At 40.6% G+C, this 144179-nt stretch overlaps 5 protein-coding genes and 3 non-coding genes across 17 annotated transcripts in view; 6 read left to right on the forward strand and 2 right to left on the reverse strand.

Moving 5' to 3' along the window:
- MYNN (myoneurin) overlaps positions 1 to 3697 on the forward strand; it is a 17504-nt gene extending 13807 nt beyond the window's left edge. For 2 of the 3 annotated variants that reach the window (XM_043874439.1, XM_043874440.1), the window contains one exon: positions 148 to 3697. In XM_043874439.1, the coding sequence (XP_043730374.1) occupies positions 148 to 410 (263 nt within the window). In that variant the 3' untranslated portion in view covers positions 411 to 3697. The remainder of the gene's footprint in view (positions 1 to 147) is intronic. The other variant, XR_006335292.1, reaches the window with a different exon arrangement.
- Positions 3698 to 9575: 5878 nt separating this feature from the next.
- On the reverse strand, positions 9576 to 27032 carry LRRC34 (leucine rich repeat containing 34). 5 transcript variants are annotated; one of them, XM_043875066.1, is made up of 11 exons: positions 26896 to 27032; positions 21826 to 21946; positions 21200 to 21318; positions 21039 to 21103; positions 19840 to 19923; positions 16911 to 17039; positions 14902 to 14997; positions 13493 to 13647; positions 12979 to 13134; positions 12228 to 12354; positions 9576 to 10641 (listed from the first exon to the last, which is right to left on the reverse strand). In XM_043875066.1, the coding sequence occupies exons 1-11, from the start codon at positions 26993 to 26995 to the stop codon at positions 10438 to 10440; spliced, it is 1356 nt and encodes a 451-aa protein (XP_043731001.1). In that variant the 5' UTR covers positions 26996 to 27032; the 3' UTR covers positions 9576 to 10437. The 5 variants fall into 5 exon arrangements, with proteins under 5 accessions (XP_043731001.1, XP_043731002.1, XP_043731004.1 ...); XM_043875067.1 differs by having other exon boundaries at positions 21826 to 21940; positions 26896 to 27014; XM_043875069.1 differs by lacking the exon at positions 26896 to 27032 and adding an exon at positions 26698 to 26880.
- A 1893-nt stretch (positions 27033 to 28925) lies between these two features.
- On the forward strand, positions 28926 to 29015 carry TRNAY-GUA. Its single transcript is given in 2 exon segments — positions 28926 to 28962; positions 28980 to 29015. It is a non-coding gene; the product is annotated as a tRNA-Tyr (tRNA).
- A 4312-nt stretch (positions 29016 to 33327) lies between these two features.
- LRRIQ4 (leucine rich repeats and IQ motif containing 4) lies at positions 33328 to 52076 on the forward strand. Its single transcript, XM_043875071.1, is given in 9 exon segments — positions 33328 to 33852; positions 33854 to 33946; positions 33948 to 34193; positions 34195 to 34347; positions 40711 to 40884; positions 42133 to 42271; positions 43773 to 43969; positions 50174 to 50305; positions 52026 to 52076. Coding segments are annotated over 9 exon segments (1710 nt in total).
- On the forward strand, positions 37059 to 37131 carry TRNAG-CCC. Its single transcript has one exon. It is a non-coding gene; the product is annotated as a tRNA-Gly (tRNA).
- A 535-nt stretch (positions 52077 to 52611) lies between the features above and the next one.
- Positions 52612 to 81383, reverse strand: LRRC31 (leucine rich repeat containing 31). Of its 4 annotated transcripts, XM_043875465.1 has the most exons (10): positions 81276 to 81383; positions 79165 to 79407; positions 71820 to 71963; positions 69702 to 69869; positions 65823 to 65990; positions 65137 to 65304; positions 64191 to 64355; positions 60935 to 61102; positions 57893 to 58060; positions 52612 to 53454 (listed from the first exon to the last, which is right to left on the reverse strand). In XM_043875465.1, the coding sequence occupies exons 2-10, from the start codon at positions 79349 to 79351 to the stop codon at positions 53123 to 53125; spliced, it is 1668 nt and encodes a 555-aa protein (XP_043731400.1). In that variant the 5' UTR covers positions 79352 to 79407; positions 81276 to 81383; the 3' UTR covers positions 52612 to 53122. The 4 variants fall into 4 exon arrangements, with proteins under 4 accessions (XP_043731400.1, XP_043731402.1, XP_043731403.1 ...); XM_043875467.1 differs by lacking the exon at positions 65823 to 65990; XM_043875468.1 differs by lacking the exon at positions 60935 to 61102.
- A 45756-nt stretch (positions 81384 to 127139) lies between these two features.
- SAMD7 (sterile alpha motif domain containing 7) lies at positions 127140 to 142297 on the forward strand. The gene is made up of 7 exons (XM_043874310.1): positions 127140 to 127225; positions 128476 to 128600; positions 132498 to 132576; positions 133838 to 134466; positions 135529 to 135650; positions 138238 to 138348; positions 142103 to 142297. The coding sequence occupies exons 1-7, from the start codon at positions 127140 to 127142 to the stop codon at positions 142295 to 142297; spliced, it is 1347 nt and encodes a 448-aa protein (XP_043730245.1).
- Positions 129670 to 129776, forward strand: LOC122676182. The gene has a single exon (XR_006335467.1). It is a non-coding gene; the product is annotated as a U6 spliceosomal RNA (small nuclear RNA).
- Positions 142298 to 144179: the final 1882 nt, after the last annotated feature.

Here is a 144179-nt window from a genome sequence, read left to right on the forward strand (position 1 = left end):
TGTGCAGGTAATGAGAAGGGCAAATCAGCAAAAGAGAAACAGTGTGACTAAAGGTGGGGTTAGAATGGGAATGGTAAGTAGATGAGTCTTCCTCAGGGTTTTTGTTTTGTTTTTAAAGATAGTGATTTTTTTTCCCTTCTCCTTCAGGTGCAGATAAAATTCTAGATTCCAGTATAGAAGATCATCCCTTGAGTGAACAAGACTCCATACAAAAAAGTCCTCTGTCAGAAACTTTGGATGTGAAACCTTCTGATATGACTTTACCACTAACTCTTCCACTTGGGACTGAGGACCACCACCTGCTACTGCCTGTCACAGATAACCAGTCTCCTACGTCAGATACATTGCTGAGGTCGACCGTGAACGGGTATTCGGAACCACAGTTGATTTTTTTACAACAGCTGTATTGACTTTGTGAGGAATATGGAATTGCTAAGACGTCTCTGGTAGTAAACATAAACATCTCTGGTAAGGTGCACATATTCACATTAAATTGACCATTCATTTGAGTTGTGACCATTATTTTCATTCACTGAAGTAAAAGCACCTGCTGCTGCGTCATGGCTGCAATGCTTGTGTTGGTGTTTGGCTTTTATGTCTAGGTTATACACCGCTTTTAAAGGAGTGAATTATACTGCAGTAGCACTATTTGGGGTGAATAAGTATAACTTTGCTTTAGAGTTGCCTTAATTCCATTTCTGTTTTTCATTTCAGAATTGACTTTCATTTACTGAAGTGAAATCTATCAGTTTATGATTGAGTTTTGACCTGTAGAATATGTTTATTTTCTTCTCAAAATTTAAATAATCCATAATAGTATCAGCCCATGACAGTGCTGTTAGCAAGCTTCATAGACCAGTATATAAACTATGAAAGTCACTCAGTCATGTCTGACTCTTAAGCAAATTCTCCAGGCCAGAATACTGCTTTCCCTTCTCCAGGGGATCTTCCCAGCCCAGAGATTGAACCCAGGTCTCCCACATTGCAGGTGGATTCTTTTCCAACTGAGCCACAAGGGAAGACTTTCACATATAAACTGTGAGGGGGGAAATTCATATTTCTACTAGACAAATTGAGGTACTGAATAAGATTTGTGCTATTTCTCCACTGAAGTAACTTTTAGTTACTTTGAAGGAACTATTAATCCACTGAAGGTAACTTTTCTAATGAAACAAAAAGTGCTTCTCTTAAAAACTAGAAAACTAGATATAAATTTTGTTGTGTAGAACTCAGAATTCTGGAGAAAACCAGTGGTCAGTACTTTTTTTATTTGAATTCTGAGACTACATTTTCAAAATGAATTTTAGATAGCTATTTGGTGTTTTTATCTTATTAAAAGCAGTTTCAAATTTGATGCAGATTGTTTTAATAAGTTTCTAGATAATTGGAGATGAGGGAAATATACTGAGTTTTGAAAATTTTTGATAAGCTTCTCTTAATACCTCTTATGCACTTTTTAAAAAATAAAATCCTAAAGAATTTTCTAAATAGAAACTTAGTGCATAGTATAAAACACTTGACTTCTGAATTTGGTACGTTATATTCATAAATAGTTAAAAAATTAACTTCAGTTATAAGTAGACATTTGCGTTATCAGAAAGCTAGTTTATTAAACATTTTATATTTGAGTTTTTTATAAGTTTCAAGTTTGAAATTTTTATAGATTAAACCATAACAGTTGGTGGTGGCTGTAGTTTCACAGTAGTCCTTTTCCTTTCTAATGAACTTAGAAAATTCAAATTTATTCTGATACTTAACTACCACTTGCCCCTTCCATTTTCCCCACGTATTGATTTAATCTCACTGCCTAGTCTTTGGACATTAAATTTTTAGTTCCACAAAGTCTGTTCCTATACTGCTGATCAAACACCATGATGACCTTATTTCCTATTTCTGCCATGCATTAGTTATGGCTCATTTGTTTTCTGCTTTTAAACTACACCTGTAATAAAATTAATGTATTTTCTATTGGTATTGATTTCTTTAATTGTATTTTCTCTGGGGTCTTAGTCATAGGAACCAACCAGAAGACTTAATAAAACTAAATTCTTGTAAACTGTGTACAGATCATCACCATTTCACAGCACAGTCAGCATTTTCACAATAGCCACCAGTGAGATTGACTTAGAGTTTGAAATACTGCCTTTGTACAATGTACATCAAACTTAGTATTTAATTTATCTAAGAAATCTAATTATTCATATGTATTAATTTAATATACAGGGTTTAAATACAATTTATAAAGTTATAAAAATGTTCAACTAATCTATTCTGGCTTAAATTCAATAGGAATTTATTGGAATGTGAAGAAATTAAAGAAAATTAAGACTCAGCCTTTTTAAGAAGTCTGCTGAAATGGAGAGGCTATATTTAATTCACATCTTCATTAATCCAAGCATCTAATGAACAAAATTTCTTTTTAAAAACTGCTACAGTGATGTCATAATTCTGTAAGGGTAGTAGTTAGCAGATTTCCTCTAACATGATGGTAATTAGTATTTTGTCTTTACATAAATTAGCCTTTCAATTTATTATTTTTAGGATTAAAGGATTGGAGTGGCTAAGGTTGATTTATTGTGTTTTTCTTCATCACATTATCTGCTTCTTAGCTAAAATAATTTTATTTTAAATTGCCATGGCATGACGCTCTTCCAGAATGACTTGTAAAGAAAGTTTGAGTTTTTGTCTTGTCATTCTTCTTCTAATGCTGTATTATTGTCATATGCATATATTTTAGTTGTATCTGCTATCATTGTAACACTCATAATCATCAGTTAAGTTCATCTTTAAATATATTTGTTACAGTGCAGTGTTTTGGGAAAGGTCTATTTCTAAATTATGTAAGTATTACTAAGTTTTTTGAAAGTCTTTTTAGAATGCTGAAGATCTTACTAAGAAATTATTTTCTAAATTAATTTTTTTTTGTATTTGTATTAGATAATTCCTTCTGTATTGTTAGATTTTAGGCTTTTTAAAAAGAAACCATAGATTATATATAAAGGATTTTTTGCTGGTATTTGTTTTACGTTTCATTTCATAGAATGATTTTGATAGACAGATTTTAGAAAAGTCTTTTATTTTTTTCCAGAAGAAAAGGTCCTGTCAGTTCTGTTGCAACAGTAGTTTGTCACTTTTCTGTATGTTTCATGTCTACAGAAATTGTACAAATGATAGTTGAAACGTGCTTATATAAAGACAGTTAATCTACATGTACTCATTTTTTAAAATATCCTAGCACGATTAACATTTGATACACATCAAAAATATTTTAAAAACAGTGGTGTCCAAGCCCCACTACACCTTGGGCCCTTTGAATCAGTCTCCAGAACATGCTAGAAAAGCTCCATAGGTGCTCTTAATGCATACCAAACATAGAAAATGATTATCCTAATCACTTCTTGGTGTTCTTCCTTTCGGCTCTTGATATGTGGTATGTAAGCAGTATCGTGGTTTTTTTTTTTTTTGGCTGCACCCTTCAACTTATGGGATCTTAGTTCTGTGACTAAGGATTGAACCTGGGCCCTCGGCAGTGAAAGTGTGGAGTCCTAACTGCTGGACTGCTAGGGAAGTTCCTATATTGTCTCTTGATAAATGAAGCTCTTAATATGACTTTCCACTTTTTACTCAGATTTTGGATCTTCGGAATTTGGCTAGAAATACCACCAAATAAATTGTATTTTAATGCCACTTCTGTAAATTCTATGTTTTTACTCATTAGTTATGAGCATTATTGATAGTTATCACAGCATTTCTTGAGACAGTGATATGATTTACTTAACCTGTCCTTTGCAACCCCCACCCCACTTCATTCAGCAGAGGTGTGATGTATTTGCTTAATGGAGTTGGATAATTATCATGTAAACATAGTAGTCATTCAGAAATAGGGTATTTATTTTCAAGAAGTATATACTGAAATAAACACCATGCATATGAATCAGGTATTTGAATGAAAATATCTGGCTATTACTTGAAATGCTAGAAAATTATTGAAATCAGAATTACATAAAGCCATAAAGATGAACAAGATGGTTTCCTCTTTTAAGTTTACAGTCAAATGGGAAAGATAGGCCTGAATGCCAAGTGTTACAACAGAGGAAGGCAGGAAAGGAAATGTCAAGCAGTCAGTGGAAGTTGAATGGACAGAGAAAGAGCTGTTGCTTTCCTGGATAGGCAGGCAGGAGGAGGTGGCTATTGGGAGGGATTTGTTGACAGCTGACTGAGGTAGGGGAATGGAGAGAAAATCTGAAAAGTGTTGGCAGAGATAGGAATCATTAAACACATCTAGCACTATACCTCTACCACCTTCTCTGCCTTTCACTTGCGCTGGGAGAATGGGATTAGATAGCCAGGTTTATACTCCAGGATCTCACACCCTCAACTATAGTTGAATGCTAAAGGGCAGGGAGTAGATGGCCACGTTTGTAACATGCTTGGGATTCCATGCTTGTGATTCCATGCTTGTGATCACAGCTGATAGAACACCTTACCAGGAAGAAGTTGGGCTAAGAAGTTCTTAGCCCAAACGAACTACTTCAGACACTTGGTTTACATGTACATAAAAAAGATCATTTAGATCTGGTCCATAGTCAGTGAAGCAAGCCAGAAATCTAAAGGAAATGGTGAAGAAGCAGAGAAAGCTGATCTATATAATAAAGCAAGGGGATGAAGTAGGTTTGCAGAAGCAAATGACCATGACCCTGTGAGAAACCAAAGTGGCCTGGGACTTTGCAGTCACACTCGAGGTGGCATAGCTATGTTTCGTTTTCTTGTGCATGAGTGCCCATGATTTTTGCCTATTAAATCCTTACAGTAAATCCCCGTTTTCTTTTTTTGGCTATGCTGCGCAGCTTGTGGGATCTTAGTTCCCCAGTCATGGATTGAACTTGCAAATTCCATAAATCCCCGTTTTCTTAAGCAGGCTTGAGCCAGTTTCTCTTCCTGCATCCCCAATTTAGTAACCTAAGTTTTGATCCTTAGTGACTGAGTAGATGGTAATGCTATTAATTATGATAGGGAGATAAGATGGAGGTTTATGGAAGAAAAGACTTTTTATCTGCTGGATTTGGTTGGCGGTGAGACACCTATGTGAAAATGTCTAGCGGTGGTTGGAAATGGGGACTGAAACCCAGTTGAGGGTAAAGCTAGAGATACAGATACAGCATAAGGCTAATAATTATTGTGACAAATGATTTAGGCAACCGTGGGAGATGGTATAGAAGAACAAAAGATGACAGAATCATGGGGGAATATACATTCTTAAGAATGAGCAAAAGACAGGACAGGAGATGGAAATTGATAACAGGAAGAAAACTAGGGTGGTACAGATTTCACGAAGACGAAAGTGGCTCTGTACTGATCACAGAGAAAGGATTCCAGTCAAAGACAACAGTGGGTTGGGTAACTGGAGCATGATGATCCTTTGAGAAAAGCAGCTGCAGTAATATCAGTGGGTAGAAGCCAGGTGGATACATTTTGAGTAGATGTAAGGACTTTTCAAACTACTTAGTTTGAAAAGCAGAGTGAGTACAGCAAACAATCATTTTATCAAATATCTGAAAAGTATAAACCACTTAATTGCTTTCAAACTTGAAACACTGATAAGTGATGAGCATAATAGTCTGCAGCACTGTAATAGTAACATAATAGACTTATATTACACAGTGTTAAAGGATGACTGCTAAGAAGGAAATGGAAGAAAATGTTTGACATGCATATGGTTGCACATTTACTCATTACAATTCAGATGTGCAGAAGAAGTAAGAGTTTTCCTACAGAACTTAACATGTTTGTCCCCTTAAGCTCCCACCCAGTGGGAAGTCTGGAAAAAAATTAAAAACCTAGTCTGATATAAAGAAGACAGCTTATATCTTAAGGGAGTGCTTAAACATTTTAAAACTTGTCTTATCTCTACCCTTTGTCTTCTCTCTAAAATGGTGTCCACCTATGTGGAGGAGAGGAGGCTTATATGACCAAGGGGCATGAGGGAAGACACTGTTCTTTTCCATTTTCTGGACATCCTGCTGGCCTCTGATGCAGTAGGTAGCAGCTCATAAAATATGTGATCAGGTTTTTTCCTAGCCTGGTCAGAGCCCAGTACTTCTTGGCAGACCTGGCTTCACTTTAGTTCTCTTGGATGTTAAAAAAGAGAGCCCTGAGACTTCTGCATAAATGCCTCGAACAGTCCTGTTTGGTTGCAGGGTTAGTACATGACACCCCACTGTAGGCTCCCGATAAGCCTACTTTCTTCACGTTCACCTATTTGCTTCCCACTCAGCTACCTTGTGAGTCTCCCCTTGGGAGAATATTGGAACTTGTGGGTCCCCTTCATAGCACAGAGGAACAGAGTAGCCTGGGAAAGTAAACTGCATCACAAAGGTTTACTTTGATGTGACTGTGTCCTAGCCTGGGAGAATCTCTTTCAGAATCCTATTGACACCCCTACTACCCAGCATATTATGGACTATTTCAAAACAAAAGCTGAATGGACTACTGCTACATTAAACAACATGAATGAATTGCACTCCACCTGTATACAGGTCAGGAAGCAATAGTTAGAACTGGACATGGAACAACAGACTGGTTCCAAATAGGAAAAGGAGTACATCAAGGCTGTCTATTGTCACCCTGCTTATTTAACTTATATGCAGAGTGCCTCACGAGAAACACTGGGCTGGAGGAAGCACAAGCTGGAATCAAGATTGCCGGGAGAAATATCAATAACCTCAGATATGCAGATGACACCACCCTATGGCAGAAAGTGAAGAAGAACTAAAGAGCCTCTTGATGAAAGTGAAAGAGGAGAGTGAAAAAGTTGGCTTAAAGCTCAACATTCAGAAAACCAAGATCATGGCATCCAGTCCCATCACTTCATGGCAAATAGATGGGGAAACAGTGTCAGACTTTATTTTTCTGGGCTCCAAAATCACTGGAGATGGTGATTGCAGCCATGAAATGAAAAGATGCTTACTCCTTGGAAGGAAAGTTATGACCAACCTAGATAGCACATTAAAAAGCAGAGACATTACTTTGCCAACAAAGGTCTGTCTAGTCAAGGCTATGGTTTTTCCAGTAGTCATGTATGGATGTGAGAGGTGGACTATAAAGAAAGCTGAGTGCAGAATTGATACTTTTGAACTGTGGTGTTGGAGAAGACTCTTGAGAGTCCCTTGGACTTCAAGGAGATCCAACCAGTCCATCCTAAGGGAGATCAGTCCTGGGTGTTCATTGGAAGGACTGATGTTGAAGCTGAAACTCCGGTACTTTGGCCACCTCATGCGGAGAGCTGACTTATTTGAAAAGCCCGTGATGCTGGGAAAGGGCTGGATGAGGGCAGGAGGAGAAGGGGACGACACAGGATGAGATGGTTGGGTGGCATCACCGACACAATGGATACGGGTTTAGGTGGACTCCAGGAGTTGGTGATGGACAGGGAGGCCTGGCGTGCTACAGTTCATGGGGTCACAAAGAGTCAGACACGACTGAGCGACTGAACTGAATGTTGTACAAAAGCAGTCTGATACAAAAAGCATATATATGATTCCATTTATATAAAATTCTAAAACACGCAAAAGTATGGTGTTAGACATCATGATGGTGATTGTCTATTGGGGAAGATGGCTGGAAGCAGTTCTGACATTTACTCTATCTGTATCATGGTTAACACAGATGGGTTAGCTTTGTGATAATTCATTTAGCTATTGACTTAGATACTTCCATTTAAAAGAAGTATATATTTAAAAAAATAATAATAATTTCAAGAATGAGAAAACCAGAGCATTGGTTTTTAAACTTCAGTGAGATTAAAGATGACCTGGATTGTAAAAATGCAGGTTCCCCAGACTGTTTGGAAATTCTGATTCAGTAGGTCCAACTCTTAAGAATCTATTTTAAAAAAAAAAAGAATATATTTGTAACAGTTCCCCCATTTGATCCTCATTCTCCATACTTTAAAAAAAATGATGATTTAGTATCTTCATTTTAAACTATACTCTGGACAGATGTTCGCGCATAAGAAGTTTGTCATACTGTTACACAAGTCTGAGTTTATTGACTCTCTTAATTGCTAAGAGTAGCATTTCCTCATCAGCTTAATGTTTTCCATGACAATTGTTTAAAATGTTTTTATTTTTTCTAATAGCATGGTTTTCTTAGACATTGAATTCCGTGGCTTTTCAGATTTGATCAAAAAATTTTATTTCCTATTACATTTTTAACAATATAGAAACCTGACTTTCCTCTGACATGCAACTTTTTTTTAGATAACAGTTATTTAGTTCTAGCTATATTCAGCATGTAATATAAAAGTGCCAAAGAACTGATGCGTTTGAACTGTGGTGTTGGAGAAGACTCTCAAGAGTCCTTGGATTGCAAGGAGATCCAACCAGTCCATCCTAAGGGAAATCAGTCCTGAATATTCATTGGAAGGACTGATGCTGAAGATGAAACTCCAATACTTTGGCCACCTGATTCGAAGAATTGACTGATTTGAAAAGACCCTGATGCTGGGAAAGATTGAAGGTGGGAGGAGAAGGGGACGACAGAGGATGAGATGGTTGGATGGCATCACCGGCTCAATGGACATGAGTTTGAGTAAACTCTGGAAGCTGGTGATGGACAGGGAGGCCTGGCGTGCTGCAGTCCATGGGGTCGCAGAGTCGGACACGACTGAGCGACTCAACTGAATGTAAAAGAACATTGTCAAAAACAAAGTCTTTTATATCTTCAAAGAAGAAGCCTTAAAAGAAAATAAAATCTGAAACATGCAACGAATTGGAAACTAGTTTAAGAACTAAACTAAGAGTAAAATCAGTAAGTCAAATCAATCATTATAAGTGTCAGGATACATAAAGTCACACTTAGAATTCTGTAGTCTGTACAGTTTTTTTGGTTCCGTTGTAAACATTTGGTGACAGAAGATCTTCAATAAGTGTTTTTTGCAAACTGGAAAGTCATGTTCTTTCTAAAATTCCATTATCAGATTGTAGTAGTTTTCTTTTAATATAACATATGAACGATACTTATTCCAAAAAAAGCCCTGAAATCCATTTCACACATTTTGTTATTATTAACATCAACTAATGAGTGTATTTCTCAAACAACTGCAGATGTTTTTAAGACTTTGTTTTTCAGCACAGACTCAACCTGATAGCAACCATCTGTCCTGGATGATTCAAGTTCATCTCTCTGAAAGCGTGAGAATGGATTTGGTAAGGCATTTAGGTCTTTTCTGGCTCAGTAGCTCAGTAACTCTAGAACATTAAGTGAAAAATAATGGCTCGTATAATTTACTCAGATGTTCTTCCCATTTCATAACCATTACCACCATCTGTGCCTACCCCTCAACACCCCTGCGCGCACAAACACACATTTCCCTAGGGAGTATGGAAATGTGGTATTAGGTGATGAATATAAGGAAAAGCCTGATAAATTTTAAAAATCATTAAATCATAGGAAATTTTTATCTTAATTCTTTATTAAAGGAATGGAGAATAAGAGATTTGGGGTTTTTTATAATGTTAAATTTTTGGAATAAATACAGTTATGAGGAATTCACAATACTTAAGTGAAGGCAATACTTTGACAACTGTAAAACTGACCACTGCCTTTATTTCACCTCTTCACTCAGAACATTTAGAGACAGATGGTTTTTCCTTTTAGGTGCAAAACTTAGAGTAACCTCTTTAAGTTGTCCACGGTTGTTTTTTTTCCTCACACTTTGCCTGGCTTTAGCAGTAATCATTCAGGTTAAACAGTTAAGTGGTATATATGAATAAATTTGTGAACATGAGTCTGTAATCAAAGGATCATAGTGTCTATTGCCTCTTTGTAGAAATCTTAATTTGAAAACAGCTGGCCACAAACAAGGGTAATTATTTGCCATCAAATCATTAAAATGTTAGTGGCATCCTCCAAAAGAGAATTCTCTTCTAAAAGTTCACTGGCAGCACTGACATGTTTGTAAAGTATACACTTATATGTATTTATATGTGTGTCTGTTTATATATATTTGTCTGTATTTGTGAAATTATACCAAAACCCATCTATAAAATACCTTAAATACTTTTTCAACCTCTAAACCCCTTGATGGTCCCTGGAATCTGCCCCCTGAAACCGTTTTACTTCATGACAACTTTCAGTTAGGGTACCTAGAATGACCTTTCCTTCTATACTGCTTTACTCTTTGGGTGTATTTTCTTTATAAAAAGAAATTAGTTACTTGATTTCCTTCTCCAGGTGTTCAAATTTTGGTCCCTATTTTGTAAACTTTTTTTGTACACTACTCAGTTTTTCACAATGGACAGTTTAGAATTTAGTATCTTTTACCTGTCTAACAAAAGTAACTTCTTATAATCTATGAAAAAATTTAATAGACAATAAAATATTAGTATCTGAAAAGTAATCAGACACATAGATGAAAATTACTTTAAAGTTTGTTTTTCATAAATGTTGACCTACTGGTGCAAGAGAAAAACCTGCATTAGATGATGGGCTGCAAGCTTCTCCATAACCTGGTGTCCAGTAATAATGCCTTTTAAGGCCATTGGAGACTTCTGCAAGGTACACGTGTCCATCCACCACAAACGGCTCCACATCTGTATTGTCTGATTTTAGACGGCCTGTGTGAATTAAATCTGAATATGCCTAGGAATTTTAAGAAAAACTGTATCATTAAGAAAATAGCTTATTCATTTTACAAATTTCAACATTCACATTTAGATGTGATAATTTATAGTCTGAAATATTCTGAATAACTGCTGAATTTTAATATTTTTCAGGGATTGTTCACACAGTGTGGAAATTACAATCTCGTAAAACTCATTTCTGCATTTTAGCTTTAACTATGTTTTGTTGTCTTATGACTCACTGAGGTAACAGTTCTATATATATTACCATTTTGTGGACCAGAGGTTTCCTGTCAAAATTTTCAAGTCCCAAGGTGACTCATAAATGAGGGTGGAGTGCTATTGTATGTGCCCCTGAAGATCCAGTGACAGCTGGGGGTCCATTTTTAGAAAAATAAACACCCACAGATTTTGGCTTAAAACTTTGAGTTCATGGACTCCCTGAAGGTAACCGGCAGATTTAGGCTGAGAGACCATTCCCTTAGTATTAGATGCTGGTGTAGCTGGCCACATAATTATTTCTTCATTGTAGAATTTTCTTTGTATATCATGTATGGATCATTGACATCTACATAAAGGTGTCATACAAACATGTTTAACTAGTCAGTAAGGTTGTGATTAATTACTGTAGAGAAAAGCAGAAATTAGTAAAAGATTCAAGTCTAGTTGCTTTCTCCTATAGCTTGTCATTATTAGTCCAACTCAATTCAGCTTCTAGTGTTATAGAATGTGGATGTGGTGGTTTCTGAAATCAAGCTTTTTTTTAAAATAGAGTACATATTATTAATCTTTTTAGTGATAGAATTCTGATTAGTCTTTTGGCAGTTTTTGAGAATCCTGACACCTTATTTTTCTTTCTATTCTAACTGAAAACTGTTCATGATGATGCTTTTTGTGTGTTTTGAAAGCAGTGTTAAGGGTTCTATATATTTACATAAGCAACATACCAAATATTTTGACAACTTGTACTGTATTTTCAAATTCTGTGTCTTGCTTTAATTATTGGGTAGCAGGTTAGAGATTGTGCCACATCAAATTTATAATAAATCAACAATTGTGATTTTTTTTTTTTTTTTAACTTTGGAGTAAAATTAGGACTGTATAATTTCCCATTTTATTTACTGATTTGTCTTCAGCTGCACTGGGCCTTCGTTGCTGAGCACAGGCTTTCCCTGGGTGCAGCAAGCAGGGGCTCCTCTTCATTGCAGTGGGCACGTTTCTCACTGTGGGGGCTTCTCTTGTGGAGCACAGGCTATAGGCGCACAGCTTCAGTAGTTGTGGCACATGGGCTTAGCTGCTCCATGGCATGTGGCATCTTTCCAGACAAGGAATTGAACCCGTGTCCCTTGCATTGACAGGTGGATTCTCAACCACTGAACCACCAGAAAAGTCCCTCAGTGACATTCATACTAATATGTAGTATTTGATATCTCTCACTGTTTCAACCACAGAACTTTCCAGTAGCTAATTTTTAGAACGTATGTTAAAATTTATCAAAACTGCAGTGTCTCACTATACTTTGTAATCCTGACTAACTCATCAGTAAATACCATCTGATGTTGTAGGGAAAGTCCCAGGAAAAAACCTCAGTGAAGACAAACTTACCACACATGTAGCTTCATCAAATTTGTTTCCCCAGATGTAGATATGAGAGAGTGTAGGATTTGTTTTCATTGATTGTGAAAGTGCAACAAGTCCTTTTCCCTCTATGTTGTTGCTCACCACTGACAACCTGTGGAGAAACAAAAAGTAATAACTCTGGAAACAGTTCCACAGAGAGAATGGATGAGCTACCAACAGCATTTATTACATACATCTTACTGTGTTGTCTTACCATTAAATATGTTCAATGTAGTAGATAAAATACCGATCTTATAATTCCTGAAATCCAAGAAACTTTTCTAATTGGATTCTTCATATACCTAAGTAGAGCTACCTACGTTTTGGAAATAAACAGACTATTGTTCTACTTATTATTCAGTAAAGGTTTGGAGTGGATTACAGACATATTTTTCAGGATAAAGTCATCTGAGTAATATTTTCTTCTTGATTCATTCTTATTTTAAAGTCATCATATTGAATGATGATAACTTTTCTGTTAGAATTCAGGATAAATAAGTGATAAGAATTTTCTCATTAACCTTAAGCATTCATAACTGGTATCAATCTAATTTTAAAAAGACATTCCTTTAAAAAGAAAATAGAAGATACTGAAATGTTTCCTGTAACTTAATATGTCAGTTTAGAAACTGAGTTTTCATATTTCACCATGAATCTTAAGTGGTAAGAGGTTTAAGGTTAGTGTTCTAAACAACTTTTTTTCTGTTATTTTGATTAAATGTAAAACCATACTAACGCTTTAAGAGTCCTGTTGTGTGAAGCAAGAGCGTCACTGAGATAGTTTGCTCCTGCATTTTCCATTCTGTTAAAAGAAAGATCTATTACTTCCAGGGTAGTATTGCTTTTCAGAACATCGGCCAAACACTTCATTCCATCCTGAGTTATTTTATTGCTGGGAAAGGAAAAATATGTAGTTATATTTGAAAATATGAAGTGTCCTTTTATTCATAGAGATCGCAGGCTTAGAAACTTATAAGCCGTACTTTCTATTTTAGTTAAGATTTATTTTAATCACTCAATTTCCAAACATGTTAATGAAAATTTGCCATAAAATGTTGCTTCTATTCTGGTTTACATATTTAAATTGCTCACTCCAGTTATTAGGAGATATTATATCAGTTTAAACTGAATAATAACTGAAGCTCAAGATAAAAAGATAAAAATGGTTTTATTTTCTAGTTTTTGGATTTAGTGTCTAACAGAGAATCATACTATGAATCTTTACATAGATTATACAGATTATCACTTACCAGCTTACATCAAGGTATTGTAGGCTCCTGTTCAGATAGAGTGCATCACATAACTGTTTCATACCACAGTTTTTTATATCATGTTTACACATATGTAATTCAATAAGGCACTGATTTTCTTTCAACATGTGGCTTAGGTGAACTGTAGACTCTTCCTAAAAATAGATAGTCTTTTATAAAATATAATTTTAAAGCAGTACATGTTTATTTCAAACATGGTCTGTTATTTAAATTAGCTTTTTAAAAAGATTTTATCAGTTAAGACTGTTAGTCTCCAATTTGCTATTTGTTTAGCATGGCTTTTAAAAAGAAATCATTTTGTCACAAATGATACCTTTACCATCTTAGAAACAGGCAGCAGGCACTTGTACAATGACTAAGTGATGTAAAAGAGGTTAGTTAAAAAGGCTGAGTGCCAAAAAATTGATGCTTTCTAATTGTGGTGCTGGAGAAGATTCTTGAGCGTCCTTTGGACTGCAAGGAGATCAAATCCGTCAATCCTACAGGAAATCAACCCTGACTATTCATTGGAAGGGCTGATGCTGAAGCTCCAGTACTTTGGCCCCCTGGTGTAAAGAGCTTGACTCACTGGAAAAGACCCTGATGCTGGGAAAGATTGAAGGCAAAAGGAGAGGATGGCAACAGAGGATAAGATGGTTGGATAGCATCACCGACTCAGTGGGTGTGAGTTTGAGCAAACTCTAGGAGATAATGAAGGAGAGGGAAGCTGGCATTCTGCAGTCCATGGAATTGGCAAAGAGTCAGACATGACTTAGCAACTGAACAGCAACAACAGAAATCATTTAAAAAATAGCGATCATCCCAGAAGGGAAAAACACAACAATTGGTACCATGGGTGAGCATGAGGGCATTTCCTGAGGGTCCAGTGGTTAGGACTTGCTTTCACTACTGGGCCCAGATTCAGTTCCTGGTTGGGGAACGGAGATCCCACAAGCTACAGAATGCAGCTTATCTATAGGATGAAGTCCAGACCTCCGGGACTGCTATTCTTAGGCAGTATGCCATTATTACTTATGATTTCAAAGATGCAGTAGTTAATCACATCAATATAACAAAACAAATGACAAAACAGTTAACACTGGGCTCTTACAATTCTCTAGCCCTTAAACTCTAATCATCTATGTGTTCATCTTAAGCACGCTGCCCCTCGAAGGTTTACCCACTGCGAATGAGTTCATAAGAACAAAAGACAATATATTTGTTTAAATAAGCAACATCTAAAACCATATTTATATAACTCTTAAAATTTTCCATTCAAGTTTTCATTTGTAAATGGTAGTTTACAAGTCTAAAAATACAGCGCATTCATGAACCTTGACATAACCCTCAGATAGTACCTTCGTTTTATTCACATACAGCATTATTAACTGCTCACGTAGAATACATACCTGTTCACCATACAGTATGGGTCGGTTTAGGTTTAATCCCTTAATTGTTTGGTTTTGAGTTAGGACTGTAGCAAATGCTATCACACTTTGCATTCCCTAAAAACAGATAAATTCATTAAGGAAACTGACAAAGTATATAAAGTAACCTCCTTAATAGTTCAAGATCAGTAAAACTGGGCTCTGATAAATCAAAATTGTGCTCTTAAACATTTAATTTCCTAGTCCTTGAATGTAGATTGATCAAATTTGGAAAAAATTCATCTTTAACATGCATGGGGAGTTTCTTAAGGTTTCCTCAGATGTTTACCGCTAGGTTTGCTCCTAAATCTTCAAGATTCTATATGATGCAGACGTCAGACATGCGGGGACACAAGTGGATCCCAGCTAGGGCTCTATACTACTTGTAATATATATCCTTAATGCAAACTTCCTTTTATATTCATACTAACACACTTTAAATGTGTGTTTATGGCGGCAAACCATTACTAATCACGTTTTTCACAACTCCAGTAGGCCCCCTCTGCCTTTTGGAAGGGCCTGATCCTCTTGCATCTCTGTGATGGATACATATCTAGTTGTTAGACCAGAAAACTTGGGCCTCTTCCCACTCCATCAGTCCTCTTACCTTCCTGTCAGTTGATTGCCAGATCTTAGAAGCAAATCTTAACAGATTCTGCTTCCAAAAGATGTCTCTAATTAGTCCATCTCTGTAGCTACCACCTCACCCAGGTTCTCATCACCCACCTGAACTAGTGCAGAAACTTCCTAAAACTGTGTCACTTCCATAAATGGGAAACCACAAACCCTTGAAGTAAATAGAAAGCGTTTGTGAAAATAAATACATGAGCATTAAAATTACTTCAATCTATGTCAGTGATGCTACCCGTGGGGAAGCACTTTCTTGGCACCGTACCACACTGGGGGAAGCACTCTCTCAGGGTCTGCATGTTCTGGATCCCTGGCCTGGAATATTCTGCCATGTCCCTCTTGAAGGCAGCTCTTTCTCATCTTTCACAGATGAGGCAGCTCTTTTCATCCTCGTATTACTTCCTCAGGTCTTAGGGATAACCATCCTATCACACGGATGACCTCCCACCCACCCATTATCAGAGTACTCTGCCATCTTTGTCGCACTTTGCTCTAATTTACTGATATTTTCCCAACTAAAATATAACCTTTATAAGGGCAAAGACTATATCTGATGCACTCCTGTATCCTTAGAACCTAGGATTGTGACTATTATGTGCAGAAAATATACAGTTGACCCTAAAGGGTCAGGGATCAATTGTATACCTTGGTATCCATGGATTCAAAGAACCTTGAATCCTGTAGCAATTGTAGTATTTACTACTGTAAAAAGTCTGCATTTACCTGGACCCAGCAGTTCAAACTGTTGTCAAGTCAACTGTATATCAAACTAACGCTTTCCCCATGCCTTACTTACTGTATCTAACTTAACTTAAACGTTAGAGCCTATTATACCAAAGAGCCTCCTTGGCCCATCTTCCTGTCATCCTGTCCCAGTGATTTTGCGTTAACCTTTTAACTAGGTTCCTAACAGTAGGCGTGAAGGTTTGAAGGCATGTTTGAGAAAATGAAGCCTGGACTTTGAAGACATATCAGGTCAGATGAGGGCTCTTAGAATTGTCTTAGGTTTTATGCTATAACTACTCACTGAAAAATGTTTCCACAAATAAAAAATTTATATTATACAAATGAAGTATTTAATTAAAAGGAACATAAGATTCTTCTTTAGAAAATCCCATGCAAGTTAAGAAGGGTAACAGATGGAAATTTAGGAAGATTTTTATTACACTGGATATTCTTCCATAAAATTATTATAATCTGATTTTTACTTAAAAATCTTTTTTCTCTGATACTAGATCTTAGAGATCAGCTTCAATCATTCATAAGACTGTCATGTAGCTGGTCTCTTGACACTTCTCTGTGCTACTTTCCAGGAAGAATGATCAAATATGTGAGTGACACTCATAACCAGTTTAACTCACCAGATCACAGTCACCCAGATCTAATTTCTCTAAGGATGAATTAATTTGTAGCATTGCAGCAAAAAACATTCCACCCTTATTTTCAATCTTGTTTCCAGTCATTCTTAGGTGTTTCAGAGTTCTATTCTTCTGCAAAGGAAAAGAGGCAAAACTGGATTAAAATTTTAGCCCACAGAATTCTCTTCAGATTACGTGAGTTAGGAGACTGTATTACTATTTGCAGACTCAGTCAGTTTTTCATGGAGATTGAACAGAATATATTCCATAAAGGTAACATTCAATTTCCCATAATAGGTGAACATATAAAGTGTACCATTTGGGAATTCCCTGGCGGTCCAGCAGTTAAGACCCTGCATACTCACTGCTGAGGGGTTCAGGTTCCGTCCCTGGTCAGGGGACTAAGATCCGGCAAGCCACACGGTGCAGCCAAAAAGTACAATTCACGGGATTTAACTACATTCACGGTGTTGTGCATCTATCACCTCTAATTTCAAAACATTCTCTTTACCCTTAAAGGAGACCTACACCCATTAAACACTCACTTCACATTTCCCTGTATTACTTTGAAAGTGACAATTTTTCAGACATTTGCAAAGTTTAATTCCTTCTCGTAATTCATTCTTTGGATAAATCATTCACAAGATTACAGACATTTCATTGTCCTAACGAGTAAATATTTGAACCATAAGTGCACATAATTACCTTTAAAATTAAGTCAAACCCTGCCCCCCCCACCCCCAGCAAGAGTGGGAAGAAGGAAAGGATGTCCACTCTCACCACTTCTATTTTACATTGTACTGGATAGGGCTAGATAAGGCAAGGAAAAAAAGGCATACAGGTTGGAAAAGAAGCAAAACTTTTTGCATATGACATAATTTTATATGTGGAAAATTCTAAGGAATCCACCAAAACAAAAAAAGACCTGTTAGAACTAATATATGAAGAAACACATCCCATGTTTCTGAATCAGAAGACAATATTAAAATGGCACTATTCCCCAAGTTGATCTAAAGATTTAAAGCAATCCCTCTCAAATCCCAGTTTGTTTGCTTTGCAGAAATTGATAAACTGCTCTTAAAATTCATGTGGAAATGCAGGGGACCCAGAAGAAACAACACAACATTGAAAAGAACAAAGAAGACCCACACTTCTTCAAAACTTAACTACAGGACTACAGTAGCCAAGATAGTGTGGGACTGGCCTAAGAACAGATATATAAATTAATAGAATAGAGAGTACAGAAATAAACTCACATTTATAATCAACTGACTCTTGACAAGGATGTCAAAATTAGTGGGGAAAGAACAGTTTTAACAGGAGGTGTTGGGTTGACTAGATAGCCACATGAAAAAGAATGAAATTACTCCTATGTCACTTCATATACAAAAATTAAAATGTATCAAAGAACTGAATGAAAGAGTCAAAAACTTGGAAGAAAATGTAAGTGTACATCTTCATGACTTTAGGTCAGATACGACTTTAGATACAACACCAAAAGCATAAACAACAAGAAAAACATAAAATGCATTTTATTGAACTTCTAAAATTGTGTGCTTCTAAAGATACTACTAAGAAAGTGAAAAGGCAACCTACAGAATGTCAGAAAATACTTGCAAGTCATATCCTATAAGGGACTTATATCCAGAAAGGGCAAAACATTTGAAAAGACAATTTTCCAAAGAAAATATAGATATAACCACTTAGCATGTGAAAAGATGTCAACATTATTATTATTCATTAGGAATATGCAAATCAAAACCACAAACCTCTTCATACCCACTAGGATAGCTCAAATCAAAAAGTACCAAGAATTAGTGAGGATATAGAGAAATCAGAATACCCATACGTTGTCGGTGGAACATAAAAAGGGGCAGCCACTTTGAAAAACAGTTTGGCAGTCATTCAAGATGTTAAACAGTTTCCAAATAATCCAGCAATTCCACTCTAAGGTATATATCCTAGAAAATTGAAAAGTGCACAGAAAAATGTGTGCAAATATTCATAGTAGCATTATTCATTATAGACAAAAAGTGGAAACCCAAATACCTGTTAACTAATGGATGAATGAAATGTGCAGTGGAATATTACTTGGCAATAAAAAGGAATGAAGTATGTTACAACATGGATGACACTTGAAAGCATTAAGCCAGTCAGTAAAGGCCACATGTTATATGGTGATTCTATTTATATGAAATGGCCAGAATAGACAGGCAGAAAGTAGATATGACTGCAAGGTGCTGGAGAGTGAGGGAGAGAAGCATAGACAGGGATTGCTGACAGGGTCTTCCGTGGGGAGGAGGTGTTCTAACAACAGTGATCGTGGGGATGGTTACAAAACTGCGAATATAGCTGATCATTGGACAACACAGGGGTTAGGAGCAGTGACCCTCTGTGCTGTTGAAAGTGAGTTTAACTTCATAGTTGACCCTCCATATCCAAGATCCTATACTCTTAGATTCGACTGACTATGAATTGTATCATACTGCAGCATGTATTTAGTGAAAGAAACCCTTATGTGAGTGGACCCGTGCAGTTCAAAGTTCAGGGTGTCCACTGTATACTAAAAAAGCCACTGAACTGAACACTTCCAAAGGGTAAATTCTGTATCTGAATTGTCTTAATAAAACTTGATTTTTTTTTATTGTAGTTGATTTACAATGTGTTCATTTCTGCTGTACAGCAAACTGACTGTTATAAATACTTTTTAAAAAATATTTTCCATTATGGTTTATCCATAGAACTGTATTAAAAGTGAGTTCAAAAGTACTCATGTGATGTCTAAATGTTAATGAATTGAAGTGCAACAAAAAATATACATTTGCACAATATTAAAACAAGTTGACATTAACATTTGTTTCTGTTGGTTTCGAGCTAAAATTAAAGAAATTAAAATCCCCAAATTGTTAGTTTGAGGTATACGAATGCTTACATGTAGGGCTTTAGCAATCAGTTCTCCACCTTCAGGCCCAATGTCATTAAACATAAGATTTAAGTAAATGAGATTACGTTGTTTCTAAAATAAGAGAAAAGAAGCTATTATACATGTATTACTAGAAATCAATAAAGAATATATGAGCTGCTTTTTAAGTAAAAGTGTTTACCAGCAAAGAAAATCTTTATAACCAGGAAATTTCAAGGTCCAGCAAAACAAAGGACGATTAAGGAAAAAAAAAAATCAACATTTTCATTTAAACACATATAATCACAGGATAAAGAAAAGGACTCTGTTCATTTTTTTAGTTTTTTTTAATTGGAGGACAGTTGCTTTACACCATAGTTAGTTTCTGCTGTACAACAGTGCGAGTCAGCTATTAAGTAAACACACGTCCCTCATGAGCCTCCCTCCCACTACGTTCATTTTTCATCAATGATTCAAAGTATGGATGTGCTTTATGTACTGAACCACAGTGTATCACTTTGCACAAGATGACTCAAGAGGCTCTAGGTATGAGCTCTACGGAGACCATATACACAAATGTGCTTTTACTGTATTTCAAGTGTTACAGCACAGTCAAGACCCTTGATATTTTGCAAAACTAGGTTTTGTGTATATGTCAGTAGACTAGGTGATTTCACCATAAAGAGATCTGAGAACATTTTGGTGGGTATGATTTTTGCAGCATTTTGATTTGTGGTTGTTGAAAATAACTTGGTTAGTTTTTTTTTGTAATCTTTCTTATATTCTGTGCCATTTATTTCATAGGTATGAGAATTTTAAGATCTTTTTTGGCTGAATAGAAACACTTGCAGCACATGAGAATGGGACAAAGAGCTAGGAAATTAAAAAGCCAATTTAAGGGAAGAATAAAAAATGATATATGCTGCTTTAAACATTTTATTTTAACTGAAAATACAGACACACACATGTATATGCCAATCTTCTGAGGTTGAAAAAAGCCTTTTCTTTAAGGACACCTGTTCTTATTGGTGGACCACACTACCTTTCTTAAATAAAATACAATCATAAAGCAGCATTTCAGTTTGGGTATCTCCAAAGTGAAGTCTACAATAAAGGGTTAGTTTCGCAGGCTAGGGCTGCTGAAACCCTGCACATTCCAAGGAAAAGACTGGTTCTTAACTCGGTCCTGGAAAAAGAAAATGAACAAAGAACATTTTGCAGTAAAATACCTGGAGCAGTTTTGCAGCATAGTACGCGCCAACATCACTTAGGAGGTTGTATCTAACATCCAAACCTGAAGAATACAGATGAATAGAAGCTGATATTCCTCCTAATGAATACTTAATCAGGAGAATGAGAGCAGGAAGGAATGATTCTTAAGGAGACATACCATTAATATATGAATTATTCTTTAAAACTCTGCAAAGAATCCAGAAATCTTCACCTGTTACTCTTTCTCCTGATAGTGAGCGACTGTTACCAGCAATATTTAATGTGATTCCTACCGATCTGTTAAAATATTAAAAGGAAATCCAGTAAAGAAAATATTTTTCCTTCATGTTTAGTGACATCAGTGGATAGTATTTACTGGAACCAAGTACCACAATACATATTTTTATCAAGTAACTTAAAACTACTGAATATATACTACAGCTTTTGAAAAGCACTTTAATATATGCATAATTTAATTTCTCAACCACAGAAAAACCAAAGTATTCCCACTTGATAGGTAATGACATTGAATACTTCAATGATTTGCATAAATAAACCCAGCTCACAGGAGTTAACGACCAATCTGGAACTCAGACTTGGAGAATGCTGGTCTAGTGCTTTTTTTTTAACTCGAACTCGACTACCTTCAAGACCTGTGTCAGTCATCTATGCTGAATCAAAAAAGCATGTCAATTTCATCCAGCATTTGCAAATGGCTTTCAAATCACTCAGTATTCCAAGAGTTTTCACACAGATGAGTATCAGTGACTGTTCCTAATGTAATTAAGTATATGTCTTCCTTACCCCTTTTCAATTTCTTCATCCACTTCTTGGAGTATTTGCAATATAAAAGGTTTAATTTCCTGGGACTTTTCCATACATAGATCATAATAATATTCCTGGAGACCACCAGTAGATGCTGCAACTTTTGAAAAATAAATGCAATACTTTTCATCACATATAAATTATCCCAGGAGCTTCCTCCCACCAAAATTAGATTTCTTTCAAAGATATAAACATGTGTGTGTGTAGAGTTGGGGGTGAGGGGAAGAAAAGGAAGAACAGAGAAAGTAAAATAAGGAATGGGAGAGAAGAAAAATGCTGTTTGGAGAACTAGGGCCATAGAAGTACTCACTGAGGATGGGCACACACTTAACTTGGAAGTGACAAAAAGGAGAAAGAACTGTTAAATAATAGGCCTAGCAGCTGAGAAAATGACGTCCAGAAAAATTAAGTATTTTGCCTGAAATCATACAGCAGAGTATTGAATCAAACTTGACTCCAAAGCCTCTTTCCTTTCTGCCATGATGGATATGGGTAACTCAAGTTTGCTTAAAATGGCTTCAAATAAAGACACTTTTATCATAGAGTCTAAACTCAAAAGGGGTCTGAAAAATCAAGTCCAACAGCCTTCTTGAAGACCTTCTATACCCTGTAAGTTGATAGCATCTTTGAATACAGCTCTGTCTGCTCTTCCTAGAAGAACAGGTCTCGCCAAGTTGAGGCCTCACTCATAGAAGTGCTTTACCTACCATTGTCTTCTATTTCCTCTTTCTAAAGGTGATTTTTCCCTGTCCAGTCACTAATAGGGAAGACAGAAACAAAACTGGAGTTGAAGTCTTCTTCCTCTGTTATACCTGCAGCTTTCCTCGATGGATCATCTTATTATTTTCAATACTGCTTTGTAAAAAAATTTTTATTGGAGTATAGTTGATCGACAGTGTTGTGTTGGTTTTAGGTGTACAGAAAAGTGAATCAGTTATACATAAACATTGTGTGTTGTGTAGTCTGTTAGTTGCTCAGTCCTGTCCGACTGTGACCCCACGGGCTGTGGCCCACCAGGCTCCTCTATCCATGGGATTTCCCAGGCAAGAATACTGGAGTAAACTACCATTCCCTTCTCCAGGGGATCTTCCCGACTCAGGGATCGAACCTGAGTCTCCTGCATTGCAGGCAGATTCTTTCCTATCACAGCCACCAGGGAAGCCCACATACACATACATACATCCACGCTTTTTTTAGGTTCTTATCCTTCAGTCACTGGTTCATTTCTGGCTTGAAGGAGGTGCTGGTTGCTTTGGGCTCCCCCTGTGGCTCAGCTGGTAAAGAATTCGCCTGCAACATGGGAGACCTGGGTTTGATCCCTGGGTTGGGAAGATCCCCTGGAGAATGGAAAGGCTACCCACTCCAATATTTTGGCCTGGAGAATTTCATAGACTGCATAGTCCACAGGCTCGCAAAGAGTTGGACACAACTGAGCAACTTTCACTTCACTTCACCCATATAATTCACTACAGTGTACCAAGTAGAGTTACAGTGGGTCCTTATCTATTTTATACATAGTAGTGTGTATATATCAATCCCAATCTCCCAATATATCCCTTCTCCCTCCCCTTTGGTATTATTTTAGAAGCATCTTTCTCCAGGCCCAGGCTTTCTAGGGTAGAAGGTGTGCTAACACTTTTCTTAGAAGCACATACCACTCCCCGTCTCTTTTCTGTCCGAGCTTTTGTGTTTGTGTGTCTCTTTAAGAAAGCTCAGCAATCTCACTACTCAACCACCCTGAGATCTTGAGGATCCAGCTTCTCTAAGTCTCTTCATCTCAAAAATGTTCCTTCATGAGTGGATTTCTGCACTATATGAACTAAAGAGTTTGCTAAACAAATGTGCAAAACAAGATTCAAGAGAAAGAACATTATGTTAAAAGTGAAAGTAAATAATCTTTTCTTACAGTTTTTTTAAATAAACTTTAAAAAAATAAATTTAGGGGAATTCCCTAGTACAGTAGTCAGAACTCTGTGCTTTCACTGCCAAGAGTCCTGGTTCAATACCTGGCTGGGGAACTAAGATCCTGCAGCTGCATGGTGTGGCCTAAATAAATAAATAAATAAATTTAACCTACATTTATTTCAAATAACTTGGAAATTTCAATATCAAAAAGAAAATAAAAGAAACACTGATCAGCAATCCCATTGCCAAAGAACCATTGCAACTGAGGTCTGGGAGTATTCCCTTTATTTTTCTTTTTCTATATCCTTTTCCTCTTCAGTTAACATTATGAGCATCTTGCCCATCTCATTAGATACCCCCTGAAAATTTTTAACAGCATAATTGTACATAAAAAATCTTTCACTTACTAAGCATAAAATAATAAGGACCTACTGTATAGCACAGGGAACTATATTCAATATCTTGTAATGACCTATAATGGAAAAGAATCTGCAAAAGAACATACATATATATTCTGTATAACTAAATCACCGTGCTGTCTACCTGAAACTAACACTATTATAAATCAACTATACTCCAATTTAAAAACAATTTTTAAAGAAATCTTTCACTTATTTTAGGACATGTATTTATGTATTTAAATAATGCTTTATTTCATGTATTTCATGTATTTAAAGAATACTTTAGCACAGCATTTCCCAAACTGTGTTCTGTGGAATACTAATCAACCACATGATCAATGATATTCTAAACAGAATGGGGTTTATTGTAAAGTAAGTTTGAGAAATGATGAGTTAAACAATGCTAAACAGATTCCTATTTACAGTAATTCTTGGGACATTTAAAACTCTCAGGTACACAAGGACTCCTCAAGTTGTTGAGCCCAGAGAGGAAGGAGGATAAAAATGCTCCTAGACTTAGGACTTGGGAGACCATGGTTCACATGGAATACAATCCCAAAAATGCTCGTTTAGCATCCTCAACAGAAAATAAAACAAGTAGACCTCAAACAAATTTACTTCTTGGAACTGGGCTCCCACTGGGTTTTTTCCCTCTCATCTGGCTCCTACCTTCCTTGGTATTAAAAATGTTAAACAAAATCTCAGAAATGGAGACCCAATTGAAACAGAAGTAATTATCTGGTGTTTATTAAAAATGCAACCCAGGAGACACAGATCCAAGAAGCATTTGAATTGTGTTCCACCAGACTACAAAATGGTGGCGATTTACAAAGGCAAAAAACCCAGGAGGTTACATAAATGGTTCATCAAGAATTGGGATTGGGGTTGGAGCAGGCAAGAAATGAGGTTGCTTGTTAAGCAAGGAATGACTGGGAGTCTGAAATGATTACAAAGTTGCAATGGAGGGAAGAAATTTGAAACTATAAGGGTGTAGCTAGCAGCTCCTATTTTGAAAACAGCTAGTAGTGTCCTTGAGTCTGACACTATGCTATGTAGACCCAATGGACTGTAGCCCCCTAGGCTCCTCTGTCCATGGGATTTTCCAGGCAAGAACACTGGAGTGGGTTGCCATTCCCTTCTCCAGGGGATCTTCCCAACCCAGGGATCGAACCCAGGTCACCCACATTGCAGGTGGATTCTTTGTCGTCTGAGCCACCAGGGAAGCCCAAGAAAACTGGAGTGGGTAGCCTATTCTTTCTCTAGGGGACCTTCCCGACCCAAGAATCGAACTGTGGTCTCCTGCACTGCAAGCGGATTCTATACCAGCTGAGCTACCAGGGAAGCCAGGTCAAGTTCTCAGTGATGAAGGAATGCATCTGAAATCATATCCACAACAGCCACCCGGCCCCATTTTGCATGCCTGAACCACAGTTACTATATTTGATTTTTAAATAATTTTAAATATGTCATCAAAGAGAAGAGGGCTGCCTTGAGAATTTCTCAGATTCATTGCCTGCCCTCAGCTGGCAGAACCATATCCAGGACATGCAAACACATGTAGACTTACAAGTCACGTTAATATGAAGGCATGAAGGAATCTTAGATTACAGGCTAAACAAAGCCAAAGAATATGTATACTTAACTACCTGGCCACGGATTTAAAGTATTTTTGAGCATCAGCTATATTTTTCTGCTACTCTCTCTTTTATTTAAAATTTACCCAAGAAATGTCAGGATTCTATGGCACCAACAATTTATTTCCTATACTGTATTCATATTAGGAGAAAATAATAAACCAGTTTTCAAATCGTAAAACACAACCTAGGAATAACCAATTCTACAAGAAAATGTCAAGAATTTAACCTAGATTCATTTTTAATCCACACCTGACTCTTGAATTCCAAATAATTTTTACCTAATATCCCGTTTAAAAATTACTAGATAATTATTTTGGAGGTGGTTACCCTCTTCTATTGGAACAGTCACGTGCTGGGAGATTGAGCACTGAGGGTCAGTCAGACTTGGGTGCTAATCCGGAAGGGCTGTGTGATGTCAACCTGCTGAAATTCTTCGATCTTAAAGTTCCTTTTATGCTAAAAGCAGAGCATGTCAATGCCCACCTCACAGTGCCGTGTGGAATACGTAAGGCCTGTGGCACCATTCCCTATCTACCAGCACACAAGCATCGAAAATGGAAATGGTGAAGGGAGAGGGGTGTACACATTCCGCTTAACATGAGAGTCAAAGAGTTAGTCACTCAGTCGTGTCCGATTCCTTGTGACCCCATGGGCTGTAGCCTGCCAGGCTCCTCTTCCCTTGGAGTTCTCCAGGCAAGAATGCTTAACATGATACCAGATAATTCACGGGTGCAGAAATACTTAAAACCGTGCAGGCGTGAGCGTGCAAAGAGTGGTCTCCAGAGCCTCTAGCCCGCCTGGGCCCTGCTCTCCGGAAACTTCACAAAAAGGGGCCCAAGTAGTGCATGGGGACAGAGCGACACACACACGTGAATTCAGGACAACCCAGCGCGAAAACGGCCACCCACCGCGGGAGCTTGGGGCTGCCCTCTCGTCCACGTTTGGGGGCGCCCCAAAGTTCCGGGCTCAGCTAGGGTGTCTAGGGGTCCTCTCCCGCCGGGCAACCTCTGGCCCAAAGTCTGCTCGGAGGACTCGGCCTGGCTATGACGCCCCTCGCGCGTTTCCTCCGGGCCAGGCTGGCGCCGAAGGGACCCCCTGTTTCTTACCGCTATCGTCTGCCGCAGCCCAGGCCTGCGTCGGGGTCCTAGAGGGAGCGGGAAGTGGGGACCCGGATGCCGGCCCGGCCTGCTTCTGGCTGAGCTCCATGCTCCCTACATCCGGCCGGCCGCGGCGGCGTTGTCTTGACGACCACGCGCGTGCTCCGGCTCCGCCCGCCGCAGCCGAAGAGCTGCGAGCCGTGTGTACCCACCTCGCGACCCTGAGCGCCTAGCCGGCTGGCTGTGCTAACCTCTGCCATTTACCCCTCGGTCCCGGAGGCCTGGCTGGGCAGGTAGTGACCGCCGATGCTGTGGAGGCTCCTTGTTCACCATCTGGGTCCTGGTCCCCTGCCTTGGGTTAAAGACACACGGAGGCAGGGCATCCCGGTTCTTTTGCAGAGAGAAGTTCTCCAGGTTTAGGGGGCATGGCTGATGAACTTAGGGCCGGGGGTACAAAGATGATTATGACACACTCGCTCCCCAAGTTGTGCTTATACCTGCAGAGGCTAGGTGCAAAACCAGAGTCGCCCACCACAGCTAGGGCGGACGGAGGTAAGGGGGCTTAAGGGGGCTAGTTGATCAGTCTTGTGGAAGGGCGGGGCCGTCAGCGAGGGCTTCTTGGAGGAGGAATTGTCCTGACCGGTGCAGGTGAACTTGCCAGAGGGCGGAACTGCCTTGTGCGTTTAGGAGATGAGCAGACTGGGTGTCTTTTAGAGGCGAAGAAAGTCAGGCCGGATCCGCGTGGAGTCCCGTGCATCCTCTGAGAAGCACAGCTGTTATGGGGCAGGGAGCTCTCAGATAGGGAACAGCTGATGGAGGCTGGATTTGGTGGCGCTAGTGGTTAAAAAAACAAAAAACAAAAAACAAAAACCCGCCTGCCAATGCAGGAAACATAAGAGAGGCGGGTTTGATCCTTGGGTCGGGAAGATCCCCTGGAAAAGGAAATGGCAACCCACTCTAGTATTCTGGCCTGGAGAATCCCATAGACAGAGGAGCCTGGCGGGCTACGGTCCATAAGGTCGCACAGAGCCGGACACGACTGAAGTCACTTCGCAGGCGCGCAGGGGAGAGGAGGTATGAAACATCTCAGGAGTTTGAGGAATGAGGAGACAGAACCCAGCGTTAGTTACCAGGTAAATGGGTCAGGATTTGGTACTTGGGCCTGAGGGAGAGGCGACAAGGAAGGAAGAAAGGAAGGCCTTCTGTTTGGGGTTGTCACAGGTCAAAGAGAAGGAAGTGAAAGGGCCTTGCAGACGACTCTGGAGCCAGAGACTCCTTGTCTGAAAAATGTGCGAGGAAGATCCTCAAGGTAAAAACAGGTCATGTATGAAGTTCATTATTTTCAGAGGTGAAACAGAAAATATCTGAGTCCTCTCTCCCTCCCGCTACCCAGCCTGGCATTTCCAGACCATGCTCCATGGCCGAGTAATGTTGCCACGCAAGGCAGAGGTCTCTTGAAACACTCTGTAACCCACAGATTTTAAGCACCACGGCAAGTGGTTCTTCACATTAAACATGATGATAGAAAAGACAATTATGTTTTCATTTACCCCATGTGCTACCAGCAAAGTTGAAAGGTAGCCTGAAATACTGAGATGTGAATGTAGGTACAGTTCGGCACACTCCCTTCCCTGTGCTGCGGCTCTTTAGTCGCTAAGTTGTGTCTGACTCTTTGTGACCCCATGGAATGTCGCCTGCCTGGCTCCTCTGTCCATGGCAAGAATGTTGGAGTGGGTTGCCATTTCCTTCTCCAGGGGATCTACCCAACCCAGGGATAGAACCTGCATCTCCTGTCTCCTGCATTGGCAGGTGGATTCTTTACCACTAGTGACACCTGGGAAGGCCCTTGAAGAGTAATTCCACTCAGAAACGTCTCAGTAATACTGGGTTGTAAAAGTACATCCAGAAAGCAATCCCTAGTTTAAAATAGCCAATAAAGAATCAATCTTCCCTATTCTTATTTACTGGCAGCTGTTGCAAATCCTGGCTTTACAACCTCCTTTTATTAAGTCCACTAAAAATTCATGTACAGTGCAATTCCTTCGATAGCTCAGTCGGTAGAGCGGAGGACTGTAGTGTGAAGCTTCTCAGGCATCCTTAGGTCGCTGGTTCAAATCCGGCTCGAAGGAGTTGACATTTTGGACTTCCCTGGTGGCTCAGGAGGTAAAGAATCTGCCTGCAATGCAGGACACCTGGGTTTGATCCATGGGTTGGGAAGATCCCCTAGAGAAGGGAATGACAACCCACTCCAGTATTCTTGCCTGGAGAATTCCATGGACAGAGGAACCTGGTGGGCTATACTCCATGAGGTCACAAAGAGTCAGACATGACTGAGCAACTAACAACAATGCATATACAATATAAATAGCTTTCATAGGGCTATCAACTTGATTCCAAACACATGTGGGATATGATTCATGGGAGCTAATACACACATAGAGACCTTCTAGGCAGGTCTCATCATAGAACAGGATGAATTTTAAGAGAAATAAGTTCTTTTATGTGTCTGGAAGCCCAGACATACTTGTTGTGCTAACTAACCTTAGAGTGGCCAGTGCACACAAATTTCCCCCAGACAGCTCTGTGGGAGACTGAAAAAGAAAAATCAAGCCTGAACCTCCACATCCAAGAAGATTTTAATTAAAACCAGGTTTCTGGAGAAGGTCGTGTCCGACTCTTTGTGACCCCATAAACTGCAGCATGCCAGGCCTCCTTGTCCATCACCAACTCCCGGAGTCCACCCAAACCCATATCCATTGTGTCAGTGATGCCATCCAACCATCTCATCCTCTGTTGTCCCCTTTTCCTTCTTCCCTCAATCTTTCTCAGCATCAGGGTCTTTTCCAATGAGTCAGCTCTTCACATCAGGTGGCCAAAGTATTGGAGTTTCAGCTTCAACATCAGTCCCTCCAACACCCAGGACTGATCTCCTTTAGGATGGACTGGTTGGATCTCCTTGCAGTCCAAGGGACTCTCAAGAGTCTTCTCCAACACCACAGTTCAAAAGCATCAATTTTTCGGCCCTCAGCTTTCTTTATAGTCCAACTCTCACATCCATACATGACTACTGGAAAAGCCATAGCCTTGACTAGACGGACCTTTGTTGGCAAAGTAATGTCTCTGCTTTTTAATATGCTGTCTAGGTTGGTCATAACTTTCCTTCCAAGGAGTAAGCGTCTTTTCATTTCATGACTGCAATCACCATCTGCAGTGATTTTGGAGCCCCAAAAAATAAAGTCAGCTACTGTTTCCCCATCTATTTGCCATGAAGTAATGGAACCGGATGCCATGATCTTAGTTTTCTGAATGTTGAGCTTTAAGCCAACTTTTTCACTCTCCTCTTTCACTTTCATCAAGAAGCTCTTTAGTTCTTCTCCACTTTCTGCCATAAGGGTGGTGTCATCTGCATATCTGAGGTTATTTATGTTTCTCCCGGCAATCTTGATTCCAGCTTGTGCTTCTTTCAGCCCAGCATTTCTCATGATGTACTCTGCATAGAAGTTAAATAAGCAGGATGACAATATACAGCCTTGACGTACTCCTTTTCTTATTTGGTACCAGTCTGTTGTTCCATGTCCAGTTCTAACTGTTGCTTCCTGACCTGCAGACAAGTTTCTCAAGAGGCAGGTCAGGTGGTCTAGTATGCCCATCTCTTTCAGAATTTTCCACAGTTTATTGTGATCCACACAATCAAAGGCTTTGGCATAGTCAATAAAGCAGAAATAGATGTTTTTCTGGAACTCTCTTGCTTTTTCAATGATTCAGTGGATGTTGGCAATTTGATCTCTGGTTCCTCTGCCTTTTCTAAAACCAGCTTGAACATCTGGAAGTTCATGGTTCACATATTGCTGAAGCCTGGTTTGGGGGATTTTGAGCATTACTTTACTAGCGTGTGAAGTGAGTGCAATTGTGCGGTAGTTTGAGCATTCTTTGGCATTGCCTTTCTTTGGGATTGGAGTGAAAACTGACCTTTTCCAGTCCTGTGGCCCCTGCTGAGTTTTCCAAATTTGTTGGCATATTGAGTGCAGCACCTTCACAGCATCATCTTTCAGGATTTGAAACAGTTCAACTGGAATTCCATCACCTCCACTAGCTTTGTTCACAGTGATGACGAATGATGTTAAAAACCCAGGTGAGGAAATGACTGAGGTTAAGTCAAAGACTCTGCTCCTTCTTCTACTTCCTACTATGTCTTGAGAAGAGCATTTCGGTTGTTTCTTTACTTGTGAAACAGGGATTGTCATAGTACCGCCTTCTTAGAGTTCTTGTGAGGATTAAATAGGTTAAGTAAAACCTAGAACATGTAATTGTCCTTGGTATTCTCTATTTCTCTTTTATTTATAATTTCTTACTTTTATTTATATTATCACCTCAATCTGAATATCATCGATTGCCTAAAAGCCATCAGCACTGCCAGTCATTTGTATTTAGGAAATGAGATTTTATCCTGCAGGACTCTACACTATTAAAGACAAAAATGTTAGAGACAACTAGTCCTAGACATACTTTAATCCATGATACATCATCTCTCTTTTTTGGCCACGTGGCTTGTGGGATTCCCTGAGTGGGGGATCAAACCCTAACCGGGGATCAAACCCAGGCGCATGGCGCTGAAAGCAGGTAGTCCTAACCACTGGACCACCAGGGAATTCCTCATCTTTTTGTTTCTTTAAATAACAGCCACACCATCTCATAACTCTTTGGGGGGCTAAGTATATAGAAATAAGGATCTGAATCACACGCTGCTATGCTGCAAGGAGCAAAAACATTAAGTATGAGACTGGGAACTCACCCCTCTCCATCTTGAGTGGGCCTCTATGCTGGATGGGAGGTCTAGTCCTCCAGCAGAAAAGACCCTACCCTAGAAGGCAAGTCAGAGATGCCACAATCAACCCAGCCACCATCATGTCATAGTCTTTCCTGCCTTCCCCCTTAGGCTGTGCGTGTGTATGTGGGTGCATGTATTAATAACCAAGGGCTTGGTTTGGTTTAGTCACTAAGTCGTATCTATCTCTTTTTGCAACCCTGTGGACCTATTGTTACCAAGCCAAGTTCATTTGCCTGAGAACAAAGCAAGTCAAACAGTGAGAGGTGGAGGTTTGCAGCAAAAGACGGGTTTATCATGAATCAGTCAAGTGAGGAGAAAGAACAAATCACAAATCCACCTCCCCAAAGACAAGGGACTTGGGATATTTATGAGACAAAGAAGCAGGGTGGCCTGAAGTATGGGGAGCATGGGGAAAGGTGATTGTAGACTTTTAAAAGTGAGATAATTGTCCTCTGTGCAGGAACAACTAAACTACACGCTGCCTCCTGGGATACATGCTCAGAATTTGGTGGCATTAGCTCACTCTGGGGGCAGAGTTCTCGAGCCTCTGATGGCAAATGGTCACCGATCAAACACGCATACCTAGGTACATGGTCAGTACTGCCAACCAGTCTTAACTGACTGGGGTGCCAACTGGTCAACAGCTGACTTCAAGTTCCTGAAAAACAAACTGGGCAAACATCTCAAGACTCTTAGTGAGAGATACTATCCATAGTGGTGGTGAAGGGTCTCTTAACATTGTTTAGGCTACACAATGCTTTTTGTTAAAAAACTAAGTGAGCTTGGTCAGTGAAGGCAGGTTAGTTTTTTTATTAAGTAGGTTATAGTTTAATGGATCTAACTGATAACTACCCTTGGTTTCACAGATTCTAATCCATCATGCCAGCTCACACATGGCTGTTACCTATGCCTATGGAAGGCTTGATCCTCCACCTGCCAGTCCTAAAACTTCAAAGTTCCACCAGGCACAAAAGTGCCCACTGGTCTCTCCTTATTTAGAAGGGCAGTTCATCTCTTGAATTTAATTCTGTTGGCCTTTACATCTACAACTTTATGCTGGATTTAAGGAAAAATGCAATTTTTGTTTTGTTTTTTGGCTGCATGGCTTGCAAGATATCAGTTCCCCGCCCAGGAATTGGACCTGGGCAGTGAAATTTTACCAGGCAGTAAATGCCTGGAATTCTCTCCTGTAGACCACCAGGGAACTCCCCCAAATGCAATATTTTAAAATGCTATTTTTCCTAGTGTTTTCTCAGTGTTTATGGTAAGAGCAATGATCTTTTGCAGCCTTCTATACCTCCAACCTGAAAATAGAATCAAAATAGGCATTTCTAAAAACTGAAATTAGACAAACCAGACAATCCTTTTTTTTATCAATATGAGTCAACCTAGGTTAAGAGAAAGAGGAATCTACGCTTCGATTTATCTTCCAACATGAAACACAAAACCCTACATTTTATGTTGTGTCACAGTGAGCACTAAATTTAATCAACTAGATTTCAATTTTATTTCTCTTAAGGATACTGAATCTGGTGACAGGTAAAACTCTGATACATGTTTCTTTCTTTTCGCAATATTTCAGGTTTTGAATATTTGAACTTTCCATTAGAATAATGTCAAGTGACAGCACAAAATGCGAACATTCATCTAGAATTCAGCAGAAAAGTGATCCACAGCAGGTCTCTGATAGGATATTTTTCATTGACGGTTCGAATCAGAGCTTGCTTACTATTCCAACAGACATTTTAGCATTAAGAGAATTAGAGGAAGTGCATTTGGAAAACAACCAGATTGCAGAAATACCCAAGGATATTCAGCATTTAAGGAAGGTCAGGGTTCTCTACCTGAACAAGAACAAGCTGAAGAATCTATGCCCGGAGCTGGGAAGGCTGAGCAACCTAGAGGGCCTGGACCTGAGCGACAACCCGCTGGAAGCCTCGTCCCTGCCAGTGCTTAGCGGCCTCCGCCAGCTCCGCGAGCTCCGCCTCTACCGCACCGACCTCGCGGACATCCCCGTCGTCATCTGCAAACTCCTTCACCACCTCGAGCTGCTCGGACTGGCTGGAAACCGCCTGAAATCTCTGCCCAAGGAGATAGTGAACCAGACCAAACTGAGGGAGATCCACCTGAAGCATAACCAATTTGCAGCGTTCCCTCTGGAGCTGTGTGGTCTCTACAACCTGGAGATCATCGACCTGGATGAGAACAAGCTCACGATCGTCCCGGAAGAGATCGGGAACCTGACGGAGCTGAAGAAGTTCTACGTGGCCTACAACAGCCTGGCTGTTCTCCCGGAGTCGCTGGGCCAGTGCACCAAGCTATCGGTGCTGGATCTCTCCTACAACCGCCTCCACGCCCTCCCGCCCACCCTGGGCGAGCTCTCGCAGATGACGGAGGTGGGGCTGAGTGGGAACCACCTGGAGAAGGTGCCGCGCCTCCTCTGCAGGTGGACCTCGCTCTTCCTGCTCTATCTGCGCAACACCGGCCTGCGGCTGCTACGCCGCTCCTTCCGGCGCCTGGTCAACCTGCGGTTTCTCGACCTCAGCCAGAACTTGCTGGAACATTGTCCGTTGCAGATCTGTGCGCTGAAGAACCTGGAAGTCTTGGCACTGGATGATAATAAAATATGCCAGGTACTGATTCCTTGCCCGGCTGTTACTATGCTGCCCGGCCCTACATTGGTGTGGTTCCGTGTCTAAACATCAGAAAATTCGAGCTGAGTGTACGAGTGAAAAAGGTCATCATTCATGTAACCTTTCCCGTCTGAATAGCTGCAGTAATCATAATGGTAGCTGATGTTTATTTGCAGTATGTAGGTGCCAGTCACTGGGCTAAATGTTTTTTGTGTATTATCACATTGAATCCTCACGATGACTTTTTTTTAAATTTAAATAGCCTTTCTTTTTTAGGATAGTTTCAGATTTATAGTCAAATTGAGAACATATTTCAGAGAATTTTCACATATTCCACACTGAGATTCCCCAACAATTAACATCTTAGATTACTATGGTACATTTGTTACAATTAATAAACCAGTATCGATACACTTTTATTCACTGAAGTCCATAATTTATCCATGTTTCCATAGTTTTGATCTAATCTTTTCCGTTCAGGATCCCATCCAGGTTTCTACATTACATTTAGTTTTTGCGTCCCATTAGCTCTTCCTGGCTATGAAAGTTTTTCAGGCTTTCCTTGTATCTGATGACCTTGCCAGTTTTGAGGTGTACTGGCAAGCTATGCTGTCGGATGCCCCCACTATTGGAACTTGTTTGATTTTTTTCTCATAAGACTGGAGTTATTGGTTATTGGGAGGAAGATTAATCTATACATTTGTAATACAGTTTAATTGTCTTGTCACACTCTGCTTTCCTTCCTGAGATCCTCTGACTTCCTGCATGATTTTTTTCTTAAATTGCATACATTACTCACAATGACTTTCTGATGTGGGTGATATCATCCTCAATGATATAGGAGCAGAATGAGGCATGGGGCTTTTAACGTGTCAAGGCCACATACTGATAGAGTCAGAATTCCAATCCATAACATTGGACTGCAGGGTTCATCTTCCAGAGCTCTGACACATGCAGCCTTAGGCCCTAATGTTCCAAAACCAGATAACTGCAAAACCAGATTAGTCCTCAGAGAAGCTCTCCCATGTGTGTGCAGGGTGGTGTGTTCAGACATTCATCATAGTATTGTTGATAATCATGGCTTATGGGCGATAATGTGAATGTCAGTTGGGAGAGAAATTTGCAAGTAAATTGTGGTATATTTATATAATGGAATATTATACAATAGTTTAAGTGAACTGGAGCTATATGTGCCAATGTGGATAAATCTCAAAATTGTGATGTTTATTAAAAAGTAAAACACCTAATTGCAGAATATTGTGCCACATAGAAATCTTTAATCACACAAAACTACATATACACAACATATAACACATATTTTATGTCCCCTGCATTGCAAGGCAGATTCTCAACCCCTGGACCACCAGGAAAGCTCCTTATTGTTTTTTAATATTTGAAAATTTGAAAGAACAGAGTTCTGTTAAAAGCAAAAGACTATTCTGGAGAGAAAGAGTGGAAGGTTTAGAAACCAACAACGGTAACTGAATATCATGTTTGTTTTTCCTGGTTGTGAACAACACTCTCAATGTGTATCTTACACATTATAAGTCCTAGCTTTAAAGTTGTTTTTTGTTCTTTTTGAATCTTTTACTTGATTTTCAACTTTTAGAACTTTGGGATTTTTTGTTTTGTTTTCCTCATTGTTAGAGAGTTTCAAAACTGGAAGTAAACATTTTGATGATGACTTTAAGATTTAGGAGAAGAATCTAGTACTTAATTTCAACTCATTATACATAGCAACCCATCTTGGAGGATTTTAGAGTTTCTATGAGAAGCCCTCTGCCCATCCCCAACTCTTCTGCTGCCAATTTAAGAATTCCTGTTACAGTGAGTCTGTCATTCCATAGTGGGAGTGAAAGTATCAGAATATAAAGTGCCCTTGGGCGGTATAACACAGTTCACTTAAATCCTATTGAGTCATGAATGATACCTAATGCTCTCTTGTGAGACTTTTCAAGAGGTCAGGGTGGAGGAGAGAATCACACACAGATGGTCTCTTAGCAAAGATTCAGTTCAGTTCAGTTCAGTCGCTCAGTCGTGTCCGACTCTTTGCGACCCCATGAACCACAGCACGCCAGGCCTCCCTGTCCATCACCAAAGATTAGCCTCATCTAATACCAAGCTTTACTGCAAGTCAGATTGCACCAAAACGTGGACATGTTCAGTGTTATTATGTTGAACATGGAAATTTTCATATACTAGCACTTAATGATTCTTCAGTTCTTATGATGGTATTACTGTGTTTTTTGTCTTCCTTTCTCAATTTCCTATAATTCCAGTCCCTCTAGGAACCTCCCAATCAATTCTCTCTCTAATGACACATGGCCTTTAAGCCAGCTTCTTCTTTCTCCGACCCCCAAATTTACCTCATGGACTTTTGGCACTTGAAGCCTAGCCAGTAGCTTTTTCTTGCCTAGATGGAGGCGAAAATAGCTGACTTTTCATGTATACCTAGATGGATTTTATGTGTATGGTCCATTCCTATTGTTGACTGAAAAAGTGATGCACAACCTAAAAGTTGAGAATTGTGTTTTATTTGGTGGACAGAACTCAGGACTTAAGCCCAGAAAGCAGCCTCTCAGATAGCTCAGAGGGACTGCTCCACAGAGATAAGGGAGGAGCCAGGATATGTAGGACTTTTCACGACAAAGAACACATAGTCAGAACCTCAAATGATTTAACTGTTAATTAAAGAAAACCAAATTCTGACTTCCCTGGTAGTTTAGTGGCTAAGACTCTGTGCTCCCAATGCAGGGGGCCCAGGTTCGATCCCTGGTTGGGGAACTAGATCCCACATGCCACAACTAGGACCAGGTGCAGTCAAGAAACAAAAACAAAAAAACATTCACCCCTAAAAAAACCAAATTCTCAAATTAATTAATTCAGTGCTATATATGGGAAGATGCAAGAGTCTAAGTTCATTGAAATCATGTATTTCAGTGACTTCATTGAAATCATTCTTTTGATATGAGCCTAAAAAAGATCTTCACAACCCAGATAATCACGATGGTGTGATCACTCACCTAGACCCGGACATCCTGGAATGTGAAGTCAAGTGGGCCTTAGGAAGCATCACTAGGAACAAAGCTAGTGGAGGTGATGGAATTCCAGTTGAGCTGTTTCAAATCCTGAAAGACGATGCTGTGAAAGTGCTGCACTCAATATGCCAACAAATTTGGAAAACTCAGCAGGGGCCACAGGACTGGAAAAGGTCAGTTTTCATTCCAACCCCAAAGGAAGGCAATGCCAAAGAATGCTCAAACTACCGCACAATTGCACTCACCTCACACTCTAGTAAAGTAATGCTCAAAATTCCCCAAACCAGGCTTCAGCAATATGTGAACCGTAAACTTCCAGATGTTCAAGCTGGTTTTAGAAAAGGCAGAGGAACCAAAGATCAAATTGCCAACATCCACTGAATCATTGAAAAAGCAAGAGAGTTCCAGAAAAACATCTATTTCTGCTTTATTGACTGTGCCAAAGCCTTTGATTGTGTGGATCACAATAAACTGTGGAAAATTCTGAAAAAGATGGGCATACCAGACCACCTGACCTGCCTCTTGAGAAACCTGTATGCAGGTCAGGAAGCAACAGTTAGAACTGGACATGGAAGAACAGACTGGTACCAAATAGGAAAAGGAATATGTCAAGGCTGTATATTGTCATCCTGCTTATTTAACTTCTATGCAGAGTACATCATGAGAAATGCTGGGCTGGAGGAAGCACAAGCTGGAATCAAGATTGCCAGGAGAAACATAAATAACCTCAGATATGCAGATGACACCACCCTTATGGCAGAAAGTGGAGAAGAACTAAAGAGCTTCTTGATGAAAGTGAAAGAGGAGAGTGAAAAAGTTGGCTTAAAGCTCAACATTCAGAAAACTAAGATCATGGCATCCGGTCCTATCACTTCATGGCAAATGGATGGGGAAACAGTGGAAACAGTGGCTGACTTTATTTTGGGGGGCTCCAAAATCACTGCAGATGGTGATTGCAGCCATGAAATGAAAAGACGCTTACTCCTTGGAAGGAAAGTTATGACCAACCTAGACAGCATATTAAAAAGCAGAGACATTACTTTGCCAACAAAGGTCCATCTAGTCAAGGCTATGGCTTTTCCAGTGGTCATGTATGGATGTGAGAGTTGGAATATAAAGAAAGCTGAGGGCCGAAAAATTGATGCTTTTGAACTGTGGTGTTGGAGAAGACTCTTGAGAGTCCCTTGGACTGCAAGGAGATCCAACCAGTCCATCCTAAAGGAGATCAGTCCTGGGTGTTCATTGGAAGGACTGATGCTGAAGCTGAAACTCCAATACTTTGGCCACCTGATGTGAAGAGCTGACTCATTGGAAAAGACCTTGATGCTGGGAAAGATTGAGGGCAGGAGGAGAAGGGGACAACAGAGGATGAGATGGTTGGATGGCATCACCGACACAACGGACATGGGTTTGGGTGGACTCCGGGAGTTGGTGATGGACAGGGAGGCCTGGCGTGCTGCGGTTCATGGGGTCGCAAAGAGTCGGACACGACTGAGCGACTGAACTGAACTTAGCTACCTAAGGCCAGTATTCAGATCTTCCCATCCTGAGTTCCCTCAGGGTTCATGGTCCAGTAGCCGCAGTGGCTCAATGGTTGCTACACCCTTTGTTTACTGATTTGGCAGACAACATTTTACATTTACACTATGAGTAAACGCAGTTTCGGAATGCTTACAGCTCAGTTATACTGTCAGCAATAATTGTTCTCACCTGATGCTCTGTGGGCTTTCTGTACATCCAAATTTATTTCTGCTATAATATGACTATGATGGCATTAATTATTGGCTCTTGAATATCCTGGAAAAAAAGTCTTTAGATATTCAGTGGGATTTTGAAAAAGTAATGCTAAACCTATGAGCTAAGATACAGCAATACGAATGAAATGACTGGGTTATAATGAAGTGGTTAGGTTAATAAATCTTTCCGTGTTATTTAGGACTGCACTAAATGTAGATGCTTTGTATTGAAGGGATCTAAGGGCCTGATGAAGAATTTTGAAATAGCCAAGAAGGAAAGCTTAAACATCAGTGTCTCTGGAGGTTGACTTGTTCTGAGTTTTCTTTTTCTAGATCTAAATAAAACTGGAAATGTTTTATAACTTTTTAAGAAAATGAGCCCTCACCCTACATAACAAGGAGGAAAATGTCTTATGGTTTATTCCAAGTATTTGAAATTTTTGCCTACAGGTCAAAAGAAAGCCTACTATGGGGATAATCTATTCACTAATTATTTACCTATTCCACCCTAATCTAGGGAGAGGTTGGGTTGAGCTGAAGTCTACTAAACATTCTCATGAAAAATAGAATGGCAGGTTAGGGAATGGGTGGGAGGAAAGCCAAGGGTTAAACAGGGACCTGTGAGGAAAGGTTGCCCAGTGAAGAATAGAGCCTGGTAACAGAAGTGGTTCAAAATGAATGAAGTTATTAACATTCAGAGTTGGGCCTTTTTTTCCTACAAGAAAATAGGCATCTATGTAACTTATTCAGTAGGGTGATTGTGTCATGTATTTAAAAAATGAGATTTTTCATGTGGTTCCAGAGGGCCAGCAAGAGGTCAACAGGGGATGTATTAGTGACACAGATTTTGGCAGAAGAAGGAAATCCGGGTATGTAGAAGGAAATCCAAGTGGTCTTCATCCAATGATCTTTTCATCCCAGGAGGTAGTGTTTAAATAAGAGCTGGATGGCTAACTATGGAACATATCCAACCACCATATTAGAGGGTAAGAACAGAGACATTTTTAAGGCCTTCCAACTCTGAAAGTCTAGGAATCTGTGCAATGCCTGCCTAATACCAGGGCTCATAGCCTTGGGATTCACTGCAGGGCAGAAGATACGATTATAATGGTTTTCATTGTTGTCCTTCCAACTGGTATTTTAACTAAAGTTTCAAAATTGCTGATCGAAAGCCTTTTAGGATGGAGGTCATGTCACTAAATTGATCAGTGCCAATAACTGAATTAATTATGAATATTATAGTTGCAATAATATACTAATAAGCTTTGTACTTTTTCTTTCAGTAGTGTCAAGCATTTGCTACACCAGAGTTGAAAAATTTGCAATAACATAGGTTAAAAATTGCTCTAACTTTATCCAGAGCATGAAAGTAAAGAGCATAGAGGTTTGGGGAAAAGTAGAACTCCAGACATTAGATCTACAATTACAAATACTATATATGCAAACATATGGGCCAACTCTGCATCTGCAGGAGATGCTAAATTGCTCCCTTTAAAAAAAAAATCTGCCTCAAAACTAAAAGCCCAATTTATTTTCTTACTTTTAAAAATTATCCTGATCTGAAACTTATCTTCTTGAAATATTTCCAGTTACCTTCAGACTTCGGTTTACTTTTGAAACTGAAGATTCTTGGACTAACAGGAAATCAGTTCTCTTCATTTCCAAAAGAGATCCTTTCTTTAGCGTCTTTAGAGAAATTATACATTGGCCAAGATGAGGGAGCCAAACTTACCCATCTGCCAGACTGCATTAGGAGACTACAGGTAAGCCTCCCCAAACGAGCAGGCAAAGAAGTATATGCCCACTGATTCCTTGGCTGATACTGAGAAAACATGGCTGTATTCTCACAGGTTGCATGTGGAATCATCTGTACTAGATTTCTAGCTCCCAGCAAGGAGTCATTATTACATTTTGAGGCTTCCACTGTCTTCCTGAACAACTGCAGGATCCACACTTGAAGAACATTTTATTGTGACTGGTCTTGGATATGTCAGGGCATACTCATTCCTTCTGTGTGGTTTGGCATGTTTTATTTGCAAAGTTGAGCCATACCACTCTCCAATCAATTTCCACTTTTTAAAAGTATTCTCTGAAAGTTGTACTTTTAAACTGTCATACAGATGTACTTTTAAACTATCATACAGATGATGTGGCCAGGAATCTGCATTTTGCATGAGAGAGTCTGATTCCCCTTCCTGCATGGTGGAAAGCATATCATGGTTTATTTAACTATTGCAACAGGTTCCTGCTGAAGATGGGTCCACAGCACTATGCTAAACCTCAGCAAAGCAACCATATAATGTTATTCAAAGTAGGTATACCGATGTGTCTTTATGTATGCATGCTTTAAAGCATGATTTTTTCATGTTCCTGGTGCTACACTTTTAATAATGAAGTAGGTATAAGCCACTACATAGCTCCCAGTCATGGAACTGAGTAATGACACACAGCACAGGTACTTCTCACCTATTCCTAATTCTTCATTCCTTTGCTCTGTGTTCACAGAACTCCTTTCATCAATACGCTCCTTGTACATGTCATGCCACACTCTCCAGAATCTTAGGGAGAAATGCAAGCATTAAATTTTTACCCAGTGAATCTGAAAATAGTCAACCTATTCTCTGTACATTTTGTCTACTTCCACATGGGCCATGTTGGGTTGATAATTGAGGCAATTGCAGTTCTATAGTAACTGCCACAGATAATTAGGTATTGAAAGGGAACAAATTATATTTATTGTTAAATGATCCAAATTGTTTTTCTGCATTAAGTTCTAGTGAAACAAATAAACACTGGATTCCCATGTTCTCTTTTCCCTGCATACCTGGGAACCATGATCAATGGCTTAACTCAAGATTAATTATATTTTTTGTTGATGATTCTTTAAATGTGTTTTCCCCTTAATCCTAATGAATACTATTCCCATTGAAAGAACATGGGAACTCATAGGTGATTCTAGTTACCATAATTCTTTTATTATGGTATGATAACATACTCTTCTGTTATTTCAGAATCTTAAAGAACTGTATATTGAGAACAATCATCTCGAGTATCTGCCTGTATCCTTGGGATCAATGCCTAACTTGGAAATTCTTGATTGCCACTGCAATCTAATTAAGCAACTCCCAGATGCTATTTGTGAAGCACAAGGTGAGAGATCTTTGTAGATCTACAACACAGTGGAGTTTGACTAGCATTTCCTATGATGGAAGGCATCCTTGTACTGCTAAAGATCAGTCTCAATGTTGAGGAGACTTCCCTGGTGGCTCAGACGGTAAAAGCTTCTGCCTACAATGCGGGAGACCTTGGTTCAATCCCTGCGTTGGAAAGATCCCCTGGAGAAGGAAATGGCTACCCACTCCAGTACTCCTGCCTGGAAAATCCCGTGGACAGAGGAGCCTCGTAGGCTACAGTCAGTGGGGTCGCAAAGAGTCAGACATGACTGAGCAACTTCACTTTTCATCATTGAGAGCTTAGACCTACCCCATCATCTCCTTGCAGAGCTTCTTAGTTAGTGATACGGGGAAGGCAAGGCACCTGATTGGTACAGCTAAAAGCCTCACAAAGGCAGTTAGTTTATTGGGAATTGAAAAGAAAATATCAACTGCTATGAAGATTGGCATTCATCTTCATAGCCATTATACTGTGAACCAGAGCTTGCTGAATACCTATTATCTGCCAGAATTTGGGCTTGGGGGTCCTGTCGTAAATTTGCATTAGATGACTAAGTCACTTACAAGAAAAAGGAAAAGATTGACCCAGAGTAATGAAATTAGCAAGGTAGTTGGGGCTGGGGGAGTTGGGGGTGGACGTATTTGATTGACATGAAAAATCATACATCATTCATATTGGAATAGCAAATATTTTCCACTAGGTTAAACCACTCTGTATTTGTAAAATTAACAAGTTTTTGCTGAGATCCTCCTAGAACCAGATTTTTTAAAATGTTTCTTTGCCATATTGTGCTGAATCTTCAGGTGTATAGATATATTTTCAAACTGTGACTATTCTTTAATGAAAGAAAGATGAAGGAATATGAGTGGATTCTGTTGCCTACTCACGGGACATTCCAAGATTAGCAGCAGGACTTCCCTGGTGGTCTAGTGGCTAAGAATCCACCTGTCGATACAGGAGTCACAGTATCAATTCCTGGTCTGGGAAGATCCCACAAGCAAGTAGGCTTGTGCACCACAACTATTGAAACCCAAGCTCCCTACAGCCAGTGCTCTGCAGCAGAAGACACTGCTGCGAAGCCCACACACCACAACTAGGGTGTAGCTCCCACTTGCTGCAACAAGAGAAAGCCCACATGCAGCAGCCAAGACCCAGCGCAGCAAAAGATAAATTAAAAAAAAAAAAAAGAATGGCCACAGGGTTGGATCTGCAATACTCCTTAGTCATCTCCTGATTCTGTCCTTAATCTCTGGAGGAATGGAACATTCTCAACATTTTTTAGTATTTACTATTTTCCTGCCTCTAACACTTATTCACACTGACTTCAACAACTCTGAGTTGTTATAAAACATTAAATTTTTTTGTTGCATAGTCTAACAGAAAATAAACATTTCAAAGTGTTTGGACTAAGCAATGTATGCTTTAGTTTTGCTAGTTTTTAAGACAAATTCATTATTTTTTTAAAAAATCATTTCAGCTTTGAAAGAATTACGGTTGGAGGACAACTTGATCACTTATCTTCCGGAGAATCTGGATAGTCTAGTGAATCTAAAAGTTCTAACACTAACAGGCAACCCCATGGAAGAACCCCCGATGTCAGTGTGTGTCAGAGGCACTGAGGCTGTATGGGAATACCTTAAAGAAAGGAGAAATATGAATGAATTGGCAACAAAGGTAAAATAAGCAATGATTTTGGATAACATATCCATAGTTTCTCGGAGTACGGTATTGCTAAACTTTACAGATTATCCTATAGGGCTGCTCTTTGCACATCTACACTTTGAGAATTGTGATTCTTACTTATTGAATACTTTTACATCCTCAGGGCTAAGCAAGAGATTTTTGAACAAAAATCCTAGCATTTTTTTTTTTTTTGTCTTTTCTGTTCCTTTTCTCTTTGTCAGATAAAAAGCCAACAAACAGGCAAAAGAAACCAAAACATCAAAGCCCCAAATGATCTAAAACTGTTGGGCTTGTCACTGGAGTGAAAGGCTTATGTTAACTCAGTCAGATAAGCCTGAAAAGTTAAAAATGAAAGCATTGTGGAGCACAGGTCTAGGGGCCAGCATTCTGCTCTGCCACCAACACAGCTTCAAAGGGTTAAGATCCTCATTGCCCACTAAGCCAGTGGAGATATAAGGATACCCCAGAGCCCAGGAATGTGTCCATTACAATCAGTATTCAGTATTCTCCATTCAGCTGGTCCAAGCCTGCATCATCTCACCCCCAGATGACTGTATTATTCCTCCAACTACAGTCCCTTGTTACTTGCCTGCTTCCCCTACCATATATATTCTTCCAGTGAGCAGTCAGACCTACGCTGTTGAAACCTAGGTCAGATCTTGTTGCACTTTGCTGAAATCGACAACTCCCCATTTTACCTGGAATAAAAATTAGTCTTTGGTCTGTAAGACCCTTTATCAATGGCCCTCAATCAAATCAGACCTAGCACCCTCTCTTCTCTAATAAATACTATGCGAAACCTACCTTACTCTTTTTAAATTAGACTCATAGATAACATAAGCTACCACAAACATAATTTTAATAATCAAAATAATGCCCAAACTTAATACAAAAGAAAAGTAGTTTATATTTAAATATTAATTTTAATATGTATATGCTCAGGGATGACTATGCTGGAAGAATGAAATTACTTATTACTCTTAGGATACTTTCTAGAAGTATTTTGAACAATGTACCCTCTTGTACATTTTAAAATTGATACTAGAACTTTTTTTGCCATTAAGTTTAGGGACTTCCCAGGTGGCTCAGATGGTAAAGCGTCTGTCTACAATGCGGGAGACCCGGGTTTGATCCCTGGGTTGGGAAGATCCCCTGGAGAAGGAAATGGCAATCCACTCCAGTACTATTGCCTGGAAAATCCCACAGACGGAGGAGCCTGGTAGGCTACAGTTCATGGGGTCGGCGCAAAGACTTGGACACGACTGAGCGACTTCACTTTCACTTTCACTTAGTCATTGCAAAGGATTTACTTTCCAATAAATTTTTTATATCATCTTAAAATATTGTTGTTAAATCAATATTTTAAATGTATCTAATGGATTCTAAATACCATTATAATTTGATATCAGTAAACATCAATTTACAAAATATTTGAACAAACTCTTCCTTTACATGCAAAACTTTTGTCATTTATTTTTCTTCTTGAACATGTATTTCCATTCTACTTTCCCTTTAGAATTGACCTTAATAAGTGCGTATGTATATATCAGTTCAGTTCAGTCACTCAGTCGTGTCCAACTCTTTGCTACCCCATGAATCGCAGCACGCCAGGCCTCCCTGTCCATCACCAACTCCCGGAGTTTACTCAAACTCATGCCCATCGAGTCGGTGATGCCATCGAGCCATCTCATCCTCTGTTGCCTCCTTCTCCTCCTGCCCCCAATCCCTCCCAGCATCAGGGTCTTTGCCAATGAGTCAACTCTTCACATCAGGTGGCCAAAGTATTGGAGTTTCAGCCTCAGCATCAGTCCTTCCAATGAACACCCAGGACTGATCTCCTTTAGGATGGACTGGTTGGATCTCCTTGCAGTCCAAGGGACTCTCAAGAGTCTTCTCCAACACCGTAGTTCAAAAGCATCAATTTTTCGGTGCTCAGCTTTCCTCACAGTCCAACTCTCACATCCATACATGACTACTGGAAAAACCATAACCTTGATCAGACGGACCTTTGTTGGCAAAGTAATGACTCTGCTTTTTAATATGCTGTCTAGGTTGGTCATAACTTTCCTTCCAAGGAGTAAGCGTCTTTTCATTTCATGGCTGCAATCACCATCCACAGTGATTTTGGAGCCCATATAGATATATATATATAAAATCTAAATAATTAACTGATGAACTTTCATCTTTCTAGGCTACAAAAATACTTATGTAAATTAAAATTTTTTTTTCTATGATCATAGCACTTTAACATTCTGGATTGAATCTTTGTGCAATTAGTAGTAGTATACAATTGACCAAAACAATATAAAATCCAGTATAAATTTTGATATTCAATTATTTGACATATAGGATTTAGGGAAAGATTTTTTTCACATAGTTTATATGTTGTTGTTCAATTGCTAAGTTGTGCTCAACTCTTTGTGACCCCATGAACTGCAGCAAGGCAGACTTCTCTGTCCTTTATTATCTCCCAGGGCTTGCTCAAATTCATGTCCATTGAGTTGGTGATGCTATCTAACTATCTCATCTTCTGCTGTCCTCTTCTGCTTTTGCCTTCAGTCTTTCCCAGCATCTGGATCTTTTCCAATGAGTCAGCTCTTCAAATCAGGTGGCCATAGTATTGGAGCTTCAGCATCAGTCCTTCCAGTGAACATTCAGGGTTTACTTCCTTTAGGATTAACTGGTTTGATCTCCTTGCAGTCCAAAGGACTTTTAAGAGTTTATATATCCTTGCATAAATATTACTTACTACTAGAATGAAATAGGGCTTGGCATCAGTTCCATTCCTGTTTTTTATTTTCAGATGAAATGCTGAGAAAGCTTGTTCAAATTCACAAGTTGACAAGAAAAAGAATGGAAAAAATTTGTTTGCCTGTATTGTTTTGCTTTAAATGGCAGTGCTTCACACATCTCTGAACTCCCTCCAGATATAGCCCCCTGAAATTAGATAGTAGGCTCTCAGCTGACAAATCAACTTCAATTTTCTTGAAGGCAAAGAGCTGGAAACCACCTCTCTTATAAAAGGATCGGTTACCCAGTCCTTAGAGCCAACATCAATACTACTATTTTGAATTACCCCCTTTTCAGTGCCCCAGAGGTTTTTGGAGTCTTGGGCAACCCACCCTGGTCAGATTCAATTGGATGAGGGGCTGCCAAAGGGGCAGTTGGGAAGGGGTGGTGGGACTCAAGGTGAGACTGGAGGATCAGCAGTTGTGTTCCTTGGCAGACACATTTTAGGGAGGGAGACGGATGAGAGTTGAAGCTCTGGAAATGAGTTGCTTCCAACCTATCCAAGCCTGCACACACTTGGAAAGTCTCTGTAGACCAGAGTAAGTGGCGCACAATTGAACTCTGTTGAATCTTAACACACAAAAAGCCTTGTGAATCTCTGGAATCCCTCTCCTGGGCACTGCTGCTTCCCTGGAAAGTCACCACCTTAGCTGGTCTGCCTCTTTCAGGCTCCATCTCATCCTTCCCATTTTCACTTTACTCCAAGACTCATGCATGTTCCTGCTTCTCTGTCTAGAGGTGCTTCCCCCCCGGGTGTGGGCAAGACTGCAGCCCTCACTAAGTTCAGTCTCTGTTCAAATATCCATACACCTGTCCTCAAGCCCCCTTATATAAAACAGCATACCTCCACCCACCTCATTCATTCATTCAACAAATATTTACTGAGCTGCAACTATGTACCTGGCACTGTTCTAGGCACTGGAAATACATTCCTGAACAAAATGGACAAATATTTCTGTCCTCATATTGCTTAAAGCCTGATGTGGTAAGAGTAAGAACATGAAGTATAACACATAATATATGTTAGAAAGTGATTTCTAAGTGATATTAGAAAGTGATTATGTTGTTTCTAACATAATCCTATATGAGAAAGTGATTAAGTGGTATTGGAAAAAAGCTCAAGCTAAGGGGAAGTGAGGTTGCCAGAACTTGTGTGTGTGTATGTATTATAGGGGTTTTATTTTATTTTTTGGTCAAAACATGTACTTAGATAGGAAAACCTGGTAGAGTTCAGACTGCTCTTCCATTTCACTGGACAACTAAAATAGCCACTTACTCTATTTAGTCTCCTTCCATCTGATCTTGCTCTGTTAGCTGCTGCTTCCTTTTTTTTTTTTTAATTTTTATGTTATATTGGGGCCTAGTTGATTAATAATGTGTTAGTCTCAGGTCTAAAGCAAAGTGATTCAGTTATACATATATTAATATCCTTTTTCACATTCTTTTCCCATTTAGGTTGTTACATAACATTGAGCAGAGTTACCTGTGCTATACTGTAGGTCCGTGTTGGTTATCCGTTTTAAATATGCAGTGTGTACACGCCCATCCCAAACTTCCAATCTCTCTCTCCCCCCAACCTTTCCCCTCTGGTAACCGTAAGTTTGTTTTCTAAGTCTGGGAATGTATTTCTGTTTTGTAAATAAGCTCATTTGTATCTTTAAAAAAAAAAGATTTATAGAGGTTTCAGTTTATTGATATGGTCAGTGTAGGATTCTTTGGGAAATTGACTGTCTCAGGCAACTATTACAATATATCATAGACTGGGTGGCTTGAACAACAGAAATTTATTTTCTCACGTTCTGGATGCGTGAAGTCCAGGATCATGGTACCAGCAAGGTGAGAGCTTCCCTTCCTGCCTCACAGATGCTGCCATTTCACTGCATCCTCCTATGACAGGGAGAGCAAGCTATCTGTCCGTTCTTGTAAGAGCACTGATTCCATCATGAGAACCTCACCCTTTCGACCTTATCTAAACCTCATTACCTTACAAGGCCCCATCTCCAAATACCAACACACTGGGGTTTAAGACTTCAACACATGAATTGGGGGGAACATAAGTCAGTTCATAGCAATGACCATCAAGCAGGTTCTTGAAGTGGAGACATGAACCATCTGAATATTAGGAAGAGTGTTCCAGGCAGAGAAGGCAGCAAAGGCCAAGGTCCTGAGCTGAGATGGTGCCTACGTGCATCTGAGCAGCAAAGAGGCCCGCAGGGCTGGAGCGAGTGAGCAAGGGGAGAGTGAAGTGGTCCGGAGGGTGGGGGAAGATCGATAGGGCTTTGTAAGCAAGTGCAAAGACTTGAATTTTGGTTTTTTGTTTGTGTTTTTAAGAAGTGGATTTATTTAGAGAGATACAAATTCCAGGTGGTGCAGTGGTAAAGAATCCATCTGCCAATGCAGGAGACGCAAGAGACACAGGTTCGATCCCTGGGTTGGGAAGATCCCCTGGAGAAGAACACAGCAACCCACTCCAGTATTCCTGCCTGGAGAATCCCATGGACAGAGGAGCCTGGTGGGCTACAGTCCATGGGGTTGCAAAGAGCTGGACAGGACTGAACTGACTGAGCACACACATATACACATTCAACAGACAAAATGTTGTTGGTCTCAAAAGGTGAAAAAGACCTTGGGAGAAACACTCCACAGAGAAAGCATGGGCTGTCTCAGGAGGCAGGAGACCAGGACTTGAGTTTTATTCTGAGAGAAATGGGGAGCCACTGGCAGGTATGAAGAGTCTACTAGAGGAGGGATGTTCCTGGGTGGGTGTTAGGAAATACGATCTCAAGAACAAGTGAGGGCTCTGTAGCACAGGGGACTCTGCTCAATATTCCATGGCAACCTGGGTGGGAGGGGAGTTTAGGGGAGAATGGATATTTGTATACGTTTGGCTGAGTCCCTTCATTGTTTACCTATAACTATCACAATAGTAATTGGCTATACCCCAATATAAAATAAGTTAAAATTTAAAAAAAAAGAACAAGTGACAATTCCCTGTAAGTAGGAGCACAAGTGGTCCCGGAACAAGAGAGAAGGCAGAGTACGGGCACACGCATCCCCCATGCTGTGCAGTTACCCCCGTGGCACTTGTCACCATCTGTCATATTATACATATGTTTATTGTTTATTGTCTTTCCCTCTCACTGGACTGTGAGCTCCACCAACTCAGTGATCCTGGTATTCAGCTGCTGTTTCCCTAGAACCATGCCTGGCATGTAAAAGCACCAAATACTTTAAAAATGCTTTGCCTGGATGACTGGCCAACTGAGAAAGAGAGAAGATAAGGTTTGCAGTTCTAGCTATATTCCATTCTCCATATTTTGAAAATCACATATCACACACCAGAAAAAAGAGCTGTACCCGTCCCCAGTCCATTATGATATGAGCTGATGCTGTTCTTATTTTCAGATTCAGGCTTGGTGGCGTGGAATGATGGTACGCAAAGGATGTGGGAGATTTGAAGAACTGCTAAAATTGCAGAAGAAGGGAAGGAATTCTCCAAAAGATAAGAAGGGAAAGAAAGATGTAAAAGGAAAACCTGTAAAGAAAAATAAATAATTCGATAAATGTATGAATTGAGGTAATGAAACCTGGTGGATTAAGAAGGCAAAATCTCTAGGAATTAGATGCCTATCATATAAAAATTATTCACAGAGTTATCAGTTCAGTTCAGTCACTCAGTTGTGTCCGATTCTTTGTGACCCCATGGACTGCAGCACGCCAGGCCTCCCTGTCCATCACCAACTCCCAGAGTTTACTCAAACTCATGCCCATCGAGTCAGTGATGCCATCCAGCCATCTCAAACTCTGTTGACCCCTCCTCCTCCTGACCCCAATCCCTCCCAGCATCAGGGTCTTTTCCAATGAGTCAACTCTTCGCATGAGGTGACCAAAGTATTGGAGCTTCAGCTTCAGTATCAGTCCTTCCAATGAACACCCAGGACTGATCTCCTTTAGAATGGACTAGTTGGATCTCCTTGCTGTCCAAGGGACTCTCAAGGGTCTTCTCCAACACCCCAGTTCAAAAGCATCAATTTTTTGGCGCTCAGCTTTCTTCACAGTCCAACTTTCACATCCATACATGACCACTGGAAAAACCATAGCCTTGATCAGACAGACCTTTGTTGGTAAAGTAATGTCTCTGCTTTTTAATATGCTATCTAGGTTGGTCATGACTTTCCTTCCAAGGAGTAAGCATCTTTTAATTTCATGGCTGTAATCACCATCTGCAGTGATTTTGGAGCGCCAAAAAATAATGAGACAGTTTCCACTGTCTCCCCATCTATTTCCCATGAGGTGATGGGTTATAGTTACATATAAACATAAAGATTCTTTTACTGAAATGTTTATGGATAAAATGCTTTGATGTCTGGGAATTGCTTCAGAATAATAGCAGAGAGAGATAAGTGTAGATGATCCAAATGAACCAATAAGTGTGCTTAGTCACTCAGTCATGTCTGACTCTCTACAACCCCATGGACTGTAGCCCACCAAGCTCCTCTGTCCGTGGGATTATTTTCCAGGCAAAAATACTGGAGTGGGTTGCCATTTCCTTCTCCAGAGGATCTTCTCTACCCAGGGATCGAACCCAGGTCTCCTGCATTGCAGGCAGATTCTTTACTGTCTGACCCACCTTGGAAGCCCTAAAATGAACCAAGATCAGCCATAAATTGTAATTGTAAAAGCATGTGATAGGTACATGGAGGTTCACTATACTATCATGTCTGCTTTTAAAACTCTTAATTATGAAACAGTTCATAGGATGTTCCGAAGAAATGTGCAGAAAGGTCCATGCACCCTTCACCCTTCCTCAGTGTTGATATCCTCCATGACTATAGGAACGGACACCAGTACCATCCACAGGGCTTATTCAGATTCCGTCACTTATACATGCACTTGTCACTTATTTGTGAGTGTGTGTGTAGTCCAATGCAATTTTCTTACATGCAGCTTTTGTGTAGCCACCACCACAATCAAGATACAGAATTGTTCTATCACCACTTGTGCTATTACCCTTCGTCACACCTACCACCTATCTCTCTTCCAGCCCCTAACCTGTAATTTTGTTATTTCAGGAGGATCATATAAATGGAATCGCATAATAAGTAACATTTGGGGACTGGCCTTTTTATTTTGCATAATTCACTTCCAGTCCATCCAAATGGTGCATGTAGCAATAGTTCGTTCCTTTCCGGTTGCTGAGTAGTATTGCATAGTTTGCTCACCATCCACCCATTGAAAGCTGTTTCTCTGTTTCCAGTTTTTGGCTAGTATGAATAAAGTTGCTCTGAACATTTACTCAGAGAAGTGAAGAATCATTACCTAAAACATCCCCATTTATACTGATCAAGACTTCCTCACCCTGATGACTTTTTCTTTTGGAATAATATTGATTTCAAATTCAACATGTCCTTCAAGCAATGATTATAATATGAGTTATTAGTGTAGCAAGAAGAAAGCAAAACATAATATGATTAGAATATATCAGAATAGAAATGTGTGAGCAGATCCCTCTGCCATGCAATGAATTTCATGCTCTAGTAAGAGAAAAGCAGAAATTCCCAAAATCACTGACAGCAACACAGGAACTTTAATTAATGAATTAAATAGGTTTTTATGAGGCAAATTCCATGTCCAAGAAGTGCTCAGAGGTATTAGTAATATGTTAATTTGTTTATTTTAGCAACAAAATATTTTATTTTAACAAGGTATGATTTTGATACTGGGTTTTGAATTTTTTATCACTTTTAATGAAGATCTGTATGTCAGTGACCATTATTTGTATTCATGGTTTGTATCTGATATAAAAGGCAAGAGAACAAAAAAAAAAAAAAAAAAAAGGCAAGAGAACAAAAAACAATAAACAACTGAAGGGCATACTTTCTGATGAAAATTACATTTCCATCAGACCACATTGAGACACATATGATGATAAAGATAACATGAAAATGTTCCACATTTTCACATTGGTGCCTTCACATTGGAATTTTACACACTCACATAAATACACACCCTTATATTTAAAACATTTAGTAAAAGAGGCAGGAAATTTTAGGGAAAGAAAAAAGGAGATGCGTTACTGGAATCTAAACATTTTGTCAGGCCTTCTAAATAGAAAATGAACTAACTATGTATCCAAACAAATGAAAACCCATTGAAAAATGCCACCATTGTTTCATAAAATAGAGCATAATGGCATGTTCTTATTAGATTATCCTAGACATATATTTACAAAGCTCTTGTAACATGAATCACAGCTCAGAAGCTGGTATTCCTTTGACTTCACCAGGATTCACTCATGTTCTTTTCTTCTTCCTTTTGGTGACATGTAGTTTAGTTGAGCCTTGCAAAGTCAGCTTACTGAAACCCACCATGGTCAAAGTGAATGCTGCTCCTCTGATCTTGGTCAAAGCCTTGTAGTTCTTCCTCCTGTGAAGCTGAGAGAAGCCACCTCTTCATTCCTATCTCGGTGATCTTGGGAAGTTTGGTCACGGCACTTAGCAAGTGTCTAAACCATTGTCCGCACTTCCTAAAAGTTGATGGCCGAAGGCTTATATCCAGCTCAGTTAATTCCTTGAGGAGCCACAGGTTTTGGCAGAAGATGGTCCATCCGGCCTCACAGATGCTGTCGTTATAACTCAGGTCCAGCTTCTGCAACCTGGCCAGGTGACCTGTCTGAATTACCGATGCTGAAAAATAAAATCATTCTGCTAAAAGCCAAGAACACTTGCTAGTCAACTGTTTCCCACTTCCAATAACACAACACACTAGCTCCAGGATTTGTAATAAGAGTGGCACTAAGATGACACCACCCTTGTGGCAGAAAGTGAAGAGGAACTAAAGAGCCTCTTGATGAAAGTAAAAGATGAGAGTGAAAAAGTTGACTTAAAGCTCAACATTCAGAAAACTAAGATCATGGCATCCGGTCCCATCACTTCATGGGAAATAGATGGGGAGACAGTGGAAAGAGTGTCAGACTTCATTTTGGGGGGCTCCAAAATCACTGCAGATGGTGATTGCAGCCATGAAGTGAAAAGATGCTTACTCCTTGGAAGGACAGTTATGACCAAACCAGATAACATATTAAAAAGCAGAGACATTACTTTGCCAGCAAAGGTCCATCTAGTCAAGGCTATGGTTTTTCCAGTGGTCATGTATGGATGTGAGAGTTGGACTGTAAGAAGGCTGAGTGCTGAAAAATTGATGCTTTTGAACTGTGGTGTTGGAGAAGACTCTTGAGAGTCCCTTGGACTGCAAGGAGATCCAACCAGTCCATCCTAAAGGAGATCAGTCCTGGGTGTTCATTGGAAGGACTGATGCTGAAGCTGAAGCTCCAATACTTTGGCCACCTGATGTGAAGAGTTGACTCATTGGAAAAGACCCTGATGCTGGGAGGGATCGGGGTCAGGAGGAGAAGGGGATGACAGAGGATGAGATGGCTGGATGGCATCACTGACTCGATGGGCATGAGTTTGAGTAAACTCCAGGAGTTGGTGACGGACAGGGAGGCCTGGCGTGCTGCAATTCATGGGGTCGCAAAGAGTCAGACACGGCTGAGCGACTGAACTGAACTGAACTGAACTGAAATAATAGAATGTTATTAGCTAGCAGTTTTTTTCAGGGCATTTAAAATTACTCTGGTAACACTTCTCTGTATCCCATGTACAACTTGAAAATGAATTTTTTTCTCTTTCCAAATTCCAACCCAAAGAATGTCTTTTCTGGTTGAGTTCATGCTCTCTGCTCTCATGGAGCCCCAGCTCTTGCTGCAGGCTTTCTCTAATTAAATGTGAGGAGTGACTGCTCACTGGCTTTAACTCAGGATCATTTGTCAATAGTCTTCTTGCTGTTTAATGCTGTTTCATTATTCATTGTTTATTTATTCATTCTTCATTCAACAGTTATTTAATTGAGTACTTTCCATGGACAACATATACTTGGATAATTTCTAATTCATGGGTCAATTAGAACCTTTCATACATGAGTCAGTTTTTCCTTTGAATAGCACACATTAGGTAGTATCACAGTGCTACCTAAAATGGCTCTTAATAAATAACAGTTAATGAGGAAGCTAAGAAAAGGAGTAAGGAGAGACAGCCAGAGCAGATAACATGTGCTTCCCTTTTCAGCCAAAAGCAGGAATGGGTTATAGAGATGAGATGGGCAGAATCTCAGAGCTGGAAGGGACCCTGGAGGGCTCCTCATGCAACCTCTAGATGGATGATCAGAGAAAAATCCCTCACAGCTTCTCTAAGGGGGACCAGCCCAATTCTGCCTGAAGCCCTTTCAGCTTGCCCCAACAGAGGGAAGCAGCTCTCAGCTGGAGGAAGCCGTGCCTCTGGGCCCCATCTGACCTTGCCACTGCCTACCTGCTGGGAATCCTCAGCTCCCTCCACGTGTCAACCATGCAGTGTTGGACAACAGTCAGGTCCCCGCAAATGTCCCCCTTTTAGGACTAAACATGCCCTGGTCCTTCAATCATTTGTCACACATCATGGCTTCCAGACCAAGCAGGATGCTCCATTGCCATCAAGGCTTACTATAAAGCTTTAGTAACCAAGACAGTATGAAATTGGTAAAAGAATAGACGCATAGACCAGTGGAGGCTTCCCTGGCGGCTCAGTGGTTAAGAACTTACCTACATTTTCTTCTTACCCCCTTAACAGTATCTTTCGCACAACATAACTCACAGTTTTGATAAAGATCTATTTATCAATTTGCTAATTTGGTGGGCAGAGCTTTCTGTGTTATATCTTAAAAACTTTTTGCAAAACTCAAGTTCCCAAGTATTTTCCTAGATTTTATTCTAAAGGTTTTACATTTACATTTTACTTATCCATTTTGAGTTATTTTTGTCCAAGTTGTGAAATATAGGCTGAAGTTAATATTTTTGTGTATGATAGCTCAGTTAATCAAGCACCGTTAGTTGAAAAGACTTACTGAATTGCTTTTGCATTTTTGCCAAAAATCAATTGACCAGTTTGCAACCCCATGGACTGTAGCCTGCCAGATTCCTCTGTCTATGGGATTCTCCAGGAAAGAATACTGGAGTGGGGTTGCCATTTCCTTCTCCAGGGGATCTTCCCGACCCAGGCATTGAACCCATGTTTCTTGTGTCTCCTGCACTGGCAGTCAGATTCTTTACCACTAGCACCATCTGGGAAGCACTCATTCATTAGTCATTCAGTTCAGTTCAGTTCAGTTCAGTTGCTCAGTCGTGTCCGACTCTTTGCGACCCCATGAATTGCAGCATGCCAGACCTCCCTGTCCATCACCAACTCCCAGAGTTTACTCAAACTCATGCCCATCGAGTCGGTGATGCCATCCAGCCATCTCAAACTCTGTCGTCCCCTTCTCCTCCTGCCCTCGATCTTTCCCAGCATCAGGGTCTTTTCCAATGAGTCAGCTCTTTGCATGAGGGGGCCAAAGTATTGGAGCTTCAGCTTCAGCATCAGTCCTTCCAATGAACATCCAGGACTGATCTCCTCTAGGATGGACTGGTTTGATCTCCTTGCAGTCCAAGGGACTCTCAAGAGTCTTCTCCAACACCACAGTTCAAAAGCATCAATTCTTCGGGGCTCAGCTTTCTTCACAGTCCAACTCTCGCATCCATACATGACCACTGGAAAAACCATAGCCTTGACCAGATGGACCTTTGTTGACAAAGTAATGTCTCTGCTTTTTAATATGCTGTCTAGGTTGGCCATAACTTTCCTTCCAAGGAGTAAGCATCTTTTAATTTCATGGCTGCAATCACCACCTGCAGTGATTTTGGAGCCCCAAAAAATAAAGTCTGACACTGTTTCCACTGTTTCCCTGTCTATTTGCCATGAAGTGATGGGACCAGATGCCATGATCTTAGTTTTCTGAATGCTGAGCTTTAAGTCAACTTTTTCACTCTCCTCTTTCACTTTCATCAAGAGGCTCTTTAGTTCCTCTTCACTTTCTGCCCTAAGGGTGGTGTCATCTGCATATCTGATATTTCTCCCGGCAATCTTGATTCCAGCTTGTGCTTCTTTCAGCCCAGCATTTCTCATGATGTACTCTGCATATAAGTTAAATAAGCAGGGTGACAATATACAGCCTTGACGTACTCCTTTTCCTATTTGGAACCAGTCTGTTGTTCCATGTCCAGTTCTAATTGTTGCTTCCTGACCTGCATACAGGTTTCTCAAGAGGCAGGTCAGGTGATCACACGTTAGTCATTAGGGAAATCCAAAATAAAATCGCAGTGATTTGTCCCCATCTTCTAATTACAGTGTTTGGCCATAACACTTGTTTTGAAAGCACGTATTTATTCCAACTAGATTGAAATATCAGAGAACAGTGTGGACATAACCCGAATTTCTTGTTTGCTTACACATAATTCATCCACAGGAAACACAAGGTGAACAGAAAAAAACAACACCCAGCTGAGCAAAGCCAGGCATAGACGTAAACAAAATCCACACATGCACAGCCCTCCCAAGGACAAGGAGCCTTGCCCATCCACATCCGGTTCCAACTTTCTATTCTATGTCAGATAATCCTCCTTCTTCCACCGCATATCTGTATCTATCTCCTTTTTTTTTTTTTTTTAATGGTTCGCTGCACCTGGTGGCTTGCAAGATCTTAGTTCCCCAACTAGGAATAGAACCTGCACACTCAAAAGTGAATGCATGAAGTCCTAATCACTGGACCACAGGGAATTCCTCCATCTCCTTGTATGAACCAGTCTCTACTGTGTATTTGGTTTTAGAATTGCCTGTGTCTATTTTAGGGCTTGCCGGGTGGCTCAGTGGATAAAGAATCTACGTGCAATGCAGGAGGGATGCAGTTTCGATCCCTGGGTTGGGAAGACCCCCTGCAAGAGGGCATGGCAACCCACTGCAGTGTTCTTGCTGGAGAATGCCATGGACAGAGAAGCCTGTTGGGCTCCAGTTCATGGGGTTGCAAAGAGTTGGACATGACTGAAGTGACTGAGCACAAACCAGCTTTCTCCCAAGCAGATGTCAAGGGGCAGGGAAGGTGCACAGAGGGCTTAACTCCAGGCCTCATTGCCTCCTCTGCCTCCCTTCCCCCAGGCTGGCAGGGCAGGCACACGGGGCTCTGAGAGTCAGGACAGCTTTGGAACCAGAAGATACACACCCAAGAGAGCCACGTCCTCTGTCACCAGGGAACAGCTGCTCAGCCTCAGCACTTGAAGAGACATTGAACGCTTTAGTGTCTCCAGGAGCAGCTTCAGGTTGCCGCCAATACACTTATTCCAAGAAAGGTTGACTATTTTCAGAGCAGGGAGGTGAATGGAGGCTTCAGCTGAAATTGACAGTGATAAGAATAGCAATAACTTAGACTTCCTTAGAGGTCATAAACTTTGAACTTGAGCAACCTAGGCTAGGGCAACATATTATTATCACTGAGTTAAGAGAGTCGTGGGCTTCCGTGGTGGCTCAGATGGTAAAGAAACCATCTACAATGCAGGAGACCTGGGTTCGATCCTTGGGTTGAGAAGATCTCCTGGAAGAGGGCATGACAACCCACTCCAGTATTCTTGCTTGGAGAATCCCCGTGGACAGAGGCTCCTAGTGAGCAACAGTCCATGGGGCCACAAAGAATCAGACATGCCTGAGCAACTAGCAGTTTCACTTTCAGAGACATCTTAGTTGCAGCATGTGGGATCTAGTTCCTGACTGGGGATCGACCCTGGGTCCCCTGCATTGGAGTGTGGAATATTAGCCCATGGACCACTAGGGGAATCCTGAGATCCAGCAGTCTTTGGATTAAATTGGGTGAAAGAGGGACATCATCTCTGGGTGTGGGCAGTACCCTCCATAATTCCTTGTTTCTCCTGCCTGAAATCCATGGATTCAATTTATGTTGCCTATTTTCATTTGGAAGAAATTTTGGAAACTTCAGAAAAGTAAAACTTGGTTAAATGGTTAATTCACTATCAACTGGCATTTCTTTCCTTCACCTCGAGTTTAAGAAGGAGAGAGAGATAAACAGTTTTCTCATCTAGTCAAGATTTCCAGAGTGTGTTCTGCTTTTACGCATCCCACTGGCTTCTGAAACGGAGACAAGGCCAAACCTTCCTGGAACTCTGGAACACCAAAATGTATTGTGTTTACTTAACTGCAGTTACAGAAACAAGGAAGGGAAATCGTGTATCTTGGAAAGATGTTTAAAGGAAATTGAAGGATTTTCTGCCTAGTTCACAGTTTCCCCTAACATTAAAACTAACCAGAGCAACTTATTCACAAGGTATAGTCATCAATTACATTTTACATTTTCTTTCTAAAAAATGTTTGAGGGGTAGATATGTATTCTTTTTATAATATCTAATAAGAACACCCCTCCCACTCATATGATACAGTGACCTATTAACAAGAAATTGAACTTATATATTTACTAGATATATATTTATATATGTGTGTATATTTGTATGCATAAATACATATTTATATGTGTGTGTTTATATGCATAAATACATATATATGTGTATATATTTACCTGTATATATTTACTTCTTTTTTATTGTTGGTTTACTTCTTAATTCAAATGGAATTAAACAGATCTTCCCTGACTTATGGTGGGATTGCATTCTGATAAGTTGAAAATATCTTAAGTAAAAAATGAATTTAGTACCCCTAGGTCATCAGTATAACTTTGCCTAACCTGGTGGGCTACAACAGTCCACGGGGTTGCAAAGAGTCGGACACAAATGAAGTGACTTAGCACACACGCACACAACCTACCTAAACATTCTCAGAACACTTATATTCATCCACAGTTGGGCAAAATCATCTTACACAAACCCTATTTTATACTTAAGTGTTGGATATTTCGTCGAATTTATTGAATACTATACTGTAAGTGTCTGGGTACAGAGTGGTTGTTAAGTTTGCCTTTATGATGGCATGAGAGAGTATCATACCACATTATGTATCATTAGCTCAGGGGAAGATCAAAATTCTAAGTGTGATTTCTACTGAATGTATATTGCTTTTAGAAAGTAAAAGCCACTCAGTCATATCCGACTCTTTGGAACCCCATAGACTATATAGTCCATGGAATTCTCCAGGCAAGAATACTGAAGTGGGTAGCTATTCCCTTCCTTAGGGGATCTTCCCAACCTAGAGATCAAACCCAGGTCTCCTGCATTGCAGGCGGATTTTTTAACCAGCTGAGCTACCAGAAAAGCCATTACATCATCTTAAAGTTGAAAACTCTTAAGTTAAACTGTTGTTAAGTCAGGGATTATCTGTAGATTCATGTCACGTGATGCAATTTAGTGTAATATCTACTTGATTATGATTCTTTGATTGTGTAGCTATAATTGAAAAGAGTTATGCCTTCGGATGGCCCATCAGACTCACAGCAATCTCAATTTATATCGAACTCGGTGGAATTACAAGGTACTACAAATGTGAACCTCCGAGTTGGTTATACAGCCATCCCTCCATATAGATAGGGATATTGTTTCCAGAATCCATCAATACTGAAGTCCCTTATGTAAAGTGACATGGAATTTGCACATAATATGTACACATCCTCCCATATATACTTTAAATCATCTCTGTGCTGGGCTAAGTCGCTTCAGTTGTGTCCAACTCTTTTCAGCCCTATGGACTGTAGCCCGCCAGGCTCCTCTGTCCATGGGATTCTCCAGGCAAGAGTACTGGAGTGGGTTGCCATGACCTCCTGCAGGGTATCTTCCCGACCCAGGGATTGAACTCACAACTCTTCTGCATTGGCCAGTGGGTTCTTTACCACTAGCACCACCTATATAATACCTAACACAATATAAATTCTATCTACATAGACAGTTGCCTGAATAGGGCAAATTCAAGTTTTGCTTTTTGGAGCTTTCTGGAAATTTTTTTCCAGAAATTTTTTCCAAATTATTTTTGACCTGCTTTTGGTTGAATCCATGGATTTGGAACCCCTGGATACAAAGAGTCAACTATGCACACCTTAAAATGTTAAAGGTTAAATTTGCAAAAGCCAGAAGTCATCCATGTGGCTTTGAAAGTCACTTTTAAGAGAGCCTATTTCCTGAAAAGAAGACAGATTGATACTTCACTGTGCCTATGGCTGGGCCTTGGAATGAAATTCACTTGGAGGGAAACAGAGGCCTCCCTCTCGGGTGTTACTGCACCAGTGTCTGCAGGGATCTGGAGAATCGCTTACCCAGGGCAGTAAAAGTCTCACTCTCCAAAGCACAGTTGCTGATTATCAGTGACTTCAACACTGGTAAAAATCGGAGCCTGCTGAGTAGGTTTTCAGAAGAGCTGCCCATCTCTTTGTTGGCAGATAAATCCAATTCCTGAAGACTCGAGAGTAAAGGGATAACGTGAGCTGTTAAAACATCAAGAGGGACGTGGCTCAGGCAGCATCTCACAAGGGGTCTCTGGGTGTTGAGGTGCCACAGTCTTCTCGATCAGCAAGCATGGCTCTTGCCTATGTGACCCCTGCCCTTCCTTACACACCATTCCTCACCACACACGCCAGCCACTTTCCCCAGCATGCAGCTTGGGCTCTTCTCTAAGCCTCTCTCCAGGCCGGAAGTAGAGAGCAAAGACTTTGGAGACAGGGGAAACTGGGTTCTCATCCTGTTTGTTGCTAAAGAACAGTGTGACTTTGGGTAAGTTGCTTAACTTCTCTGAACCTCAGTTTTTCGATGATAATAACAACAATAACTACTCCATAGAGACAACAGGAAGATAAAACGACCTGGTATATATAAAGTGCCTGGTACAGTGCCTGGCACACATTAACTGCTCAGTTATGATCATCCTTTCCTCAGAATATAAGTCAGAAGTACTAGGAAGGCAATGAAATCAAGCAATCAGAACAGATGTCTGTTGGGACTTCCCTGGCAGCCCAGTAGTTGGGACTCCACACTTCCAATGCAGGGGGCCCTAGTTCAATCCAGGTTGGGGAACTAAGATCCCACATGCAGCTAAATTTTTTTTTTAATTAAGGTATGTACATTGGTTAAAAAAAAAAAACAAACCCCACCAGATATCTGTTGGTAACAGCACCAGAGTGGGGTCCTGAGGGCCCCTGCTGTGCCAGGAGGGACCCCAGTTTCCCTGTCTTGCTGCTGCTTTTCCTGCCTTTAGGCCCTAGTTCTTCCCAGTGTGGGAAATACAGCTTCTTGGGACCCCTGTGGGGCTGACTCACCTCCTCAGAGCCTTCCAGGGCCACCAAAGCCACAGGAACCCTGTGTTCACAATGACATCACCCTATTCTCTTTTCCTCCCAGGACCCCTATTTCGTGACTTGTTTGTGTATCTATTGTTCGTATGCAGATCTTCTGCCCTCCCTCACTGAAAGTGAGCTCTTCGTGTAGAGGCTGCTTCCTGCCCAGAATGTGCATCAGAGTCTGGAAATCGGAGGCACAAACATTAGTGGAAGGAGAGAAAGACAGGAGAAAGGAAGGGGAAGGAAAGGAAAAAAGAGGGCAGGTACTTGTGATCCCTACAGATGCAACCATTTCTCCCTCGTCTGATGCCCACAGCACGTTGTATTCACCATGCGTGCTAAGTCACTTCAGTCACGTCCAACTCTCTAACTCCATGGACTGTAGCCTGCCAGGCTCCTCTGTCCATGAGATTTCCCAGGCAAGAAAACTGGAGTGGGTTGCCATTTCCTTCTCCAGGGGATCTTCACCATGTATTTGGTTTATTTCCACCCTCTCCAAACTGAAGCTCCTGACTCTGAATTTACCTTAGCCTGCAGCACAGGGCCTTGAACAACTAGATGATTAATCAGATGTCATTGGCTAAGTGATCCATAATTCCCTTTCTTTAAAGCCATTGAGAATGATCAGATAAAAGAATGTTCAATTCTTTAACATCACAAGGTAGAAAACAGGATGTATTTTCAATTCTGTCTTTTTAAAACTGAGCTGGAGGACCATGCAATTCTTATTAAATAACCATTACCTTTCTAGGGCCATTTATTCCCATTGGTGGCTGTGAATCCAGACAATAGAGGCTAATCTCTCAGTTGCACTATCGGTAACAATTCAAGTCCTCTAGCACTTTAATCTTCATCTGAGCAGCAAGATGAGATGTGAGGTTTGTGTTATTCATTTGTAGCAGGGGAAATTCATTATTTGGAATCCGATGGCCTGATAATTCAGGAGTGTCTCCACAGGTATGACACTCAAAAGTAAAAGGGATGCTGATCCCATGACAATCTCCATTTAAAGCTCAAAAAGGTATTGTTTACTATTTTAAAATCTTCATGAAAGACTCAAACTCATCTCATTTTCCCAAATTGAGGGATAAGAGTCTAAGAAATAAATTAGCAGGGCTAAAAGATCGATATTAGACCCAGAGACCTATTTTGCTGTTTTCTTCCCCCAATTGTACGAAAAATGACAAAAAATGTCTTTTTCTCGTTCTTTACTGATTGATTCATTCAATCGCACATTGAACAGGCATTTGCTGGGTGCCAACTCTGTGCCAGACCTTGTACACAAACAATAGAGAGATACCGAAGAAAACCATCCCTACCTAGAGGAGCCCATAGTTCGGAGAAAGGAGCAGAGCATGGCTGGTGTGCGTGGGAGTCAGCACAGCGTAGCTGGAGAAGTTGATGGGGGAAAGAAATAGCGAATGCCGTCAGAGTGACAGGAGCAGGAAAACCATCTAGACACTTGCAATAATCTAGGCATGAAACTGACAGTGGGCTGGAGCAGGATAGTAGAGGTCTAGACAGTGAGCCGTGGTCAGATTCAGGATATATTCTGAAGGTTTATTGTGGCTGCAGATGGAATAAAACCCTTAATCCCTATGGCTATGCTTGCTGTTTGTTAGGGGAAACTGCATATACATTACCTGTTACAGGACTATATCTGTGGTAGGAAAGTAAAAGGTGGTGACCTAAAATTGTAATTATCCACTATCCACTGACTTTCTGTAACTTCACCTTATCTAAGTGCCTTGGCGTAACTTGTGAGAGAGAATGCCTCAGCGCCCTTCGTTTTGACTTTCCCTCTGCCTCCTTCTTTGTAATATGCTTTGTGACATTCACAGATTCATTTCTAAACAGTCACAGGAATTCAAAATTTCTTCCTCGAGTGCCACATCTATCCTTCACAGATGTGTATAGGAGTTTAGATTCACTAACATTCACCAACTCGGTGGACATGAGTCTGAGCAAACTCCAGGAGACAGGGAAGGACAGGGAAGCCTGGCCTGCTGCCATCCATGGGGTTGCAAAGAGTCGGACGTGACTTAGCAACTGAACAACAACAACAGCGACATTTATTGGGCACCTAATATTTGCCAAACACTATGTTGGGACATTCACAGAACTTTTATGATGTGATCCTCCCAGTAACTTCATGAACAGTACATCTCAGATTTGCCAGTTTCCCAAACATACGCCAAGGCTCTGAGAGTCCTCCCTCAGCTCTGCAGCACCTACTTACTCAGGGACAGCACGTCGTCGGCCGTCAGCGAGCACTGGTGAAGATCCAGCCCCTCCAGGTGCTCCAGCGTGGCCAGCCCTGCCGTGTCTTCAAACCCTCCACCCAGCTCCTTGTTGCAGGAAAGGTCTAGTGTCCTCAGCTCACGCAAGTATCTAAAGGCAGCGTCTACAAAGAAGGTCAAAATCCCACTCTGACATATTACAGGACAGTCGGCAGGCGTGGAGCAGGGGAGGGGGCAGGCGTGGAGAAGGGAGACTAAGAAAATGCATACACTGTGATGACAAAACCCCAAATGGAGGGATAACTGTCTGCTTTGTACCACGAAGCCCTTTGGACCTGATGATGTCTTCGAACACTCTCCCTTTGACCTACATTGATTGCTAATGCTTTTGCTCAGATTTCTGCACCTAATGGCTCTTCCTCTACTTTCCTTGAGCATTAGTACATTAGCAGCATTCTAGACTTAAACTGCCAAGGAGAAGGATAGGACAGGCTCTAGAAGATGAAAGGATAAAAACACATTTCACTTCGTATTCTCATGTAATGTGGGTACTCTATACAGCAGAGTAAATTTTAACTACAGATGTCACTGAAGTTGTTTTTATCAGCACCAATTCCTTCTTACTACTAAGCATAAAATAATGCTGGCACTTTCAAAAGTAAGAGAGAAATGGAGAGCTTTAGTAGCACACTTTTATTTTGCACACTGTCTCTCTCAAATCTAAAATACCCTGGCCTTTTTGGAATTGGCCATTTAGTTTTATAATTGTAAAAATACATGCTTACTGTAAAAGACTTGGAAAATCAATAAAACTTGAAGATTTAAATTCCCCATGATCTCATTCCCCAACCTAACCTCTGTTTCTAGTTTGTTATATTTCCTAACAGCTTAAAAAATTAAATGTAAAATAAAATTATATAGAAGCTTCAGTCATTGCTAACTTACCCAGTAGCTTGACACTCTTTTGTGACAACCCACATGAATGTAACTTCAAGACTTTCAGGTTTGAGGTACTTTTTAGTCCATGAGCAATACTATTGAGACTGCCACCGATGTTTCTGTTAATAGAAAGATCAAGTACTTCAAGGTTTTGCAGTCTAGGTAGCAACTGACCTGGAAGAAAAGAAATCCAAAGAACAACTCAGTAAAGATGCAGGGTGTGGGACTTCTCTGGTGGTCCAGTGGTTAAGAATCTGTCAGCAATGCAGGGGACACGAGTTCCATTCCTGGTCTGGGAAGATTTCATATGCCATGGGGCAACTAAGCTTGCAAGCTTCGACTATTAATACTAAAGCCGGTGCTCTGGAGCCCATAGGCTGTAACTACTGAGCCCATGCACCCTAGAGCCAGTGCTCTGCAAAAAGAGTAGCCCCACTCACTGCAACTAGAGAAAGCTCACTTGCAGCAATGAGGACCCTGAACAGCCAAGAAAACAGATGTGGGCATGAAAGTTGGGGCAGGCGGGGGGTGGGGGGGGGGGGGAGTGTTACATCATCATGTGACCTGGGATATAGTGAGCTACTCTTTCAATTCAGGGTGAGAGGAAACACAGCCAATGTCAACTCCCAAGCTCTCCATTTATGGGCGTCTTCACATTTTTCCTGGGAAGGACTCTACCAAATTCTGCTTACCCACAAACACCCCATCTTCTGATGTGAGGCTACAGTCCACGAACTCAAGGGTTTGTATCTTGCTCCCTTCTTGCAATGTCTGGAGGATCAGAGGCAAGTTTCCTCCCACTTTACTGTTCCAGGACAAATTCAACTCTTCAAGTTCAGGCAGCACTTTAAGTGCTTCTCCTGTTTAAAAAAAAAAAAAAAAAGGTCCAAAGATCAGGTTGGTTGTCAAGTTCACAAAGGAGGGAATTCATTGCAAAGTCAATACAACCATCATTTACAAAGTATTGAAGCCGGGCCAGGTCCTGGTTAGATGCCAGGGAACAGGGAGGAGAAAAGGACCCAGTTCCTACCCACGACCAGCAGGGTGAGCTTCTAGGCACAGCCAGGGTTCTGAAGCCATGCTCATAAGCAAAAATTGTGAAAAAAAAAAAAAAAGAAAGAAAAAATATCCACCTGTCGGTAAGGTGTGTGTGTATGTCTTAGTTGCTCAGTTGTATCCAACTCTTTGCGACCCCATGGACTGTAGCCCGCCAGGCTCCTCTGTCTGTGGGATTCTCCAGGCAAGAATATTGTAGTAGGCTGCCATTCCCTTCTCCAGGGGATCTTCCTGACCCAGGTGTCAAACCCAGGTCTCTTGCATTGCAGACGGATTCTTTACCTGAGCCACCATGATTTTACCAAATCGTTTTTATGGTAGTAAATATTTCTACCAGTCCAGCTACTTTCTCCCTTCCACCCTCTTTAGGGATCATTATTGCTGAGAAGCTTGTCCAGAGGTAGAAATATAAAAGATTTAGAAAATAAAGCATGAAGATTTAAATCACCCATAATTTTATTCCCCAACATAACCACTGTTATATTTCAGCCAGAGGTAGAAGCAAAAGCAGAGCACTGGCCATCACAGAGGAGAAGCTCACTCTGACATCAAGAATATCACATACAACTGATCCAACCACTGCAGGGAGGAATGAAGAAGAGAGCACTAGGCATTAGCAGGAGAAGGCAATGGCACCCACTCCAGTACTCTTGCCTGGAAAATCCCATGGACGGAGGAGCCTGGTGGGCCGCAGCCCATGGAGTCATGAAGAGTCGGACATGACTGAGAGACTTTCACTTTTCACTTTCATGCATTGGAGAAGGAATTGGCAACCCACTCCAGTGTTCTTGCCTGGAGAATCCAAGGGACAGCGGAGCCTGGTGGGCTGCCGTCTATGGGGTCGCACAGAGTCGGACACGACTGAAGCGACTTAGCAGCAGCAGCAGGCGTTAGCAGCTCATCATGCCTTGGGATGCAAGCAGCTCATGACCGCCCTGGGGTAAAGAAGGATGCAGTGAGCAGGGATGGAACTTAACATTTCTGACACCATTTCACACAGGAAACACTTGAGGGCTACAGAGTGGAAGCCGGGAGAGAACGGGGGATCAGCCCTTAGGAATGATTGTCATTGCTTTGGGGGCAGAACAGAATGGTGAGCTGCACACACACAAAATGTACTTTCTCAACATGTGGAGTCAATCTGAACACCAATTAAGAGTGTTGGAAGGTCCACTGAGTCCAGAAACCTCTATTCTACTGCTGGATACTGGGCGTGAACTTCTGCCACAGATAATTTATTCTATGGTTTAAGGTTTTGCGGGCTTCCCTTGTGGCTCAGCTGGTAAAGAATTCACGTGCAATGCAGGATATCTGGGTTCGATCCCTGGGTTGGGAAGATCCCCTGGAGAAGGAAAAGGCTACCCACTCTAGTATTCTGGACTATATTCTGATATCATGGACTATACAGTCCATGGGGTTGCAAAGAGTCAGACATGACTTAGCAACTTTCACTTTAAGGTTTTTGGAGTCCAAGAGCCCCACTTAAAAATGCAAATTCTTCAGGAAGTTTAACAACATAAGTCAATAAACAGGTAACACTTTGTATGCCATTGCCAGTCAATGGAGTGTGACTTTAATAGCCCTGAGGCATGCCCAGGATCAGGGAGAAAGAGGGCATGATTGTCTGTAGTGCGTCTAATATTGGAGCGCTATACACTTGCCATCCTGCACTAAGCAATTGTAACAGGTGTAATAATGTTGGAATGACTTCTGATTTATGCTTTCTTAACAATAAACCATTTACTCTCCTACTTTTCTTATGCCCCATCTGCCATTACGGCTAAGCAGAGTATGGATGATAAGAAAGCTCCTCCTGGTAAAGAGGATACAGAAGTCCTTCCAGAGAGGATAACTTCTTGAGGAGAGGGAAAAGGACACAGAATATCAGTGACAAGGTTGCAGACTCTCTCCTGGACCAGATGAGTCTGGAGTGAGTCCCAGGGTAGAAATTCCACTTGCTGGGTTTCCCTTGTGGTCTGTGGTAAAGAATCTTCCTTGAAATGCAGGGGACACTGGTTCGATTCCTAGTCAGGGAAGATTCCACATGCCTCGGGGCAACTAGGCTCCTGTGCCACAACTACTGAAGCCTGAGTGCCCTAAAGCCTGTGCTCCTCAACAAGAGAAGCCGCCACAGTGAGAAACTCATGCCCTGCAACTAGAGAGTAAACCCCGCTTGCCACAACCAGAGAAAAGTCTGTGCAATGAAGACCCAGTGCCTACAAAAATAAAATTAAAATTAATTAATTAAATTTAAGCATTAAAGAAAATTTAATTTCTGGTTCCTTAAGGTTGGAGGATCATGAAAAAGATTAGATTAGTCAAAAATAAAGAAACTATACTTCTTTTCATGACTGAGTAACAGTATGTTAAATTTGAGACTCTGCTACATGATAACCAGCTGCTAACCTGTGAGGCTAAATTGATCATAGAAAACCACAGAAAGGTAATTTGGGATGGGGAAATAGGGAAAGAGGGACTTATCGATTACTGAGCGCCTACTATGTGTCAAGCATGTAGTAGGTACTTTATAAAAATTATTTAATCCTCACAATTTTTTGAGGTGGATATCATTCCCACTTCAGAGGTAATAAAACCGAGGCTCGGAAAGGTTGTTTTGTCCCTGGTCACAAAAGTAGTTAGAAGTGGGACCAGGATTTGAACTAGGATCTGGCCATTTTCTAGGGAATGATTAGAGAGAAGTGCCTCTGTGCATGCTCAGTCATGTCTGACTCTGTGACCCCCATGGATTGTAGCCCACCAAGCTCCTCTGTCCATGGGATATTTCTGACAATACTAGGGTGGATTGCCATTTCCTCCTCCAGTTTAGAGAAAAGACATTGGCATAAATTTTGTTGCTTTTACAGAAATCTTTGCCAAGATGTAAATGATCAAAATACATCATTGAAATAAAGACTTGAGATGAAAAGAAGACTAAAAAAGTATGTCTGGCATCTAAAATCAGCAAGCATTCCAGTAAAGCAGCTGGGTTAGCAGCATAACAAATTTTAGCCTACATTTTAGGTTATTCAATGTTCAACATACAAAACTAACTTAACTGAGGTTCTGGTTCTACTTAAACCATTGCTTTTATTTGAAAAATCTTGTTTTGATCAATTTTTTAAAAATAGGAATGGGAAAAGAGAAAAGTATTTTGAAATTGGAAAGGAACTTAATTTATCTATCCCAGTTTCTCTGTGTTACAGATGAGGTAACAGACCCAGAGTGAGCAAAAATTTTGCAATTATTATTTCCATTTAAACTCCCTGAGACCAGAGGCTTGGTCAGCCTGTTCCCCTCTTTATCCCAGGGCTTAGTGCAATTCAGGGTGCAGGTTACACAGTTCTCTAGAAAGTATGCAAATCCTCAACACAGCATTGCATCATGTATGGACAGCGCTTTCATCCTCGTCCATGGGAATCCACAGGGAGTGGTCACCCAGGTAATTTGCCCTTGAGGGTTTGGATTGCAGAGATCCTTCCAGGCAAGCACTCTCTCAAGGGAAGTATTCATCATACCCAGTGCCCGAACATCCTCAGCGGTAAGTCTGCAACTACCCAGCCTCAGGATTTTTAACTTGCTGACAAGATGCATTTGCTGGGTGAATACATGGAGGTTTCCACCTATGACATCATTCCAGGAAATATCCAGTTTTTCCAAGTCTGGGAGAGAAGGCAGCAAAGCAACTAGAAGTGAACACGAGAAAAGACAGATTTACATGTGGAACTTGTGACTTGTAGTAAACAGGATCCATCTACTGCTTGTTGCTCTATAAGAGGATAGAAGGATGGACGGGCTGACTTTCCGCACAGCTGGGCTCCCTCAGGGGTGCAACTGGAGATGTTGTGATATTACATATCCTATTTCTTGGGACCTTTTTTATTTCTGCCAAATAACTGCGTTCTGAAAAGGCAGTGGTGTTTCTCTGAGATTTCATAATAATTCCTTTACTGTAGTGGAAATGGTAATTCAACTACAACTGTCACTACTGCTGTCACTACAATGTGTATACTGGTCCTTTTATTTTGCAAACCCTCTAACAACCATCACCCTGTCATTCTATTGGATCGTCAAGCTGAAGGCCTGGGGAACACTCCATTGGCCAGGACTGCTCAGACCGTGCCCATTAACTCTTTTTCCTTATCTAGATCACCTGGGTAGCACCATCTTACAAACCTCCTGTTATACCTACATGGGCCAACATGTGGAGGTTTAGACAGGCACAAAGCCTGACCAGAACCTTCTCTGAGTCTCCTCCATTGCCCACGAAAAGTGAAGCTGCTCTCCATGAACAAAATCCTCCAAGGTTATCTTTATCTCCTGCGGCAGCAAGAGTTGAGAGTGGAAATGCCAAAGTCGAGGTTGGAAGGTGTCTTTGCTTGCTTGCTTTCAATAAATATCTTGAATGTCAAAATAGTGGCAGGATTTAGACGTTACATGGTGAGCTTCTAGAGTTACAGGCACAGCAATTCCTGACCTTCCACCATTCTGAAGAAATTCTGAACACATACTTAAGGGCAAAACTTTGTTTATGTTTTCTTTTTACCAGCATTCAAAGCATTAGTCACTTAGTCATGTCCTACCTACTCTTTGCGACTACATGTACTATAGTCCACCAGGCTCCTCTGTCCTTGGGATTCTCCAGGCAAGAATACTGGAGTGGGTTGCCATTTCCTTCTCCAGGGAATCTTCCCAGCCCAGGGACTGAACCCAGGTCTCCCACATTACAGGCAGATTCTTCACTGAGTCATCAGGGAAGCCCAAAGCATTTCAGCAATTTCATTTTGTTTACCATGATCCTAACTTTACAAAGTACGAAAGTCTATTGAACACATTAGAAGGCAAAAAACCAGGATTCCTGGGACCCACTCTGGAAGATTTCAGTTCAGTGGGTTTGGGTTGGGCTCAAGCATCTGCATTTCCACGGCTTCTGCAAGATTCTGACACGTACACAGGCATTTGAGAACCACAGGCATGGTTACAGTTTCCTGTTAAGAGATCTGTCTCAAATGTAATGGCATGGATTTTCATTAAAATAGCCAAGGACTGACCCCCCCCCCCCAAAACACAGTTCTTTTGATTCCTCTGTTGGTAGACACATTTAATGTGATTAAATACTTGACTTAAGATATCCAAAAAAAGAGATTCTTTAAGAAGGTGATGATGGTGTTGTTGGGGAGAGGGTTCTTTGCAACCAAACTCCTACTGGAGTGTCACAAACAGTAGTTGTACTCTTGTGTAAAAAAAGATGTGAGCTGTAATCACTAGGAATGATACTTTTCATTCCACAGACAGCAACATGATGCCCCTTTAAATTCCCAGCAGGGCTTGCTTTTATGGATGAGTTTATATCCTATGCAGGAGCAGATGAATTTCAGAGAGTTAAAGGTAATTAGTAGAGAGGTAAAATTGCTCAGGGAAAACAAACTTCCCTCCTAAACTTGGGCTCAAATCTTTGAAACTTGAGGAAGAATCAATTGATTAAAAAAAAAAAATTAGCGATGTAGCTGCTCTTCCCGAATTGTCTAGGCCACCCTGCAGACCTCGGGTTACCAAGTGAGGTCGGAGTGCTTTGCCTGCTCATCTCAGCCCTCTGCGCCCTCTGTGCCTCTGGATAAGGTCGACTCCATACAGACCCATCTCCCTGACATCCGCTGCTGTCAGCCTGCAGTTGTTCAGATCTAGACACTTGTTGACAGCCTTTCTGCCCAGCTTCTGCAGAAACCACTCGTTTTCCTCCATCCGGGATCCCAATTCTGTTTCTGAAGTGAGAGTCTTGGCTGTATGATAAGAATAAAGAAGAATTTGCTGTGAATGACAGTATTAAAGATGAGACACGTGAGAAGACAGACAACTGTGACCGAGTCCTCTGTGAAACCTCAACTCAGAAGGGGACAAAACCTGACCTCTGTCCCTGTGGCTGGTGCTCAGCACTGGCTGCTCTAGGGACCCCTTTCCTACAATGGAGCCTGAGGAACTCAGAGGCTCTTCTTTCATGGCCTGACCTGGGCTTCTTGCATGGAGGCTGAATCATGTTCCTAGATGAAGTGGTAAACTTGTTAGCACCGCGTTTAAGACAGCTCTGGTGAAAGGATGCACAGACATCCTTGGTGAACGCACTGCTGGGGGAGGTGCCCACATGCTGGCCTCCTAACAGGATAAACAGGGAAGGGAGAACATTGCAGTCACTCCCAACGAGCCTCAGATGGCTAAAGGGAGCAAATGAAGCCCTTGCTGCTCATTTCATGCTGCTCATTCCTAGACCCTTCAACTGATAAATCCAGAGAGAGTAGTGCCTACAAGAGCTTTTGTATTTTTTCAACTTCTGCCAGAGAACATATTTAGAAAACCTCATTTGTCTTTGTTATTAAGTACTTTTTTTTTTTAGGGACATATGTAACACCCTTGCCAAGTTCCTCTGTAATAATGCTGCACTAACATGTCACTAACATTTAAAAAGATTAAATAAAAATAAAAAGCTATAATTTTGTGTGTATGTTAGTCTCTCAGTCATGTCTGACTCTTTGCAACTCCATGGACTATATAAATTTTATTAATTAATAAATGTATTAATTTTATTGTTTACTACTGCATGTGTCAACATGTAAGCCACATGTGGAACATACTGTACTTTTGTAAGACAAAATGAATAAGCATGTTCAGACGGTGACTTTAATGAGGTCCTGTAGTGATAATACATATAGGGACTTCCCTGTTGGTGCAATAGTTAATAGTCCACACTCCCACCACAGGGGGCATGGGTTCAATCCCTTGTCAGGGAACTTAAATCCTGCATGCTGTGTGGTCAGGCCAAATAAGTAAATAAAATACATACAAACAGTATGCATACTGGAATCCATAGGAAAACATAAGTTCAGAATGTACAGTAATACTCTACTAACCCTGACAAAAAAGTATACAAATCATATAGAGAAAAAGAAGTATATTGGCATCAGGGAAAATGAAAAGATAGCAGCATACCATAGTCGTAAACTTAGACTAAAATATTAGCAGGATAATAAAGACTCCATCTCTCTTCTGCAGTGGGTCTAGTGGCTTGCCATTCTTAAGAAAACCACCTACAGGCTGTACATCTTTGATAGGATGGTTGGTGTTGCCACATTCTACCAGCAAGAGGCAGCATCATCCTCCCACTGTTTACGTCTTCACTCTGGCCTTCAATTTTTATTATAGTAAGTTGGATACAAGGTATGTTATTTTAGGTAGGGTTGCAGATTTAAGAAAAATAAAAACACCATGTCCAATTAACCTTAAACTTCTGATAAATGAAGAATCATTGTTTAGTAAAAGTACATCCCAAATAATGCAGGTATTTTTCTTTTTCTGACAACCCTAATTTGGGGTGGATCAGAGGAGAGTTATGGATGAGGGAGATGAGGAGGGACTGCCTTTTACATGCCAGTGAGGACAGAATATTTTGTGTACACTTGATGCAAGGAGTCGTAAGCACACTGTCTCATAGATTTGGAAGCCGAGACTCAGACTGTTAATTGGTCAGCAGCAGAGTCAGAATTTGAACCCAGAACAATCTGCTCTGAAGCCCATTATATGTGTGTGCTTTTTAAAATTTTGTGCTTAAAATTTTTTTCTCTGCATTGTGTCTTATGGTGCTCCGTTTTGTCTTTTAGCTTTTTCATCTCTGTAGGTTCAACGTACAACCTTGCTCAAGTTCCAGCTTCACCAAGCCTTCTTTTTCTGTTTTCTCCTCAAGCCACTGTTCTGTCAATCATTTCCTTTACTGTCAAATGTTTGAAAACTAACCAGACATTTCTCCAAAGAAGATATACAGATGGCTAACAAACACATGAAAAGATGCTCAACATCACTCATTATCAGAGAAATGCAAATCAAAACCACAATGAGGTACCATTACACGCCAGTCAGGATGGCTGCTATCCAAAAGTCTACAAGCAATAAATGCTGGAGAGGGTGTGGAGAAAAGGGAACCCTCTTACACTGTTGGTGGGAATGCAAACTAGTACAGCCGCTATGGAGAACAGTGTGGAGATTTCTTAAAAAACTGGAAATAGAACTGCCATATGACCCAGCAATACCACTCCTGGGCATACACACTGAGGAAACCAGATCTGAAAGAGACACGTGCACCCCAATGTTCATTGCAGCACTGTTTATAATAGCCAGGACATGGAAGCAACCTAGATGCCCATCAGCAGATGAATGGATAAAGAAGCTGTGGTACATATACACCATGGAATATTACTCAGCCATTAAAAAGAATTCATTTGAACCAGTTCTAATGAGATGGATGAAACTGGAGCCCATTATACAGCGTGAAGTAAGCCAGAAAGATAAAGAACATTACAGCATACTAACACATATATATGGAATTTAGAAAGATGGTAACGACAACCCTATATGCAAAACAGAAAAAGAGACACAGAAGTACAGAACAGACTTTTGAACTCTGTGGGAGAAGGTGAGGGTGGGATGTAGTGAAAGAACAGCATGTATACTATCTATGGTGAAACAGATCACCAGCCCAGGTGGGATGCATGAGACAAGTGCTCGAGCCTGGTGCACTGGGAAGACCCAGAGGAATCGGGTGGAGAGGGAGGTGGGAGGGGGGATCGGGATGGGGAATACGTGTAAATCTATTGCTGATTCATGTCAATGTATGACAAAACCCACTGAAAAAATAAATAAATTAATTAAAAAAAAAAAAAAAAGAGTGGAGTGTGCTTGCTGGCCCCGCTTCTTCAACACAGTTACCAATTAATCCTCCACATTCTAGTTGCCACTCTCACCTGGCCAAATAAATTTCTTCTCCAAGGTCACCACCACCAATGATGGCTGGGCCATTAAGAATGGTTGTTCTCTTGATCTCTGTCCATCCCCTGCTTGACCAGGCCTTGCTTTCCTCACATGACTATCCAATCCTCTTAATTACAGGGCTTTATCAGTAACTGCCTGCCTGCTTGCCCCCTGCTCCAGCTGCTGCCTTCCCTGGTTACTGATGAGCCCACCTCCCCTATAAATGGGAGCCTCCTTCTCCTGGTGAATATCAAGGACTGCTGCCATATCCTGCCCGTTGTCTGTCACACATGGTGGGCTGTGACTCCAGGACCTTTCTGTAAGATGCCCTGAACCAATGAACACTGATGCCTCTATTGCTGTCACCAGGCTTTTTCTTTGGTCTTAAGTCTGGGCAACTACAAGATTTGCAGGTCAGTGGGGTGCAGCCCAACAACCAACCAACAGATTCTGAAATCCCTTTGCAGACCACATCCTACTTGAGTGCTCTGTAATATATATTTTATATGATTGGCAAGTCCAAGGTAGCACAGCTGGAAAACCTGGATCAACTCGTGGGTCCATCAGGTAAGCAAGTCATTTAACTTCTCTGAGCCTTGATTTACTCATCTATAAAATGGAAACTATAATTCCCACCTGGATCATTTATCAGGAGTGTAGTGACTTAAAGTTGCTGAACCTTCCCAGGAAGATGGGCCTCTACAATACCTTTGACATGATACATACTTTGTAAACACTGTTGAATGAACAAATAGCTAAATGAGTGAATGAATGAATATTAGCTTTATAGTTCCTCAATTACCAAAATCAAGATGATAAATCTGTATCAAAACACCTAAGTATAAATATGAGTACCAGTTTTTGAGGCCCCCACACATCACCTTACAGACCATATATATGTTTTTTTTTTAATCTATGAAACTCTTCCTTCAAAAAATATCTTATGTCACAGCTCAATATATATAACAGATGAGTCAGATCTGCTACAGGTTGGCTGTTGCTACAGGAGGGCTGGTGCTCCGTGGGGGGGGCAACGTGACCACATGTGAGCAGCTCCCTGGAGCGATTCAGGGCCTTTTCTGGCGGCTGTTCTGCTGAACCAAATTCTTGCTTCTCCGGAATCCAGAATCTCACAGGAGATTCTGTGAGCCAAGCATGATCTTCTCACCTTAGTTCTTTTCCAAGCTAAACCTGGAGAGGTTGGCTTTTGTTGTTTACAACCAAGAATCCTAATATTCTCATAAAACATGATTATATGTTTGTGACGTGGGTGGTGCAGTGCAAGGAATCAAGATAACAAGCTCCTGTTATCAAGGAGCTACCTGTCTGATGGAGGAGACAGATGAGAGAGCCAGGGTCACAGTACAGAGGAAAAGTGCAAGGGTGGAGGCCAGCAGGGGTGCCAGGTGGCCCAGGGTAGAGACAGTAAATGCTTCGGTTCTTGGGATGGGTCTTGGCAAGCTTCCAAGTGAAAGTATTAGTCGCTCAGTCATGTCCAACTCTTTGCAACCCCGTGGACTGTAGCCCACCAGGCTCCTCTGTCCATGCCATTCTCCAGGCAAGAATACTGAAGTGGGTTGCCATTTCCTTCTCCAGGGGATCTTTCCAACCCAGGGATCAAACCCAGGTCTCCCACATTGCGGGCAAGTTCTTCACTGTCTGAGCCGTCAGGGAAGCCCAAGTGAAAGTGGTAGATAAATTGCACCTTAAAGATGAGTTGGAGTCAGCCAGGTGGGTGGTCAGGAGGGAGGGATAAGTGGGGGAGGGGTGCAGAGGGAGAATAGAGACACAAGGGAAGGTCTTTTTTCCCCCCAGAACCATTCTGGGGGAATGTGGCCAGATCAGGAAACAGCAGGTAAATCAGAATATCAGCAGTAGAGAATGAATGTGAGGCTGGAGGAAGTCAGAGGCCATGAAGAGATATTCAGCTTACCACAAACACCATGAAGATCATGCTTGAGAGTATAGACTTTCTCTTCAAGGCAAGAAAGACTCAGTGAAGAATTTCAAACCAGTAGAAGACATCTGTGGTTTAGAAAGAGCATCCGGTGGAAGTGAGGGGGACAGGCTGGCAAGACCAGGAGGAGAGAAACCAGGTAGGAAACAGCAGCAGTGGTCCATGCAATAGACAAGAAAGCCAGGACAACAACAGAGAAGACCAACCAGGTCCCAGAGCCATTTGGGGGACAATTCATGTAACTCCAGGGGCCGCTGAGTCTGGGGAGAAATGAAAATGGAGAGCCACACACATCTTGAGGGGCTGGTATTGGCCAGCTGAGATAACCAGCTGACCGTGCTGTTAATTTAATCATGATAATAGGTATCCATTGGGGCTTCCCAAGAATTCACTTGCTGACAGAGAAGATGCAGGTTTGATCCCTGGGTTGGGAAGATCCCCTGGAGGAGGAAATGGCAACCCAATCCAGTTTCTCGCTTGTGAAATCCTATGGACAGAGGAGCCTGGCAGGCTACAGTCCATGGGGTTGCCAAAAAATCAGACACCACTGAGCACTACTACATGGGTATCCATTAACCAAGTTCCTAAAGCCCCAAGTCATATTTTAGAACAAATAGTAACAACTTTCTGATTACCTTCTTTTAAAGACAGACTTCTTAATTTTCTACTTTCAAAAATATATTCAAACTGCTCACAGGTAAAGTGATATTTCTGGTATTTGGTACAAATAATCTGACAGACATGGGGGTAAGTATAAATGAAATAAGACTGGCCATGGGTTGATAATTGTTAGAGGGAGGTAATCATGGGGACTTGTACTGTTCTCTCTTTTATATGTGTTTGCATGAAAAGTATAAATGTTTCAAAAATACATTTACTCTAATAATGTATTGATGACCCTGTATATGTCATGACTTTAGAGAGAGATTGGCAATATTTTCATAACCCTTGAATTTGTAATCTCTGTGCTGGGAACTTTCAGCTATTTAGTGTAACACAGGGAAGCAGAAGACAAGGGAGAGGGAAAGCCAAAGATATTCACCAAAGGGCAAAAAGAGGAACTTAAGTAATTATGCCATAGGCATGGAATGGACTATTATGCCACTGTCAAAAGTAGGCACATGAACATCATGTAACCATATGAGAACTGAACAGTATAATAAGTCCCAGAAGTAGGATCACAGCTCCATGTAAGCTCAGGGCGGGGGTGTGGGGGGTGGGGGGGTGGTGGTGGTTATAAGCTCTTCTAATTGTACAAAGTATGTCCATTTGGCCTCTGCTACCTCTCTGACTAGTCTCTTACTACTCTTTCCTCTCTCCATCTCTCATCCTGCTTCAGCATCCCTAACCTCCTGGCCAGCTCTCAAACACTCCAGGCTCACTCCCATATTGGGCCTTTGCATTCACAGATCCCTTTGCCTGGAAAGCTACTCCCTAAAATATCTATATGGCTGGTTTCATTCATTCTACGTGGCTGACTTTCAGATCTCAGCTCAGAGTTTCTGCTACTAAATCAGAAACTCCTTCCTGCCAACTGCATCTAAAATTACCCCAGCCCATCATTCGCTCTCTCCTTAGATTGCTTATTGGTTTTCATATGACTTATCACACAAAAAGTATGCCTGCTTTTGGTTCTTTGTGTACGTAAGGTTCTCTTTTTCATGGCTATATTTCTAATAAGTGACTGGCACGTGGGAGGTACTCAATATTTGTTAGCTGGTTGGTTGACCATAAATATATGCATATGAAAAGAATCTGAAAAGAATCTTGAAGAGATAGCACTTTGTATTAAAATGAAAGGAAACTGGGTATTTTTCTCTAAACCTTTCTGTGACATAATTACCTTTGATAATTTAAAAGTAAAATGAGCAAATTATTTAAAACATTTAACAAAATATATGTTTTAGAACAGATTTTATTATATTAGGTGTCATTTAACTCATGTCATCTCTTTAGGGGAGAATGCTAAGTCTCTCAGTCATGTCCAATTCTTTGTGACCCTATGGACTGTAGCCCACCAGGCTCCTCTGTCCATGGGATTCTCCAGGAAAAAATACTTGAGTGGGTTGCCATGCCCTCCTCCAGGGGATCTTTCCAACCCAGGGATCGAAACTACTTCTCTTGCAACTCCTGCATTACAGGCTGATTCTTTACCTCTGAGCCACCGGAGAAGCCCTTAGGGGAGAAAATTGTTCTAAAAAATTAAGAAATAACATCAGGCAGAAGCTTACCAAGGTCTGAGATTGTCTTCGGTATCTTGTTCTGGGATTGGGAATCAGTTGTTTTAGGGTCAATGCTCTCTTTTCTGCTTCCAGCTTTGGGAAACCTGGATTTTGACCCCCTGATGCTCTCGTTGACAAGTGGAGCCTGGGGTGTAGTTTCTTCATCTGAGGAGCTTTTCTTCTCTGTTCGACTCATGGTCAAGTTGAATAGGGTCTTTCTCAATAAGCCATCTTCCTGTGGTTTTCTGTTTTCTAGGATTTCAGTAAGAAAAGAGTAAGACTGTCAAGCCTCTGTGAAATCCAACTTCCCTACACACGTTTTTGTTTCCTCTTTCTGTTCTTATTGCTGATAATGTTTAACGTAGTAATAAGATGGACGTAACCCAGGATCCTGGAACTAACAGATGGCAGCAGATACAAATCCAAAGCAAACTTGAGTTTGAAACTTTGCCCTATTTTATTGTGAGAGACGATTCTTTAAACACCACTTCGACAAGTGCATTGAATGTGTCGATACCTTTTAAATTTCAACAGTCATAGTTACCTTCTGAGAGAGATTGTATAAAAGAAGTTGGCATGCCTCTAAGCTCCCTGGCCCTTTGCAAAACTGTCACCCAGAGGAGACTGCTGCAGTGACTCCAGGTGCATCTCTTGGCACACTGTTCCTTTTCTCTTGGCATTTTCACCTTCCCTACTCAGCCCTGCACTTGTTCCCATAAAAACACATCGGCAGTCAGGAATTAATTCACTCCACGAAGTGAACGTCTCTGGGCCAGATACTGTTCTTGATGCAAGAGAGTCAGTGACTAACAAGACGCAGCTTATGTTACTTAAGTCTTAACCTGATGGAAAGATGGGCCCATATGCCAATAATTACCCTGGGACAAAGGCCGTCAGGGAGGAGAGACCCCTGTGGTCAGGAAACCCACCGTTAGACTAAGCCTGGCTTGGAGCATAACTCTGAGCAACGAATGACATTACCTGGGGTTTGAGATAGTTAAAAAGAGAGAGGGGAAAGTGTCCCAGGCAGGAAAAATCAGTCTCAAAAGCTTCCAGGTATGAAGACCTAAAGGAGCCTGGGGTTGCCTCTAGGAGAGGATTCTGGATGCCTGGAGCAAGAGATGTGGGGGCTGGAGGTTAGGGGTGGGTCCGGTGTGACTTGAGGCTCATAATTCATGAGGGTTTAATCTATCATCCTTCCTGGGATCTCCTTACATTTTACAGGAGGATTAAAGACTTAAACAGGGTTTCCCAGGTGGCGCTAGTGATAAAGAATCCGCCTGTCAAGGCAGAAGATCCAAGAGAGATGCTGGTTCCATCCCTGGATAGGGAAGATCCCCTTGAGTAAGAAATGGCAACCCACTTCAGTATTCTTGCCTGGAAAATCCCATGGACAGAGGAGTCTGGCAGGCTACAGTCCATGGGGCTGCAGAGTCAGACACGACTGAGCAAAGCAACTAAATACTAAAGACTTAAACTAAAGGGATAAAACTATAAATGGAATTTTAGATTCTGCTATTAAAGTTTAGATTCTGTCCTTAGGCTCGGGCCTAATAGATATTCTTGAAATAACGATGTTCATGGCTCCCTCCCTATAATATAGGTCTTTCTGTAATACTACATTCCAGAATGGTTCAAGAAACATTTTGCTCACAGGGGATCCTCAATGACCTTGCAGAGCCCACCTCCATGCTTGGGGGATGGAATGTTACTAATACCTAGAATACTACTTTAATTATTTCACTTATTTATTTTTGGCCCTGATCAGGGATGGAACCCATGCCCCCTGCAGTGGAAGCTCAGAGTCTTAACCACTAGACCTCCAGGGAAGTCCGCTGGAGTATTATTTTATAAGTAACAGCTAGGGGTCTTTTTTTTTTTTTGTCTTCAAACTAGAGCAGGATTCAGCCCAGGTGTAAACAGGAACAGACAGCCCTGGGACCAGACAGTCGTCCAGCTACAGCTCCACAGCTGACCAAGCCTCGGAAGGTTAGGTGGGAGAGACCTTTAGCTTGTGAATCCAGCCACAACCTGCAGCCGTGCCTGCCCCGTTTCGATTCCACCATCTCCCAAGGGCCGTTTTCCTTTCACTGCTTCTCTGGCATCCACCCAAGACTTACCTCCATGGTCACTTTCACTCAATTTCACCTTTTGGAGGTATATACACAGCCATTCTCTGGAGAGCCATCCCAGTAAATGCTTTCCCTTTTTCTCCCCGCTCCTTAAATGTTGTGACTTCAACTCCCAAGTCTTAAGAAAACCCTGCGGGGTGGTGCTCCAGGATGTGGTCATTTACCCGCATGAAACCCCACCCAGCTGGTGAGGCCCTGCTGGGCTCTCTGTGTACACGAGGACACTCATGTCCTCGAATGGGAAGGGCCGGGAGCCAGGGAGGGCTAGAAACTACACAGAGGAAATAACACACAGTGGGGAACGAGGAAAGCAGAAAGGAAAAGAAAGCTTCTGAGAGGCACCAGGGAATCAGAAAAGTCCCAAGTACGAGGAAGGCGGGCTTGTGGGAGCAAAGGGGAAAGCACCCGCCTATTTCTTGATACATAGTGGGGTAAGCTGTGGGTTACCATGCTCATGCTTAGAAAAGAAGTTTTCAAAATGTCTTTGGGAAATTCCTCTTTATATACAAACTTGAACAAGTTCTCAGGATTTCTCACAGCAACTCAAGCTTTAAGTCTGGCTTCCCCCTCGTCTCTGTGCTGGGTTTGACACTGCGAAGGTAAACAACTCCTGGAAACTGAATTTGGGGAACTTTTCAGATCATAACATAATTAGACTATAGCCACAAAAGAAAACCGAGGTTTTGCCTCTTCTCCCAGAATCGGAGGCATTCACTTAAAAGCTCTTTGGGAAAACCAATGGCTGGCATTTAGCTGAGTAATTATTGTTGATAATTTACTGTATTATAAGTTGGTAAGGCTATTTGCCATGAAACCCCAAGGATGATACATGTTTGACACATTATTTCTCTTACTTTTAAGTGGTTTTCATTTATTTTTTCAAAAGTGAGGAATATCTTTTTTTTTTTTTTCCCCATCCTTAGGTTTTGGCTTAATGTTTATTTAAAATTTTCAAGGAATGCTTTCAAAGGCCTTATAATTTTGATCCAATGTTTTCAGAGTGAATCATACTTTCAGTGTTGCTTGTTAAGGGGAAATGTGTTTCTCTTTCTTCTCAAAACTTATTTCATTAAAAAGCATGACACATACTACAACATGAATGAAGCTTGAGAATGTAAGAGGAAAAAGCCAGTCACCTAAAGGCAGATACTATATGATTCCACAGGAATCAAATATATAGAAACAGATTGTACAGTGGTTGCCAGGACTTGGAGGAGAGGAAAATTGGGAGTTGTCTTAATGCATACAAGGTTTTATTTTTGTAAGTTAAAAAAGCTCTGGAGATCAGTTGTTCAGCAATGTGAGTATGTTTAACACTACTGAACTGCAGATTTTGAAATGGTTAAGATGTTAAATTTTATGTTTTGTGAGTTTTTAAAATTTTTTAAATTAAAATATATTTTAAAAATATGATTCAGAAGGCTGACTCTAAATGTAAAGAAGTTTTTAAAATGCTTTAATCACTTTTTGCTTTTTTCTCCTTATGTATTTACAAGTATGGCATAATTTTTAAAAACCCAAATGTCTAAATGGATTTTAAGAAATACAAAGTAAAACTCCTAGGTAATTTTTAAAAACTGACTCAGTCACTCAGTTCTAAAGCATTCTGGTGGCCCACAGTATCTTAGGTCACTTGTCTAATGGGCCTATTACTTCAGCCCTATTCAGAACTCTTGTCTTGAAAACGTATTATTGTAGATACATTTCTAGCATTGGTTAATACTCCTATTCTCAATGAATTTAGGCAAGGAAAGGGGTTTACTAAAAGGATGACAGCACTTCTTTTAAAAAGGTGGCAAGAGGAAGAGGACATGTGTATACCTATGTTTGATTCACATTGATATATGGCAGAAACCAACACAGTATTGTAAAGCAAATATCTTCCATTAAAGATAAACAAAATTTTAAAAGGTTACAATGTGATCTGTTTTGCAAATAATAACAGAAAATTTATTGGAAAAAAAAAAGATGGCAAAGGTAAACATGTGTTTACCCATGTTAGGAATTTAAAAAACACAACCACTTAAGAAATCTGTAAGGATATATAAAACTGGATAGATGCCAACAAAATTTTGGAATCTAGAGAGCATGAAGATGCGTTTACCTGACTTTATACTTAATTCCCTGCAAAGGCTGGGGTAAATATTTTATAATTTTTCAAATTTCAAAGGTTCAGTAAATGTACCCGTAATTGTACCAGGTAACTTGGAAGGAAGACGTGGGTATGGGTAGGGGTGAAAACAATATCATTAGTTTAAAAGTTTAAGAAGTTAAACTATCCAATTCCATTTCTCACCCCAGGGCAGACCAGACTGCTCTTTTTCCCACCCTGGAAAAGACAGAAAGTTTATTTTCAGAACCAGTTGAAACACAGAGGATCTGGATTCAGGGACTCTGGTCATGTTTTGAGTACCTTATTGGATACAGAGGTTGAATAAAGTCTATGTACAGAAAAATGAGATCTCTCCCTATTTCCCCTGTAGGTCCCCGAAGAACACACTGGCAACCAAACTTAGTCACTCTCTTCCCCCACCCAGTGGAGGTAGGTGGAAGGACACCTATGCAGGAAACGGACCAACCCAAGAGAAGAACCCTACAGATACTGATTGTGTCTAGTCCCTCAATTAAATGAAGCTGCAGCTGCCCAAGCAATTACAGAGAGGCCCACTGATCAATGCTCCTTATGGGCTTCCCTGGTGGCTCAGATGGTAAAGAATCTGCCTGCAATGCAGGAGACATGGATTCATTCCCTGGGTCAGGAAAATCCCCTGAAGGGAATGGCTATCCACTCCAGTATTCTTGCCTAGAGAATTCTGTGAACAGAGAAGCCTGGCAGGCTGCAGACCATGGGGTCACAAAGAATCAGACATGACTGAGCAACCAATACACTATTATGTATATACACAGAGCCCTTCATTCTGCTCCCCTGGAGGAGGAAATGGCAACCCACTTCAGTATTCTTACCTGGGAAATCCCAGGGACAGAGGAGCCTGGTGGCCTACAGTCCACAGGGTTGCAAAGAATTGGACACGACTGAGCACACACACACTTCATGCTGTATGTGCCTGGGTTGGGCCAAAGATCTCAAGGTAGTTGAGGAAAGACTCTGAGAAGAAAATGAGATGCAGAAACAGTAAGAAAAAGGAAACTTGGAGAAAGTAAGGGCAGTGTAAGGAGAAGAAAAGAATTTTTTAAATCACTATTACACTTTGAGAGTTCTTGGGTTCATAAACCAAGAATCAGAGATGAACAAGAGGGGAACTCCAGGGGACAAAGGAAATTTTAGAAATTAAAAATGAGATAGTTTCTGTGCTAGATTAAAGTGACATTCTGTAGTTTTGAATCCACCTAATCCTACAGTTCATGGGGTGGCAAAAGAGTGGGACATGACTGAGCACACAATCACGCAAGATTAAAAGATAAATGGAAAAAGCAGAATAAACCAGCATGTCAAGTCCTTCAACAATAACATCATCACAACAAATGCATGACAATCATCTACTATGAAAGTAGTAAGATATCCTGCAAACTCTGAAATACAAGAAAAGGGCTGATTAACAGACATCGGTGAGACCTACAGGGTATCAGCAAGTGGGCAAGAGGACATAGAAAGCAGGCAAAGGGTCCTGGGGTGACACTGAACAAGAGCAAAGTCTAATCAAACTGCCAAAGGCACTTAGGCTGAATTCTAAATGTGCCCACTTGGTATAGAAAGATAATTGGGTTTTTCCTGGGAACAGTGCCAGAGCTGGGTTCTAAGGGTGAAGGCAAACGAAAGGTTAGATGGTATGGGACAATCTGGGTCCTATTAAATCTCAGAACTAACCAACTGAACCTCCTTTCCAGGACAGAGTCCTTCACAGAGAAGGATCTGTGGTGGTAGAATCTAAATTGAGTAGCCCAGGACTTGCTTGGTGGTCCAGTGGTTAAGAATCTGTCTGCCAATTCTGGGGATATGGGTTAGATCCTCAGTCTGGGTAGATCCCACATGCTGTGGGGCAACCACGCCTGTGAGCCGCAACTATTGAGCCTGTGCTCTAGAGCCTGAGAGCTGTAACTGCTGAGCCCGTGTTCCCTAGAGCCCGTGCCCCACAGCGAGAGAAGCCACTGCAATGAGAAGCCTGTGCACTGCAATTAGAGAGGAGCCCCAGCTCACCACAGCTAGAAAAAGCCCATGCATAGCAACAAAGACCCAGTGCAGCCAGAAATAATTAATTCTTTAAATTATTTAAATTAATTCTTAAAATAATTCTTTAAATTATTTATATAAAAAATTTTAATTATTTAATTATTTAAATAAATTGAGTAGCACAATACTACAAGCAAAGGCAAGAGAAGATCCAGATAAAGTGGGGGACAGGGCAGAAAAAGCAGCTTCAAAAAGCCTGAGGCAATATTGTTTAACTGCCATAACAGTAGCAAAGCCATCAAGCTAGGAAAGCTGTCCCATTGTACCCTCCTCTCCGAAGGTAACTACGTGGGCCTCTTCATAGGCTGCCTGATATATTCTCACAAAACCACAGCTGACTTGCCAGAGCACATGATTCACGGATCACACACCATCCCTCCCACTTTATTCCAGGCGTTAGAAGTGAGTCCCTAAGTCCAGTCCATACTCTGGGTGCAGGGAGTTTCACTATGTAAAAGAAGGCATATCAAAGAATTTGTGGCATTTGAAAACTGATCTATGATATAAAAAGACTAGAGAGAAATTGAGAGATATGAATAGAAGATAGGCAAAAACAAACACTAGCGTGTGAGATGAGTGCAATCATGTGGTAGTTTGAGCATTCTTTGGCACTGCCTTTCTTTGGGATTGGAATGAAAACTGACCTTTTCCAGTCCTGTGGCCCCTGCTGAGTTTTCCAAATTTGCTGGCATATTGAGTGCAGCACTTTCACAGCATTATCTTTCAGGATTTGAAACAGCTCAACTGGAATTCCATCACCTCCACTAGCTTTGTTCCTAGTGATGCTTCCTAAGGCCCACTTGACTTCACATTCCAGGATGTCTGGCTCTAGGTGAGTGATCACATCATCGTGATTATCTGGGTCATGAAGATCTTTTTTGTACAGTTCTTCTGTGTATTCTTGCCACCTCTTCTTAATATCTTCTGCTTCTGTCAGGTCCATACATTTCTGTCCTTTATTGAGCCCATCGTTGCATGAAATGTTCCCTTGGTATCTCTAGTTTTCTTGAAGAGATCTCTAGTCTTGCCCATTCTATTATTTTCCTCTATTTCTTTGCACTGATCACTGAGGAAGGCTTTCTTATCTTTCCTTGCTATTCTTTGGAACTCTGCATTCAAATGGGTATATCTTTCCTTTTCTCCTTTGCTTTTCGCTTCTTTTCTTTTCACAACTATTTGTAAGGCCTCCTCAGACAGCCATTTTGCTTTTTTGCATTTCTTTTTCTTGGGGATGGCCTTGATCCCTGTCTCCTGTACAATGTCACAAACCTCCATCCATAGTTCATCAGGCACTCTATCAAATCTAGTCCCTTAAATCTATTTCTCACTTCCACTATATAATCATAAGGGATTTGATTTAGGTCATACCTGAATGGTCTAGTGGTTTTCCCCACTTTCTTCAGTTTAAGTCTGAATTTGGCAGTAAGGAGTTCATGATCTGAGCCACAGTCAGCTCCTGGTCTTGTTTTTCCTGACTGTATAGAGCTTCTCCATCTTTGGCTGCAAAGAATATAATCAATCTGATTTCATTGTTGACCATCTGGTGATGTCCATGAGTAGAGTCTTCTCTTGTTTTATTGGAAGAGGGTGTTTGCCATGACCAGTGCATTTTCTTGGCAAAACTCTACTAGCCTTTGCCCTGCTTCATTCTGTACTCCAAGGCCAAATTTGCCTGTTACTCCAGGTATTTCTTGACTTCCTACTTTTGCATTTCAGTCCCCTCTAAGGAAAAGGATATCTTTTTTGGTATCTTTGTTAGTTCTAAAAGGTCTTGTAGGTCTTCATAGAACCATATATAGTATCTAAAGCTGAAATAACAGTATAAGTGTGTTATGTAGAAATGTAGAGGTAAATAGTAGGCAAAAGAATAAAAGAGTTGAAATATGTTGCCCAAACAAAGTCTTACTTATTATATTTAGGTTTTTCAACTACTATTTTGTGTAATCCTAGACATTTGTAATCTATAAATCTCAATATCTTCTTCTATAAAATAGAAGTTATAATAATAACAACTTTAGCTCAGTTGGTAAAGAATCTGCCCGGAATGCAGGAGACCACAGTTTGATTTCTGGATCAGGAAGATCTGCTGGAGAAGGGAAAGGCTACCCACTCCCATATTCTGGACTAGAGAATTCCATGGACTGTATAGTCCATAGGGTCACAAAGAGTCAGACAGGATTGAGCGACCTTCACTCACTCACTCACTGCTTGTACCCAAGGCTCCTCTAGGGTTCCAAGGTAACAGAAGACAGAGACCAGTCTTGAGTGCAAGATTTTGGATGCAGCCAATACATTCCTGGCCTCTCTACAACCCCTAACACTTACTCATTTCTCATTATCTTCCACCCATGCATCCCTTATTATGCAGAGTTACCATAAGGATATAGCGACAAGCCTGCCCATGGGATCTTCACTCCCATTGTGGGGCTGTTGGTCCGCAGTTACTTCCTACAGGGAACTCGTTTCCTGATTGGAAAATTGCAATGTGAAGAGTGTATCCATTTGAGCTCAGAAGTATCCAGATGGATTTAGATACTCCCAACATTTTCCTGATGTTGGAAAGAGTACATCATGGGAAATGCCAGGCTGGATGAAGCACAAGCTGGAAGCACCAGCTGGAATCAAGATTGCCAGGAGAAATATAAATAACTGCAGATACACAGATGACACCACCCTTATGGCAAAAAGTGAAGAAGAACTAAAAAGCCTCTTGATGAAAGTGAAAGAGGAGAGTGAAAAACTTGGCTTAAAACTCAACATTAAGAAAACTAAGATTATGGCATCCGGTCCCATCACTTCATGGGAAATAGATGGAGAAACAATGGAAACAGTGACAGACTTTATATATTTGGGCTCCAAAATCACTGCAGATGGTGACTGCAGCCATGAAGTTAAAAGACACTTGCTCCTTGGAAGAAAAGCAATGACCAACCTAGACAGCATATTAAAAAGCAGAGACATAATTTTGCCAACCAAGGTCCATATAATCAAAGCTATATTTTTTCCAGTAGTCATGTACGGATGTGAGAGTTGGACTATAAAGAAAGCTGAGCGCTGAAGAATTGATGCTTTTGAACTGTGGTGTTGAAGAAGACTCTTGAGAGTCCCTTGGACTGCAAGGAGATCCAACCAGCCCATCCTAAAGGAAATCAGTCCTGAATATTCATTGGAAGGACTGATGCTGAAGCTGAAAATTCCAATACTTTGGCCACCTGATGCAAAGAACTGACTCATTTGAAAAGACCCTGATGATGGAAAAGATTGAGGGCAGAAGGAGAAGGGGACAACACAGGATGAGATGGTTGGATGGCATAACCAACTTGATGGACATGAGTTTGAGCAAGCTCCAGGAGTTGGTGTTGGACAGGGAAGCCTGGTGTGCTGCAGTCCATGGGGTTGCAAAGAGTCGGACACGACTGAGCAACTGAACTGAGCTGAACATTTTCCTTACCTAGATATCACCGTCTCTGTGCCCAGCACCAGGAGAACAAGACTTATACAGAATTCTGAGAATCAAAGTTCTATCTAGACATAGCCTGATCATGCAAGAAGCCTTAGATAAGGGAAATACAAAGAAAATCAGAGTTATAAAAGCACTATCCAAATAGTTACAGAAAATAATATAGGCCCAGAGACGTTTGAGGTATCTCCCTCCTCTGGTCCTTAAGCTGGATACGCAGAGTAGCTCATCCCAATTACATTACTTCTGCTCCCTTTTAAGTATTCTCAAACAGGAGCGGCTTCTTATAGAGAAACTTAATTAGACAAATAACATTTGTATAGTAAGCATGTGTATTTACATTACACAGTGCTAGGTTCTGACAAAGCTCATTTGTGATGAAGAACTTGCCTTCTTACAGCTTCTAATGTTCCTAAAGCAAGGAATAGATGGATAGAAAGGCAGGGACATGATTTAGCCAAATGCAAAAGAAGTGGAGAAATACACACTTTTACAGTGACTTGATTCTTGATAGGAGAAAAGACAATGGGAAGACAAGGACAGTGGCACTAGGTAAGGACTGGATTTTAAAGAGCTAAAGTGAGGACTGGAAGATTTTCAAAAGCAGGGATCTCACTTTTATTCTTTTGATATGTGGTATGATGAACACCGTGAATTATATGCTCAAAATCTCTTTCAACCCCCCTTCCAGCAGGTTTTCCCTATTGCAGAAACTACAGACTTAAAATGCCTTTCCCCGGCCTCTCCTCAAGCTAGGCTCTGGTTGTGATTTAGGTTCTGCTGACCCGGTGCATTTGTGCAAGCATTGAATTTGCAGCTGAGGTGCATGGGGACAGGGGCAGGTCACGTGATGTCTAATTTCCTGATGCGTGTGGTTTTGAGTGAACAGATATAGCAGCTGCTTCCAGTTTCAACTGGCAGCAGCTTCATTATGACAGGGCAGCAGTTTTCTTGGTGGCCCAGTAACATGGGGTGGCTTTGTGGTCTTCCCGGAAACACAACTCACAATCCGTTTCTCCATGATTCTGTAACCGATATACTACCTGTTACAAATCCCTTTTTTAAAAAAATAATATCTATTTTTATTTATTTAATTATTTGGCTGCACCAGGTCTTAGTTGAGGCCTGGGGTAATCTAGTTCCCTGACCAGGGGATTGAACCGAGGTCCCCTGCCCTGGGAGCTCAGCATCTTAGCCGCTGCACCAGGGAAGTCCCAGATCCTGGTCCCTTCTGAAGAACCCTGCCTGATTCGGTGGATGGCACAGTGGGAGCTGCAGAGGAGTGGGAGATGCCACACGGGGACCTCATCAGACAGGGGTACCTGCTCAACCTCTCAACTTGCTTAAATACCCCTCAGCAAGAAGGAATTCAGTACCGCTCCACAAGGCTGCTAGGGTGGAGAAAAGTATAATAGGGGAGTGATACATGACCATTAGTTGTTTACTTCAAGAATACCTGAGTAAGTTTTAGAAAAGAGATTGAAATCTTTAACAAAGCCCACAAGGCTGTACAATGTAATTTCTACATGTTTCGTCAGCCTGGTGCACTAGGCCTTCAGTTTTTCCTGTCTAGCCAAGCTGTTCTTTTCTTCAGATTGAATTCTCCCTTCTGTGCCTCAGAAAACCAGCCAGGGATATTTTTTAACTGGTAACTCCTACTTGTCGTTAAATCAACCCTCCCATTAGACTTCAGGATGTCCACGTAACATGCTCTCTTGACACATTCTACTTCCCTTCATGACATGAGCCACAGACAGTTAAATCCTGATTTACGTAAGTGAAAAATAGATGTCTGCCCTGCAGACAAGAAAGTCCATGCGCATGGAGACTGCTGTATTCCATCCGACAGTGCTTCACACCAAGACTGGTGCTCAGTAAGTGTAGCTTAAGTGAATGCACTCCATCAGCATGCTCTGATTTTGTTGCATCTCTATCCAAATATCTGCTCTCATGATTGCTGCAGCAAAAGAAGACAGGTTGGAGACTTGGCCACAGACTCTTGAATGCTTCTGCTGGGGAATGACATGCATCGCCTCCATGAACATTTTGTTGGCCAAAGCAGGTCACAAGGCCACCCCCCTTCAAAAGGACAATCCAGGAGGGGGAGGAGAACTGTGACTACTGGCCTGCTGTAGCCCCTACCCAGGAAGCTGGCCTAAACCTTAGGATGGGGAAGTATTGATTATTCTATAACTCATGTTGTGAGTCTTACTTCCTGAAGCAAGCTCATTGTATTCTTTGTTTTGAGGCGTTTGTTTTCCCCACATCACTTTTATTGTCATGTTCTCTACTGGCTAATGTGCATTCTTATCTAGGCAGTGCTAAGCTCAGGGCTTTACCAGCAATGTCCCTGTGAAAATGAACTTTAGGTCAATAGCAAATTTGCTTACCCAAGCTGGCTCATCATCTATTCAGTGCCTTAATGAGGACAAGCAGATTTAGTCCCTTTGTTATACATGAACCCTGGCTGTGCTGCTGTTCTCATTTGTGTTGAAATTAGCTGCTCTTGGAGCGTGGCAGCCTGGGGCCAGCATCCACAATCAATCATGCATTCAGCAAACATCTGTTACCCATAATTCCTTTCCCAGGTATTGATAGGTGCAGAGGAGCACAGTTCATGACCCTTGTCCTCAAGGAGCTAACCGTCCAGCTCAGAAAACAAACATAAATCCCCTAATATTACCTAAATTCATGGCTGTGTATGTTTAAATACAGAATGGGTGATCGGGCAATAAAAGAATTTCAGAAGCAAGAGAGCTCCTCTTAAGTAATGAAGTAGTGAGTGTTTCCTGGTGGCTCAGATGGTAAAGAAACTGCCTGCAATGTGGGAGACCCAGGTTCAATCCCTGGATCAGGAAGATCCCCTGGAGAAGGGAAAGGCTACCCAGTCCAGTATTCCTGCCTGGAGATATCCATGTACAGAGGAGCCTCGTGGGCTACAGTCCATGGGGTTGCAAAAAGTTGGACACCACTAAACGACTAACACACAAATATCTATCTGATTTTTAAAGTAGTATTCACTCTATGGAATATCATAATTTATATAATCAATTCTCTATTCACTCTTCTGATAAGTACTTTGATGGACATCTTTATTTGTGTAATGTCTTCTTTTCCCAAACTGTTTTACTTTGATATTCTTTTTCCTGCCCAAGGCGTTGGGAGAAATATCCTGGCCTGCACTTTATTAGGATAGGCCAGGATTGATAGACTCCAGGTAGTAAAGCCAAGCTGGTAGGGATTTTTGCAGGGCATACAAATGTGCCTTTAAACTTGCGAGACTTCAGTCAACTGAGAAGTGAGAAGAAATGTCTGACATATGTCTCTCCCTCTTGAACCTCTCTCCCACCCCCAACCCCATCCTTCCCCTCTGTGTTGTCACAGAGCATAGGGCTGAGCTCCCTGTGTTATATAGCAACTTCCCACTTGCTATCTATTTTATATATGGTGTGCATGCCTGCTAAGTCTCATTAGTCGTGTCCAACTCTTTGCAACCCTATGGACTGTAGCCCACCAGGCTCCTCTGTCCATGGGATTCTCTAGGCAAGAATACTGGAATGGGTTGCCATACCCTCCACCAGGGGATCTTCCTGATCCAGGGATCAAACCCGCATCTTCTAATGTCTCCTGCATTGGCAGGCAAATTCTTTACCACTAGAACCACCTAGGAAGCCCTTTACACATGGTAACGTATATTAAACCCATTATTTCTCACAGTTCTAGAGCCTGGTAAGTCCAAGATAAAGGTACCAGCAGATTCCCTGACTGGTGAGGACCTGCTTCCTGGTTCATAGACAGCCCTCTTGATCTGTGTTTGTACATAGCAAAAAGGGCTAGGGAGCTCTCTGGGGTCTCTCTTAGGACCGAATTCTATTCACCAGCGCTCCACCCTCATGACCCAGTCACCTCCCAAAATCCCCACCTTCAAACACTATCACATTAGAGATTAGGTTCAACACATGAATTCTGGAAGGTTGCAGTCCATAGCTGAAGGGATTTCTCAGGCTTTTGCCTGTTTTGCCACGCCTCTGCTCTATCTAACATGATAATAACAACACAATATTATACTAATTCTGCAGTACTGGATCTGCTGCATCTCTGTTCTTATCTAATATTACCTCAAGGGCTTATCTCTACAACCAATGTGTTGACTCTGCTCCAGACAGAGTAAAGGCCCCCTCACACCTGTGCCTACGCAGCACGTTGCCCAGCACAGCACACTTTGATGATACTGCTGGCGAAACACATAGTAGGGGTTCACTAAACATTTGCTGACAATAAAACAATTGACATTTTTGTCAGTTGGTTTGCAGATATTTATGTTACATCCACAGTGTGTATTGTTACTTTGTTCTAAATTTAGAAAACAAGCTCCTTTATCCTCCCCTCCCCATTCTTCAGTTACAAAGTGCTGTACCGCAAGTTCCAGCAAAGCCCCCAGGAGTAGCATTCCCTACCTATTCATCACATCTATTGATCACAAATGTTCTGTGCTACACTGCGCTACCCTGACAAGGTGAAGCTAAACATGACTGAATGCAAGCAGAAACCGTCTGAGTGTGGGGAAGGAGAGATTTGGCCATTGGAACTTTACTCCAGTTTTTAATTTTTTTTTTTCCTCACTGAGAAAGTAAGCAATTAACCTCAACAACCAATGCACAACCAAAGCCTACTGACTTATTGTTCCCTTGTTTATACCTTTCCTGCAGTCACAATTACCACCAGTTCTCAAATTCCGTGGTGAGGAACAGTATCATGAGCACACGATACCAGGTTTTCACACATCATTACGTGAAGTTAATCCACTGGTTGAGACATGATTGACTGGAAGACCATATTCTGCCCAAAGTGAAGTTGTTCGGTCGTTTCCGACTCTTTGCGACCCCACGGACTGTAGCCTACCAGGCTCCTCCATCCATGGGATTTTCCAGGAAAGAATACTGAAGTGGGTCGCCATTTCCTTCTCCAGGAGATCTTCCCTACCCAGGGGTTGAACCTGGGTCTCCCGCATTGTAGGCAGATGCTTTATTGTCTGAGCCACCAGGGAAGTCCAAAAGAACCTTTAAAGACTAACAATTATTTACAAAAACAGTGAAACTCTGTGCCATTCAAGAAAAATGTGGTCAGGGGACTGTCACCTTGGTGACTAACGCAACTCGAGCTAGTGTGTGAATTTTCAGAGTAATTTGGCCATAATAAAGTTTTTTAAAGTCCAGTTTTGGATACATTCTTTTAGACTTTGTGGACAAATATTAATGAGATATATGAGCTTCCTTTGTGATATCTGGCCTTATATCCATCTTTACCAATGTTACCGAGGCTCCAGCTGGTTTACCTGGTAAATATTTTATAAAACCGGGAATGTTGTTAACTCTGTTTTAGTGATGTCTTGGAAAACACAGAGTGTCAGCTAGATGCTGTGAGAAGTGTGATCCTAAAGACATTAGCTCAAGGTCACTACCAGAGAAGAAATTTGGGGCTGATAAAACCCTCTCACTGAGGTCCTTGTGATAGGGACAGATAGGTAATTAACTAATTAATCTCACTAGGAGATTGTAAGTAAAGAAAAAAGTATGAGAAACCCCTATAAATTAATGATTACTCAAGAAATAAGGTTTGCTTAGCCACAAACCTCTTAGAGATCTCTTGAAGAGATAGGTAGAGCTCTCTTCAAGAAAATTAGAGATACCAAGGGAACATTTCATGCAAAGATGGATTTGATAAAGGACAGAAATGGTATGGACCTGACAGAAGCAGAAAATATTAAGAAGAGGTGGCAAGAATACACAGAAGAACTGTACAAAAAAGATTTTCATGACCTAGATAATCACGATGGTGTGATCACTCACCTAGAGCCAGACATCCTGGAAAGTGAAGTCAAGTGGGCCTTAGAAAGCATCACTACAAACAAAGCTAGTGGAGGTGATGGAATTCCAGTTGAGCTATTTCAAATCCTGAAAGATGATGCTGTTGAAAGTGCTGCACTCAATATGCCAGCAAATTTGGAAAACTCAGCAGGGGCCACAGGACTGGAAAAGGTCAGTTTTCATTCCAATCCCAAAGAAAGGCAATCCCAAAGAATGTTCAAACTACTGCACAATTGGACTCATCTCACATGCTAGTAAAGTAATGCTCAAAATTCTCCAAGCCAGGCTTCAGCAATAGGTGAACCGTGAACTTCCAGATGTTCGAGCTCGTTTTAGAAAGGGCAGAGGAACCAGAGATCAAATTGCCAACATCCGCTGAATCATCGAAAAAGCAAGAGAGTTCCAGAAAGACATCTATTTCTGCTTTATTGACTATGCCAAAGCCTTTGACTGTGTGGGTCACAATAAATTGTCGAAAATTCTGAAAGAGATGGGAATACCAGACCACCTGACCTGCCTCTTGAGAAACCTGTATGCAGGTCAGGAAGCAACAGTTAGAACTGGACATGGAACAACAGACTGGTTCCAAATAGGAAAAGGAGTATGTCAAGGCTGTATATTGTCACCTTGCTTATTTAACTTATATGCAGAGTATATCATGAGAAACACTGGGCTGGAGGAAGCACAAGCTGGAATCAAGATTGCTGGGAGAAATATCAATAACCTCAGATATGCATATGACACCACCCTTATGGCAGAAAGTGAAGAGGAACTAAAAAGCCTCTTGATGAAAGTGAAAGAGGAGAGTGAAAAAGTTGGCTTAAAGCTCAGCATTCAGAAAACTAAGATCATGGCATCTGGTCCCATCACTTCATGGCAAATAGATGGGAAAACAGTGGAAACAGTGTCAGACTTTATTTTGGGGGGCTCCAAAATCACTGCAGATGGTGATTGCAGCCATGAAATTAAAAGACACTTAAGGAAATATGACCAACCTAGATAGAATATTAAAAAGCAGAGACATTACTTTGCCAACAAAGGTCCATCTAGTCAAGGCTACGGTTTTTCCAGTGGTCATGTGTGGATGTGAGAGTTGGACTATAAAGAAGGCTGAGCCCTGAAGAATTGATGCTTTTGAACTGTGGTGTTGGAGAAGACTCTTGGGAGTCCCTTGGACTGCAAGGAGATCCAACCAGTCCATCCTAAAGGAGAGCAGTCCTGGGTGTTCATTGGAAGGACTGATGCTGAAGCTGAAACTCCAATACTTTGGCCACCTCATGGGAAGAGTTGAGTCATTGGAAAAGACCCTGATGCTGGGAGGGATTGGGGGCAGGAGGAGAAGGGGATGACAGAGGATGAGATAGCTGGATGGCATCACTGACTCAATGGACATGAGTTTTGAGTAAACTCTGGGAGTTGGTGATGGACAGGGAGGCCTGGCATGCTGCGATTCATGGGGTCGCAAAGAGTTGGACATAACTGAGTGACTGAACTGAACTGAGCCACAAAAGCAAGCAGGCTTGCTTAGCAGCAAAACCACACCACAGAAGCATAAGACATGCCCCAGAACAATAGAACAACAGTGGCCTGAGACCCACACCCTGCCCAGTGAGTTCAACAAGTTAATGACCCTTAAGACATACTCTGTGTACACATAAGTGTCAATAATTTATAGAAAGGTGACATATCAAAGTGAAAGACTCTCATTGTTCTGAGAGCTGAAATAATTTTTCCAGAGTGCCGTGATAGTCCTTCTTGACCATGTAGGGATAAAACGCCCCCAGCCGACATGGAGGAGGAACTGATGAGGGAAGTATGTCTACTCAAGAATGAGGAAGAAGGTGGGCTTCTCCCTCTCCCCACTTTTCCTTGGATTTTACACCTGTATCCCACTAAGTTCTCAAGGTGAGGCACATTCTTGCCCGCCTGCTCGTAAGCCTGTCCTAATAAATCTCTTCTTATCTATCACTTTGTCTCACACTGAATTCTTTCTATGCTGAGACACAAAGAACCAGAGTTCCTCGGAGCCCCCGAAACACCATGTAACAGTTTCACTTGGAGTAAAAATAATTCTCACTTTAACAATACTAAGATTTTTTTTCATTTTTTAAAAAACTTTTTATTTTATATTGGAGTATAGCCAACTAGCCATATAGTGATAGTCTAAAGTGAACAGTGAAGGGACTCAACCATACATACACATGTATCCACTCTCCCCCAAACACCCCTGCCATCCAGGCTGCCACATAACATTGAGCAGGGTTCCCTGTGCTATATAGGAGGTCCTTGTTGGCTATCCATTTTAAATATAGCAGTGTGTACATGTCCATCCCAAACTCCCTAACTATCCCTTCCCCCACCCTTTCCCCAGTAACCATCCATCCATTCTCTAAGTCTGAGTCAGCTTCTGTTTTGTAAATAAGTTGATTTTATCATTTCTTTTTAGATTACATATATAAGGGATGTCTTACAATATTTCTCCTCTGTCTGACTTACTTCACTCAGTCTCTAGGTCCATCCATGTTGCTAACAATTCTAAGATGTTATTTGCCTTGTTTACCCCTATACTCTCATGACTGGACATGATATGTGAAGTTTTCCAAAGGCTATGTGATGTGTGATGTCACAACAGATTGAATAAAGAAGGAGAATTCAACTGTCTTTGTCTAAGCCAGACATTACAGAGACTGGCAAAAATGCAAAACAGTGCCATTCTTCTCACTAATTTTTTTGGGGGAAAAATATATATTTTTGTAAAAATATGTTACTTATATTAACATGCAATGGGTTCATTGTTGTTTTAAATGAATTGATATTTTTAAATTCTTCTGTAACTTCTAACACTGGAAATATTGACAAACATTCCCATTTGAATAGAAGTTTTTAAAGGCACCCAAAACATTTTGAGAGCAAAATTAATCCCGAGGCCAAAGAAGTTTGAGAATCACTGGTGTAAGGCAAACAGCTTTGAAATGATATATCCTGCCACTTACAACTCAACTCTCCACACATCCCAACTTGAAGAGTGTGCACATACATACACACACATGCACACATCCCAGTCAAGCTCTTCACCGTCTCATACTTAAGGGGAAAAAAAATGGTTAAATTCAATAAGTAAATATTAACTGACTCAACAAAGCAATTAAAAGAAAAAATTCCCCAGTTGAGTGTTGAAGGTAAAGGAAAACAGAATATGTTACCCCATATACAGTTGTAAGCTGTTACTCTTGCCCTACCTCCTAAAGTCCTAACACCACTGTTTTACTAATTTTCTAAATATTATTTGTATAAGATTATTCAAGTCCAATTGCAGTATAGGATGTCCTTCAATGAAATATTAAGCAATAGGAAATAAATCAATGAGTCCTCTATTTATGCTGATGTAGGACAATCTCCTCCGGAGAAGGCAATGGCAACCCACTCCAGTCCTCTTATCTGGCAAATCCCATGGACGGAGGAGCCTGGTGGGCTGCAGTCCATGGGGTCGCACAGAGTCGGACATAACTGAAGCGACTTAGCGGCAGCAGCAGCAGGACAATCTCCAAGACATATTATATGATAATAATAATGCCTAACATATTATAGGGCTTTCTACATGCTAGACACTGTTCTGAGCATTTAATATACCTTAGAGCATTTAAACCTTAACAAACACTCATATTTCCCTCTATTTTAGAGATTGGAAAATAGTCTCAGTGACTTTTGCCCCAGGTCACATTGGTAAAAAATGACAGAGCCAAGATTAGAACACAGGCTCTAGAATCTCAGCTTTTTTTTTTTCTTTCCAGTTTTATTAAGATACAATTGACATACAGCACTGAATAAGATTAAGGTGAACAGCATGATCATATGACTTACATACATCAAGAAATAATTACCACAGTATATTCAGTGAACATTCATCATCTCATAAAGATACAAAAGAAAAAAAAAATTTTTTCCTTGTATAAGAATACTTTGGATTTACTCAACTTTCACATATAACATACAGCTGTATTAATTAATCATATGTAACATTGTATCCCTAGGACTTAACTATCTTATAGCTGGAATTTTGTACCTTTTGACCGCCTTCCTCCAATTCCTCCTCCTCCTACCTCCTGCCTCTGGTTACCACAAATCTAATCTCTTTTTCTATGAGTCTGTTTGTTTCTTAAAGTATTGATATAATTGACCTACAACACTATGTTAGTTCCTGGTGATAGTGATTCAGTATTTCTATACATTACAAAATGATCACCACAATAAATCTAGTTGCCATCTGTCACCATACAAAAATATTTCATGATTATTGACTATATTCCCCACACTGTACATTTCATCAGTCACTGTACAAAATGAATCATATTTTGTAACTGGAAGTTTGTATCTCTTAATCTCCCTCATCTATTGATAAGAAAGCCTTATCTTTTAATAGTGAGCTACACCATAGTACCTCTGTGTTTCAAGGCACAGAGTAGTTACCATTTGTAACTCTAAAAGGGGAGAAAATACCTACACACGTTTACTTATAGATGCATAAAATATATAAAAAATATGTTAAAAGGCAGTAACATTGATTGCCTTTGAGTAGGAAACTTAGAGTTGAAGGACAGGGGAGAAAAGAAGATCTTTGGAAATTTTGAAATTTTTTACAGAAAATATTTTTTTTATTTAAATAATTTAAAATAAAAATAATAAAAAAAAACACGTGTCCAACTTTTTCCAAAGTGCCTCCCAGAAACTCAATACCAGATCCGTGTTGTGTAACATGGATTTGTGTAACAACTGGCATTTGGTTCTTGATTATTTTTCATGTACTCATCTTTCTCTACCATATTATAAACACTTCAAATGAAATACCAGCTTCATACTTTTAAGTCTTGGAGTTCCCTGAAGTACTCAGCACAGTACTGGGCATTAGCAAATGCTTAATAAAAACTTGTTTATTAACTGGTAAGCCCGTTACCAAGAAATTGAAATCCTGACACGAATCCAACTTTATGTGGCAAGTTGTCTTTTGTGATGAAAACCCGTGAGACCAGGTCAACCAAGGAGACGATCAGGCACATGCTGATCAGCAAAAAGAGAAGCACCAAAACTCCTCTTTTTAAAAAAAAAAAGATATTTTATATTTGAAAAAAACTAAAGTGGTCATCATGGGAAATATAAACAGTTTGCTGGATTCCCTATAAGCATCATATAGTTTGCATACTTGTTTACATAATAGTGCACTGTTGTCTTTTCGAACCCTGCTTGTCAGCCCCAGGCCTCTAAGCACTTAACCTAGTTGGGAAATCACAGGGAATGGGAGATTGTTCCGTGATGATGTAGTCTACTTGTCATCTTTTTGGACAAGTTGGTCATGCTGAGCATTTGTAGAAAAGTCATTTAGAATCCCAAGGTGTTTTATAAATGAAGCAGTAAGGGTGGTGGGTTACATCACATAACTGAAGAGCTAGCCAGCCCTCCTAAAGGTGAAGGTGATTGCAACAATATAAAAGCTCAGGCCTCTTGTCTCCAATTCTGAGAACTGAATTTTTGGGACAAATCTCTAGTATAGATGCTAAAATTGGTCAAATTTTATTTTTCACTAAGAGTGGTTGGCATTACAAAAAGAAGGCTTCACTGCTTGTATAGAAAAAAATAAGTAGGTGAGAAAATTTTCCATCATTTGAAGAGACTGTCACACAAAATTTGCGAAGTGTCTCTACCTAGGTTCCTCCAATCAATAGGAAAACTGACACACACAATGTTATACAATATTCACCCACAATATTCTGCTTCCTAGGGACTGCAAGGAGATCCAACCAGTCCATCCTAAAGGAAATCAGTCCTGAATATTCACTGGAAGGACTGATCTTGAAGCTGAAACTCCAATATTTTGGCCACCTGATGCAAAGAACTGACTCATTTGAAAAGACCCTGATGCTGGGAAAGATTGAAGGCGGGAGGAAAAGGGAACAATAGAGGATGAGATGGTTGGATGGCATCACCGACTCCATGGACATGAGTTTGAGTCAACTCTGGGAGTTGGTGATGGACAGGGAAGCCTAGTGTGCTGCAGTCCATGGGGTCACAAAGAGTCAGACACGACTGAACGACTGAACTGAACTGAACTGAGGCAAATTTGCATTATTCTAAGGTCAGCAACCCTTAACTTACAGAAATGAATAAGTGAAGTCATTCAGTCATGTCTGATTCTTCACAACCCCATGGACTGTAAGCCTGCCACACTCCTCTGTCCATGGGATTTTCCAGGCAAGAATACTGGAGTTGGTTGCCATTTCCTTCTCCAAGAAATGAATAACTCAGGGTAAAATTTCAGGTGGTGAAACATTTAGAAATTTCTGCTTCTTACATATGATCTTACTAAGTTCCTTTCAGTTCTTAACTTCCTTTGCTACTACAGCAAATTATGTGTAAAATTCCATGTTTAAATTTAGAAACTGTCAGAGGAGAAATTTTTATTTTATCCAAATTTGCTTTTAAACTTTTACAAAAAGGAGGCAGGAAGGGTGGGCTCCATTTCAAAGTCAGATGCTGTTCTGAATTTTTTTATCATTTTGGAGACTAAAAGATTATTTTTGAAGATATCAAAGTTGACTTTATGTTCAGACACATTGAAAAGATAGCCACAGTTTCCTTTCATAAACCACCATTACTTCCAACACCAGTCTTACTTATTAATGTTTCATAATTTTTAAACATGTTTCAGAGCTATTGACAAGTCTGAAGGTTTGCAATTTAGACCAATATCAAAGCAACTTGGTAGTAAGAGAGTCCTCATAAACTGAATATCATAAAAGCACAACAGAGGAAATCTGCTACTTAGGATGGAACAAAATCTTTACTTGAGTCTTCGAGAGTTTATCTCAACCAGATTCCTTAAACAAGCCCTCTATTTAGCAGCCTGAGTCATAAATATATGTTTATCCTTTGGTTTTGTTTATCAGCATTGAAAGGCAACAAAAAAATACTCTTCAGTAATTTGCTTTATCAATTCTTTTTAATCAGAGCTCATTTCCCTCTCAAAGAAAGTCACACTTTCTAACTTCAGATTTGTCCTTCTTGGAGAAAGGAAGAGGATTCTCTTTCTACATCTGTGAAGCCGGCCTATGTGTCTCCTCTCCTAAACATTCACCCAGCTCAGACATGCTCACCAGATTGTTGGACATTGAAAGAGCCTGGTCAGGTGCCAGGACACTTTAGGAATCTCAGCTGTGCTCAAGGCCAAACTCTTGGCAGGAAGCTGGGCTGAGCTTTCCAGGCCCCAGGATTGGTGGCCAGCAGCCTGGTGTCTTTTATGTCTTTGGCTTTCACCAGGCAAAGGTGGCTCTCTCTGCTGTTGCCAAGATTCCTCCCCATCCAGTGCTGTTGTGTTGGCTAGAGAGCTATATCCAGTGACCTCCTAGGTAGCCATCATTTTTAAAACAGTGTTTATTTCAAATTTATCTCATCATTTAAAATTTCTACTTGGGGTATCTTATTTTACACTGTAAACAACAGTGCATGTGTATAATTTATAAATAAGTATATGGTGGTGATTCATGCTTCAAAGTATTTTCTAATGAGAATTCACAATACAAAAGTTTGGACACCATTACTTTATGAGAGAAAGTTCTGGAAAGAGTCTCTATGCCCTTTTCCCAAAAGCATTTAAAAATCTTACATGCAAGACTTCAAGCATTAGCTTGAAACAGCACCAAGAGGCCAAAGATGGGACAGTGAGCATTAATGCAAACAATGGATTAAGACATTAAATTTTTTAAAAAGACATTAAATAAATTTAAAAGTCATGGGTTCATAATGATATTTTTAAATAATCTCATTGGTCACCTGTGGAGGATGTTTTATTTTGAAAAGAAAATCAAGCTTGAATCTGCCCTTCCTGGATGAGCTGTACCCTCACACTCAAGGAATAGCAGACTTAAAACATCATCATTTGGCAAATCTCAAATGAAATACCATCTACGCTATGACTATCAATAGCCACTAACATCACAAGAAGAGAGAGAACTGAACATGATGTGCCTCTTGATGGGAGATCCAACCCCATCTTTGACAAAATTCCAAACTTAAATCAGATTGAGCATCTAAATTTCTTTCTTTTTTTTTTTTTTGAGCATCTAAATTTCATAATGAAATTTTAGGAAATACAGAGGGGGATTTCCCTGGTGGTAAGACTCCTCCTTCCAATGTAGGGTATTCAGGTTCGGTCCATGGTCAGGGAACTAAGATCCCACATGCCCCAGGGCAGTTAACCTCGTGGGTGCATTTGGCAGGAGGATTCTTTACCACTAGCGCCACCAGGGAAGCTATGCAGTTTCAGGGGCTCCTGCTTATAACCCCAGGTACAAACTGATATCATTATCAGTTTGCATGCAAAAATGCAGCTCTTGTTTTACAACGCTGTTCGCTTCACCTTGTGAGTCATAGGATTTCATTAGACCCCACGGTGTTGACCAGACCCTCAGGGGCTCAAGAATTCCAAGATCCAGTCCCTTTCTTTATCTAAAGTGTGACCCAACTTGCTGCGCTTGCAGGCAGGGGCAGAATCCCGGCAGCGTCCAGGCGAGTCAGAAGCAGGTCAGCGGCCTGCTCTCCTGCTTCTGAAGCCTGAACAAGACTTCCTCCATTTTAATTTCCCTAACACCACACCAGAAAAAAATGTTTCTCTAAAGCAAGAATTTCAAAGGCTCTAGTGGAATTCAACAAAATTACATGAAGTGGACCGATCTCATCTCTAAGGAAAAGCCAAGAAAAAGAAGTCATGATTATCTTGATCATTGTTTCATACAGGATTTCCACTTTAGAAAAGGAAATCCTGCAGCATGCTGTGCTCCCAATTAAATATTCCATACAGGAACCATCAAGTGTTGTTGAAAAAAATGAAACCGTATTGTACATGCACATGTGCTGAAGGCAATGCTTCTCTCCACCGCCATCTGACTTCTGGAGGACTGGCCAGGGCAGCAATGCTGGAGACGGGCTTCAGTGGATCTATTCACCAAATTACTTTCAAAAGGAGACACCTGAGTGTTTCACCCAATTTTATTTGTCCTGTTTTTAAAATCTTAATGGTTGCTGGGCATATGGTAGCTCCTATAAGTGTTCACTGAATGAATATTTGTGCATGTAGTATTTTACAGGATTTACACTTGTTCTTCAGGGAAGAGGACATTCTAGCCATTCATGAGAACATGGTATGGACAGAGAACACAGTTGCAGGAATATAACCTCATTGTGATAGATTGTGAGAACCACTGTCCCTTTGGTTCCTTGATATTAATGTTCCAATATCTGGCACTCTGAGGGCTTCACTGGATGTATTAGTTTCCTACAGCTGCCATAACAAAGCTTCACAAGCTGGGTGGTTTAAACAACAGAAATTTACTGTCTCACAATTCTGGAGGCTAGATATCCAAGATCAAGATGGGGGCAAGGCTTGGCTCCTCCTCAGAGCTGTGAGGATGTATTGGTTCTATGTCTCTCCCCTAAATTGTGGTGGGGTGCTGACAATCTTTACTGTACCTCGGCTGGTAGGAGCATCACTCTGATTTCTGCCTTCATGGTCACATGCTGTTCTCCCTGGGTGCACGTCAGTGTTCCAAACTCCTTTTTCATAATGATGCAAGTCATTGGTTTAGGGCCCATCCTAACAACCTCCTTTTAACTTGATTACTCGGTCCCATTTCTGGTAAGGTCACTTTCTTAGATTCTGGGGGTTAAGACTTCAACACATGAATTTTGGAGGGACATGATTCAACCTATAACATGGGGCGACCCTTATCTTCCCAGGCTCCCTGTCCTTGGGGATAATTACACTGCTTTGGACATTTTCCAAGGAAACCACTGGGCTCCAAGGCCCCAACCTCCTCCTTTTCCTATTGGCTACAAGGCAGCCTTCTGACCCTTTCTAAACACATGAAACTGTGGTCCGTGTTGCCTGTTCTGGCTCTTAGTAGCCTGGGTTTGTGACTACTACTTCCCTATCATTGGAACATGATTCTCAGCTCTCTCCTTTCACTGAAATAATCCTTAAAGCTGTAGAAGAGTTTCTCCCCTGCCAGCAAACACAACTTTTGGGCCTAACTTCCAGTGGCCTGCCTCAAACTCGCTATTACGTTCCTTGAGCCCCTTTAAAAAGTAGCCTGATCATTTGAGGGACTTGGGCTATATTTCTCAGATCTAGAGAGATATGAGCAAGTAATAGAGCACTTCTCTTCTGCCCTTGAACTCTTCTCCAGGGATCAATTTTCCTTCCTTCATTCAAGTCACAATACATCCTCTGCTTTTCAGGGCACCCCAGGCTCCCTAAACCAAGGGCAGCCTTCATCACATCTTTGTTTGAGATTCATCTTAATGCTCTAGGGGTCTGTAACTTCCCCAAATTCACCACTCCACTTGCCAAGACCCTGAGGGATTCATGCAAGCCAGAGTCCTAGTAACCTGCCACGATACTCAAGATTTCCCAAGGCCAGTTTGCAAATCAGCTATCCATCTAGCTCTCAGTATATGAGAAATATCATCACATAAACCATTCCTGCTGTTTGGAACCTGTTCCCAGAGAAAACAAACAAAGGAAAGCCTTACCCTTTCAGATATCTAAAGCAGAGCTCCAGTTAGATTGGCTGCATTCTTAATCACAGTGATTCCAAAATTAGAGCTAGGAAGATGACAGCTATGGAGTCAAGGTCCCTTAACCAAAGAATGCCAAACACCATTACATAAGATGTCGAGAAACTTATGTTCACCTGTGTTTTCTAGAAGTAAACAGTTATGCTCCAGGTCACCATGCAGTAGTAATAATTGCATGCTGAGACCTCAATTGCAAGAAAAAATGAGTCACCTGGGGAGACAGGACCAGGAGTTGGAGAACCAATAAAAGGCCCAGAAACCCCAATGGCTCAGACCTGGGGGTGGAGATGGGAAGTGGAAGGGGGAGAGATCTGCTCCAATCTGCTCAACTCCCACCTAAGGCTGCGTGTGAGGGTGAGAAGCTTGTGAAGCCAGATAGGCTTGGGTTCAAATCCCAGTTCTGTCTCTTACTAGCCTAACTGCATCTTTGCCTCAGCATTCTCATCTGTAAAGTGAAAGTAATAATAGTACCTGCCTCCCAGGTCTGTTGTGATGAATACGTGAGATAATGTGTAGGAAGTACACGGCATTAGGGCTTGCTTAATACAGAGTAAGCATTCAATAAATATTAGCTATCATCATCATCACTGTATTAAGTCCAAGGTACCCTTGAACCCAAGGCTCTGTTCTGGTGAAAAAACAAAGATCACTCATCTTGCCCCAGCTGCCTGCGTTTATGGACAAAGAACTCCCTCTCTCTCTAAGCTCAGATTGGCACCTGGAGGTCAGCGTTTTCCTATGAAAAACATGCTGGCATATTCTCCTGAAGGCCAGAGCAGAACTGCCAAATTGGCATTTTATAAGATAGAGGTTGTGTTCTCTAATGTTACATTTTGAAGTCACCCTTTCTTCACTGCTCCCACCGTTTGATGGAATATGGCTAGCTCATCGATCTCACCAAATAAAACAAAATGTCCACGAAACTGGAACTGTCTCCAGAAATGAGTGGCTCAAATCCAAAGGTGCTTTCTGTAATTGAGAACAGGGACATGGACAGCCTTTTCCTCATGAGTGACAGGGTGAAACTCTAGCTGCAGATACCCAGGTAGAAAGGCAGTTGCCATGGTTTCTGAGGCAGGAATAGAGAAAAAATATCATTTTGCATGAAGAGATGGAAAGGATAAGATCTCACCCTTGTTTCCTACAATACATCTTTAGAAGGGCAACAGCAGGTGGATAGAAAGTAGGAAAAACTAGTGACAAGAAAAATTGATGCATCAACCCTAGAGATAAAAGAGCAAAGTTACTTGTTTTTCTATTTTATATGTCATTCCAGAAAATCACTTGACAGGCCAGCAGTTGCTTCTCTCTGCAACTGACTTCTGTTTTTCTGTGTGTGTGAGCTCACTCAGTCATATCTGACTCTTTGTGACCCCATGAACTATAGTACTCCAGGTTGCTCTGTCTATTGGATTCTCCAGGCGAGAATACTGGAGTGGGTTCCCATGCCCTCCTCCAGGGGAATCTTCCCAACCCAGGGATGAAACTTGCATCTTTTGCATCTCCTGCATTGGCAGGTGGCTGCTTTACCAGTGAATGACTGGTTATTGCCCCTGAATCTTCTCTGGGTCCTCTCTCTGTGGGTGAACTGGAGGAAGTCTCATTTCGTGGTTGATGCACATGGCAACCAGCTGCAACTTGTTCTCCCTCTGAAACTCTTTCTTCTTGCAGTTGAGAGAATCTGGGTTTATGACGCCAGGATATGACACAAAGCATTTATCCTTGGTCAGGGTTCGTCCCTGTTACAGCAAGGGTGATTTTGCTTAGTTAAAAATAGGGGACATAAGATTATTAATGAGTGAATTTCTGCTGCATTTTTGACTAGAGACCTGAGAAGGGGACACTACAAAGAAATGAAAACAGAACAGCACTTGTGCAAAATGGTGACTAATGTGTTTAAGCGTTTGAGTGTGTTGGTGGTGGGGGCTGGGGGTAGGTGGGTACCTGGGGAAGCTACAGTGGTGCATGTGGGCTGGATAAAAGAGGCCAGGATGTTTTCCCCTCAACACCTCCCAGACACATTTTCAAGCATTTCATCTCTAATTATTCTCCAAACCTACTCAAAACCACAAAGTATTTAGAACCTCCCTTTAGGTGATGAATTTTAAAACCTCCCTTCTGTTGTAGGAAACATAGCTCTGACTCCTGGACACAAGGACCGGAGGCATGAACACTGAGCTTGATCCTCCTGGGGTCTGAGCTCCCGTTCTTGGAATTACACCCAACATCAAAGATATCACTTCCTTTTGTCATTACTATCCTCCCAAGATACTGTCCTTATGATGGCTTTAAAATCACATTGTAGGGACTTCTCTGGAGAAGCAGTTGTTAAGACTTTGCCTTCCAATGCAAGGAGTACAGTTTCGATTCCCTGATCAGGAGCTAAGATTCCACATCTCCTATGGCCAAAAAGCAAAACAAAACATAAAACAGAAGCCACATTGCTGTAACAAATTCAATATAGACTCTAAAAATGGTCCACATCAAAAGAAAATTTTTTAAGTAAAAAATTGCATTGTAGATGATGCATAAGGCAAGCTCTCACTTTATTTGCCAAAATTTCCATTGTGCTTTACACTCAGCGTGATTTCTACATCCATTTCATCACGCATGCGACTACCTGACTTCAGTGTGCCTGATGCTCTCAGATTCAAGAGAACACAGATCCTGCTCCAGGGGTGCAAATGCTTTCAAGGAGGGCAGGAGAGTAAGCAAAATCTACAACACTGAAACAAAGGTTGTAGCAGAAATAAACACACTCTGAGTGATCTCAGGTTAGCCTGGTCTCACCCTTGTCAGACCTAAAGACCCCGTCTCATAACAAACATTTTGGAATACCCCTTAACATCTTAAAGTAGAATTCCTAGATTATATAGCCTGCTTACACACTTCCAGAAAGCCAATGTAATGTCCTAACTATAATTATGAAGGAGAAAAGGAAAGAAACTAACCTAAAAAAGGTAATATATATTTTAATATGCAAATACTACAGCACAACTATACTACAAGATATATGAAAAGTCAGCTGCTTATACCCACTTACATTGAAAATGTTTTATTTAATTTTTATATGTGTTTATGTTACTTTATTTAATACTTTAACTTATTATATGAGCATATTTAAATTATGTCTAATATTATAATATGTTGTTATTTATAATCAATGTAATATTTTTGAGTTTTTGAAATATTTTGCTTTTTGAAGTCAGGATTAAATTAGCATATTGTCAAGATTAGCGTGTTATAAGATTTTATGTAGAGAGATAGATATACAATGACTAAGAATGAAGAATGATATGATGTATTGATTTAATGACTCAAATAACATGAAAGGCATTGCTGTGTACGATGTGATTATTTTGGGAATGATGAGCAACTCAAAAAAATTTGGAGCAGAAGGAAGAAATCTTCCCTTAATTTAGATCGTAGTTGAATACATGGAAATTTTAGTGTATGCCAAAAACCACATAAGAGAAAGCTTTTCCTGTAAAGTGGAGTTCAGTCCTAAGTTCTGTTAAGTATAATTCATCTTTCATGAATTCCCAGTGAAACACTTTAAAGCTGTACATGAGACAATATAATTCTTTGTTGAGCAGGTCTGTCCACACATCGCGGGATGTCGCCTATCCCTGGAACCACCCAGAAATCCCAAAGCATTCTCTAAACAACCTAACAACCCCAAACTCTCCACTGGGTTCCACAAAGCCCCCTGGGAGGCACCATTGTCCCCATTGAGAATCCCTGGCCTAAGATCCCTGAGATCCCTACTAGCTCTGAAATTCAGTGATTCTGTTCATATACTTTACCCCCCACAGTTAATCTAATTATTTTTAATCCCTAGTATGTGCCTTTTCAGTGAGGTAAACAAATATAAACTATGTCTCGTTCCTTTGTGTATACTTTTACAAATTTATCCCTAATTCCTAACAAGCCTCTGATATACAGTAGATGCTCAAAGAATATTTTTGGGTGTATGGATGCATATGGGGGGATAGCAAAGCATTTGAAAACATGAGTCTTTTCCTTGTTTTGTTGGCTGTAGACTTAATAAGGTGATGGCAAAAATGTTCATAATCCAAACAAAAACTTTCAAAGTGTGTCATGTCTCTAAGCCATTGCTTAGAGAATAGCATTAAAAACTGAGGAAATATTCTTTCAGAATTTATAATTTGTTTCCCACATTATTGAGGTATAATTGGAAAAATTATAAGGTGTTTGAAGTGTACAACATGATGACTTGATATATACATATTTATTGTGAAAGTATTCCCCCATCAAGATAAGTACATATATATTATCTCACATATTTACCTTTTTAAAAAAAAAAATTTAAGTTCTTTTTTACCAAGTTTCAATTATACATCACAGTGTAACCAACTATCATCACCATGTTTTGTATTAGATCCTCAGACCTTATTCATCTTATAGCTGAAAATTTGTATTCTTTTATCAGACTTTCCTTACTCCTTTCTCCCTCAACCCCAGGCAACTACTTTTCTACTCTCTGTCTCTATGAGTTTGACTGTTTTTTGGCCACACGGCCTGTGGGATCTTAGCTCTCCAATCAGGGATGGAACTTGTACCCCTTGATTTGAAAAGCATTGTGGAAGCACAGAGTCTTAACTACTGGACTGCCAGAGAAGTCCTGGGTTTAAATTTTTTTAAAAAAGATTCTACGTACAAATGATAACCATGCAGTATGGGAGAAAATATTTGCAAATCACATATCTGATATGGGCTTAATATCCAGAATATATAAGAACTCCTACAGCTCAACCACAAAAAAACCAATCCAATATAAAAACGGGTGGGATGTTTCAAAAGAACAGCATGTATACTATCTATGGTGAAACAGATCACCAGCCCAGGTGGGATGCATGAGACAAGTGCTCCGGCCTGGTGCACTGGGAAGACCCAGAGGAATCGGGTGGAGAGGGAGATGGGAGGGGGGATCGGGATGGGGAATAAGTGTAAATCTATGGCTGATTCATATCAATGTATGACAAAACCCACTGAAATGTTGTGAAGTAATTAGCCTCCAACTAATAAAAAAATTAAAAAAAAAAAAAAACGGGTGATGGACTGGAACTGACATTTCTCCAAAAGAAGATAGGCAAAGGGCCAATAAACACATGAAAAAAATGCTCAACATCACTAGTTACTAGAAAAATGCAAGTCAAAACTATAAGATACCATCTCACACCCAATAAACTGATAGTATCAAGTCAAAAACAAAACAGAAATAACAAATGTTGGCAAGGATGTGAAAAAATGGGAACCCTTGTGCACTGCTGGTGGGGCTCTAAAATGGTGCAGCTGTTATAGAAAATAATGCGAAGTTTCCTCAAAAAAAGCAAAAGTGGAATTACCATATGATCCAGAAATCCCATTTCTGGGTATGTACCCAGAAGAATTGAAAGCAGAGTCTTGAAGCAATATTTGCACACCTGTTTTCATAGCTGCAATATTTGAAACAGTCAAAGGATAGAAATAACCCAAATGTCCCTCAGGGGATGAAGGAATAAACAAAAGATCATATATATATATATATAGAGAGAGAGAGAGAGACAGACAGACAGACAGACAGACAGAGAAAGAGAGAAAGAGTGGAATTTTATTCAGCATTAAAAGGAAAGGAATTTCTGATACATGCCGCAACATGGATGAACCTTGTGGACTTTATGCCAAATGAAATAATGGCACCCCCCCAAAAAAATTCATATGATTCTACTTATGTGAGGTACCCACAATAGTCACTATCATGGAAACAGAAAATAGAATGGTGATTGCCAGGAGATGAGGGGAGGGGACTGGAGAGTTATTGTTTAATGGGTATAGAGTTTCTGTTTTGCAAGACGAAAAAACTTCTGGAGACTGGTTGCACAACGATGTGAATAAAGTTGCTACTGAACTATGCCCTTGAAAATGGTTAGCTGGTAGATTTTATGTTATCTGTATTAAACTACAATTCAGAAAAAGGTATTTCATGCCATGTGGTACTCCTGAAAGTGATTCATTATAATAGGTATAAAATATTGACATCCAAGCTTACTCTGAATCAGGATACTGCTCACACCAAGAGTCAGAACACTAAACTGGAGTCAGCCAGGGAATCCAAGGCCACTTTTGGTTTCATCACCGATCAACCCATGCGTGAAATACAGGTATTGCAGCACCGAAAAATTGATGCTTTCCAATTGTGATGCTGGAGAAGACTCTTGAGAGTCCTTTGGACAGCAAGGAGATCCAACCAGTCCATCCTAAAGGAAATCAACCCTGAATATTCATTGGAAGGACTGATGAGGAAGCTGAAGTTTCAGTACTTCGGCCACCTGATGCGAAGAGCCGACTCACTGGAAAAGACCCTGATGCTGGGGAAGCCTGAAAGCAAAAGGAGAAGTGAACAGCAGAGGTTGAGATGGTTAGACAGCATCACCAATTCAATGGACATGAATTTGAGCAAATTCCCAAAGACAGTGAAGGACAGGGGAGCCTGGTGTGCTGCAGTTCATGGGGTCACAGAGTCAGACACGACTTAGCGACTGTAAACAAAAACAACCTTTTGAGGATTTGGTCAAATGCTCTTCTGCCTTCTAAAAAAAAAAAAAGCTAGATGTTTTAAGTATGAATTGAGTAATGTTTGTAAAACTACAGAGGCTCTTTACCAAAAAAAAGACCTTAAGAGAAAAAAAAGTATCATTAGTGTTATTTTGCTAATTCCATAAACATTGTTGAAAGAAATCTGTTGATTTAACTGGTCTGTGCTAGGTATCTATTAATGACAGGCCCTTTGTCACAGCAAGAAATATTTAGTTTCCAGAAACCAATCTCTAAAAGCCTGCTTTGTACAAATGTTGAAGTCTATCATTACAAGGATTTATTTTTGGCACTGGATACTGTAGCTTTGGCTAATAGCAGTCAACTGAGGTAATTCTAGCTTAATTTTGCAAGTGTTCTGAAGGCAGTAAAAATATATTACCCATGAATCATGGTGACGCTCAGCAAAAGAGCTCAACATGTTATAGAGGTGTAAAAGCACAGTAACTGTAGTTCTCATTTTTCACGGTCATTTTTTGTTGGGAATACTTTTATTACTTAGAGAAATATGAATCATTTGGGGGGATCAAATTCCACTACAATTAATACCCTCGTAATGAAATGTGCTCAGTTTTAGAAGTGTTTGTGTATGGTCAAATAATCTAGATTCAAATTCCCTCGAGGCATTTTTATCCTGTGACCTTGGTACCAAAGAAAATATCACCAGCAACAAACAAGTGCTGTAATTTCATGATCCTTTTAAATTAATTTTCCTGTTTGAAGATGAAATGTCATTTTTTTCTGTTTGCTAGTCTACTTTCTTTCCTATGCCTTGTCAATTAAGTCTCACACTTCTTCTTGTGCTGTGCCAGTAGTGAAAAAATAGGAACAAGGGACTCATGTAGTAAAAACAAGGGTATTTTGCCATTAAAAAAAATCATAGATTATAAGCTAGAAGCAAGAACCATGTTTTCAGAATACAATTCTCATGGTGCTTGCCATTTTATGGTCATTAAAAATCACTATTTAAGATCAAATGATGTTTTTAAAGTACTTTGTGATACAGGAAATAATTTTTTAGTATTATTTTTATTTTCAGGGTTCATGGCTTTCTAAATCTTGATAAGATTTTATGTGATAAGATAATAATTAATCTTATTTTTGAATGGGATTTTTTTTTCCCACACCACAGTATGTGGGATCTTAGTTCCCAAGACCAGGGATCAAATCCATGCCCTCTGCACTGGAAGCAGAGTCTTTACCAATGGACTGTCAGGAAAGTCCCTGAAATGGAATAAATTAGGAAAGTGAGACTTTTTAAATTAGGGAAATTAAGGAAAATAACAGTTAAAACTAGTATCGAAAGAAACAAAAACCTCTGTTGATTGTCTTCCTTATCTTACCATTTCTAAATTGTTGTCCAGTTGTACAATATATACGAGCAAGAGATGAACCAAAGTTCACTTCTTCAGTCACTTGGTCATGTCCAGCTCTTTGCAACCCCAAAGACTGCAGCAGACCAGACTTCCCTGTCCTTTAACCATCTCCCAGAGCTTGCTCAGACTCATGTCCATGGGGTCTGTGATGCCATCCAACCATCTCATCCTCTGTCATCTCCTTCTCCTCATGCCTTCTATCAGTTCATGATTCAATGAAATTGCCATTATAACAATAATATACTTTATAGACATGAATATATGCCAACCAATGGAAAATATGTTTGTTATTTCCAACTCAATTATTTCTAGAAGCAAATACTTTCATTTATTCAAAGCTTATATCAAACACCATCTTCTGTTAATTGTTAGAAGCAGTGTAAAATAGCACATAACAATTTCAAAAGATCTTTAATGCAATCATATTTTTAACAATGAATCACAATTTCATTAAGCTAGAGATTCCAATTTTTTACAAATTCAACAGAGTTGAAGTTTTTACAGTTTCCTTAGGTCATGAAATTACCACTGATATTCCGGGCAAAGAAAGGGAAGAACAGATGAAGAAGGAATATTTCCTATTCTTTCTTTGGAAGTCTTCTGTTTACATGGAAAAATGTTCTTAAAATAAATCCTATTACATTCTCTTTCTATACTTACATGCTTCTATTACAAAAAAAGTTCTCAACACTACAGGAGAAAATAATTTCAAGTGCGTGGTGGATCAGAAGTGTGTCGGTATCAAAACAAATGAGGATATAAAATAGTTCAAAAGCAATCTTTATTTTTCAGTGTATCCTCACCACACTTAGATAAGTTAATGATAGTAAGTCAGTAAGACATTCAGTGATAAACAAAGCCTGAAAGCTAACTTTGTATTTTTTTTCAATTGATGGAGATGATACAGAGATGTAAGGCTATAAAGCCAGCAGCCACTTATGACCACTTGACAGCTGAATCATGAGGCTCATTGACACAGGAATGGTGTGCGTGAGAACTTCCATCCCCAAAGAATCAGGGGTGGTCTGGTGTTCAGTCCCACACTTTCTGTTTTCATCTGCTTAGTTGAGACACTTGTCCTTAAAACTGGACTTAGTTGAGAGAGAATGGAGAACCGAAGTCCAGATCTCTGTCAGTTAGCGTAACACAAACCAGGATGGAGGACCCGCTCACAGTTGTACATCAGGGAAATCCCACCAAGTCAGCAAGAAGGTGGCCTGATTCCAGCAGTGTCCAGAGTATTTCAGAGTGCAGGAGAGGAAAACGGTATTAGATAAATAGAGGGGAAGCTAGGCATTGGGACCTCCTAGGTGGTAGAGTTGGTAAAGAATCCACCTGCCAATGCAGGAGATTCAGGTTCAATCCCTGGGTCGAGAAGATCCCCCAGAGTAGGAAATGGCAACCCACTCCAGTATTCTTGCCTGGAAAACTCCATGAACAGAGGATCCTGCAGGCTACAGTCCATAGGGTCACAGAGTCGGATACAACTGAGCAACTGACCACGCACACACTAAGCTAAGCCCAGAAGTATACTTGACGCATGTCTCTTGTAGTTTCCTGGACAAAGACTTCCCAGCAAGGTACCCTGAAACAACCTAGGATTGCCAGAAGGCCAGGTAGAGAGGGAGCTTGAGTTAGCTTTCCTGCGAAACCCAGAGTGATGTGGAAGGAGGTGCCTGCATTCCTTGGGCAACAGAAGAGTAGCAGAGACTGTATGGGGAGCTTGCTAGGCTCGATCATCAAAGACAGTGCAAAAACAACTCTGTGGTCAAGGGCTATAGGAAGAGCCATCTAAACCAGGGGATGAGCAGCCAAACCTCAGGGGCTCTGCTGTGTCAGATGCTGAGTTAGCAGGTGAGGGCTCTGGGTGAGAAGTCCATAGGATGGTGTCCACATGGGAAGTCAGCAGAGCCTCCAGCCTGAGCGGCCTCAGGAGATCCAAAGGACCATGTGTGGCCCCTCTGTACTCTCCAGGACCCTTCCCCCAACTTGTCCCACAAGGACACTGCAAACCGTCCACCCCCTGACTCCCGTGCCATCTCAAGGAAGAAAAAAAGAAGAAAAAAAAATCAAAAGTAGACCATTGCACTTGGAGCAAACGAAGCTACCTGTTTGAGAGAGATACTGTCTCTTTTACATTTTCGTATAGGTGTGAATTTATCAGATTGGACCAAATGTAATTTTCTCTCCTTTTATCCAGATACCAGGACTTTTGAAGGAGACTAGATCAGCTTCAGCAAAATAAAGGGGATTTTCTTTGCACTGAGAGCAGGGTGCAAATTTCCAACATTTCTCAATGATTAACAGATAATCCCTGAGGTTTTGGTGGCCTCTTATCCTCACTTGTTCCTCTCTTCCTGGGGAGCTTCCTCTGATTCTTCCCCAAATATCCAGGGCTAGTCTTCCATTCCCCTCTCCTGTGCAGTTGTCACTTTCAGAGAACCCACTCCTGAGCATTGCCATCTTTCTCGCTCACTCACTGGCAGTCACTTGCAGTACTGACCAGTCCAGATGGGCACTGAGCAGGGACCTGGAAGCCACTTGCTGTATTCGTTGTAGGGGTAGGGGTGTCTCAGGGGAGACTCTGCAGCAACTCGGCCAGGAGAGCTCTTGGGAGCTCAGGGTAGTGGCTATTTCCCAACCAGAAAAGGAGAATATCAGTATTTTAACAATCAACACAGCTAGACTGGTCAAACAGTCAATTCTAAAGGAAATCAACCCTGAATATTCATTGGAAGGACTCATGCTAAAGCTGAAGCTCCAATATTTTGGCCACCTGATGCAAAGAGTCAACTCATTAGAAAAGACCCTGATGCTGGGAAAGATTGAAGGCAAAAGGAGAAAGGGGCAGCAGAGGATGAGATAGTTAGATAGCATCACCGACCCAGTGGAAATGAATGTGAGCAAACTCCAGCAGATAGTGGATTTCCCTGGTAGCTCAGCTGGTAAAGAATCTGCCTGCAATGCAGGAGACCCTGGGTTGATTCCTGGGTTGGGACGATCCCCTGGAAAAGGGATAGGCTACCCACTCCAGTATTCTTGGGCTTCCCTGGTGGCTCAGATGGTAGAGAAACTCCCTGAAATAGTGAGACCTGGGTTTGATCCCTGGGTTAGGAAGATTCCCCTGGAGAAGGGAATGGCTACCCACTCCAGTAGAATTGCCTGGAGAATCCCATGGATAGAGGAGCCTGGCATGCTGCAGCCTACAGAGTCGCAAAAAGTCAAACACAACTTAGCGACTGATCATTAGCAACGACAAGAAGACTGATGTGTATTGACGGGATACCAGAAGCTCCCACTTCCAATCAGAGCCCCAGACTCTCCAGAGACTACTATTTCTCCTACTTCCCGCCTTGCACCTGTCAGGGCTCCAAGCCTTCCTTCCTTCCTTCACATAGTCTTGGCCCACCCTCGTGGCAGGAGTTGGTACAGAGGAATAAGAGGAATATGACAGCAAGTGAGCATCCAGGTACCTTGTCCAGGGATCATGGGAAAATGAGTCATTCCTGAACCCCGCTGGTACTCTGATCACATTTCCAGAAAAGAAAAGAATTATAAATGATAGCTCCATATTGAAATGAGCACAGCTTATGCCTGGTCTGGGAACCTAATTACCCTCCAGGATGTTGCATATATGGAAACAAAGCATTACAAGTTCCCACTGAGCAAAATATAAATAAGCCTTTCAGACACAAACTCTTCTAATTTTTAGACTACTAGTGATGAAAATCTATATGCATTTATTATTTGTTAACAGAAATTTCAAAACACACATAAAATCAGAAACTTCAAAACATGCATATAATGCAAGAAGTAAGACATCAAGGCAAAAGGAAAATAATGTTAGGAAAAACAAGCCATAGGTAATTTCTACTTTAAAAATGCAAGCTTAAAAGCAGGCCACAAATTTGACCCTGAGCTTTCTAGCAGCTAATGTAAAAAAAATAAATCACTAGTTACACAGTTCTTGAGATTCTGTCTTGGCCAGATTTCTTAGGGAAAAGCCCATTTATTCCTATTTCTATGGACTGAAAAAAAATGTCTCCTGTGGAAATCATCAGAGGACTTCATGGAATGTAGTTATCTAACACACTGACTAACACTCAATAGGAACTATCCAGGTATTAATACTTTGTCTATATTGTTACCTCACATCAGAAAAAGTCTATGAGGCTCTTCTGAGATAAGGAAACTGAAGCTCATAGAAGTTTATAACTTGGGAAGATTGTGCAGCTCAGACACAGTGGGCCTAGGTCGAGACTGGATCTGTTAGTCATTTTAAGTCCCGGCTATTGAACACTGTTTCATGAACAATCACCCTAAAATGAAATCAATACATCCCATATGGATTTTTTATAATGACCTCAATATCCAATGATAAAAATATGTGTCAACAAAGCAGCAAATTATCTTCACACTAGAAGCCTAAAGCATTACGTGTAACACAACTTTAATTTTTTCATACTGAATTCTTATTTTGTACTTTCCACTGGTAAAATTGTAAGGAATGGTAAAATAAGGATATTCTTTTTCAAGACTTCAGCTGTTTCTTTAATAAAAGAGCAGGTCTATTTCAAAATTCCATATTTTCTCTTTCTATAGATCGTAGCTCTCGCACAAACTATGAAAGATTTTTTCACTGTCTATAAGAATTAAAGTACAGTTGTCAGTTCTAGAAGTTTCTTCCTTAAAGAGGCTGCCATCTTTTTTTTAATTTTGCAGGTCTGTGGAAAGTAGTTTATTTTCCTTACTTGCAGAAGAAACTTTTCCACTCAAAACCTGTCAATGATATAAAGTAGTTCTGCTGCCATTGAAGAACAGCTTATTATTTATTCACATAGTATTTTACTTTTGTGTCAAATTGAAAAGTAGCATTAACTGAATGCCCACAAAGCATCTTAAAGGCTAAAGAAGGATTAAAGTAAAGGCTAAACTCTGAGACAGGTTTATGTACACTATTGTGCATTTTCCTGGGGCTTAACGTCTTTTCTCCTATCTGTAGAGGATATAGAGGGCAGCGTTTCTGTCGTGAAATAGGACTAATCAACTTAGTTGAGTTTGTATTTAAAGGAAGGTGAATTAATTGAGCAGCCTGACACCCTTGTCAGATGTGTTTTTCAGCCTGCAGTCAGAGAAGCTTCTGCAACTGAAAGACAAAGTCTCTCGCAGTTTCTTCCATGAGCAATGTCTAAACCAAGACATCTTCTCAGTGGATGTAAGTACACAGGTCAACACATTGATTAGTCCAAACTGGGGCTAGTTACTTTCAGAAAAAATGTTTGCCTGTAAAAATAGATGATCAACTTTATCTTAAAAGGATTACCAGTTCTATGTTGGTCTAATGAAAAATGAAAACATAAGGAAATATTCTTGTTATTTTTGTATAAAAACCATCAACAACATTCCTTCTCGAATCATTGGGAGTACTGTAAAACACGATACACTTGGGAAAAATAATTTTTATAAAGAAGTACTTAGATTTATCTATAAATTTTATTGATTTCTTTATTAACAGTATGTTAGCTAAAAACTTCTTATTTGACTCAAGTTACTAAAGAGTAAAGTTGCTATATTGCTCCTGCCAAATAAATAGATATTGCTTTGATTTAGTTTGTTTTTGTTTAAGTAAAAGTAAAAGGAGGATTATTTGAAATAAAATCACTTCAAAGTTGCATGTAAATTTATTGTTAAGTGTTTTATCATCTTTAAGTAGATTAAGTACCTGCTCCTGTGTGTTACTGCTATATGTTTACTTCCCATTCTTACTTTAATGACCTCCCATTACTGCAGATAACTATGCACAAAAAAACTGTCATGATGTATGGACCATGAAATGACAGAGTTGAAAATTTGGGGGAAAAAAATCATTGAGGAACAATCAGTGATAATCATGGAAAAAATCTCTTCTGTTAATATTTCTTAACTCTTTTAAAAGATCTAACTAAAATATCTAAAATTCAGTTCAATTATATGAGAATTTCACTTTATGTACAAATTTACATATAGTGGGGTTTGCTTCACAATCTTTTGAAGAAAATGAACATGATGTGTATAAACTATAGTAGCACTTAAATTATGTGGATTTTAAGAAGAAAAGACATTACATAATTTATACATGCTTAATGATGACAAAAATTTACCCTTTTTCATTTTAACACTTAAATAGACCTAAAACTTTTCCATTCCAAAAGCCATAAATGGATCGGATGACAATGAGCTTCCTCAGTGAAAAGAAACAGAAGGTGAGGCCAGCACGCACAAGCCATCTGTCTTCCAACGGCTCTTTCTAGGGAAGTGCTGTGATAAGATGCATTTAGAAGAGTGCTAACGTCTATGCCCTCAGGAAAAGTGAAATATACTTCAGGGCCACTGCCAGCTGCCTCAGTATTAATTGTTTTATTGTCAGTACTACTTGCCACTGTAGTGTTAACTCACTTTCATTTATACTGTGCCTGTATAACAGAGAAAGTGCTTTTGATTTTTTAAAACCAAAATTAAGCATATCACCTTCTAAAGGAAGATGTTAGCAGTATAAATCAAACCAGTGGAAGAGAAATCTCTAAAATTCTCCCCTATCCTCAGCAAACATGAGGAGGGGAAAAAGATATGAAGAGACCAGAGTCAAAAGCTCATAACAGAAGGCTCAGAGCTGACCAAGGTGAGGGGCTAGAGATGCCTCTGCAAAATAAAGTGGGAGAAATTGCTTAGGAGTTGGGGTAGCAGCTGAGAGAAAGCTTATAAAAAAGAAAAAAAGAAAAAAAAAGCAAGAAGCCAGATTTGTATTGTCAAAATTGCCCAAAGGAATGTTTCACAATGAAGAAGTCTAATGTTCAATTTTAAGTTGTCTTTGACACATCCTCTCCCCAATAGGCCAAGACCTCGGTAAAGTCAGCAACACACACATGTTACCTTGCATGAGTGGTTTTATGTGGATACTAAGGGAAGTGGACTGCATTCTGAATCAGTGCGGAGCAGATGGGAGAGAAAAGCTGAGGGAGTAGATGGGGAGCCCCACGGGGGCATAAACTCGGAATCCGAGCACCCACCAAGATGAAATCTCCAGGGCTGGGCAGAGCTTTGGAGATGTAGAGTGGGGTCTGAAGGTGACATCATCAGCTGCTCAGATTTTATGGAGCGATGTCATTCATCCTGTTATCAATGAGCATGCTGCATGCTTGGGTTGAAGATATTTTAAATGTATTTCTTCTACTTCAGATACGTGCTTGGATAATTTCAGAATTTCCATGTAAACTTCAGGAAATATGTGTATCTACATTTAGAAACAGTCAAATATTTTATGCCAATTATCGATCTAGTTTTACCTTAAACTTTATTTCAATTAACAAATGTATTTTGAATATCAATACAATTATTTTTATTTTATACAATTAAACAAGAATTAAATAATTATTTTTAAAAAATGTTTCCCTATTGGTTATAAAAACAGACTCTTCATTTCTATTTCTAACTATACTTCTAACTATATCAATGAATACAGTTACACTTCTAACTATATCAATGAAAAGTTGCTATGATCTCTCTTCTCACAGCTAGGTTTTCTGCTAAAAGTATTTGATCATGAGGTGCTTTGAGGCAGCTCTCTTGGCCTTCTTAATTTAAACAAAGACCTCCCGTTTATTGCTTTAAAACATTGAAAATATACTTAAGGGCATGTGAATTACACTTTAACATCAACATGCTTTTTAGAACTCACGTTAATATAGGATACCTAGAATAGTAAATGTATGATGCTACTAAGGATTGTTTTTTAACTTGAACAAAAGACCTCTCAGAGTATCTCCCTCTAGTTTTAATTTGTATTTATTTTTCTCAGAATTGTAGAAATATTTAATTCTACTGATCACCTTTCAAATGTAAAAACTTACCAACTATAGCAGTTATTTAAAAATTAATTTATCTTAATAAGTATAATTCCAGGATTTATGCATCATACATGCAACAAGTATTCTATAGATAATTGTTCTAATTTTCAGTTTCAGTTCAGTCATGCAGTCGTGTCCAACTCTGCGACCCCATGGATTGCAGCACGCCAGGCCTCCCTGTCCATCACCAACTCCCAGAGTTTAATCAAACTCATGTCGATTGAGTCAGTGATGCCATCCAACCATCTCGTCCTCTGCCATCCCCTTCTCCTCCCGCCTTCAAATCTTTCCTAGCAACAGGGTTTTTTCAAATGAGTCAGCTCTTTGCATCAGGTGGCCAGAATATTGGGGTTTCAGCTTCAGCATCAGTCCTTCCGATGATTATTCAGTACTGATTTCCTTTAGGATGGACTGGTTGGATCCCCTGCTTGTTCAAATTTAGGGCTGGCCAAACTCAAATTGTCCTGACTTTAATAAATGGTCAGAGTAAAGGCATGTAAAGAAATTTAATGGAATTGGCACCTGAGTGCTGTGCGCAGGCAAGCATTGTCGGTAGTAGGAGCACTCAAGTCAATATCTGCTGATTCGGCAAGGGCTTTAGTTCATGGAGTTCATGTCTTACTGCTATTGTCCTAATCAGTTGAGACAGAATTAGCACTGGCTAAATCGTCTGCGTGCTGCCTGGAGAGGTTTGTTGAGGGTAAGAGTCTGAAGACAGGGATTAAGGAGTCTTCATCCTCCTAAAGTGCTGGACATCCAGGATTAGAGCTCTAGGTCAAAGAAATCCAGCCCGAATGCAAACCTAAGCATGAGTGCATTCTCGCATTGGGGATTACCAGACATGCTCTGCATTCAGAACAGATATCCCAGTCTATACTTTGACTCAAGAGCATTTCATCTGCCACAGCAAAGTGACCTTGGTTCATAAACTGTCTACCTGTAGAAGAAGGTACCCCGAAAATGTGAAAGTTAATGCTTAAAGACTCAGGGGTAGATCCCTGACTGAGGGATTCCAAAATGGTGAGTTCATAGAAACATACATTTGGAGTTTCATATATTTATCTACCTGGCTGGTAAAGTGAAAGATATAGTCAACCCCAGAATATTTCCTTAGAAGTGCATTTGCTTTAAAATAGAATTTGGTTTAGAGTAGTGAAACTATTCTATATGAAACTATAATGGTGGATTCTTGTTGTTGTTGTAGTGTAGTCATTCAGTTGTGTTTGACTCTTTGTGACCCCATGGACTGTAGCTTGCCAGGCCCCTCTATCCATGGATGTCCCAGGCAAGAGTACTGGAATGGGTCGCTATTTCCTTCTCCAGGAGGTCTTCCCAACCCAGGGATCGAACTTGCATCTCCTGCTTGGCAGGTGGATTCTTTACCACTGAGCCACCAGGGAAGCATGTCATTATACATTTGTCAAAACCCAAAGGATGTACAACCCAAAGAGTGAGCCAATCGCAAGCTAACCTTTGGACTTTTGGTAATAGCGATGTGTCAATGTAGGTTCATCACTGTAATGAATGTAAGACTCTGTTGCAGGACATTGATAGTCGGGAGGCTATGCATGTGTAGGGGAGAGGTACATGTGAATTCTTTCTACTGTCTACCCAGTTTTGCTGTGAACCCAAAACTGCTCTAAAAAATAATGTCTATGTAAAAATAAATAGATATACAATTATAAAATATACATATATGAAATTTGGGACATTCAAAAGATAACAGGTACAACATTAAAAGTTCCCTTCATCCATTCAGGCTGCTATAACAGAATAGTATAGTCTGGGTGGCTTATAAACACAGAAATTACTTTTTCTCAGTTCTGGAGGTAAGAAAGTCCAAGATCAAGGCACTAACAGATTCAGTGTCTGGTGCGGGCCTGCTTCCTGGTTCAAAGATGGCCTTCTTCTCACTGTATACCATGTGGAGGGAAAGTTGAGGGACCTCTCTGAAGTCTCTTTTCTAAGGGTACTAATTCCATACGTGAGGGCTTCACCCTCATGACCAAAATCACCTCCCAAAGACCTCACCTCCAAATACCATTGTTTGGGGGATTAGGTTTCAATCTATGAATTTTGAGGGGAGACATGAGTTCTATAGCACTGGGCAATGGTTTTAAAAAAAATGGGGGCTTCAAGAGATGTTATAGTTATATGTAAATGAGCACTTGCTCACAAGTGTAAAGATGAACAGAAAGTAGGGAAGCCAAGAGGAGCCCAGACCATCACGTTCAGGTGTAGTAGATGCCAATGACTCCTTGTACTCCCAGGGACTTTCCTAACATAGAGACATTTCCCTAGACTCTGGGATAGTTTACATTTTAAGTAAAAATTTGATAGGCCAATTAAAAATAATAAACCATCTCAGAAGGGTTACAAAATTTTATAGATTATATTCAATCCCCCTGGTATTGCACAAAATGAAAGAAAGAAGACCCAAGCATTGTGGAATCCAAAACAGGTACGGTACCAAGGAGGGCTTTGGGTGAGGCTTGTCTCTGATGCCTCACTTCTTCAACTCCAAAGGGCCTGATACCCTTGAGTTCCTCACTTGTTTCACTGAACACATGAATAACTGAAAAAAATCATGCTGTGTGGTTGCAGACCATGGACCCTACAGAGCCTTGTAGAAATATGCCTCTGCCTGGAGAATCCGGAGGTCCAGAAGAAAGGCATTTGTGTCGATTATCCGGTGGAATGACATTAGAAGGTGGGCTTTCTTCTCTCCCTGGTCTCACTTACCTACTCCCTCAAATAGGTTTCCTGGGATTCCCCTCCCAAAGGAATTGTGTGTATGTGTTTGTATGTGTGTGCTCAGTCGTGTCTGACTCTTTGCAACCCCATGGACTGTAGCCCTCCAGGTTCCTCTGTTCATGGGATTATTCAGGCAAGAATACTGGAGTGGGTGACTATGCCCTCCTCCAGGGATCTTCTAGACAGAAGATTCGAACCCTCTTGCATCTCCTGCATTGGCAGGCAGATTCTTTACCACTGCACCACCTTACCTGCATTCAAGTCCTTGGCCCAGCCTGCTTTGGAGGAATCCCAAAGTGAGATGATCTCATCAACTTTTGGTTAACTAACCTCCATGGCACTTCCCTGTGGTAACATGTGTAAGGTAGCAGGGTGGTCAGCCTCTAGGCAATGCTTGCTCTGGAGGGATTTTGTACTGCTCCCTTTCTGCCTTCTCCTTCCTCCAAATTGGTCTCAGGCATCTCATAACATGCCAGACGAACATGGTACGTTATAGTTTCAAAGATTGTCTCACTCATAGCTAAGTTCAAACTTCTACCAGAATCTGTCAATTCATGACACAAATCAATGTTCAGTCATGTTTCAAAAGGAAACATCAAGTTGTGTCCCGCGTCGTTGTTGTTGTTGTTATTTCCCACAGTGAAAGAATAGAGTTCTCAAACCTTTATTAAAATGACTTTTCCAAAAACTGGAAGAGCCTACTATACCTTGGCCACTTAGCACCAACTGAGCAGCCTGCCTTAGCCCGTTGTTCTTTTGTATAATGAAAAAGATGGCTGTGCACCAAACCTCAGATATGGAGGGTCCAAGCCACGGCACGGTGTCCTCGCCAGAGATGCAAGCCCACAGCCGATACACCTGGTCTGTGTTCTTTCCTGGCATCTTACTCTGGCTGGCAGGCATCTGGCAGATATTTTTATCCTGAGTCTGACAGGTCACTACCCTGAGGCCACTGTCAGAGAGGAAATTATATTGGCCTCCCAGATATACAATGAAAATAAATCTACATAAAGAACTTTTTAAAAAATATATGAATGGTGAAAGCCCGTGTTAAGTGACCTATGGACTTGAATTTCCAATTTGATCAGTAGGTTTAGATCTGGAAAAGAAGCTGAAGAAGTGATTGCCTAGTTGCATGCATGCGTGCTAGGTCACTTCAGTCATGTCTGACTCTTTGCAACCCCGTGGACTGTAGCCTGCCAGGCTCCTCTGTCCATGGGATCTCCAGACAAGAACACTGGAGTGGCCAAGCCCTCCTCCAGGGGATCTTCCCAACCCAGGGTTTGAACTCGCCTCTCTTGTGTCTCCTGCATTGGCAGGCAGATTCTTTACCACTAGCACTAGCCCGACCTGGGAAGCCCCAATTGCTTACTTAAATACCATTATATTTTTAGTTTTGGAATCATATGACTGTATTAACTATTTTAAAAATTAAATATATGCATGAGAAAGAGAAAAAGAAACATCGCTACTTTGAAAAGTTAGAACATTTTCTTCCTAATTTCCTTTTTTTTTTTTTCTCAAAAATAGTTGTCTATCTCAATTTTTTAAAAAGTAACAGTTGAGGATGAAGAAGCTAAAGTAACCTGTTTGACTAGCACCCTTTTAATATTTAAAATTATTCAAAGAATGTTAATAATTAACAAGAAAATGTAAACAAAATTTTATCTCTTTTACAATGGTCACATTTTCTGATCACTAGGTTCTAGATAAAGTTATGAAAGCTTGTGTTTATGTATTATATGTTTGGATATAACTTGTTTTAGTTAGACACAGTCTCATGAAATCAGCCTCTATTCACTTTAATTAGATGTGTTTTGGGCCTTTAGGAAGATTTTCCTCCTCTTTTCTGTTTTAATCTTTTCAAATTTCTTTTTTTTCTTTTTATTTGTTGGAGGCTAATTACTTTACAATATTGTAGTGGTTTTTGCCATACATTGACATGAATCAGCCATGGATTTACATGTGTTCCCCGTCCCAATCCCCCCTCCTGCCTCCCTCCCCATCCCATCCCTCTGGGTCTTCCCAGTGCACCAGCCCTGAGCACTTGTCTCATGCATCCAACCTGGGCTGGTGATCTGTTTCACACTTGATAGTATACTTGTTTCAATGCTGTTCTCTCTGAACATCCCACCCTCGCCTTCTCCCACAGAGTCTAAAAGTCTGTTCTGTACATCTGTGTCTCTTTTTCTGTTTTGCATATAGGGTTATCATTACCATCTTTTTAAATTCCATATATATGCGTTAGTATACTGTATTGGTCTTTATCTTTCTGGCTTACTTCACTCTGTATAATGGGCTCCAGTTTCATTCATCTCATTAGAACTGATTCAAGTGAATTCTTTTTAATGGCTGAATAATATTCCATAATGTATATGTACCACAATTTCCTTATCCATTCGTCTGCTGATGGGCATCTAGGTTGTTTCCATGTCCTGGCTATTGTAAACAGTGCTGCGATGAACATTGGGGTGCACGTGTCTCTTTCAGATCTGGTTTCCTTGGTGTGAATGCCCAGGAGTGGGATTTCTGGGTCATATGGCAGTCCCATTTCCAGTTTTTTAAGAAATCTCCACACTGTTCTCCATAGTGGCTGTACTAGTTTGCATTCCCACCAACAGTGTAAGAGGGTTCCCTTTTCTCCACACCCTCTCCAGCATTTATTGCTTGTAGACTTTTAGATAGCAGCCATTCTGACTGGCGTGTAATTTAACATGTGGGCGCATACATGCATTTGTGCCTCAGGAAGTATAGAAATCAAAATGCATTGTAATAAAAGAAAATGGTATTTCTGGAATCTTGCAAAACTGGTTTAATTTTATTATTGGTCGTCATGTGGTGTGGTGTTATCTGTGGGCTCTCCAACAAATTCCAAAGGCACACAGGGTTCAACAATTGAATCTGGGTGCTTACAATGGAGGGGTTTTTGTGTAACTGAAAGCTTGGTGTAGCTACTCTTCCCAAGTATTGGGAAAATACAAAAGGTGTTCATCATTTCAAGAAGAATTCAGTTTGCCAAAAAATGGAGGTATATGTTGACATATCTATCTTTTTTTTTTTAGAACTCCATCAGTGGCGAGAGATATTGATGATAAATCCAATGATGGCCATGAACCCTCTACTGCCAGCATCAGGGCAGCAGAGAATTCCACTGATTCCCTCACCATTTGAACCTCCAAGCGTGGATAGGTATTCCTCTCCAATATGATATTCTGGTCTAAGGAGAAAATGGATGTTACTAAGTTTCCAAATGCTTTAACCGCAGTGTTGTCTTATAGTCTAATGTTATCTTAAGGAACTGTGGTGCAGTAAGTCTGCTGGCCACATGTTCAACAAAGTTCCCCTCTGAAACCTCTTTGACATCCTCTCTCAGTAAATAGCTAAGGAGCACCTGCCATGTGACAGGCATTGCATAGGTGCAAACGAGGATGGGTAGTATGCCAGTGCTGCCCATAACAAAGTATCACAGACTGGCTGGCTTAATTTTATGTCTCACAGTTCTAGAGGCTAAAAGTCCTAGATCAAGGTGCTGGCAGGTTTGGTTTCTCCCAAGGCTTCCCTCCTCAGCTTGCAGACTCGGGTGCCTTTTCAATGTGTCCCCACATGCCTTTTTTTCTGTGTGCAAGCATTTCTGGTGCCTCTTCTCTTTCTTATAAGGACACCAGTCCTATTGGGTAAGGGCTCCACCCTTATGACTTCATTTAACTCTAATTACCTCCTTAAAGGTCCTATCTCCAAAACAGAGTCACATGGGGGTGATTAGGACTTCTAACATGTGGATTTTAGAGGGGGAAACAGTTCAGTCCCTAACAATGTGATATCCTAGGTTTCCTGTGATAGAAGAATTCTTTCTTTGCAATAAAAGTGAAATTATCAGTATTTTGATTGCACATTCTGGCACCTTCCTGTCTTCTTTTCTTTTTAATATATATTCTGGAATCTGGGGAGAAAGTAAAATTCATTATTATACTTATTCATGGAGCATGAACAATAAAGTTGGACTTCTAGAGACCACTGAAGTTTGGAGAAGTAAATCATCCATCCAGGTAGTGACTGATTCCAGACGGCAAAACTCAAGCCCGAGTGTGTTCATCAAATAAGGAAAGACTGTTATGGTCAAGAACAGTATATAGTCATGAAAAATCGAACATTGGTATTGATTTGATTAGATCATTTTTCCCCCTAACATCCCTAAAACTTTCCTGCTTTCTCTGTTATGTTGTCAGGTGGGTCAGTCCTTCCCTGCTAGAGTCTTGCCTCCCCATTTTTCTTATCATATTTCTTCTTAAACCAATAGAGATTGCAGGACTTTCATACTTCATTTGGGGAAGAAATGATAGAATCCCATATGGCAATTAAACAAAAATCTCACTGCCTATGCAATGGAAATTTTGTACAAATCCATTTTCATTTTATCTGTTTTGTATCTTTTTCCTTAGAGATTTATTGCCTCCTACTGTAGCACCAGCTGACCCAAGACAGTTTTGTGTTCCTTCCCAGTATGGATCTTCTGCTCTATCAAATGTCAACATGCCAAACTTGCTGTCCAATCGTGTCTACTCAGGTATTAGAAACTGATGTCTCTCATCTCTGGAACCACTGTGAACTGAATTGCTGCATTAAGCTTGCCATGAAATTTATTGCTAAATTTTGGAGGCGAAACTGTATGGTGATAATGTTTACAGTTTCTATAATTACTACCTAGGTTTAAATCTTGGTTCCACTACTGTGTAAGTTGCTTAACTCCTCAAACCATCAATTTACTGATGAATAACACGAAAATCTGCAATTAATATCTGTCTTACCTTACAAGGAACTGATGAAGTCATAAGGAGATGAGATCTGAGAGTAAAAGGCCCTGGGGCAGTTTATATTTGGTCTGATAGGCCAGTGAGAACTTGCCTTCTACTTGGGAGAACAGGGAAAGCTCTTGAGGAGTCTGAGCAAAGGAATGACATGGTCTGACTTACATTTTACCAGGATCACTCTGGCTACTGTGTTAGGGACAAACTTGATAGGATTCAAGTTCTGTAGTTAAACTGACGGGAGTTGATGGGCTATTAGAATAGTCAAAAGATGATGATGGCTTGGCCCTGAGTGGTTACAGTAGGAATAGTAAGAAATGGTTTGATTCTGTAAATACTTTGAAGGTAGAAACAACAGGATTTGCTCAGAGTTTAGATATGAGATGTGAGAAGAGGAGCGGTGTTAAGGAAGACATAAAAAATTTTGGCTGAGAAGTGGGAAAGGGGGAGTTGCTATTCACTGAGTTGAGGAAGACGGTGAAAGGAAGAGTTTTGGGGGTGGGAGAGATAGCACAGGCATTTGAAATGACTACCTGACAATCAGTAGGAGATGTCCAGAAGGCAGCTGCAGTCCAGAGAGGACATCTGGAGATGACCTGGAGATTTAACTTTGGAAATCATCAGTATATATGAGACTCGATGAGATCATTTATAAAGTGAGTTAAAAAGGATGAGTTAGAAGTTAAAAGGATGACCCCTAGGACACACCAACAGGATCTAGAAGATGAAGAGGAGATATAGAAGGAGCAACCAGTGGAGTGAGAGAAAACCCAGAAGAGGATAGAGGCCTGGAAGCCAAGGACGAAAGTGCTTTTAAGGAAAGAGTAAGTGCTCGCTTCAGCAGCACATATACTAAAATTGGAACGATACAGAGAAGATTAGCATGGCCCCTGTGCAAGGATGACACGCAAATTCGTGAAGCGTTCCATATTTTTCAGATCACCAGCCCAGGTGGGATGCATGAGACAAGTGCTCAGGCCTGGTGCACTGGGAAGACCCAGAGGAATCGGGTGGAGAGGGAGGTGGGAGGGGGGATCGGGATGGGGAATACATGTAACTCCATGGCTGATTCATGTCAATGTATGACAAAATCCACTGAAATGTTGTGAAGTAATTAGCCTCCAACTAATAAAAAAAAAAAAAGAAAGAAAAAAAAAGTAACAATTGTGAAAAAAAAAAAAAGGAAAGAGTAAGCAATTGTGTCAAGCATGCAGCTCAGAGATCAAGTAAGATGAGGACCAAGAATATATGATTAGACGTAGATTTGCAGAGGTCATTAATTATCTCAGTAGGAGCAATTTCAGCAGAGTAGTGTCAACAAAAACATGAATGTGGGGCTCCAGAGAGAATAAGAGATGAGAATTTCCTCACAACATTGAAGATCAAACTGATGCATCTTATCTTCTCAAAACTGTATTCAGTGAGTTTCTGTTTGTCCCGGTTCTCCAATTCCAACAACGTTTGATAGGAATAATGTGAGTAAAAAGCCTGAGACAAAAAGAAATATGATCGGTGTCAGGGCCATTGAAGACGATGACCTGCCTGGATTTGAGCATATTGCATACCACAGTGCATGGATCTGCTTTGATGAATCTGAGCAAGGGCCAGATTGGAAACTGGATGCACCCACTGGGGTGTGACAGGCCCAGCAACTGAACCTGGATGGTAGCCCCCTCTGGCAGCAAGAGCGCAGTAAATACATAGCCCAAAGTTACAGGTAACAGATAAGCAGACCTGTGAAATAGTTGCATTGCTGGTCCAGGGAGAGCTTTTTAGTGGTTAAAAATCCAGAAACTAAAAAAAAAAAAAAAAAAATCCAGAAACTGCTAATAGCTGGATACGAACAGGCAGGCTGACAACCTGTCCCAGGTACAGAGGTCAGTCTCCCACCCTGATGGGTTGGTTACACATCCCACGGCTGATGTGTAAGAGAGTAAGCAAGAGCAAGGTAGGGCCTCGGTCCTATAAAAAATGAGCTACTAAGTTAAGTTAGGAAAAAAGGAATTGAGACGGATCAATTTAAAAAACTGGGATGTTAGGTAAAGAGTGTATTATCACAACTGGACTAGCACTAAATTTGATGTCAAGTATTTAAGAAAGAAAAAGAAACTTGAAATAGATTTGATGAGTCCAGATTTTACAGGATGCTAAAATCTAGGTAATGCTAAAATCTAGGTAATGAGAACTGTGCCCTCTGCGCTGGTCTTTTTACGCGGACGTTCTCTGCATCCTTGGGGATTAGCCCATGGGTTGGCAGTTTCATGCTTGCCTGCTATCTCAAGGAGCATATCTTGAAACCACTGAACTACAAAAACATAGAGTTTTAGAGTCAGAAGAACCTTTAGAGTTTACGTCATCTACCCTCTGAATTTTACAACTGAGAAAGAATCTCATAAAAATAGATAGAGTATGGTGTACTTCAAGGTAGGTTGTTATTAACAGGAGTTTAATGAGCTCTGCTAGCTTGGAGCAAGGCAAGTATAAAATCTGTTCTAGGCTTCATGATACTAACCCTGTTGTTGGGGAAAACAGATTTATACATGAAAAACTATCATTGAACAAAACTATGTATAATCAGGGTCATTTGTGTGTCTGTTATTGTTAGAGTGTGGTCTGTAGGACCTATGCTGGTCTGAGAAGTGTTTCAACAATAAATACATAAACAGAAAGGTTTAGAAACTTTTACAGCCATTTGACAGAGTAATTTTATGTCTATTAATCTGATCGTTTCAAGTTGTGCTGGTGTTCATTCTTGTTTTCATTTCAATTTCCTAAAACATCATTTATGTATTTTTAAAGAGTCCATGATGGGTTGGAAATTTTAAAAGAAAAAAATAATCCTTCACCATGGATGATTTGAGAAGCACCAGCATAGACTGTAAATGTGTTAGGAATCCAGAGAGAGAAAAAAAGATCAGTATAAGCATGAATTTACCAGGCAAGAATAGAGCCTTGAATTCTGATGATGCTGACATTATTTCAAGACATTTTGAAAGGTTGACACAAAGAATGTAATTGCTGTTCAACTCCATTGAAATTGTTTTGTAAAAAGTATTTGCCTCAGCTGCACCAAAAAGTCAACATAGAGAACCTTGTATTTTATCCCCTTAAATCACTGTATTTATTTCCAGGGATTTCAGTACATCAGGAAGAACTTAGTTACTTTTTTTTTAAGGTCAACTAATTCTTCTTGCGCCCCCCCAAAAACACAAAACAGTCATCAATTTTTATTTCAAAAGCAAGTAGTCAAGAGATCCACAGTTAATTTCATCTTTTTCCTTTTGAAGTATGGTAGGAAAACATTGCCAGTTATGAGACCCATACTTAAAGGAAAAAATTATCTGGGGGATTTCCTGGCAGTCCAGTGATTAGGACACAGCGCTTTCATTGCAGGACCCCTGGTTCAGTATCATGGAAATAAGATCCTGCAAGCCATACAGTACATCCCCTCCCCCCAAAATTATTTAGTGTTATCATGCAATCACCAAAGTGACTCTAAGATGCTGACAGTCATGAATTGACATCGTTTCCAACATTGTGCTCCGTTGGTGGTTTTTTGCAGATACTGTTTTAAATCATTATATTTTCTTTTTATTATCTTCAAGTGGATATTGTTAATTTGTTCATGGGGTGAGATGGTGGTTTTCTTGTTTAAGGTTGGGGCATTTTGCCACCTGAATCCATAAAAGCAATGGCTAGAAGGAATGAAATGATTCAAAGGCAGCATACTGCCAGGTAATGTAACAATTTGTTTTAATTATTTTCTATTCATTCACTTGTCTGTGTATTCATTTAATATAAATATATATATGTTATTTATATACTTTTATATATATTCATTCATTTATTATGTATGTATATTGTTGTTTTTGTATATGTTGTTACATTTGTGTATATGTCTTTGTTGTTTAGGCGCTCAGTTGTGTCTGACTCTTTGTGACTCCACGGGCTATAGCCTGCCAAGCTTCTCTGTCCATGGGATTTTCCAAGCAAGAATACTGGTGTGGGTTGCCATTTCCTTCTCCGGGGATTTGTATATGTGTATTCACTGATTATATACATATACACAGACATTCTGATTACTTTCAAAAAGTATTTCAGGAATACTACAAAAAGAGACATATACAAACATGTACACAGGTTGGTTAAGGATAAAAGCAAGATTAGAAATTACACAGTGAAGCTAAGTTCATAGATCATAATAGTCAGTCAATGTCTCATAATTAAACACCTACCTATGATTCTTTTGAAATTCATTTTGGCAATTCTGTCTTAAATGACTTCAATTCTGCCCAAAGATAGGAGTCTAGGAGTCAAGCTTGCCAACCCCACTTCAAACTATGCCATCAGAGCCCAGACAGCCCCTTGTTAGCCTAAAAGCAGCCTTTAGCAATCATGAGAAGACAGTAATAATGACCAGGGTATGGCTGTGGGTGAGAAAAGGCATCAGAGTCAACTTTCTCATCAGTGGACACTAAGGGGTTCAGGTGATGACCAATAAGCAAAGTAAAATAAGCAAAAATACCAACAAGCCCTCCACTCCTCCTCCCTTCCCCTACCCTTACCAAGTCATTAATTTTAACAGTTGAGACCTACTGCACTTCTTCAGTCTCACTAAAATTGTAGTGCAATGTTTAAAATCTTCTTCCCAGGACTTTAGTTTCTTTGAGGATTAATCTCTGGCAAGAAACTATTCTGTGTTGTGTTCTTCCCATACCTGCTAAAATTGCCTTATCCAGTAGAGATACTGTTCTAAAGACTGGCCTTGGACTTCCACTGTGAGACTTAGCCAAACCCTTCATCCTCCGATCTTACTCTGAACTCTCCTTCCAGTGGCTTTCTGGGAGATTTGCGTTTATGCCCAACAAACTTCAGATAAATGGCCTAAAGACTTACAGGAAAAGCAGAGGTGCTACATTAGGGAAGGCAGAGGGCCATTGAAAGTATTTTTCTAATGGTCTTCTTGGGTTTATAAAATATTTTGTTTTGTTTTTAGGATGGAAATGGAAATGCATGCCATTTACCAGCAAAGGAGAATAGAAAAAGTTAATTCTAAGGGACTAGCAGGCCTAGGGATCCCATTCATTTATGGCTCCAGTATCCCTGTGGGCCCAGCCACCTTCCATGGCAGGGGCATGCTCCCAGCCAGTGACCTGCACGTTCACAGAAGCACCCTGAGAAACCTTCCGGGAAACCCCATGATAGTGGCGACTGGTCCACGCTTTACGGAGAACTGGGGGCAGAAATGTCGTCGTCTCAGGAGGGGTACCGGGAGTCGGAAAGTTCTAGACAGTGACCCTGAGAGTTCTAAACGTCAAGTAGAAGAAAAGCCCCTAGGCCAAACCCATGCAGTTCTCTATGAAGAGAATGAGTATACAAAAGACCCAGAAATGGAGGCTGTGGACAACCACACATTGGGTGAAACCAGTGAAAAGCCAACCACAGCTCTTGCTGACACCTGTGGAGAGCTGGAGCCCAGCCACAGAAAGCCTTGGGGAGCTCAGGGAACCCCCCTGGAAGAAAAGGCTTGGGACGACGGGAAGGAGAAGGCCTCAGAGCATGGTTTGGCAGCCTGTGGAGAAAAGAATGGGGTGTACCCCCCAGCTCATCGATCAACTCAGCCAGGTAGGGGTCCAGGGGCCAATCCTCAGGAACCACAGGTTGTTAGGCCCGTGAAATTATTACACAGTGATCTGTAAGCATTGTGTTGCTTTTATCCATCCTACTTAGGATTACCCGCTCTTGAAGAACTTTTTACATTAGTTCCAATCAGCCATAACAGTGAAATGTACCTCTTTTTATATATTACTATATAGAGAATTTTCAGTGAAGTCTAGAAAGGTATGAGGAAGGATGGGAAAACCTACCAGAATTTTTAATTAAAATTTTAATCTAATTTAGTCTCTTCAGCACAAATTAGAGGGGCTTCTTTCTTAGAAGTATGATTCAATCTCCTCTGTATTTAAGTGTAGTAATAGAAAAAATAGACAAACAGAACCACTTTCAATTATTGTTATATTCTCAATATAACATATATTCTCAATATATACATATAACAGTATATATTGTTATATTATTGTTATATCTCTTTCAATCTCTTTCATTATTATTATGATACAGTTTAACCTAAAAGTATTAACACACTATCCCCTGCCAAACACACTGAATAGTTTTCTAGAACTTTTTTAGATTAAAAAAAAAACAACTGGAATTTCTTTAGATAAAAATATTTTAAAACACAGGGATCGGGGTATGTGTAATTTAGCCACCACACCAGCTGTTTCCCTGACAAAATATTAATTTGCCATTTTGATGAAGATGGAGCTAAATTGTTATATGGCTTAGAGAGCATCATAAATCATGTAACATCATAGAACATGGTGTTAATCTGGAGAATGCAATCCACAAGGTATTTCTATTGAAATCTGAGAGAAGCTGGAACTTTGTTTTTATTTATGATAAGGCAATCATTAAAGATCCTTTAGAGGAAGAAAAGAAAGGAGACAGCTAAGCTTCTTTAGAAATCATCTCTCCATAACTCAATAGCTTTTAAGGGAGTTACATACAGATCTACATCAAGGAGTTGCTCTGTGGTAGTAGAATATGAGGTAATTAATATAACTACATATAAAACTGTACTCTTAGCTTCACCCTTTCCCACAAAATAACTTCCTTTCCATTTTAAAGGAACACACGTACTGCTTACAATCAAGGAAAATCTATCTTTGAATGAAGATATTCAGAAATGGACCGTGAATGATGTGTACAACTTCATTAGTGGTCTTCCGGGTTGTTCAGACTATGCTCAGGTGACATAACATTTAAATATTTTTTTTTAAGTAAAGTGACGTTTTAAAAAAATAAGACATTTTGAAATACACTTCCTTCGTAACGAGTTCTGTCTAACTTGATTTTGACCCCAAAGAGCATTCCTAATAATCTCTTCATTTTTATGTCATTGGCTCCCCTGGAACAGAAGCCTCCGGTTGATGGAGCTTGAGTCATGTGCCCACGCCCCAGCTTCAGGGGAAGCTAGGAAAGCCAGTGTCTGACTTTAGTTTCAGTCTCCTCATCTCCTCATTTAGTTTCATCTCCTCTGAGATGTAGGGATTCTCCCAAAATTAGGAGGTTCAAAGGTCAAACATCCTAGAAGAATGAGAGCTATCTACTATATTCCCTGTTCATCCATTTAGCAAACATTTTGGAGGCATGTACTTCTGTATCAGAAGTTTTAGGCTACTAGTCATAATGACAGAAATATGTACTTTATTCTAAAAAGGACAAGAAGGAAATACATTTGAAAAGTAGGAAACTATTTTAAAATTCCTTTTTTGTGCTAGGGCAATGTGTTAAAATGCCTGCACATATAATTCAATCTGATAGATAAATACTATTTTTTAAATTATAATGAACTGCTAGGATAGTCGGAAAGTAAAACCAGTGTCACTTATCAGTGATAAAAATGGGAAAACCAGAGATAAAAATAGTGGGTTGGCAAGTTTTTGAGGTTTATGTCAATGTCACATTTTCAAGTATATAGTTTACTTTTTCAAGTGATTTTAATAACACAATTCCAAGCAACAATGTACCAACTAAATCTGACATCTTTAGCTTTGGTTTATATATTAAAGGAAAAGAAAGCAAGAAAAGGACATTATGATTTAACTACATCATAATTAATTGATGTTAGAGATAATTGTTTTCAGATCTTATTTTGTGATATTTTCCTTCAGTGTAATGCTGTTAAATTCTTCTTTTCTTTTCTTTCCTCTTTCTTTCTCCCTTTGTTCTTTTCATGGGACCAATGGAAAAGTCACAGAGTAGTAATTAAGAGTATGGCTTATGAAAGTACAAGATCAAATCCCGGCTTTTCCACTCTCTGGACATGTGACCTAGGACAAGTTGCCTCTCTCCTTGGTGTCTCAGTTTTTTATCTGTAAATGGGGATAATAGTATAATACTTTCTCAAAGGACCATTGTATTAATGAGTGCCTGGCATCTTGTAAGTACTCAATATATTCTAATTTCATCATTATATCTGAGGCTTCTAGAGAAAGCAGAATCTCAAGTTACTTATGAAGCAAGTTTTATTCTTCAAGTCACTTACTTTATGTTTTTGCATACCTGCTAAAAATGTTTGTTCTATTTTTTCCTACTCAAGGAGTATAACCTTATTATTTTATTACTAGTCATTAACTGTAAGTAAGTCACTTTTAAAATTTATCTGTGCCATTTATCAAGTGCCACATCAACCACTGGTACAATGGAGTTACAAAATTCTGATAGCCGGAAACATGAAATCCCATGTAGAATGAATGTTACATTGCTGACTTCTGATGGACTGAATCTGTTTGAACTCGCTATTTTTAATCAGTAAGTGATTCACAGTCATAAAAATCCAGTTTATAATAACCACTCTTGTAATAAATAATATTACATGCATTTCATACTTTATAATCCCAAATGTCTCCTTGTGGGTACCAAGAAGCCACATAAACTCAAAGACCCCAAACTTTACTGACTCATTATCTCTTACCAACAGGATGCCAGAGCTTCCTTCCCCACCCCTAGGAGTGGCACAATTATTTCTAGGTGTTTCTCAAATGTGTTTAGGATCAAGTCCTGCTCTTGTTTCCTCACTAAGTCAGTTCCCCTCCCAGCAATGGCTGGTGTTATCAGCAGCTCTCACCTGCGTTTTCCTCTCCTCGCTTCACTGCTCATCTAAGGCAGGGCACAGAGGCACTGTGTAAATGTGAGAGTTTGAAATTTGCCTGAAATGGTTTTTACCCATATCCCTTCACTCAGACTATTTGTTCATTCATTGATTTGTCCAGCAAAGACGATTGCACATCTGTTTTGTACCAGGCACTGCATTACAGATACATCAGTGAGCAAAACATAGGCCTGCCCGCAAATAAAAACTATTCCGTGTTGAAATTGAGTTCTACATTGAGAGAATTGGGTGGCTTATACAGTAAAGAATCTGCATGCAATGCAGGAGACCCAGGTTCGATTCCTGGGTCAGAAAGATCCCCTGGAGAAGAAAATGACAACCCACTCCCATATTCTTGCCTGGGAAATCCCGCAGACAGAGGAGCCTGGTGGACTACCGTCCATGGGGTCACAAGGAGTCAGACACGACTGAGTCACTAACACTTTCTCACTTTTCACTTTCATAGAGAGAACTGCAGTGTACTCCAAGGGTTGTTAAAGAACACAAACAACACGCCATTGAAGCACAGAAAAGAGAGTAACTGAAAATAAGAAACGTTACAATTTTTGTGTCACCCTTAAGCAGTCCTAATGTTTCTTCCAAAGCTGAAAATCTATATGTGAAACAAGATTTTTTTTAAAAAAGACATTTAAACAAAGTTGACATCTTTTATGTTTAATAAGGTATTTAAAGATCATGCAATTGATGGAGAGACTTTGCCATTACTCACAGAGGAACATCTTCGAAGTGCTATGGGATTAAAGTTGGGACCAGCACTGAAGATTCAGTCACAGGTAGGGTGATTTTTCATAACTAAACGTGCATTAATGTTATGAAGCTTAAGAGAAATATGTTACTTTCTTTGGTGGTAATATTAACAATACCTGTCTAACCTCTTTACTAAACTTTTGCCCTCTATGGGTTTGGGCATGATAGAATAAGGGAACCTGAAAACATTGGACAGGGAATAATACATGTCCCTAGGTTCAGCTGGGAAGGCACCAAACAATGGTGTATTGGTCAGTGTTTAACGACCTGCTCTCTTTAAAAAGGAACCCTGATTCACAGTATTTGTCCATTTCTGTAGTGTAAAATACTCCCACCATGGCTGACAAACTCCAAATGCAATTGAATACAGGATTGGGAAGAGATGCACAATAGCACCCTATTTTAGACTCCCTTCACCATGTAGATAGCACAGGTGTAAACAACCTCAAAAGCAGTGATGATAATAAACAATTGTAGTAAAATAAGTAGATAAAATAATTAAGTGATAAGTTTGGAGCATTTACTATTTTGTTGTTCTTTAGTTGCTAAATCATGTCTGAGTCTTTGGGTGCGACCCCAAGGACTGTAATGTAGTCTGCCAGGATCCTCTATCCATGAGATTTCTCAGGCAATATTACTGCAGTGGGTTGCCATTTCCTTCTCCAGGGAATCTTCCCAACCTAGGGACTGAAACCACGTCTCCTGCTTTACAGGCAGATTCTTTACCACTGAGCCCCCTAGGAAGCCTATTTAATATTAATACTTTAGCTTTCTATATAATATATCTAATTGTAACTTTATATCATTTAGTTTTTAATAATGGCATTTTTAGGGCTTCCCCAGTGGCTCAGAGGTAAAGAATTCACCTGCCGATGCAGGAAACATGGGTTTGATCCCTGATCCTGGAAGATCCTACATGCTGTGAAGAAACTAGGCCACAACTATTGAGCTTGTGCTCTACAGCCCAAGAACCACAACTTCTGAGCCCTTAGGCTGCAACTATTGAAGCCTGTGGGCCTAGAGCCCATGCTCCACAGTAGGAGAAACCATCGCAATGAGAAGCCTGTGCACCGCAACTAGAGAGCAGCCACAAAGACCCAGAACAGCCAATAAATGTGTAATTATGGTATTTTTAATAATTTGCTTGCAAACTTCTTATAAGTTTAACAGTTGGTCTCAAGAGCTGAAATAAGCCATAGCATCCCTTCTCATCACTACCTCCACTGCTTCATTCTCGTCTAAGGCAACACTGTCTCTCATTGGATCACTGAATTAGCCTTCTAACTCTTCTTCCTGCTCTGCCCCTGCCTACCCAGAGACTATTCACACAATGGTAAAGAATGATTCTTCTAATACATGACAGATCATGTCACTCTTCTGCTCAAAATCTGCAGTAGCTTCCCATCTCTTTCAAAGTCATATATTATTTGCGCTCCTCCCCACCCGTCACCACCCTTGTCTTCCTGACCTCATCTTGACATCTCTCTCCATCAGTTACTGCTTTTGCCCATTCACCTCTGGATGCTGTTTGAACATCTAGGCAGGCTCCACCTTAGCACATCTCTCTCTGGCTGTGGTGCTCCCCTCACCCCCCAGACATCCTCATGCTTTGCTCCCTTCATCTTTGCTCCACTCTCCCATCTCAATGAGGTTTGTGTGGTTCATGCTACTTAAAATTGCACACAGCCCAATCCCCATACATCCTCCTGCCATCCCTTTTTCTGCTCTTCTCTTTTCCCCCATAGCACCTATTACCTTCAATCACACAATATAGTTTACTCATTTATTACCTTTATATTTATTTTTGATTTCTCTCTGACCCCACTAGAATGTAAGCTCAATTAGAGCAGGGATCTTTATCTGTTTTGTTGACTGAATAATCTCAGAATGTGCAAAACCCATAATAGGTCAATAATTATTTGTTGAAAGAATGAGCTTCCTAAAATCGAAACCAAGAAGCCTCAACTAATTCTTTCAGAATTTATATAGTACTCTACCTATTTACAATATATTCAGGCCAGGTACTGAGTTTCTAAAATGTCCTTCAAAAACCATTTTTATTTATCTAAACTTTTTAGAGTAAAGAAGTTCTTTATTTCTAATGCAAATACTTCAAGGTTTCCATTGGTGGTGTTTTTTTTCAACTTCTTATTCTGGAATAACTTTAGATACAGAAAAGTTACTAATAGAGTGCAGAGAGTTCATCTAGTTTTTCCCAGTGTTAACTGGGAGAGCACATTTGTCAAAGCTAAGAAATTAACATTGGTACAATATGATATTCACTTTTAAATGATTTGTTTTTCTTTAATGAGGATACTATATCTCTTGGAATACTTACAATAATACTGCATGGTTCTTTTTCCTCAAATCAGATTTTCTTTGCTTTGATTTATCACTTTGGTTGTGTTTTTGTTTTGTTTTTGTTGTGGGTTTTTTTTTTTTTTTTTGTCTTTATAATGTGGCCAACTGCAAGTCATTCTTAATCTTCTCCTCACTTGCTATTAACATTACCCCTCTATATCATTTTCATGAGGCTGTAGTCATTTCTTCTGCTCCTGATATATGTAAATGCCTCCATGCCGGCCAACTGAGCTATTATATCCCAGGCTCCATCTGTCAGCATAACAAGGCAAGGCTTCCACAGAAGCTGTGGGGAAAGGGGAAAGGGTTGGGGGGAGATCCCACTGATGCCAGATGTTCAACCAAATAGAACAGTCACAGAGTCCTTGGGATTGGGATTGCCCAGGGGTCCAACTGAAGCAGGAAAAGTGAAAGGTTCTGAGCAACATCTGAAAGTCCCAGAAGGTGAGCAAGCAGGAGTGCATCTCCATCTCCAAAATGGGAATCAAGGGCAAAATTCCATTACAGCAAGAACTGCTACGAAGGAGGAAACCCACACTTCAGAACAGAAACCTAGGAGATAGACCTGGACTGGGCACAAAAGGAGGGGGGTAGGAGAAGAAAACACTGGAATTTGAGAACTCAGATATTATTAGAATGGAGGGAGCTTGGTGTTTGAGCTACAGCAATGTGAACAATACAGAAATCTCCTGGGTCCCCCTCAGGGTCAGGTTTGTGCACAAGCACACGGGTTAGTACTGGCCCCCAAGTCACCCGGGCTTCCCTGGTGACTTGGTGATAAAATATCTGCCTGCAAATACAGGAGAATTGGGTTTGATCCCTGGGTCAGGAAGATCCCCTGGAGAAGGAAATGGCAGCCCACTCTGATAGTCTTGCCTAAAGAATCCCATGGACGGAAGAGTCTGGCTGGCTTCAGTCCATGGGGTATCAAAAGAGTCAGACACAGCTGAGCAACTGAGTATGTACCGAGTCCCAGAGCCACCTTATTTATGTCTCAAAACAAAGCCCACTGGAGGCCAGCTGTGTGCTGAGGTTCTAAACAGTTTCAGCCTCAGCCAGAGAAGGATGGGCTGGGTGCTGTGATGGTGGAGTCCGGTGTCTGTGGGAACTCTTGTGGGGTCCTTGGTAAAGGGAAAGCTGGGGGAATGCTGAGTGAAATAATCATGTGCGTTGATGAACCACAGCAGGACCAAGAACAGGAACTGGTAAGTTCCAACCATCTCTATACCCAGTTTTACATCGCAAACACTATAATTCTGGAATAAAAAGCCCACCACATCCTAGAATTGTGTCCTCCACAATTGTGTAGATGCCCTATGCCTGGAATTACCTCAGCCTCCCTGCCACCTGTATCTTTGAAGAATATGCTGTGTTATTGAAAGGATTCATAGATTTAATTACTATATTTTGTCTTCAAAGGTATCTCAGCATGTGGAAAGTATGTTCTACAAGAAAAGTCTTTCACTTCCTACCCACACGAAACAAGCATTCGATCAACCAACAGATACAAACCCACTTTTGGATTTTAACTCCTGGAGTGATACATTGGACATGCCTTGTTCCCAGGATATGATCGTTCCTAAAGGAACTGAGCGAGATAATATGAGAAATTAAAACCCTCCTGGAGCAAGAATAGTCTTAATTGTTTCTCAAAACACTCTAGGATATTCTGAAAGGTGTGTAAGAGTTTTCCAGGACCAGATGGAGGCTGAGAGAGAGAGAAAGCCTGTCCACCTGAGCTATCCCAGAGGGGTCCTTGCTCAGGCTTCAAGGAGTGACCTCAGCTTCAAAGTGTTTTCATGTGTGCATGCTAAATCGCTTTAAACTCTTTGTGACCTGTAGTCCACCAAGCTCCTTGGTCCATGGGGATTCTCCAGGCAGGAATACTGGAGTGGGTTGCCATGCCCTCCTCCAGGGAATCTTCCTGACCCAAGGATTGAACCCACATCTCATGTCTCTTGTATTGGCAGGTGGGTTCTTTATCACTAGCACCACCCACCTGGGAAGCCCTCAGCACAAAGTAGCTGGTGTGTGTTAGTCGCTCAGTCGTGCCAAACTCTTTGCATGGACTGCAGCCCACCAAGTTCCTCTGTCCACGGGATTTTCCAAGCAGGGATACTGGAGTGGGTTGCCATTTCCTTCTCCAGGGGATCTTCCCAACCCAGGGATCGAACCCAGGTCTCCTGCACTGCAGGCAGATTCTTTACCATCTGAGCTACGAGGAAAGCCTGACTATGATGAATTCGTTTTTGGTGACCACCAAAACTATGGAAGAGAGGCTTGTACTTGACGTACAAGTTGGAGTTTTCCAGCTGAGAATTAACCCACTAAATAAATGTGTGGCAAAGAACAAAGAAGACAGAAACATAGATATGAAAGTGCTCAAACTCTAAAGCACTACTCAATTACCAGCTATCAGTCAACAATTCATTCCTGTTACTTAGAGTGAAGCTTCCGGTCATCATCTTTGTGTTCAATCAACAAAATCTAACAACCAAAATTTAAAAATTAAAAGGAAATACTAAAATCTATCAAGTTACCTCATAGCAAGCATCAGAATCTGGACACGTGTAAACGTTCTGCTGCATAGTTAACATGTCCTGCAGCAACACTCTCCAGTGAGACTCACTGACAGGAGGCTGCTTTCGAAAGGAAGGAGAGACTTTGGAAACATCAGGAAAGCTACAGTTGAGTGTTTCCAGAAGGAAATCTGTGCAACAGCCAGAAAAACTGACTCTGAAAAAAAAAAAAGCTCCTTTATTGGTTTCCCATCCCCTAACCCAGAGAGAGACAAAGGCAACCCAATGGAGCCAGAAGGAGGCAGAAGAGCAGGTGTAGAAGTACAAAATAGAGAAACAGAGGAGCTGACCACAGACTCCCACCTTTCCTCATGGCAGGCATCCAGCCTGAAGGAGGCCAGAGAGAGGACAGGGCAGACGCTTGAACTTTAAAGTTCAGTCAGTTCAACTGCCATTCAACATTTCCTTCTGATACGAAGCCATGTTATGACTAAAAGTATCTGGAGGACTGCTTATTATCTGATAGGGAGACGAAAAGGCATAGTAACCACCTCACAGTGCACCCAAGAGGTGGGGGAGAGTTATCTCCGCAAAGCAGGACTGAACTGGCAAGACGGAGGAGAGGCGATGACGGCGGCTTCTGTCCATACCCATGGAGCCCCACTCTTTCAACTTCCCATTTAACAGAAAGCCTGTGAGAAGAGCCACAGGAAACTGATAAGTGTTTGCTCAATGAGGGGACTGAGTGACAGGGAGGGGAGGGGGACGTCTTACTACATACCCTCTGGTATATTTAAAATTTTTAACTATGAGAACGTAGTTTCTGTTTTTAGAATTTATATTTAAAATAAACAAACTGAAGTAGGCAGCCTCTAAGATGGCCACCCCTGACCGCTGTTTCCTGGTATTCATACCTTGTGTGATCCCCTCCCCTTTGGGCTGCACATAGGACTCCTTTCTAAGGGGTAGAATATGGA

This window comes from Cervus elaphus, chromosome 19, assembly GCF_910594005.1.
Source record: "Cervus elaphus chromosome 19, mCerEla1.1, whole genome shotgun sequence".
Lineage (NCBI taxonomy): Eukaryota > Metazoa > Chordata > Mammalia > Artiodactyla > Cervidae > Cervus > Cervus elaphus.

What these genes read in the sequence shown, in the direction of transcription:
- LRRC34 (XM_043875066.1), bottom strand. Translation starts at nt 26,995, where the DNA reads ATGGAGCTCAGCCAGAAGCAGGCCGGGCCGGCATCCGGGTCCCCACTT. An exon ending in ATCTGGGTGACTGTGATCTG is followed by an intron (nt 14,998 to 16,910) that starts GTGAGTTAAACT and finishes ATCTGTTTTTAG; the next exon opens with GGAATGCAAAGTGTGATAGC. An exon ending in TTGATGAAGCTACATGTGTG is followed by an intron (nt 10,642 to 12,227) that starts GTAAGTTTGTCT and finishes TAAAATTCCTAG; the next exon opens with GCATATTCAGATTTAATTCA.
- LRRC31 (XM_043875465.1), bottom strand. Translation starts at nt 79,351, where the DNA reads ATGAGTCGAACAGAGAAGAAAAGCTCCTCAGATGAAGAAACTACACCC. An exon ending in AGCGGATGTCAGGGAGATGG is followed by an intron (nt 69,870 to 71,819) that starts GTCTGTATGGAG and finishes GTTCACTTCTAG; the next exon opens with TTGCTTTGCTGCCTTCTCTC. An exon ending in TGAGACTTTTACTGCCCTGG is followed by an intron (nt 58,061 to 60,934) that starts GTAAGCGATTCT and finishes TGTCAATTTCAG; the next exon opens with CTGAAGCCTCCATTCACCTC.
- SAMD7 (XM_043874310.1), top strand. Translation starts at nt 127,140, where the DNA reads ATGGCCATGAACCCTCTACTGCCAGCATCAGGGCAGCAGAGAATTCCA. An exon ending in GAACCTCCAAGCGTGGATAG is followed by an intron (nt 127,226 to 128,475) that starts GTATTCCTCTCC and finishes CTTTTTCCTTAG; the next exon opens with AGATTTATTGCCTCCTACTG. An exon ending in CACTGAAGATTCAGTCACAG is followed by an intron (nt 138,349 to 142,102) that starts GTAGGGTGATTT and finishes TTGTCTTCAAAG; the next exon opens with GTATCTCAGCATGTGGAAAG.